Source organism: Globicephala melas, chromosome 15 (assembly GCF_963455315.2).
Source record: "Globicephala melas chromosome 15, mGloMel1.2, whole genome shotgun sequence".
Lineage (NCBI taxonomy): Eukaryota > Metazoa > Chordata > Mammalia > Artiodactyla > Delphinidae > Globicephala > Globicephala melas.
In genome coordinates, this window is record NC_083328.1 from 35,850,299 (window position 1) to 35,972,194 (window position 121,896).

Sequence of the window (121,896 nt, forward strand, 5' to 3'; positions counted from 1 at the left end):
CCTTGAATATCCAAAGGATTCTTGAGAAAGAAGAACAAAGCTTAAGGTATCACACTCCTTGATTTCAAACTATACTACAAAGTTATTAGTAATCAAAACAGTATGGTACTGGCATAAAAACAGACACATAGACCAATGGAACAGAACAGAGAACCCAAAAGTAAACTCACACACATACAGTCAATTAATCTTTGACAAGGGTGCCAAGAATACACAATGGGAAAAAGATAGTTTCTTCAATAAATGATGTTGGGAAAATCAGACCCTTACACCATACACAAAAATTAACTCAAAATGGATTAAAGACTTAAACGTAAAACCTGAAACCATAAAACTCCTAGAAGAAAACATAGGAGAAAACCTCCCTGACATTGGTTTTGGCAATGATTTTTTGGATTTGACACCAAAAGCACAGACCACAAAAGGAAAAATAAACAACTGGGACTATGCAAACTGAAAAGCTTCTGCACAGCAAAGGAAACAATCAACAAAACGAAAAGGCCACCTACTGAAAAGGAGAAAATATTTGCAAAGCATATATATACTGAGGATAATATCCAAAGTGTGTAAGGAACTCACACAACTCAATAGCAAAAAAATAAATAAATAACCCCATTTAAAAATGGGCAAAGGACCCGAGTTGATATTTTTCCAAAGAAGACATACGATATCCAACAGGTATGTGAAAAGATGCTTGACATCATTAATCATTAGGAAAATGCAAATCAAAACCACAATGAAAAGAAAAAAAAAAACCACAATGAGATATCACCTCACACCTGTTAGGATGGCCAACAGGTCATCCTTTTTTTTTTTGGCCTTGCTGCACTGCTTATATGATCTTAGTTCCTTGACCAGGGATCGAACCCGGGTCCACGGCAGTGAAAGCACTGAGTCCCCGAGGATGGCTAATATTAAAAAGACAAGAGCTAACAGGTGTTGGGGAGGATATGGAGAAAATTGAACCCTCGTACATTGTTGGTGGGATGTAAATTGATACAGACATTATGGAAAACAGTATGGAGGTTTTTCAGAAAATTAAAAATAGTACTACCATATGATCCAGGAATTCCACTTCTGGGTAGATATCCAAAGGAAATAAAATCAGTATTTCAAAGATATATGCACTTCCGTGTTAATTGCAGCATTATTCACAATAGTCAAGATATGGAAACAACTCAAGTGTCCATCAATGGATGAATGGATAAAGAAAATGTGGTATAAATATACAATGGAATACAAATATACAATGGAATATTATTAAAAAGAAGGAAATCCTGCTTTGGGACAACATGGATGAACCTGGAGGACATTATGCTAAGTGAAATAAGCCAGACACACTATGAACACAAATACTGTATAATCTCACTTACATGTGGAATATAAAAAAGTCAAACTCAGGGGCTTCCCTGGTGGCGCAGCGGTTGAGAGTCCGCCTGCCGATGCAGGGGACGCGGGTTTGTGCCCCGGTCCGGAAAGACCCCACATGCCGCGGAGCGGCTGGGCCCGTGAGCCATGGCCGCTGAGCCTGCGCGTCCGGAGCCTGTGCTCCGCAGCGGGAGAGGCCACAGCAGTGAGAAGCTCGCATGCTGCAAAAAAAAAAAAAGTCAAACTCAGAAAGGCATAGAGTATGGTGGTGGTTGCCAGGGGCTGGGAGGTGGGGGAAATGAGATGTTGGCCAAAGGGTACAAATTTCTGGTTATAAGATGAATAAGCTCTAGGGATCAAATGTACAGCATGGTAACTATAGCTAATAATATTGTATACTTGAAATTTGCTAAAAGATTAGATATTAAGTGTTCTCAACACACACACGCACAAAATGGTAACTACAGGAGGTGATGGATATGTTAATTAGCTTGATTGTGGTAACCATTTCACAATGTTTACATATATCAAATCATCACATTGTATATGTTAAATATATAGAAATTTTATTTGTTAATTATACTTCCATAAAACTGGATGAGTCAATAAATAAATATTGTCAGGGAGAAACAAACCAGATGGTCTGACAAAGATGAATCTGTTTTGCACATTTTGAGAGGTAAATTAATTAGCAGAGCAGTAAGTCTATTCATTCTGTCCCTGAGTAGGTCTACTTGAGGTATCAGAGAAAACAATTCCAGTTGTTTCTGGATTCTGAGAAAACCTGAGAGTCGTGAGCTAGAGCATAGGTGATGGGACACACCTGTGTGACGTCTGTTGTCCTTCCATCAGCATCTGCTTGGTTCATGCAGGTGTGCACCATTTCCCTCATCAGAATTTCTCCACAACCCCCTCAAAACAAGCTCGAACAGCACCACTTTTGACCATGAGGCTTTTTTTTGCCTGGTGTGATTAGCTGGATCCCAGTTCAGAATAACGGTTTTGCGCCAATATTTAAGACTCTGAATCAAACAGTGGAGAGGGCAGAATGATCTGAAAACAATCACAAGTATTGTGAGAACATACCTTGCATTCAGTTTTTTAGTCAACTGAGGCCTAATTAGGAGAATAAGTGTCAAGGATCAGACTGGTCAACTCTCATTTATCAAGTGGCATTTAAAAATTGATGGACTGTTTTATCTCTTATCTGGGTCAGAGTCAGAGGTAAGTTACAGGTACCCCATTTAAAAATATTTTTTAGCCAGGGTGGGAATTCTTGTACAAACCAGCGAAACCCAGAGTGTTAGGTATCTTCTGAGAAGTCAACACATCATACTCCTAATAAGATATTCCAGCACTTTACAGTTGTTCCATTGTCTTCTGACCTACATTATTTATGATAAGTCAGCAAATTGTACAAGCTTGAACTGAAAGGGACAGTTCTTTAAATCCCCAACTTTCTACAGACAAGAAGCAGGTTGGCAGAGAAAGCTATTCAGTTACAGAAATGAACCATGTTTTATGGGAAAGCATGGATGATTCAGAAGCCAAAGCCAAAAGCCCAAGGGCAGAGCTAAGAGTCATGAAGAACTACTCCCAGGGCCTCTGGACAACACACACTCCCTGCTCCTGGAGCAGAAGGGAGTAGCACGTGTTCTTAGTGAGATTTCAGAAATGCTATAGACCAGTGCTTGCTGTGTGGGGTTATCTATTGTGGTTACCCTGTCCCTTCCTCACCCTTGCATGTTGGGGGAGCAGGGTGAACTCCTTAGTTCACAGTTCTTCAGATCATGAGGAACTATGCCCAAGAAGCCTCGTCTGCACCTAAATCTGATTTAGTTGACCAGATCCTGGACCTCAAGCCTGGCTGATACCATAAGAGGATGAGACTTTGGGTGGGGGGTACTACGTTTGTTCCCTTTCTTAATTTTTTCCCCTGAAGTTAATAATTGCCTTTGTACCTACCCAAACTTTCCAAATCTCCACCAGGTCAATCCCATTAGGGAACATATCAGTTCCTTTTTTTTTTTTTTTTTTTTTCTCTTTTTCATCCCTCCTTGATATACCCATTTTCCTTTCTCTGGGATAGTTGCTCTCTAAGCACCACTGTCATCCTGGGATGTCCCTTTAACTGTCATCCTTGGAATTCCTTTTGCCTCTCTCCTGGTTTGGATTCCCTGTCCTGGGTCTCACATCTTCCTCTTTCTTGATTTACATCTTGTTTTGGTGTAGCAAATCCTCCAGTTGTTTCATCTGATTGAAAAGACAGCTCAGTGGCACAGTGTATCATGATGACAGTGTGACATTGTCAGCATTCCTGTCTCTTTTGTCACAGTGTTCCAGTGAAGGCTGCTCTCTTTGTTTGGGGCACAGCTGCCATTCTGGAATCTCCCTTCACCAGCATACTGCAGATTCCCTTCTCTCTTCTGAGTTTCATCTCTGTTTTCCACAGCCCATATTTCCTACTTTCTTCGTTTATTCCTTCTTTAGTCAGAGAACATCTTCCCCCCAGTGGCTTCCCAAAAATCATGCCTTGGGGGTAAATTTTCTGAGAAATTCCATGTTTGAAAATGTCTTTATTTCACTCTCACGCTGGAGTCAGTGTCATAGCTATTGCTTCTTGATGACGTTTCCTTCCCTCCTCCTTTCTGCTAACAACCTCTGTCCTGTGGTCACATAGTGGCCATGCGACCAGCCTGGGCTACTTGTGGGACAGTTAATGTCCTTCCGTAGGATTGCTCACACTGAGTGGGGCAGAGGAGGAGCTGTAGCCCACTTAGCTGGCATTCCTTGAGGAAGAGACTCCAGTGTGCCTGGCTCCAGGAGTCACCTTGGAGACTGGAGAATGCATCACCACCAGAGAGTGGCAGCACATCCTGGGGCTAAGATGGAAAGCCATCTGCACCACCCTGGGTCCTGAAGCTCTTCCTTCAACTGGAGCATCACAGGAAGGTCCCATGAACTGGGTCCCATGAACCAGGACCAAAGGTCCCATGAATACCTGTTGTGTTCCATGAGTCTCAGTTGGAGATTAATCCTTTGTCAGTTGCTTCATTTTCAAAAATTTTCTCCCATTCTGAGGGTTGTCTTTTCGTCTTGTTTATGGTTTCCTCTGCTGTGCAAAAGCTTTTAAGTTTCATTAGGTCCCATTTGTTTATTTTTGTTTTTATTTCCATTTCTCTAGGAGGTGGGTCAAAAAGGATCTTGCTGTGATTTATGTCATAGAGTGTTCTGCCTATGTTTTCCTCTAAGAGTTTGATAGTGTCTGGCCTTACATTTAGGTCTTTAATCCATTTTGAGTTTATTTTTGTGTATTGTGTTAGGGAGTGTTCTAATTTCATTCTTTTACATGTAGCTGTCCAGTTTTCCCAGCACCACTTATTGAAGAGGCTGTCTTTTCTCTGTTGTATATTCTTGCCTCCTTTATCAAAGATAAGGTGACCATATGTGCATAGGTTTATCTCTGGGCTTTCTATCCTGTTCCACTGATCTATATTTCTGTTTTTGTGACAGTACCATACTGTTTTGATTACTGTAGCTTTGTAGTATAGTCTGAAGTCAGGGAGCCTGATTTCCCCAGCTCCATTTCTTCTTTCTCAAGATTGCTTTGGCTATTCGAGGTCTTTTGTGTTTCCATAAAAACTGTAAAATTTTTTGTTCTAGTTTTGCTGTCACCTACTTTTGAGAGAAATCCACATGACTGCAGAAGCCCTCCTAGATGATCACTCCTGAACATTCTGCAAGTTTTCTTTTGGATGGTCACTCCTGAACATTCTGCAAGCTTTCCTTTTTAAATTTCAAAACAACAGCTTTTCTGCTGTTGTTTTGAAATTTAACTTCTTTCAGTCATTATATTTTCTAAAAATCTTTATACACATTCTTTTAAAATTTCCCCTTATATTATGAGCATTTTCCACATTTACCCACTCTCCATGGAAATGTCATTTTTTATTAATTATATTCAAAGGAAGTTTTATTTACCATCATCCAACAAATTTTTGTTTTTGTTTTGTTTCTGCAATTATAAATGACCTGGCCACTGACATCTTCATGCTTTTTCTGTATTTAGGATTTTCCTCTTAGAATAGATTTCCAATGATGAATTCACTGAGTCAAAGCAAATAACTATTTTTAAAAGACTGACAGACCAATTTATGGAAGGGTTGTGCCAGTTACATGCCCACCAGCTGGGGCAATTCCCCACGTCCTTGACTAACAGCATTCCAAGGTCAAGCTAACTCCACACAGGAGAACAGTATCTCCTTGCTGTGGCTTTGATTTGCATTTCTTTAATCACTGATGCTGAACATTTCTCCAAAAGTCTATAAGCCAAATTGCTTTCCTCTTCCGAGACTAGTCTGCGTCCTTTGTTCTTTTCATCTTTAGGGGCTCAGGGTTTTTCTGATCAATTTCTTAAGCACTCTGGACAATAATGTTGTCATCATTTGGCCACATTTCCTGCAAATATTTTTCCTATTGTTTGCTATTTTATTTTGAAGCCAACTTTGCTTGTATTTTTTTAGTTTATGGGCCACATCTCTTTTCTTTTGTGTTGTGTACTGTGACTTCTAACATTAGAAAACATGCCCCCTTCCAGAGTTGATAGATAACCACTTTTTTTTTTTTTTTTAAGGAGAAACTGATAAAACATATTTATGTCTCTGAATCCCTCTGGATTCCAATCCTCCTCACCTGTTTGGTGGCAGGAGTGAGGAAGGGACCTAGCTTCCTGCTCACCCTGCACCCCTACCCCCAGCTCCCTGCTCAGTTGGGGGTCCACAGGCTCCGGGCCAACGGGTGTCCAGGGTACACGGGTGCTCTTTCTCTAGTCACTGGAGTCATCAGGAGCCCAACCTTCCCCGGTGTCCCCACTTTCTGATCACCTCTCGACTTTTGTTGTTTGCTTGATTTCAAGGCACAGCCTTCTTAGAATTGGCTTTTAAAAGCAAAGGCAGAGAAAACCGAGAAGGCCCTGAGAGTAAGTGGTCGGCCCAAAAGAATCTGAAAGGCCTCTGAGATCCTGGGAATTAATCATCAGGTGCCTGGAGAAATGTGGTTACCCTGACGTTCTGAAGCACTTTCCAAAGTTTATGATTAGACATTTTTGATTTAATTCTGTCTTGCCATCTCCTCCACACCGTTCACCTTGATGTTCCCCATAACTGGACAGTGCTGGGCACCCAACGTGCTCAAAAAACACTTGTGGACTGAATGACCGAATGATTCTAGAATCCCTCTTCCCATACTCTGCTCCTCCCTCCCCGAGGGACCCCACTCGCCCAGACACCCCACCGGGAACTCCGGGACACAGGACACAGGGGTCGCAGAGAAGGGACAGGGGAGGCAGGGGGGGCGAGAAAAGGCGGGTCAGCGCCTGGGTGGCAGTCACGAATTCAGGGTGACGCCTCCTCCCCCTCACAGGGCTGATGGAGAAGCAAAGTGAGAATTGGGGTGAGGGGGTCAGGAGAGGAGGACAACGGACGGTGGGAGTGCTCGCGGTGTGTGTGTGGGGGAGGTGGGAGGAATGGGAAGAAGAGGGACAGTGAGGAGGTGAGAGACCCCCCCCCGCACCCCCCCTCAGCATCCTGCCCGGCCCGCCCGGCGCTGCTGCAGGCGGCCACTAGAGGGCAGAACTGCGCTGACCAGGAGCTCCCGCGAAGGCCAAGGCAAGAGGGCGGGGGTTGCCTGACACCCAACCCAGCCCCGGAGACCGCGACCCCGGCTCCGACTACCCCCCGGGGCGTACCGTAGCACACCCAGGCCACGCTCGCACCCACTGCGCAGGCGGGGAGGCTGAGGCAGGGCTCTGCCTCTTATCCTGCGCTCCCCATCCCAGTTCTGGAGGGGATCTGCCGGTCCTGGTCCCTTCCTCCGGCCAAAATCCGAACCGCCGCCTGGGCGGGCAGTGGCCGCCGAGACCCGACTCCGCCTCTGACGTCAGCCCCATACCCCAAATAACTTCCTCCCGGAGTCGCTTCCGTGGCGGCCGCAAGTCCCGGACACGGCCAGCCGCGCCCAGGGCAGGGTTACCCGGGGACGGTCATCCCGGCCCGGCCTTCCCAGAACCAGCTTCCGCCCCGCCCACCCCGGCCCTCGGGTTCCGGGAAGCCCACCCCCCCGGCCCCGGCCCAGGGGAGGAGGGTGCCGCCCCGGGGACGGGAGGGAGGCAGGGGAAGGGAGGTCATGGCCACCTTGGGGCCGGTTCTGGGACTGCTGGGACCCACTTCCTGGAGGGAGGGCCGGTGAGAGCGCTGGGGTCGACTGGGGACCCCGCTCCGGACTCCTTCCCTGCTCTCCTTTGTTCCATAAGCACAGGTGACCTGGACTTTTCCGTGCCCATCACCCCTCCCCCCAAAAGTGTAAGCCCCAGTCCTGGACTCTGTTTCTTTCACTGATGTCCAGTACATAGTAGATGCTCAATAAATATGAATGAACAAATGAATGAATGAAACAGGAAGGGTCTCATGGGCAGACTGTAGTCAGCTTATGTGGGGCCTGTGGTCAGTTGGGGGATGCGGTCAGCCATGGTGGGGGTTGGAACCCCATGCCACAAGCACCTAAATGGGGCAGATGCACCTTGGCCCCCAAACCCCAAGGTGTCTTAGGGTGAGGGGTCTGGCCCCTTGGGGTTCAGGGCCAGGTCATGGAGGAGTCGGGGTTCTGGGGTGCCTCCTTCCTGCTGAGAGGAACTGGGCGGGCCAGGCTGACAGGTCCAGTGGCATAGCCAAGCTGACACTCATCTCCAGCATATAACCCCACTTCATGGAGCCCCGAATGTTGTGCTAGTGTTCACGGAGCTCCTGCCACTGCTGTCCCCTGCCCGTCGGGCACTCCAGCCAGGCCAAGACCATGAGGCAGGTGCCGGCTGTGGCCCTGCTCCTGCTCCTGCTGCTGCTGCGGTTTGGTGAGTCCCAGAGGCTGCAGGGCCCCTCTCTCCTACCTGGAGCTGTAGCTAAGCCCCCCACTCCCTGGCCAGGCCTGGGGCTGCAGCACGGGCCTCTCCTCCCTGCCCCAGGGGGAAGGTTCCAGACATCCCACCTGGGGGAGTGAAGTGGGGAAGTTGGATTGGGGTGTGGATGCAGGCCCGGGAGGAGCCCAGAGGCAGTAACCATAACCCTGCTTCCCTTGCCTTGGGCAAGCACGGCCAAGCTCTGGGCTTGGCGCTTCTGCTTCCTCTCATCTGGGCCTCTCTCCCTTCTCCAAGGGCTGCATGGGTGCAGGATCTGAACTCAAAACCCCTGCCCTCCAATCCCTGGGCCACTGTTCGCTGGGCCCGGGAGAGGTAGCTGAGCTGCTGCCTGAGCCTGGGATCCTTGGGAGGCTGGTGAGGGCTTAGCAGGGAGCAGGGGGACAGGGGTGCAGGCTCCAGCTCCCACCAGAGAGGGAGGGTATGGGAGGAGCAGGCCCTGAACCCCTGTCCCCTCTCCCAATCATGGGTCAGGGTTAGCAGGTGCCAGCCAGGGGACCCACCTGCAGGCCCCTCCCAGTGGGCGGGCTGCTCTCTGCCAGGGAAACTCTCCCGCATTCCTGGGCCACCTCACTTCCCTGTCCTTAAGTCACCTCCCAGGGCCAGGCCGGGTCACCCCAGGCTGCAACTCAGCCAGGGCTCCAGGCTTTCCACCAGGGGAGGAGGGCACCAGGGCGGCACCTTGGTGGGGAGGCCCCAGCCTCCCTGGGCTCCACAGGGCCTCTCCAGGTCTCGCTGCCCCGCCTACCTCCCCTGGCCTCCTGGTTCAAGAACCACAGCGTTCTTTGAGGGAGCCCATCTCCGCCAGGGTGTGTAACACTGTGATTGCTCCTAGTGGGTTGAGAAACCAAGGTCATTGCGAAAATGGAAACAGCGGCCTGCACTTGGCTCTCAAACAGCTGTGACCAGAGGCCTGAACTCCTTCAACACTGTCTTTGCCCCTCATCCCTGGCTAGAGCCTTGGGTCTCTCCTATCCCCACTAGCAACTAGCTACAGGAGCATGAGGGCCCTGGGCCCAGAGGAGGGGCCTGACACCCCCACCAGCTCACCCAGCCCCTATAGGACACCCACCCTGCAGAGTTCAGGTCTCCACATCACCCCTTCCCGGTCAGCCGTGCTCCCACAGCTGCTCCCATTCTCTCCCTCTTATACATTCCCCGGGCTCAGGCCCCCTGGATGTGGGCTCTGCCTTCACAGAGCTCCTGAGCCCATAGGTGAGATGAGACAACAATTCTACCCCCAGGGCAAGGTAAGCAGAGCTCTGTGAGGCCAGGCAGGAGGACAGAAAGCTCAGAAGAGGGAGCCAGGCTTCCCAGACAGTGCAAGCGAGGAGGGCTGCCTGGAGGAGGAGGCATTTCAGTTAGGCCTGATCTGGATTAGGACCATATAGAATCTGGATTTGTAGACACCAGGAGGAAAGGGGTGCTGTGGGCAAACATTCAGAGGCCAGAAGGCTCAATCCGAATGAGAAGCAGAGTTGCATTAGGCTGGGGTGAGGAAGACTGCAGAGCTCTAACGGGGTAGGGGGTGGGTGTGCTGCCAGGCAGGGTGGGAGTGCCCTTGATCCTGGGAGCAGGCAGTGGAGGATCCATCTGCATGTATGGGAGGGGGGATGGCTGTGGGGAGAATCTGGACAAGGCTCTGGAAAAGTCCCACAGGGAGGGAACAAGCCTGAAAGCACGTTAATGCCGGCGAGGACAAGGTGAATGGGAGCATCTTGCCAGCAGAAGCATCAGCCTTAGAAAGAGCATGGGGTCTGGTGTTATCAATCTAATTAAATCATATTATACTAAGATGAGGGGCTGGAGGGAACTGCCCTCCTGGGGGTATTTGCATTTTAAAAAGGCACCTCATTAACACAAATCAATGTCCAGGCAGAATTCCTGCTCCCCCCCACCCCCCGCTGGCCTGGGCTGACTACTTCCACCCTCACATTTCTGCTTGGCACCTCTACTTTGAAGAGTGGCCAGTCCTGCCTGTGCCTCCTCAGGCCCCTCCTCCTCCTCTTGCTCCAAGCACAGCTCCCCCCCACACCGCTTCTTCATCCAGCACCCCCAGCATTGGGGAGTGCACCCCTTAGACTGCAAGAATGGGGGTCCTGTAAAAATCCCCAGGGTCCTTGGGCACCCCATAGAGAGGCGTGGCTCAGCCTGGTCGTTTCCTGCCCCCAGGGCCCCTCAGCTGCCTGGAACTGGTTACCAAGAGGGGCTGGTGTATAGGGGGAATACTGAGGGCTGAGGTGGGGAGAGGCTGTCCTGAGCCCCCCACCCCAGCTCTGATCAGATCTGCCCCCAGTGAACCAGATATGTGAGTGGGGCTCTCTCTACAGGGCGGGTATTTCTGGAGTGTTGCTGGCACTGGGCTGGGGACTGTCGGCCTGGCTGGGGTTTCCGGGCTGGGGGGGGTGGGTCCTGTCAAAGCCAAGTAGCAGGCCCTGTGCCTATGTCCAGAGACATGGGGGCAATGGATCCTGGGGAGATGGAGGCCATTACCGAACGGTTCCACCCTCACACCTCCCCTGTCCCTCCCATGGGCAGGGATGCCATGGCCCAGTAGGGTGCCCTGGGCTCCAACTGCAAGCATGCTGGAATGTCTGAGAGAGGGGTTGGCTCCTGGGAATCTGGAATCTTGGAAGGACTGACCCACAACCACTGGCTGGCCTTTCTCTACTCCCCCGAGACCCAAGTATCTGGGCTGTCGCCCCAGGACTCCAGCCAGACATGGAGCCCCGCTCCCTTTATCTCGTCCTTCATCCCAGCCCCGGGCTGGTGGAGAGGGATGGGGAGGGAGATCCCATAGCACCAGGGCCGAAGGCTGGATGCTCCGCAGAGCTTCTGACCAGGACGAGTGTGGGGTGTGGAGGGAAGGCCCTGTGGGGACAAGAAGGAGTCCTCCTGCCCCAAACAGGAGAGTCAGCCCTGACAGGGTCCCCTCACTGGCATCTCCTGATTGTTTCCCCCTGTGGCAAGGGGCTTGTCTGCCCTTGCAGGTGAGCTCTGGCCCACATGTCTGGCCTGTACACATCTCGGGGGCCAGACCTGTGGGGAACTGAAGGCTGCTGGCCTCTCCTGCCAGGTCCCCCTGTGGGCTGTCCTGCTGAGTCCTCAGGAGGTTGCGTGTGGAGCAGATGAGGGGCTACGCTGACCAGCAGTGGTGGGTGGGGCGGGGAGGAGCAGACCTCAGCTTCAGCTAAGTTGGCTGATCACCCTCTTTTTTCTCATTTCCAGGGACTCAGGAGGCTGAGGCATTAACTGGTAAGCATCCAAGTCCCCTGGGTCGGGGGATAGGAGTGGGCTTGTCTGAGAGCTGCAAGACTAATCAGAAACCCACACCCTCACACACCCCCGGAATGAGACCCAGAATGAATGGGCCGGGCACAGGGAATCCCACAGTGCAGGAAAGTTGTGGAGCCCAGGCAGGAGTGGAGGGGGAAGGTCTGACACACAGTGCAGGTGGCACAAGAGGGCCATCAAGGCAGGAAGCATGGAGAAGGGGGGCAGGGAAAGCAACAGAAAAAAAGGTAAAGACAGAGTTGGAAGACCACTCACCTACCCTACGTGGGACCCTCCCAACACCCACTGACCTTCCAGGAGCCCATTTGTCAGGCTCTGTGATAAGACCTTTACCCGTGTTATCTCACTCCCCGCCCCAGGTAGGTCTGATGTCACCATTTCACAGGTGAAGGGAGTGGGGCCCATGGTGGTGGGGGACTTTCCCAGAGCTGGGAAGGGTCTGACTGTGTCAGAGGCTGACCTGATGCCCAGGCCTCTGACTTGCCTAAGGTCCCCAAGCAGGTCAGGGGCAGGGAGGCCGGGAAGTGAACAGAATGTGAAAGTGTGGGTTTGGGGGTATGGAATCAGAGCCGATGGAACTGGCCCCCAGTGAGCGCACCCCTGGCTGTGTTCCCCTAGCCTGCGGAAGCCCAAGGATGCTGAACCGGATGGTGGGCGGGCAGGACACCTTGGAGGGCGAGTGGCCGTGGCAGGTCAGCATTCAGCGAAATGGAAGCCACTTCTGCGGGGGCAGCCTCATCACAGAGCGCTGGGTCCTCACTGCAGCGCACTGCTTCTCCAAGTGAGTTGGCTGAGCCCCGACGCTCCCCCTCCCCACCCCCTCGCCAGCACAGCCAGCCTCCCTCCCCACCAGGGGCACAGACAATGCAGACAGGACAACACCTCCCACACCTCCCCAACCCCGCAAAACGCCCAGCTTCAGCACCGCGGACAGAGCCAACCCACTGCAGTGTGGGGCGCTCAGGCTGACCACCTATGGGGGGCGGGTTCGGTCTGCATTATCTGAGCTTTCCCTACCAGAGCTCCCTTTAGGTCCAACCTTGGGGCCAGCTTCCAGCAGCAACCCCTGCTTCCTGGCTCTTGCTCCCCCCAGCCCAGCTGGGAGGGGTACACTCCCCTACTGCTGGTCTCACCAGTGAGGTGTTTTGCCAGACCTGGGGCCTGCCCCTGCCGATGCTGGCAGGCTCCTCCCATGCCCTGGCCCTCTTCCCCGTCCCCCTCCCACACCTCAAATCCAAGACACTCCCTTTCTGGCTGGGACTCTGGGTACAGGTGGACTCGAGCAGAATGGCCTTAAGGTCACCTATGCTGTCCCTAACCAAAGGGCCAAGTCACCCAATCCCTACTACCATACTATGACCCACCTGGTCCTAGACCTTCAGGGTTTCCCAAGCATCTTGGCTCTTGCCTCACCACAGCTCTGCAATTCTTTTAAAACCTCACATTTTAAGTTCAGATATTCGGGCTCAGAGGGAGTAGGCGGCTTGCCTAAGGTTAGGCCCAACCCCCAGATGCACCCTGGTGGGTGATCATCTCCTTCAACCCTCACAGCAAGCCTTTCAGGTGGGGAATGTTAGTGTCCCCATTTTACAGACAAGGAAGCTGAGTCACAGAGAACTTGCTGGGTGACTTGCCCACGGTCGCCAGGCTGGCCAGGGTATAGCTGGGAATTAAAGTCAGGAATTAAAGCTGCTTCAGTTTCTACCCCCTTACCCACCTCATCCTGATGTATGTCCCACTGGAGATTACTTTTTTGAAGACAATGTACAGAGAGATGTTGGCACCATGGGGAGCCCAACTCCTCCCTCTTTCCCGTCTCCATTTAACTTCCACCAACTCCACCTGTGAAGCCCTTGTGGGGCTGCCTCACACCAGCTCTCTGCTCTCCCACCAGCACCTCTGAAACATCCCTGTGCCAGGTCCTGCTGGGGGTGCGGCAACTGGTGAAGCCAGGGCCGCATGCCATGTACACCCGGGTGAAGCAGGTCAAGAGTAACCCCCTGTACCAAGGCATGGCCTCTAGTGCCGATGTGGCTCTGGTGGAGCTGGAGGCACCTGTGACCTTCACCAATTACATCCTCCCTGTGTGTGTGCCTGACCCCTCAGTCATCTTTGAGACGGGCATGAACTGCTGGGTCACCGGCTGGGGCAACCCCAGTGAACAAGGTAATGGGGCAGGGCCAGGAGAGAATGCGGGACATGCCTAGAGAAGGCAGCGTGGGGGCCACTCTGAACCAACAATCTTTTTCTGTTGATATTGGTGCACATGATCTCTACTCAAATGGGTGGAGTAGGTATGGGAAAGGGGCAGTAGACTCAGGAAGAGGAGGCATGGGGAAGTGGAGAGTGGGGAATAGAAAGAGCCCAGGCTGGTGGGTAGGAGGAGGGAAGAAGGAATTCTGTCTCACAAAGCCCCCAGCCAGAAGAGAAGGTCTAAACGCAAGCAAGAATGGGAAGGGACAGAGTTGTGGTTCTCAAGAACCCAGGGCCCCGGAGTCCTTAGTAAGACTGTCCACTGAGTCGCAGGCTGTGTCTCCCCTCCCTAGACCACCTGCCCAACCCCCGGATCCTGCAGAAACTCGCTGTGCCTATCATTGACACGCCCAAGTGCAACCTGCTCTACAGCAAGGATTCTGAGCCCGGCTTCCAGCCGAAAACCATCAAGGACGACATGCTGTGTGCTGGCTTCGCCGAGGGCAAGAAAGACGCCTGCAAGGTAGGGACCAGGGTGGGCCGTGCCAAGGCTGAGCCCTGCTCCCCAGACCCCAGTCAAGGTGGAAGCCAGCCCACCTGGGACAAGGGATAAGGCCCCAGGAGGCGGGCCCATGGGGTCAGGACAGGGCTGTGCATTTGACCAGCTGGGAAAGCAGATTCCTGGACCCCACCCGGGGGAGTCAGGCAGCAGGTCTGCAGTGGGACCCAGGAAACTGCATTTTCAACACACTCTCCTGAGATGAATCAGGGTGGATAGTCTGGGGATGTTAGAGAAATGGGCACCCCAAGTCAGAGAGGAAGGACTGGGTGGCGGGGTGGGGGTGGGGGGGTGGGTCCTGGGCAGGGAAGAACAGATAAAGGGAGGCAGACAGGCATGTGTGCACCCATGTAGCTGCAAAGTCTGGCTCTTGCGCCTCCGTGGACTCTAACGGTACCTCTTCTTCACCTGCAGGGAGACTCGGGGGGCCCCCTGGTGTGCCTTGTGGGTCAGTCATGGCTGCAGGCTGGGGTGACCAGCTGGGGTGAGGGCTGCGCCCGCCGGAACCGCCCAGGTGTCTATATCCGGGTCACCTCCCACCATAACTGGATCCATCGGATCATCCCAGAACTGCAGTTCCAGCGGCCTAGCTTGGGTGGCCAGAAGCGGGACCCCCGGGGCCAGCAGCCCCTCGGTCGGAACTTTGCACCCTGCCTGGCAGCCCATGCCATCCTCCTGGTCCTCATGGCCCTGCTCACCTTCCTCTGAGCTGCGCTCAGGCCAGTGGGCCAGTGGCGCCCCGGAGCCTATGGTGTACATTTGTAAATAGCTCTCCAATTCTCCCTACTCTCTAACGCCCACTTATTTTTATTTATGTTCACTCTCCAATAAAACCCTAACCTCAGTGCCGGCTGCCTGGGTGTAGACCCTCGGGGAAGGATGGGGCCGGTGCTGGGCAGGGGGTGTGGCGGATGAGGCTCCCCAGTGGAAGGAGCTACAGCAGGCACATTGGAGGCTAGACATCCCCGAGTCCTGTGACACCTGTGCCCTGACCCCCTCACAGGGGCTTCCCTGACCCGCCCCCCCGCCTCAGCATCCTTGCCAACGTGGTCGTCACCATGAGTGTTGCCAAGGGGTGCCCTGTTCTGGGCACTGGGGGCAGCAACAGACACTGGCAGGGGGCCCGGCAGAGGGTCCTGAAGGAGGGGGGCTCTGCGGGGCGTGGGGGAGCACAGCCCCCACTGCCTATGTCTGAATCACCCTGAACTTCTCTTGGCTGTCACACAGAGGAGGCAAGGCCCAGGCCATTCGGGGCCGTGGAGGTCAGCAGGACAGGCCCCCCACTGAGACAGGCCAAGGCTTCAGCAGCTCCCTGGGCCAGGACCCCCTCCTTCTTCCTTCTGCAAAGTTTGGGGTTCAGGCCATCCTTGCAGCAGTCTTTAATGGTTTCTGCGAGGATCCCTGGGGAATTCAGGAATGAGCTGCAATCCTGCACAGAGAGCCTGGTGCTTGGCCCTGCCTCCAGGGGCCCCACCCCAGCTCTGCGGCCCCCTCTCGTCCCTTGTCCTGTCAGTAGCTCCACGCCATCCCCCTCCCAGTCCTCCCGTGACGGCCTGTGGCCACCAGGAATCCAGCAGAAATATGTCTCAGAGCCCAGGCCCCAGCTCGTTCTGGCCCTGCCTGTCCTGGCCGCGATGGTGCGGCTGCCCACGGAGGTGGCCCCGGGTTCTCAGCCTGGCCCAGCATGTCCACGGCAGGCCTTCTGCAGTCGGACGGCCAGCTCCCCAGTGTGGGCTGATTCCTGAAAGGCACCCAGCCTCCTGCCGTGCTCAGTGACCATGAACAGACGAAGAGGCCTGAGAGGGCAGGGCCTCGCACACCACACACGCACACCCATGCTCACATGCTAGTACATGCACACACTTGCACACCCACACACAGAGAAACATGCACACGTACGTGAGCACGTGCACAGGCCCAGCTGGCCCGGCAGGTGCTGGGAGAACGCAGGCCTGGCTATTTATGGAACGTATCAATAAGCACTTAGCAGGCACCTGCTGTGGACCGGCCCCGGGAATGGAGTGGGGAACACACACTGAATTCGCCTCTGCTCTGCTTTGCCTGGGCATGTTCCTGCCAGGCAGAGAGCACTGCTTGGTGGCCCTCCAGGGACTGAGCCATCTGAGGGCTTTTTCTCCAGAGCAGAGATGGATTCCGAGTCCCGGCGGGGAAGGTGGGGGTGCGGGGCAGCGGGTGCACTGAGGCCTGATGGGGGGACGACCGGGCTGTGGGTGTCCTGAGAGTGGCCCCAGGGACAAGTTCTGGGCCATCTTGGCTGGGAGCAGGGGCTGGCCTGGGTCCTGCAGCTTGGGAGAGAGGCGACCCTGCTGTGGGGAATAGAAAGAGCTTCAGGTCCTGCAGTGATATGGGGGTCAGAGGAGGTTAGGTGGCCCATCTGCCACGTCTGTGGTGAGAGGCCAGGATGGAGCCCAGGTGAGGGCCAGGCCCCCCTTGGAGGAGGACTTGCCACCCTGCCCCTGCCTCCTCTTCCTGCTGTCTTAGCTTTCTGAGTGCCCTGGGGTCCCCCATCACCCCACCATCCTCCTGCCTCTGCTACAGGGCAGGGGTCTGGTCAGGGTCCTGTGGGCCTAACAGGGAGGAGGGGCGAAGATGTCAGGGCAGCCCAGTGCTCCCTAGTGACGCCCCACCCAGCCGGGCTAGGAGAGCGAGGCTAGGGTCCTGGGTGGGTCCCAGGCGGTGGCCAGTGTGCGACCCTAGGGCACAGATCCCCCACGCCCTGGGCTCCCTAAACCCAGGGTGGACACTCAAAGAGACAGCTGCAGGAGGGGAAGGGACACACTCGTGCAGAGACTAAGGGTTTAAAGGGAAGCAGGTTTTATTCACACTGTTCACAGTGCGCTCAGTGCTGTGAAGGGGAAGGAGAGAAGTGCCCCCAGCTGTCACGGGTCCCCTCTCCCACCTGGGTGGGGCGCCACTCAGACACAACTTTTGCTGCCCCCAAGCAGCGCCTCAGGGCCACTGCCTGGTGGGTGGGGGCCCCACCAGGGCCCCGCCGGCTGCAGGGAGAAGGCTTTGGAGTGATAGCCGGCTGGCACAGACCACTAAGCCGTGGCGGGCAGAGGGAGCGGGGCTCAGCCCAGGGCAGGGCCCACCTTGCAGCAACCAGAGCAGCCAGCAGGTGAAGCCACAGGAGGGGGCCACAACCGAGCCTGGAAATCCATGTGCACACACACCATACTGCACGCTTAGGATCAGCCTGTGGGAGCCCCAAGAAGGAAAACCACTGGGCCAGGACTCCAGGACCCCTGACCCCTTCTGGCCTCAAGGATCAGGGGTCAGCCATGGTCCTGATGCCAACACCTGGAGCAGGCAGGGGTGCAAATCAAAGCCCCCCCCCCCAAACCAGAGACACCGTCCCGACCCAGGGACTGTACACCAGCGTCCTGATTTGCAGTTTGTCTCAGGGAAGCACGGCTCAGTCCAAAGGCGCCAGAGCGGCACTGCCTCTGCTCACAGACGCCAGCCCTGGAAACACGACAGACACTCCAAGAAGGCTGAGAGTTTGGGTTGCAGGAGACTCCGGCATCTCGGGGTCAAAGACATCCTACCCAACCTCTGGGAGCCAGAGCTCTCCAGGGAACACGTGGAATGGGAATTTCCTCAAAGCCTTGGCGTCCCGGGAGTTTCTGAAGAGCCACCACCAGGGGGAGCCAGAGTGGCTGTGGGGGGTGCGGGCCCAAGGAATTTCAGAGAAATTTCTCTGAAGCTGGTGCTTCTGGCCAGGGAAAGAGACAAGACAGGTGCACACGCTTGATGCAACGAGGCATCCGTACTTTTAAAAAAGTCTCTTGAAGATGATCTCCTTGGCCCAAGGGATGGGGGCACGATACCATCAAGAGATGATGGGTGAGGGCCGGGGGCTGGTCCAGCCAAGGCGGGGAGACAGGCCTGTGCTGCTCTAACCTGCCAGCCCCAGGCTGGACAGTGACACAGGCGGCAGGCCCGGGGCTGTCGCGAGCCCAAGGCGGCGCTTCTGCAGTAGTGGCTCTTCCGTGCATTTTAAGACACTAACAGTTGTTCTGCTCATTCATAAATACACAATTTTATTTGCTATTTTCAGGGGAAACTTAGGCATTAAACTGTAAGCTGATAAAATACGGATACCTAAAAAAGTACAAAAGTATAAATATCCCCTTACAATAAATTTTAGTGAATTAAGTCTTAATATCTTTAAATTAAAAAAAAAACCCACAAGCCTATCTATTACGTCAAGGTCACAAATCAAACAACGCTAAATGGCCAGCAGCGCCCCACTGGTACACCCCGAGGCCAAGGAGGGGCTGCCCAGCCCCCGCGCGCTCCACCGGGAGGACAGGTCACCAGGGCCAAGTGTGTCCTACAGAAAGATTGCTATAAACGGATGAAGCCAAACATTTAACAACATACAACAGACCTTACAAAAGGAGGAGGAGGTAAGTCCTAGGTGCTGGAGAACTTGGTTCATCAGGTAATATTGGCAAAGGAGAAGAGGGCACAGGCAAGAAGCCTCTGGAAGCGTCTGGAACCAGCCAGCGGTCGGTAGGCACAGCTCCCCTGGAAGCTGGAGGTCAGGTGGCAGAGCCGCCTGCCCGGCCAGGCCCCCCAGATGGACAGGACCCACGACCAGCTGAGGAAGGTCTGTTCTCAAAGCATGCGGACAGCGGTTTTCAAAGGAATCCCGGTAGCTCCGTCACGTCAGGGGGCAGGGCCCGTGCAGCCTGTGTCCCCACCGCCCCAGAAACGTCAGAGAGAACTGCATAGTTACACGAGAGAGCCGGCGAGAGAGAGAGATGTTTGTGATGTGCTGTAAACATCCAATTTCCAATGTGACCTGGAGTTTCAGCTCCAGAAGCCGGGTGGACAGGCTTCCCGCCCCGACCTCCATCCCAGGCGAGACCAAGGCACTGATGGGCGCCAGCTCCCCCTGAGCCCCAAGGTGGGTCAGACGAGGCAAAACTTGTACCTCCCTTTACATGACTTAACAGATCAGCCCAAAAAGCAGCAGCACTTTTAGGCATTTCTAAGAAGTGAAAGCACTGGGTTGTCTATCCACAATTGGAAAGAAAGGATGCAAAGGTCTCTCGCCTGGAAACTACAAATGGAGAAGCCTTGACTGTGCCAGGCCGGATCAGGCCAGTGGAGCCCAGCTCTGAAGGAGGACCGGGAAGTAGTGAACACGTGGAGGCTGGGAGAAACCACCAACCGGTCATGTCTGGGAGGCACAGCAGACCCCCTGCCCTGAGGAAGAGGGCCTGGTGCATGCCAGGGTGACCAGCAGGCACCCAGAGCCCAGGGCTGTGGTGCTGCGGCCACTTCCTACCAGCGAGGCCCAGGCTCTGTTACAGACTGTTTATGTAGCACCAAGAACGCTGTCCTTTAAATGATCTTCGGTGATTAAAGGGTCAGTCAGGAGCGCCCTGCCTCAGGCCCGAGCGGCACTTGTGAAAACCAAGCGGAGGGCCCTACAGAGACGCCCGCCCAGGCAGCATGCCGCCTCTGAGTGGCGACGCCCGGCCTCGGACAGCTGGTCCTGTCTCTCACCACCCACCTCAGAGGCAAAAAAAGGATTCACACCCAGATCTCTAGAGAAATTGTCAAAAGCAGGTTTCTTCTCACGGCCAAGCTTCCTCGACATGGCAGATCATTGCATCTTGGGAAAAGGTAAAACGTCTCTTCAGTTGTCAACACTGTGTTCCTCACATCCTTGAACCCCGTTCTTGCAAAATCTGAAAATGCCAAATGCAGACAATGAGGACTCAGGCCCTGAATGGAAAGGCAGCCTGCAGCCGGGAGCTTCACGGCCCTGAGGCCAAGTGCCCTGCTTGGGGGTGGAGCCCACCGCAGGCCAGGGTCCGAGAACGGGGACCCCGTTGTGCAGGCCTAGCTTGCCCACCTCCAGGCCGCACACAAGGGGCAGGCCTCCCAGCTCTCCACCTCTCCACCCGAGCCTGACATCACCATGCCTGGGAAGTAGTGAACCTGTGGAGGCTGCGAGAAACCACCGAGCAACCACGCCTGGGAGGCAGCAGCAGACCTGTCCTCAACCCGGCGCCTCCCGGGCCTCCTGAGACATGCGGCAGGGCTCCGGGGGGATGACTCCTCATTGAGGCCCCAAGGACTTCTGGGCAGCATCTCTCTCAATGGCCTCCTGAGGATGGGAGGCTCCCTGCTCCCAAGGGTGCCAAAGCCCACCTGGCGGTTTAACTGCCCACCGACTCCTGATTTTCTCTCCAGCCCAGCTTGATCCCGGGCAGAAGACACATGTGTGCAACCAGGGCCCCTGGGCCGCCAGCCCAACCTGACCCTCTTCTTTCTTCCATGCCCCATCATAAACCACGTCCCTTCCACCCTGCAGCCACACACCCAGAAACCTGGGCCCCTGGGATTGCCGTCACCCCCACATCCATACGTGCCAACTTGCTCCCCACACTGCCTGGCTGGGGTCACATCTTCTGTAAATGGACCACCCTCCTTGAGGGTGCCAGCCGCCTCCTTGCTACAGCCAGACAGGACTCTCTGGGACACACACCTGACCCCACTGGGGGACCCTGCCAGCCCTCGGCCGCCATGCTTGAGCCTCTCCCTCCCACTCCTCCTCAGCACCTCGGAGCCAGAGCAGCGCCCCCACCCGGCCTTCCTCGCCACTGGAACCATCCATGCCTCCCATCTTCCCCCAAATCAAGCTGCGAGCTCCTCAAGGCCACAACCCCATGGGAGCCAGGGGAGACTTTGGAGCTGGCAAAGTGTGCTGTTTCGACACGTCAAGCGTGGCTACTGAGCATCAAGTAACCAGGACAGAAAGGCCACGCGTCCCGGCCAAGCCCAACCATGCCCAGGCCAGCGCTGTAAGATGACCCTCCTTGCGATCCCACTGGCAGCGAGAGTGGCCTCCCGGGGGCATTTTCCACTTGAATTTCAGAGCTAAGAGAGATACGGGCCAGAGGACACTGTGTGTTGCTGAGCCCTGGACCCGGTGCAACGTGGGGACATGCCTGGAAGGGGCCCGTCCTGCTCGTGCCAGGCCCAGCTCACACGGATGACCAGCCAGAGTGAGGCCCTGCGGGCACAGGCAGACTTCTCAGGTTCATGGCCAGTGGCCACCGGCCCTGACTCCTGCTCACTGTCAGGGCGGCTGTCCAGAACCACACGGCCCATCTCTCACGTCCCCCGAGGGCTTGTTCAAATGACTTAAGAGAAGCCCAAGCTCTCCAGGCTGTCCCCTGACGCCCCCCCATCCCTGTGGTTCCCCAGGCCTGTCCCTCTCTCTCTGACAGCTCCGAGGCCGTCCAGGAAGCACACCCTCTTGCCCGCTGCCCATTCCCCAGTAGGTGCACCTTCCACTGTGCTGGGGGAACAGCACCCCAGGCTGAAGGCCCCTCCTCAGGCCAGACAAGGACAAGCCCCTAAGCTCAGCAGCACTCGCCCGCTCACTGGGAAAGCCCAGGAGGCCCCTGTCGGAGGGACATGGTCTGAGGACGTGACTTGGGGTGAGGGTGGGTCCCCACTCAGCCCTAGAGGACCCTCTGGCCCCCTTGGTGCTAGTCCCAGCCCCAAGAAGGTCTGCCACCCTATCATCGTGGCTGTTTGCAGGGAAAGCTGGAGTTTGGGGGGCCATGAAGCCGAGAGCTGCTCACTCAGTGGGAGCCCAGCAGAGCAGACGGCGTCCGAGTTCACAGGCCTCAGTGGTGGAAAGGACAAGGCCCACGTAACTACCACGCGGCCTGGGAGCAAGGTGACAGCACAGGAGGGGCTGCCCTGCCAGAGCCAGAGCCCCAGTGACTATCTCCTAACAAGGACAGAAGACCCCTCCTGGGACCTGTGACGGTCACGGCCCGTCTGCCCTGGAAGGAGCTCTCACTTGGGCTGCCGCCCACAAGAAGGCCTGAGCTGGGCCACAGGGACTGAGCAGGCTGTGCATGGCACATGGCACCCCCGCCCCCCACCCCAACCCAGCGGGCCCAGGGGCCAGGGCCACTCCAGGGCTGCCCTGCCATCAGCTCACCTCGCCCCTCCCACAGCCCAGACCCTGGCAGTCAGGGCCACTGAAGCGGCTCCTGCCAGCAGATGTGAAGTCTGTAACTGGGGGTAGGGGGTGGGCAGTGCTGCTGAAAGAAGCCCCTCCTCCTGGAGGTTGGCTCCTCTGTCCCTGCCCCCCCACCCCACCCCGTGTCCCTGGCTCCTACCACAGTTGACCATCAGGCCACGCCAAAGTCAAGCTGAGCCCCTAAGGTGCAGTCACTCCAAACCGAGACGGGCCACAAATGCAAACTACCGCCTGATTTCAAAGACTTAGAGAAGAGCAAAGTAAAATATGTCAGTGATTTTTTAGGTTGAAATGACAATATTATGCATGTAATGGGCTAACAGTATCAGCATCAATTTCACGCATCTTTTTACTTTCTTAACGTGGCTGCTAGAAAGTTTAAAACAACAGATGGAGCTCGTGTTGCACATGCCCTGGACGGCAGTGGTCCAGACCAGGGCCCAGCAAACCTTTCCTTAAAGGGCTAGGTAGTAAATACTTCAGGATTTCCAAGTCAAGAGGTAAAGCTGAGGATATTATGCACTCATATAATCACCAGAAAAATAACCACTAAAAATGCAAAAGCCATTCTTGGTCTGCGTTCCCAGACCAGACTCATAGTCAGATGTTGGCCTCTCAGCACGTGGCTGGCCACAGGCTCTTCCCAAGCTCCTCACCTGCAGGGCTTGGCGGGGAACCCCTGCATGACACCTGTGCCCTGCCCTCTCTGGGCCTCAATCTCCCCTGTGCAACGCAAGGGAGCAGACGAGGCGCTCCCTGCTGATGGGATCCTGGCTGAGCCACAAATTTTCGACAACAAGAAGGGCCAGGAGGCAGCAGGGACTTGAGGAGCAGCGAGGGGCTGAGGGGGCGTCCACGGAGCCTCCCATGACAGGGCAAACAGAAGGAGGGTCCCCACAGACTCCTCTCCACCAGCACCCCTAGTCTGAGGCATGAGGGAGTAGGGCTGCCACAGGCTTTGGTGTCGGGATCAGGGCCCACTCTCTGTGGCACAAGCTCCGACTCCTTGGCCCTGAGCCTGTGGGTAGACTGGTGACGGTGGGGAGACTGGCGGGCTGGGGGCTGCGTGTCCCTAGGGGGCGCAGGCCCACGTCCCTGCTGCTGGCACCCATGGCAAGGAGGCCCTTCCCAAGCCTGACACACACAGCGCGGAGGTGCCTCAGCCAAGGTCCCAACCCCACCCACACGGGCATCCTCAAGGGGACAGACAGCCCCGCCCCGAGACAGACTGGCTCCAGTGCAGATCTATGCGCTGGCATCTATCATGGAAGGTTCTCTGTCAACTACAGGCATGAGACAGACGCAGCGGAGGAGGGTCTGGGATCAAGGAGACTAAGGTAGGTGGTCAGTTTCAAGGGCGCAGGCTCACCATGACATTTACACTTAATCTGAGTCATTCCCTTCGTGACCCGTGTCCTCGTCGTCACTCTGGCTCGGCACCGGCAGGCGGCAGGGAGGAGAAGAAGAGAGGGACCGTCAGTGTAGGGCGAGGCGGGAGGCAGCAGAGGGAAGCCCACCCAGACAGGCCAGGTCTCCACAGGACAGCAGAGAGCACGGCGCTCAGGGATGGACCTAAAGTTGTGCTGTGCGGTGAACTACAGGCCAGCCTCGTCCAGATCACACTGTGGGGGGAAGCACGACGTCCCTGGGCCCCAGCACTCCCGAAGTTCCAGAGTTTTCCTTCCCTCTGTGTTGTGAAAAACTGAACCTTGCCCAAACAGAGGTCTGGCCTTTGCCCTCAGCTCCTGGGAGGTCACGACCTCCAGGACACACCAGTCTGACCATGTGATGGGGGGGGGTCAGTTGGCTGGGGGACTGGAGACTGCAATCAAGCACATGGGTGATCAACTGTTGATCAATGGATCAATCATGCCTACGTGACTGAGCCCAGTAACATCTCTGCACACGGAGGCTGGCGGGGCACCCCTGGTGGGCGGTGCTCTGTGCACGGTGCCATGCATCCTGACTGCACGAGGAGCACCTCTGCGACATGAGCTCCACATCTGGCATACTTCCTGGCCTCTGCCCCACACACCCTCCCCTGGCAAGTTTGAAATCCCCCCTCTTTGTACTTCCTGTAATAAACTGTAACTTTGAGCAGAACAGCCAGCAGTGAGTTCTGAGTCCTCCCAGCAGATCATGGAGTAGGAGAGTGGTTTGGGAAGCCCCTGAAGCTGGGGCTGCTGGTGGCCGCTCTCAGTGTACTGGTCCCCTCGCTGAGTTGCCCGACCCCCACCCGCTCTCTCCTGCCACTTCCACCTCAAGACGTGTGTGTGTGTGTGTGTGTGTGTGTGTGCGCGCGCGCGTGCGTGTGTGTCTGGCCCGTGCTGTGGGCACCCAATGAGCAGGTCCACAGTAGTGGACCCAGTGTCCTCAGAACATGAAGTACTGCTCCAACCAGGCTGTGCACAGGTGTCCCCAGATCGTGACCCCCAATCCGGCCTCAACACTTTTCCATGGCTTACAGAGGCCCTGGCTGTGCTCCACCTCCTGGGGAGCTCCTGCCACGGCCCCAGTTTAGAAGCCGCTGTTGCTGCCACACTCCAGAGCCAGGTATTTCTGGAGAGAGAAATAGGGCCGCACTTTCAATGGCAAAGGGATTTGGGGTCATGAGTGGAGTTCTGTCAGCACAAACGCATCCCTTCTGCAGCTGAAAAGCCACCTGAGGGACATGAGCTCAGGCAGTTGCCCTGGAGAACTTGGCTATGAGAATTTTTCAAGTTCAGAAATAAAAGTTTCTAAAAATAAGACAACTTGCAAAAGAGCCCTGCAAATGCTCAGAGGTATGGCTCCTCGTGAGGCTGGGGGCTCCGGGAAGTGGGGTTGCCTCCTACCCTGACTCAACAGGAAGCACGTCCCCAGGCATGGCACCAGAACCCCTTTGCTCCCGGCCCATTGCGGGGACCTGCACCAACCCCCACGACAGCCTGTCCTGGGCAGTGGCGGAACAGCCCGGACCCTGCACTTGCAGCTGCAGGCACCCTTGCAGGCCAGGGGTTGGGGGTGGGGTGGGGGGGCAGGATGTGAGGACTCTGGAGGCCCCAGGGCCTGGACAACTGCCCAGTCGTGCTGGGGTGAAAGAGCTGCCTCGAGCACCAGTGGAGGATGGCCACCGCGGGAGGACCAGCGGGCGAGGTGAATCTGCCATCCATTTCCAAGCCCATGCCTCCAAGGAAGACCCTGAAAGGCTCACAGGGGCAGTTCTAGGCAGGTAGCAGCCAGGGTGGCACCAGCCAAGAGTGTGAGGAAGGCCTGGAGCCCCCAGTTTAATGTCATCAGTTAAAACCTCGCTGGCCTTGTCCACACTCACTCAAAACACCCTCTGACAGCATGCCAGAGCCTTCCCCCAGGGCCGCCTGTGGGCCCAGGACACACAGGCTGGCTGCCACAGAGCCCCTGGATCCCCTCAGAGCCGGCTATGGGGCTGTCCAGGCACCACCTGGCTTGAAGGTCCAGAAGTCCTGCCCAGGCTGATGCTGGACTCTGCAAGGACAGACACATCTGGAGTCACCAACCTCAGGAACAAGCCCAGAGGAGATGCCACTAGAACCTGTCACCTGCAGGCAAGGGTAGCAGCTGCTCCCTGCCACAAGGCTGCCCTTGCGCTCCTTGGGAGACAAAAGGGCCAGACGTCCAGCAGGGAGCCGGTACAGTTCAACAGGAACTGGCCTGTGCCAGGCCAAGGCAACACTCCGTGGAGTCTCAAAATCACACAACCTGCCAGATCTGCTCCGTTTACAAACCAGCACGACTCCCAAGCCTGGGATGGGTGTATCCGAGGCAGGTGCCACCAGGAGGCTCTGCCCTCCAGCCTCGACGTCCCCAGTACCCAGGAAAACAGCCCACAGTGGCATCACTCAGAAGCATAGCCCCCACCAGCAGAACTGGAAGACAGCAACACTTCCAGGAGCAGGCTAGCGGGTTAGAAGAGGTGAGGGCGGAAGGCCTGGGCTGTGGGAGCCGCAGCATGTTCAACAACCCCGCGCTCCACCACTCGCGTCCCGTGGACGTCCGTGTCCTCTCTTCCAGGACTCTGCTTCTGATATGCCAGGCGAGAATTATGTGATGATGGACAAGCAGCATGAGGCGAGCAGGCCGCCAGGAAGCCTGCATGGCCAGGAGCGCCGCGACGACAGTAAGAAACAACACAGCAAAGGAGAGAAACCCAGCCCTGCAGAGGGCACTCGGGCCGCAGCCTCACCCACCTTGGCCTTCTCACTGGGCTCACTGGTCGTGCCATACGGGGAGTTGTGCAGCTCCTTGGAGACCACGCAGAGGAACTCGGCCTGGTCTTCACTCCCGTAGTTGTAGGAAGAGCCAATGCTGACCAGCTGGGAGGAGAGAAGGCCAGTGGGATGTGGGCAGAGAGCCTCACACACCTGGCTCAAGACCAGCCCCCCACCAGGAGGGAAACAGCCTGCAAAGACCCCCGGCAAAGACGGCCGATGCTCAGGGAAGCTAAGGGACAGGATTCAACCAAGAGACTTTTAACGAACTTACTGAAAATAAAGTTCCTGAACACCAACACTCAAGCTCAGATGCACCCGTACACACACACCACGTGCAGGACAGGCCTCCTGTGCCAGCACGTCCAAGCTCCTCTCAGGTTCCTGGCTGGGTCCAGGGGACGCTGAGTGACCCGGGGAGGGGAATGCAACGCTGGAGTGGGCATCAAGCGGGCCGGGCCCGAGAGCAGGCAGCAGGGCGGTGGCACTCTGCTCTGCCCATAAGTTGTGCCCTCCGCACGAGCTCTGAACACACGAGTGTGAGCACACGCCCACACACATGTGAGGGCGAGTCCCTCCCCAGGGAAGCCAGGACCAAGCCTTCCTCTCACTGGGGCTACTGACTGCGAAGGGGCATAGGAGGGACGCAGCAGCTCCGACAGGCTCAGGGAGAAATGCCGGGGCTGTGGCTTCCCACGCCTCAGCCGCAATCTCAGTCTGGGTGTGTCCACGCCCATGGCCCTGCATCCCTGGGCCTCCAGGTCACCACACAGGAGCTGAGGTCCGACCTGCCTGCTCCAGCTTAGCCCAGAGCCACCAGGGACTCTGTGTTTAATCAAAAGAAACGCACTAAAATTGTAGTGAGCTATCAGTGGCACAATTATCGAGGCAGTGCCTGGAAGGCCCTCCATCTTTGCCTTCTCTACTGATGGAACTGCCCACGGAGGAGAGGCCAGGGGCAGGAGCGCCACGTGCAGTGACAAGGACACGGTGAGCACCGCCAAGTGAGGGAAGTGTGCAGAGCGGTGCGGGCCGCTCTGGGAAAGAAGAGGAAAGCCCCAGGGCCAGCGTGCCCACCCTGTCTCTCTGGTGGAGAGAAGTGGATGGTTTTTAGAGGTTATGGAGGGAACTGATCAGATCCCCTGAGAAACTCATCCCTCCCACCCTTCCCCCAAGGCTAGGTAGGGTGCCCACCTGACAGTCTCTGCCAGAGATAACACTCTGGATGCTGGGGAATGGGGTCCAGGGAGTTTGTGTTTTGTGTACACATACAGGTATTTGTTTTCCCAAACATGGGACTGATTTTGCAGCAATGCTGTTTTGTAATTTCTTTGTAAACCTTAGGCTTTTCAGTGGGGGTTAGATGGCTAACAAAGCGAGAGTGAAATAAAGAGTTGAGGACGGGGAGGAAAAAATAAATAAAAAGGTCTGTTCTAGGAACAGACTGGAAGGCTGTTCTAGGTTCATAAATGCCTCTCAGAGACAGACCTGCCACCTGCGGACCTCAGGGGTGCCCGGCCCTGGGTGCAGATGGAGCAGCGCATATGCAGCCACTCATAATCAGGTCTGCCCAGGGACCACATCCTCACGAGGCGTGCAAGCCTCTCAGAACCTGGTTCTGGCCTTGTCACTGACCACTGGCCAACTCTGGGTTAAGCCCCACCACCTCGTGGGGTCCCAGGCTCTGGCCCCTCTTCCCCTGCAGTCTGGCTCCTGTTTCTAGGAAGCAGACAAGTGAACAAACGTGACCCTGGTTCTGGGGTTTCTCTGGCATGAACGGGGGGAGCACGTTCCCAAGGGAGGAACTGGGCAAAGCGGGTGAGACTTGGGGAGAGAGGAGCTACTCTTTGCTGGGGGTTTGGGATCCTCCCAGAGGAGCTCAGGACAAAGCCCCTGAGCTGGTCTCAGGGAGGATATGCCCATGCAGGAGGCACGGGAACCCCTCTCCCTTCCGCAGGAGCCACAGCGAGGGTGACCTAGTTCACGGATCCTGAACCAGTGACCGCAGCTCCTGTCTCCCCAGCCCTTTTCCGGGCTGCACACCAAGGGACAAAACGAGGGGTGGTGGGAGACTTCCTTTTCTTTGTGAGCCTGGTGTGACTGTGCTGGGGTCAGGGAGTGAGGAATGCAAATGTAACCACGGGACCCCACCGGGACACCCTCCACAACCCCGCCCCAGGGCAAGGGCAGGGCATCAGAGCAGCCCTGCTGGCTACGTCTCCGGGTGAAGAGTGGGACACAAGTGCCGACTGTGCCTTTCATGACATTTCAAGAGGACGCCAAGCATTCTACAGCCTGATTCATTATTTCAAAAGACCCATAAGAAAGGGTAGCCTTAATTAGGAGGGATGCCAGGGAACCCCATGATTTCCTACCGTGGACAGAAAGCTGGCACCAGAGGAGGCTCTCAGGAGCCAGAGGGGGTGGGCTGGGGTCACAGACCTGGTCTCCGCCCTTCAGGACCAGCGCCCAGGGCTTGGGCCGGGCAGGGTCATAAGCCCAAACCTCAGAGTCTCTGCCTAAGACACACAAACAGCGACAATGAGCTTGTGGGCAAGGTACCGCCCACTCAAGAGGACATCCTTGCCGTGTTCTCAGGCCCACAGGTAATGGGCTACAGTTCCCCAGGACGAGAGGCAGCATGCCCACAGAAACACCAGAGCGCTGTGAACAGAGGGCGGTGGGTGGGTGGAAGAGACTTGGCTCTCACCCCTTCTCACAGGCATCCTAGCAAAAGCAGAGCTGAGGAAAATGAGGGGCATGGCCGAGCCAGAGTCAGCAGCACTTCCCAATCAAGGGCTGGGGGACTGCAGAGCAGCCCCAAGGGGAAGGGCATCTATGCCAGCAGCAGCACAAAGGAGCCGGAGCCCCATCTGCTCGGCCAGCACAGAAGGGCCAGGAGGGGCCAGGGCGGACAAGGGAGGGGATGGGTGCCGGGGTCATGCCAGGAGGCACTCAGGATACATACACACACACACACACACACACGCACACGGAGATGTTAGAAAAAAGCACACAGAACAGTGCTCCCACAAAAGAATGGGCTAGACTAAGAAAAATAACTGCAGAGAGAAGACTTGGGAGGTGGGACCCTAAGAACAACTCTTGCCGCTCCCCCCATCACCCGTGACCAATCTAGTCAGGACTGGTACAGCTGCTGCTTGTGAGAGGTGCTGGAGACATGATGGGGACCCATGCTTCCATGAACTGCAGGCCGCCCAACACCTCATTACTGGTCCCGGGGGCCAGCTGACCTGAGGACCCGAGCAGGGCCTTTATAATTAAAAGATCCACTGTGCTGCAGGCTCAGGGGGTACTCTACCTGCTCAAACTTCCAGCCGTCGGACATGGTGGAGACCATCTGCGTGAGCTCCTCCTCCTGACACTGGAGCACACGGTACACGTGCTTCACTGGCACCTGTGAGAAGGGCCACAGGTGAGGGCAACGCCCGTGCCCCGCCCCCTCGCAGCCCCGCCCCACGTGCCAATTGGGGATGGCGACGGGGGCCCAGGCGACAGAGGCCCAGGGGAGGCCTACGGTTCCCTTCCACCTCTTGGGCCCAGGTCGTGATGCCTAAAGAAACCCCAAAGGCATCCACTGAAGAAGCAAAACAAACATGCTGGAACAGCTGCCGTCTTCTGCTTTCCCATCCACCTCCAAAAATATTTCCATTTCTGAATTCCAAAATAAAATGAGTCATGTTCCTGAAATCCCAAGAGCACCTGTGGCTAGATGTGAATACACGATGACAGCCATTCCTGTGCCTTGGGGGAACCACACAAACTAAGGGGGTGCCTTGAGAGCTAAGCAGGACCAGCCTCAGCCCTGCTCACAGAAAAAAGCTCTCAGACACGCACAGCAGCTCAGACAGGAGCCCGTGGATCTTCCGATCCACTCACCCACCCGACCTTCGCTGAGCTCTGCTCCAAGCTCGGCTTCTGGCAACACCGCGGGGAGCACTGGCCAAAGGCCTGTCCTAATACAGCTGCCGCTCCAGCCGATACACAATGTGTCAGTGATAGGGTCACAGCTCGAAGTACACGGGTCACCACACAGCCCAAGTGCTTTCATTTGTGAAACAGTGGAGGACACTGAGCACTGCTCAGCCTGAGCCTGCTAATCCCCTTGCCAGCCTGTGAGGGGGCCTCTCCCACATCCACCATGCAGGGGGGACACAGGCACAGAGGGCTGGTGCCAGCCCAGGTCACAGGGTTCGTAACCAGAGGGGCTGGGCGGAGGGAAAAGAGGCCTCAAACTGGCCAGAGATGACTGGGGAGCTCGTGGCCACATCTCCTGCCCCCTCCCCAGGCCCCTCCCGCTGTCCCGATGGCCCTGTGGCTCCTGCAACAGGGAGAGGGCGGGAGCTGTGTGGTGGGTGGTCCCAGCCTCCCATGCCGTCACCCCAATGTGCCCTCCCCTGGCCCCTGACCAGCCACTTGGAGCGGCCAGGCTGTCAGCAAGCCTCTTCACAAAGGCCAAGAGCTCCAGCTCTGGGCCTGCCGGGTGCCCAGCGGGAAAGCCTGGGGTGGGTGGGGGGCAGTGAAAGGGTTTTAAGTGGATGGAGACTCTTCATGTAGTCTGGCATGAAGCTCTGAGAGAAAGCGCACTTCACAGCAGCCTCCTGGCAGAGGGAACCCGCCAGGCAGGGCCTGGCGCTCTACTAGCAAGTGCAGAGCTGGCACTGCAACAAAGACTAATGCCTAGACCCTCTGGTACCTCCCTTCGTGGGAGGTGCTAGACACAGCCCATCTCAAACAACACTGGCCTAATGGGCAGCAGAGTGGCCGTGCTGGGCCTGGCACTGCTGACCGTGGCCAAGTGCAAATAGGTCCCACATGGGGCTCTGCACCATTGGGGACACAGTCCAGCACAAAGAGTACCTACTGAGCCCTTCCTTCCTGGTAAAAGCCAAACTCTCATCGTGCCTACACACACCTACAGGACCCCCACCTCATCCGTCTGTGCCCAGCTTGCCGCCAACTCCCCTGTGCTGTCCCTCCAGCCACACTGGCCCTCTGAATGGGTTGAGTACTCAGCTACCACAGGCCCTTTGCACTCGCTGTGCCCTGTCTGCAATGCCCTCCCTGAGACGGCCACACACTCAAGCCCCACAGAGGCCTCCTGCTCTCCCTCTGCCCCCTCCTCACCCTCACTGGACCGTCCTCCTCAGCAGCTGCTCATCGTTCCCCACTGGAGTGGGGCCCCCGAAGCATGTGCCCTGTGTGCCGGCCAGGGCGCCAGCTGACAGCACCACGGGAGGTGTCCAGAGGGCGGGCCACAGGCACCAGGACAACTCCAGAGGAAGCCAGTCAGCAAGGAGGGAGGGAAGCGAGCCGCGCCTTTATGCCAGGCCTCGGAAGGTTCCTGCACCTTAGTCACCGGTCTCACCTGTGATGTTCTGCTGTCTCGTTCTCTAATTTTGTCCTTTACAAGTTTTATTAGTGAGGTGATATTGTAAAATTCTGCTTCCTCCAACACCCCTAGAATAAAGAAAAACAACTATAATTCCCACCAGATCAAAGAATAAACGTTGTGCCTCTGCCCCTCAGTGGACCGGTGGCCCGTTCTCAGCCCAGCCCACTGGAAGCCCCCGGCCCCCGTCCTGCCATCCTACAGACTCTGCAGACACCGCTGGCTCTCAGGGCCCCCAGGGTGCACACGGAGAAAGGACACGTTTGTGGACGCACGTCTGGCCCGCGTCCTTCCAGGTGACCTGCTGGGTGCTGAGTTCACGCCAGGCCCCCGGGACGTTTCTCGGACAGACCCCCTCCAGAGCCTGCGGCCGTCTGTCCTGGGCTAGCGGCCACCTCACATGGGTCCCTGTGTCACTCAGTCAGAAGACAGCTGGTTGAGAGGCTGCTCAGCTGTGGAACTCCTGCCAACTTAGGAACCCTTTCCTGCCGTTTGCAAAGTCCCCAATTTAGGGGCTCTGAACGGCCAGGTAACTCTGAAGAGCGGATCGGAGGGGCCCTGCCTCGGGGGCTCCTCATGGGTATTCCAGAAGGTCAGGTGCATGCCTCCTGCCACCATGCCTGGTCATCCCAACCAGTCTGCACTCTGCACAGCGGGTCCCGGCGCTAGCGGCACCGGGGGCTCGGAGCCGTGGACTCTGTCTGACCCTCAAGCTGCAGCCTAATGAGGTCTCAGGGACTCAGCAGAGCGGGTGGTGGGGCAGCCAACGCCCAGGCAGACGTGTCTCTCTTCAAGGCCCCAAAGGGAGGTGCATCTCAGGATGATGCGGGGCGACGTCCTATCAACCCTTCCCTTTGGATCCAGGGGTGGGGACTGTGGGGCTGTGAATAAGCCCTGGAAGCCTCAGGATAAGCACTTTGGCCTGAAGGGCCAGTCTTCTACCATCCAGACGCTCCAGGTGCCCCTCGTGCTCTGAGGGGCAGATGGGAAACGGCACCCGTGGGGGCCTTTCTCCCGAAAAAAAGCACTGCATCTGAGGCTGACGGAAGACAGGTGAGTGAGGCCAGGCAGCAGGGGCTTGATCTGTGGCAAGTACCACATTTGCTTTCTAAGCAAATCATGCTGGGAACAGTTTGCCTAAAACTGTACAGCTGCACACACAGAACACATGTGTGTGCACGAAAAAGACACTGCAAAAGAAGATGCAGACACGCAGTCGGAGGAGCAAGAGGGCCCGGAGACAAGGAGGGAGCAGGCTCAGCTCAACAAGCAAAGGGGAGAGAGCCCTGGGCTCTCAGCACCGACCAGACCCTGAGCTGGGAGCCATAGCACGGCAGGCATCTGGAAACGCAGGAAGAACTCAGAGGGGGTTCTGCCAGGGCTGCCCCAGAAGGAGAGCAGACCCAGGGTAACCGACACCGGGGACCCTTGGGAGGTGGCGGGCCCCAAGCTGTGTGAATCAAGGCAACCAGAGAGCAGCAGGCCCCAGGGAGGAGCCCCACCCTCAGGGCACCACCAACCGGACACCTGAAGGAGGGAGTGGGTTGCAGTCCCAACCAGCCCCCACCCAGCTCTGGATTGTCTCAGCTTCCTGGAGGAAGAAAAGGGGAAGAAGCAGCACCGAGCAGCCCTGTTCCCTCTGAGATAAGCATCTGTGAGGGATGGAGCTGGAGAGCAAGGGAGGGCCCCCCTGATCCCGGTCCTGCCTGCAACTCACCTTCCTCGGCAAGGTCTTTGTTAATGACCAGCTTTCCGTGTCTCAGGTAGTTCAGCACAGGCCCAAAATAGGTAGGGTCTCTGTCGATTAAATAGGCACCTGTTTCATCCTACAAAGAACAACACACCAAGGTGAATCCCAGACAAGAAAGCACAGTTCCCACAGCTGGCCCGCAGCCCAGCCACAGCTAAAGGGGGTTTTGGAGGCTTGTGGGCTGTACGTGTCTAACACACAACTGGAAGGATCAGCATTTATGGCTCTTTAGGGAACCCCTAAGCAGTGTCGCCTGCTTCCAGCCACCTGCAGCCGTTGACCCTGATCTGTCACCACTGCAGGTGAAGCCAAGTTTAAGCTCTGCTGCGTCAAGGTGACCTCCCTATTTACTCTGAGGCAAGGAGATTGTGTACAAGGCCTCTTTCCTCATAGCTCCAATAATTCCTGAGAGCGAGTTCATCCTTTTCTCATTTCAGCAACCGTCTCACAAGAGTAACCTGACACACTTTCCCCCATGGGATGCTCTCAAAAGCGGGACTGATGCCAACAGGTCAGCATCTGAAAGACACCGTGACCCAGGCCGCCGCTGCTCATTTTGGGGCTCCTCGCTGGGCAGGACTGGGTAGTCAGAGGCTCATGGAACACAGCTTCATTTTCTGTTGCCAAGTGACCCTAGAGCTCCCCTGAGACTGCTGACCACCGAGGAGGCCTCCCCCACAGCAGCGCCCCCCCGGGGTCCATCTACAGAAGGCACTCCCTCCACACCTGGGCAGGCCCTGCTTCGCCCCCAGGGCCAGGGCCTTTCTGAGTGTTAGGGACCCTCACTGCCCACGGCACACGGCATCAGGCATCTTGGCAGGGAGGTGGCGAGGCGGAACCCCCTGAACCTCTTGGACATAGTGAGCCCACGGGCCCCAGAGCTCACTCCCACTGGGAGGAATCTCAACTGTGAAGCGGAGTGCTGTGTTAGGGCCCCCTTCTCACTCATAAGCATCAAATCTGGAATTTTGTGTAATAAACCTGGTGGTTTCAAGGGTTTCCTCCTGAGTCCACAAAGCTGTAAAAATCTGCTCTCCTCAGATCAAATCCGGATGTGGGGCCAGCAGGACCCAGAGCCTCGCTGATGGGTGGGCAGGCCCCGCTCAGCCCAGAGCACCTCTGCCCCTTCCTCTCTCCTACAGGCCCTGGGTGCTCAACCCAACCTCCTGCCTCGATAGGCCACTGCCGGGTCCCCCCATGGGCTTCCTGTCCCCCAGGGCAGCATCCAACCACACACAGACCCCCAACTTTGTCTAAGGAAGCACTGGTCAGATATTGTCCCAAGGGATCCTGCCTCCTGGCCTGGCTCCTCAGCCCTTTCTCCAGACTCCCTAGACCCCTCCTCTTTTCCAAGCAAGGCCAGAAGACCCCTGGGACAGGCTTCAGGAAGAATGATGCTTCAGCAGCCTCCCTACTGGTGAAAAACAGCCGCCATTTCCTACAAAGGGGCCGAGGTCTGGAAAGAAAAGGATGGAGCTGCCACAACATGGAATCCAGGGGCTCTTCCCTGCACCTTGTGGATGAAAAGAGCCCAAGTGTGACAAGTGCAGATTGCCAAGCTCAGGAATTATTCATCGGCTCACTGCTACCTCCACAGACAGCTGGCAGAAGGTCGAGAAGGAAAGATCAGACAAGGACTGGGCTCTTCTCCGCCCTCAGGACACCCCAGGGAGCCTCCCTTGTCACACGGGGCTGAGGCCCCACGACGGGGCTCAAGGCCATGCCACCGACACACTGGGTATCTCGCTCAGCACTGGGAGTGGGCAGGAGAGGAAAAGGAAGTGACCCAGGCCTCCAAAGCCTGGAGGGATGGGGGATGGGACAGAGAAGGAGGGAAAGGAGGTGAGCCCACAAAACTGTGGTGGTGGCACGCCCAGGGCCAGGTGAGAGGGCCACCGCCCAGATGCAAAGGGACCCCAGACCAAGCACTGGAGAGCATTGGAGAGCATTGGAGAGCCAGCGATGGGGCTGGGCCTCCAGACATCAGGCTGACCCGTAGAAGGGCAGGGGTGGGAGGCTGCTGAACAGGGGTGGCTTTTTCACTAAAAGGCCACGTGGCCAATGCTCCGAAGGAACTCCTACCCAGGCCCAGCCCTCAGCTCGGCGCACACCAGGCCAGGCTCGTGGCCCCATCTTAGGGTGCCTGAGGTGAGGCCCTCTAACCCCGGGAGGCTGAGGACTCCCCAGGAGGGACTGGGGATCCAGCACCCAGGCTGGCAAATGCAGAGGTAGCAGCAAGGGGCGGGGGGACAGCACACCCCCAGCAGCCTCCCCAACATGCTCCCACCCATACCCTGTGCTCAAAGGCAAGTGGCCTCCGTGCTCAACTACCCAGCTATCCAAGGGGAGGGGCAGGCTTGTCGCTGCGTGGGGACCCTTGCCTTCATAAAAGGAGCAGCCTCACGGATACGTCCAGAACAAGGCCGAAGAGTCCAAGGTGTTTGCTGCTAACTGGACTGGAGCCCAAGCCCAAGGGTGGAAGAGCAAAGAGGACCCCACCTGCGTCTCAGGGTCTGGAACCCAGGCTTTGTATCCACCAACAGACGTTCCTGGTGGCCCACCCGGAGAACAAGAGAGGCACTGGTCCCTGGAGGTGCTGGGAGCACAGCTGGGAGACAGCTGGCACCACGGCGAGTGGGGGCACAGAGCCACAGCTGGAGGGAGCACGGAGGTCAAACCCCTGGGGTCCAGGCTCACGCTCAGCTACTCAAGGCGCATTGCTCCTCTCTCCAGGCCTCAGCTTCCCCATCTGTCAAATGAGATACTCAGCCAAGAGGCCGGGGGCCCTTCTGGCTCTAACGGTCTGTGTCTAGTCCAACGTCTCTTCAAGGTGACAGAGCTGGGCTCGTGACCTGTCCTGGGGGCTGGGACAAATTCCAAGGCAGAGGAAGCCACATGTTCTGGCCACAGAGATGGGGAAGCACTGAGCCAGGAGACTGAAGCACACACCTGGCCGGGCCCTCGGAGGCCTGTGCCTTCCACGCCTCCTCCCCGGCAGTGCCTCCAGTGACACCCTCCCCACCCCCCACCCCCCGCCGCACAGTCCGTGGCTTATCTTAAAAACCCGTGTGAAAACCTAGAGGAGGCCATCCTGGGCACTCAATCCACACATAGGTTTAGAAAGCTGGGGCCGAGCACCCCAGAAAGAGAGGCCTGGGTGCTGGGCATCCAGACCTGCACCAGAGCACTGGCTGCCCACAGCTGGGCACCGCCCCCCCATCTCATGCCAGCTCTCTGGGTGTCCCAGGACCCGCTGCCTGAGCCAGCCTCCAGGGCACTGGGGAAGCTGGAATGGGCTTCAGTTGGGACCCTTGTCACCCCATGCTTCTCCCACGTGGTGTCACCAGCTGAGGGCAGGAAGCTCAGTCCAACAGCTGCCACGCTGGCCCCAGCAGTGTGGCCTTAGCACTCCCTCCCAGGAGGGAAGACCCACCCACCTAGACCTGGAAATGCAGGCCCATGGGGTGACCCTAAGATACTGAAGGTCAAGTGGCCGTCCCCTAGCAGTGACAAGCCCACCCCTCCAGCCCTGCCACTGCTAAGCAGACTTCAGGAGGCTTCATGGCAGCTTCCTCCATGAACCCCACAGGGCTCTCTGGCCCAGTTTCTTCCCGTGGATTTGTTTTGCTCTGATGGGCTTCATTACGAAACAAGGACGAGGACTTCCCTGGTGGTCCAGTGGTTAAGAATCCACCTGCCAGTGAAGGGGACACAGGTTCAATCCCTGGTCCGGGAAGATCCCACATGCTGCGGGGCAACTAAGCCCGTGCGCCACAACTACTGAGCCTGCGTGCTGCAACCACTGAAGCCTGCATGCCTAGAGCCCATGCTCTGCAACAAGAGAAGCCATTGCAATGAGAAGCCCGCACACCACAATGAAGAGTAGCCCCCGCTCGCTGCAACTAGAGAAAGCCCACACACAGTAACGAAGACCCAGCACAGCCAAAATTAAAAAAAAGAAAGAAAGAAAGAAAAAGAAACAAACAAGGCTGAGACTCTAGGGTTAGGAGAGACTGGGCAGCAGCATGTTGGGGCGGCGCTCTCATCCTACAAGGAGTGCCGGGGGCCCCCAAATTCCACTGGGCTTTATCTTGGACAACAGCCCAGAGGACCGCAGACTGACTCTCGTTTAGAGGCACCCAGGCAGGAGCTCTGGAGGAACACCGTCTTCCAGCACCTAAGCCCGAGCAGCACTGGAGAGTGTACACGTGCCGGCAAGGGCTGCCTGCACACTCGACTGTGACCAGGCTGCGACTGACACGGGCACCAGGGCCCTCGGCATCTCATGTTGCTTGTGTTTGTAAGTGGCCCTGGGGCCTCCATCCTAAGGCAGAAATAAAGAAAACTACAGAACACAGAAAAAGAGAAAATACCAAAACATCCCAAATTCAGAAGTCTCAGACTCACTTATGCAAAAGCTAAGAGAGAATGGTCTCTGTGACACCCACACCAGCAGCGGAAGGGGACGCCCGAGGCTCGGCCACTGGCAGCTGCGATAACAGCACCCCATCCATCACCTGCTCACGGGAGAAGAACCTTGTGATGTGCACTTGGCATGGTCACACTTACAAAAGGCAGCAAGACACGAGGATCTCTCTCCCCCCTCCCTCTGTCCTCTCCTCAATTTATATAACAAGCGTGTGCTACATTTATATAGTGGCAAGGCTTGAGGTTTTTGGGTTTTTTTGTAAAAGAGCCAGAATTAAGATTGCTTGCTTGACAAATCATTTTCCTCTATTGACTATCCCCACTTCTCACTGAATCTGCATTTGACCTACTTGTGCTGGTTTTTAAAATATATATCTACCTTAAAGGCATAAAAGAGAGAAATGCTGGACTTAGCTCTTGAATATTTAATGGAGGTCATGCCCGTCAGGTTACACACAGTTTGCTGGGGGCTCACTGACGCCCAAGTTGGCCGAATCCCACTCCAAGGGGGCCCAGCCTCCGAGGCCGAGCTGTTGGGCTCCAGGGAACTGTGAATCCTGCATCCCTGAGCCTGTGCTGCAGAGGGAACGCCCTGGCCACGGCCAGGAGCACCTTGCCCGCAGTCACTTCTCTGAGAGGAGGCAGCAGGCAAGACAGGCCACGTCACACGCTCTCTGAGGAGACCCCTGACCTGCAGTCCCAACATGGACAGAGGCAGAGAAGACGATCCTAATTAGAAACCCACACAGCCCCAACCCGTCCACTCCCTTCCGAGCAGCCCAGCAGCCTCAGCCCTCGGTGCTGGTTAGGAGGCAATGCTCTGACAGGGCCGCTGAGGTTCTCCTGTTCGCCTGTGCCTGGCCCTCACGTTCAAGACAGATTCGAGTGCACTGCGCGGCGAAACATCATAGGTCCAGGGCGGGTCCCCCACCCCCTTGATAGAACCGTGCACATGGCCTTGAAAACGGCCATAAGGAACAAGGGTCGAGGAAGTCAGGCTCTCAGGCAAGGCTGGAGACGGAAATGCATTCTGTGGCCACGTCTCACTCCAGCTCCGTGCATTCTCTGGAGAGGCCTGCACCTGGCTCCTTTCTATCACATTCCCAACTTCCACAAACACACGAGGAAATGGAACACGAGAAACACACGGCCACTGGAGACTAGAAATGCAAAGGGTTGAGTGTCCCAAGCTAAACGCAAGATGTATTCTGTCAAATTTCCCCATTTGAAATCTGAACGCAAAAGCACAGAATTTTCTGTACACAAACATTTGCAATCAACATAATTAGAATTAATTTTCACTCTGAAATTATCCATTTCAGTGATTCTGTTTCACTTTAAAACCTTCACCTCTGCTCTCTTTTCTCTTTTGTTTTCTACAGTTTGTCAAATCCTTGACCTAGAAGAGGCCTTAGACATCACCAATTACAAATGAGGAAACAGAGGCCCAGAGACCTGTCCAAGCAGCGGATGTGCAGAACTGTGCTGACGTGTGTGGGAGTGCTGGCTGCTTCTGACTTAGCTTTCCCCATATAAGACCCTACGACGCCCTGTGTACACCTGGAGATCGGAAACCCTCCGGCACACACAGGGAATAAAGGAAAAGCAAGAGCTCTGGGCCATTCCCACCCTCAGATCTCAACCAGCACCCAGCTCTCAGGGTCCTGACCCCCGGGTGCCTCCCAGTCTTAGAATGTGGCTTAGAAACAGAATTTAGGGTGACATAGAGGACTCAAACGAGGCTCACTAAGAAACAAATGCAAGAGGACGTGTGAAAGGACCCCAGCACATGAGGCTCCTGGTTATTCTCGTAGAACAAACGTGCTTCAAATTCACCTAAGGTGGGGTTGGGGGGGGGGTCCCACCAAGCTCCACGAACAAGCGGAGATGGCTCACAGGGACCGTTCAGCTCAGCTGGACCAGGGCCCACTTGGAGCAGATGCCACATCAACTGTGCAGGCAGAAACAGGCATCGGGCCACCCCAGGGTGTGGGGCAGTCGTGAGCAGGATGTCATGGGTGGACCTGCCAGCCGGAGAGCCACCCGTCCAGGTCTCAGTGCTATGAACATCTCTGTCACAAGGCAAGGGGGCAGCCATCTGTCCGAACTTCTCAGGTACTTCCCTCCCTACAGACACTCCAGTTACAGAACACCTGCACATAAATCCCCTACAGATGCCACACTACTTAGCTTGGTTGAGAGAGAGAGAGAGAGAGATAGAGCGAGAGAGAGAAACTAGGAAGTCAACTTGACATGGAAACAGGCGGAAACCACGACCGCCTGGGAGAGAAGCACCAGTAGGAAGAGCCCAGGGTCCCTGGCCGCAAACCTCCCCACAGTGGTTCTGCCAGCCTGGAGGCGAGGCCCCCTCCAGGCCCAGAGTCTCCAGTCCCCTGGACGCCAGTCACTCAGCTCAGGCAGGCAGGACATTCTGCAGCCAGGATGCCCCGCCAGGGGTTCACACCACGCCCGCTGCTCCCAGGGGTGCCCAAGCCCTCCCCAGCAGCTGCCCCACAGCCACCGCCCTGCTGGCTCCAAGGCAGCCTCTGTTCTCTTCCTATGCTCGGCCCTGCCGGCAGACCGGTGCAGAGTTCCCCCTTCCTTCTCGCTGGGGCTGAAGAGCAGGCCCACGGCTCCTCTGCACCCTCGCCCACCTCCCCTCCTCACCGAGGAACTGCCTGGCGCCCAGCACTGCCTGCCTCTCCGTTACCTGTTTCGAAAGACCTACCTTGGCCTATGTAGTGGCAGTGATGGGCTGGCCCAGCTCATCACCTCCAGAACCAGCCCCAACAGAGCCTGACTTGTAACACCAGGCCAGGATCCTGGAAGTCCAACTACTGAGGAAACTAAAACCCACAGAACATAATACGGATGATGAGGAAAGATGAACGGTACACACCCCTGCTCAGACGCCTCCCTGATGCCAAGAGCCCATCCCAGACACACATGGAGGATGGTACTGAACTCTGGAGCTGTGTTCTCTAGGCTCGAGGGCATCAGGTTTCTCGTACGATAACTCGATGGCTGCCCAGGAAGCTGTGCCCCTCCCCACTGGCACAGGCTCCAGTGCCCAGAGTTGGGAACCGGCCCTCCAGGGCCTGTCCTAAGAAGTGTCCATCTGGGAAGCAGGGGGCACTGAAGGGCCCAGCTTCCACACCCCACCCTTTGAGGTCGGCCCAGCAACCAGAGCTACCTGCCAGCAGCATGAGGTTTGCCGCAAGTGAGGGAGCGTGTAATAAGTGACAAATAGGAACAAAAACAAATTCTGAGGGGGACAAAAAAGCATTCTTGGTACATTCTTTCTAAAAACAAAGTACAAAAGTAAAATAAAGACTACTAAGAGCCATCTCTAATTCCTGCAACAACTCAGCATGAGGCACTGTGTGGGGGAGGGCTCAGATTCCTCAGCTTCCTTAATTCTCACAACTCCTCCTCTGTGACTCTGCTCAGAGAGGTACATTAACTAACCCCAAATCGCAGGGCAGGTTAAGTTGTGGGTGGAGTCAGAGTCAGGCCTGAGTCCAAAGTCTAACTCGGCCACCATGAAAAATGCCCCGTACCCCCAACACCCACATCCCACCAACTCCAGACCGGAATGTGCTGGGTGCTCGGCAGTCTGGGGAGAGCACCAGTGCTCGAGGTGGCCTGCTGGCACCCTGGCCACACAGACCCCTCCCTGGGTGCCACACAGAGTCAGCTTCTCTAAAGGACTTTAAAGATTCCTGGCCCAATGAAAGCTGTCCTTGAGCACCCCTGGAAAGCAGCCATGTGCACCCACTCCAGGGGAACGCAGCCACAGATAAGCCATAAGGAACTGGCATCTCTGGGTTCCCATAAAACTCTATTTGCAAAACCAGGCAGGTGGACCGCAGCTTTCTGACTGCTGCTCGAAACCAAGACCAGTCACCGTCCTGCTGGCCAAGAGCAAGTGAAGGCTGCCCGTGCGGTCGGGGGAAAGAGGAACTGCTCTTCAGTTGACGACCACTTCCTCCCAGCTACCCTCAGACGGCTGACAGGGGGACAGCTGATGGCTGTGTCCGATGCCCCGAACAGCTCTCCTCACTAAAGGCAAGCCCTTCCTCAGGGCTTCCCTGCTCAGGTCCAAGGGGTCCTGTGGAGAGGTGACCATGGCATCCACGGCGAGTGAACCCCCACTGCACTGGGCCACCACCTGCCCAGGGCCTGAGCCAGGCGTGGGGTCAGGGCTGAGAATATGCTCGGAGCCAATCCTCAAGTAAAGCGTGAGACGAAATGCACAGTGGCTCGGGACCCCCACTCCTGGCCTCAGACTGGAGACCCAGCCCTCTCACTGGAGTTCACGATGCTCTCAGCCTTTTCACCTCTGACTTAGTCACACGGAACATAATCTGCCGTTTCACTCTAAGTAATCCCCACTTCTCCTGCCAAGCGGCTTAAAAGATAGTCCTTCCACCCACACCCCCATCACTTAGCCCTGTCTGTAAAACTCCTTTCACTATCTTTCTAATCCTGAAACTCTAGCCAACACCAAGTACGCTGGGGGTAGGCACAGGCAAAGAACTGCAGAGGACATGGCATGTCATCAGAAACACCTCGACGGCCCCACCCCTCAAAGACCCATCTGATGCCACCACATCTGCAACCCCAAAGCCAGGACAACGGCCCTGTTGAAGGGCAAAAGCTCATGTGAAACACACAGTTTTCTCCAGGCCTGGCTCAGCTGCAGAGACTGAACCCCCACCCCCATCCCAAATCCTACTTAATCTGAGTGGTTTCCAACCACCAAGTAGTATTTCCTGTTTCCCTTTTATTCCTAAAGCATCTCCACACTGAAACAGGGACTGATTCAGCTCTGAACAAACTCTAACCTGTTTTCAACAATGCCACTGGGCCAGGTACCATGGAATACAGAGAGATACAACCCAAATGAATCACATGTCGAGTATTTACAAAGCACTTCTGGGAAGGAGTGTTACACCTGGCCTGCCCCTGATGGAACAGGGGAGAGAAAAATGACCCAGGATAGCAGGTGAACAGATGCTGAAATGAATAACACAGACACAGCCCTACTGGGGAAGCACCAGAAGGAAGTGAGAATTCACACTTGGGCTATCTATAGAGAGAACTTCGTGGCAGCAAGGGCTCCGAGTCAGAACTGGAGACAAGAGGGTAAGGGTTTAGCGGCTTGGGGCACCGTGGGCACTGGGTCCCAGTTACAGCCCAGCTCCCCACCATCCCTAACAACCAGTCTGTCGGCTATTTAACAAAGCACTCCTCCAGAAAAATGTCCTGACACCACCCCTCCCACAGAGCTTCATGACTGAGCCCCCTGCCAGACCTTGAGCGTTTAACAGCAAGCTCCAGGTACTCTCCCAGTGAACTCCAAACCCATCAGGCTCCTGAAAGATTCCAGATCTTCCACTTCTTGGAACTCCTCCCCCTGATCTCCCCACCCAACCCCGACCCAAGCACTACTCTGCAAGCCCAGGTGCTCAATAAACAGGAGACAAATGCCCAGCAGGAAATCTTCCACCAGGTGCGTCCAGCCCTGTGAATATCTGCAAGGTATCCTTTCATCAATCTCAACTATGATATCAGGGCTTGGAGATTTTTACATGTGAATCAACATCCTGTTTCTCTTCCATCACATAATTGCTGGCATCCCACTCTTCCAAACACCCCTTTCCCTCCACCCTCATCCTCAGATTCCTCACTCAAGGTTTAACTACCTAGGAGTGAATCTCTGGGACATTCTTTCACCAGAACCAAAGGGGGAAAAAACTGAGAAGAATGAGTACTTTATACATTTTCTCATTTGAGGTAAAACACTCTACGACCATGACTAACGGGAATTAGCATTACTCTTTCTGGCAAATTCACATCTGTGGCTAAAACTAACCCATATTTACTATCAACTATTTTATGAGACAGAAACTGTATCTGCTGCATTACCTTTATGTTCTAAATTTCAATTTTACAATTGGGACATCAAATGTGGTTAAGTGGATGATGGTGAAAAAAAGCAACTTCAACATAGACATACTCTGATAAATTACCCTCCCCAAAGGACTACTATACAGTAAAGCATAATTTTTTTAAGTAGTCTTGAAACAGTAAAGACTTAACTGGGCAAACTATAGTTAATCAGCTCTGAATAATTGTCTCAGTGCTGAACAGGCAGCCATTGCTTCAAAATAGCCCAATGGACAAGAGCAATGTAAAATCGTACTCAATATACAAAAGAGAAACCCTCAAGTAGAAATGCAAGTGAATGACCACTAAGGCTCACTGTTTAAACAGAAAAACAAAACAGTAAAACATACACCCACGCTATAAAAGGAAAATCATAGCTAACAAAAGCTTATTTCTATCCTGGAGATGACTGTCATTTTCTGGGAGGTCAACTCTCTAAGAGTGGAGAGCTTGGTCAAATGAGCAATGGAAACAGCTGGGGGGGGGGTACCAGAGCACTGGCATCTCAAACCCTGATTTCTACCCATGACTGGTGGTTTTGTGGTAACTCGAGTTCTCGTTTCCCAATCATAAGGTCATGCCACACAGAGGATGGTCTGTGTCAGGCTTCTGGATCTTGAAGAGGGATCTGAATCTTTCGGGAAGCCTATGCCTGGCAAATGCTGGGCTGGCAAGGCACAAAGCCAAGTGCAATTATGTAGGCTCGAGTGAAAGACACAGGAAAGTTAGAATAAGGTTTGTGAATTGCCGAGGATAAATACAGGTAACAACTATTCTTCCAACAGAGGCTTTTCTGAGTTTCAATGCTGTTCAGCTCCAGAGATATTCTTCAGCCACACAAGTCTTGTAAAGGTAACAATCAAAATAGTTTCTAGTACCATCTGCACAACAGTATGAGCATTTAATCTGATGAAAGGCAATCAGCAAACCAAGCTAGAGATTCCTATCCTTTTGAGAGGGCAATAGGAAAACTAGGTTAATTAGAAAGCAGATTGAAAAAGATTTCCTATTTTGCCCTTCCTTAACACCCCTAAGCCTCCCCTTAACATGAGCAACATTCCGTTTGAAAAATCACTCTATGGACGGCAATTTCTGAGAGTGCTGAGTGGGTGCGTGTTGCGGCTGAAAACGATGGAGCACCAACTCTCTAAATGCAAGTCACTGGGAAAGGCAGGCCACCCGTGTCAACCCCCCACACCAACGTTAAGTCAAACGTCTGGAATGTGAGAAGATGAGAAGAACACCAGGGTTCTCGGATTCCAGAGCCACTAAGTACACTGGGACAGAGAAGAGGTGTTCTCACACCAGGGACAAAACAATCTGGGGAAGAAAAGAAAGTAGATCCACAGCAGAGTCTGGGGTCTGCAAAACCTCCTCCACCGAAGAGCAGAGAGGGCGAGACAGAGACACTCCGAGGTGGACTGGCTGGGGATCTTCGAGGGTGGTGGGCGCCAGGGCGCCATCCTCTCCTTCCCCGGCCCAGGACAGGGAGTCGGGGGGCTCGGGTCGAGCTGGTGACGAGGGGAGCGCGGGGCTCGGAGCCGAGGCGGGTCTCCTCAACGTGGGGCAGGGGGCGTGCGGCGGGCCGCCGACCAGGGCGGCCCGAACCCTCCTGGCTGGCCCGCGCGGCCCTCACCTTGTCCGAGTCCAGGTCGGGGTCGGCCTGGCACAAACGGTACAGGAAGGATTTCGGATCCCGGCACAGCGTCTGCCGAGTGGTGAGGAAGTAGGTGCCGCCGACGTTGAGCCGGACCCACTTGGACACGCTGCCGGGGCGCTGGGCTAAGGCGCCGAGCCCCGCGCTACAGCGGCGGCACAGGCTGGCCCCCAGCCCCGCCCCGAGGCCGCCCGGGGACGGCGGCAGCAGCTCGCAATGATTCTCCGCCATCATTCCAGCAAGCCCCGCCACAGCTCCTCTCTACCGGAAGCGTCCGGCCTTTAATACAGTCCTCCGAGCTCCGTCCCGCCCACAGGTCCGCCCTCGTAAAGCGCCCACCCCGACGTCACGCGGGAGGCGGAAGTTCAGGTCCGGAAAAGCGGCCGGCCGTGCCACCTTCCGGCTGAAGCCCCGCGCGGAGTGGTCCCATGACGCCGCTGCGAGCGGGCCGCGCGGGCCGCGCGTCGGACTCTAGAGGGGTTCGCCGGCCTCCGCCGGGCACCTGAATGCCCGGACGCCAGGTTCCCGGCCCCGAATCCAGGTCAACCGACCCGCGCCCCGGCCAAAGGAAGAGCTACGTCAGCGAGCGTCTACACTCTACATGCTTTTTTATTACAAGACTACCGAGCATACGTGGAAAATTCATCATCCGGTAACTACATCTAAAGCACAAATATTTGAAAAAAAGAATAAACAGATTCATTAAATTATGATATGATTAAATCATCGACCAAATAGAAAATTTATATAATAAAGCCAGAAAAAAAAGTTGTAAAATATAGTTTACAATAATTATTCACATTCAAGGCTGTACATCAATACATACAACGTGGCCCCGAACATGAATTCAATCCAAATAATTCATATATTAGATTTTAAATAACACAGACTGAACTAGAGGCCAACAATAGCCAGCAAATAACCTTATATAAGAATAAAAATACAAAAGTGTATATCCTAATATCATTGCATTATTTGTCTTCATAAGTTTTTTTTTTTAATTTTTGCTTTGCCTGTACATCACAGTTACAGCTACAGACCAGGTAGAGAATATTATACATGTTCTAACTGACTGCCACCAACCTGAAAGACAGCTAACATACTACTGATTCATCCTATTTTGTGTTGTTAAAGAACAGCTACAGCAGCTCTAAATATTGCAAAAATTTGATTGCAATGTCCAAACTTATCATGACAGAGGTTTTTCATCAGCAAAACGACCCTTATTCATAGTCACTCAGCCAGATGGGTTAGACTAGGGTGGATTACACAGCTACAAAACATTTTGCCTTTTGTAAAAAGTTCTCTGTACATAAAGTTTGGTATTTCTTCATATTGAAGAAATGAATTCTGGGGGAAATTCAGGTATACATGTAGGCTTGCCCACCACGCTGTCTGAGCTACAGATAAAACTGCCCTTTGCTGGAACAGCTTCCGCCCCAGACCAGTTCTCCACAGGCAGCCTAATTTACAACCCTGCAATCTTGGGCCAGCAGCCTGCACCCCTCAGAGGCTCTGGGAGTGACTCCTGCCCCGATTTAAGGCACTTGCCATGTAGTCTGCCTAAGAGACAAGGGCCACACCCACTTGAGTCACCATCAGTTCATGTTAGGTTTGGATATGAAAAGAAACAATATGGAAAAACGCATATGGCACCATCTCCAAGAATAGTACCTTCACCATGTTCTCATAGTGGCTGCAGCCTCTGCCTCATTCTGTGGACCAACCTGGGGAGAAGGGGATTTGGGGTGTCAGAGGGAAGGTAGGAAACCTACTTCTGCACAATCTGGCCATAATCTCTGGCATAGCCAAGTGGTACTGAGCATGGCACCTAGAAAAATCTTTCATGCATGTTTCACCTCAGAATTGACAGACCCCAAACTAAAGTGGAGAAATTAAGAATGAAACCAAATTTGGGTGGTCTGTACTTCAAGACAACTAGGCAACCTGCAACACTGTGGGCGAGGGGAAGAGAAATCATTAAATCCTTGTCAGCCAGGACAATCACATTCTACAATGAAAAAGCCTGGCCAGGGTGCTCTACTGAACTGCTAAGACCTTCTGACTAAGTCCCGCAATTTGAAGAACACGGGGGCAAACAAACTTCTGTAAAATCTAGTTGTCTACATGGTTTCTTTTTCAAGTAGAGCCTTTGCTCTTTTACTGATTCCAAATGGCCCAATGTACTTTCTGAGTCTACAAACTTAATTACAACTAATCCACTAAGAATGTGGCAAGGTCAGTTCAACACTTTTTATCTCTGCTGACTGTGCAGATGCAAATTCAGTACCATTGTGGACACAAAGTACAAGACTCTGTAAATATCACCAAGCACTTGAAAGCCATAGCAGCAGGGATGGGAAGGTAACATGCAAGCACAACCAGGTTCTTTCAATAAAATAAGGAAATTGGCTTTTGGAAAAATATGTCACAAATGGCCTGCAGTAATGACAACATTTTAGCATTTTAAAAAAAAAAAAGAGCAGTCTTATTCAAACATTCTTGGGAACACACAGCTTACCAGAAATTGATTTGTTCAGGATCTGTAGGACACAACTAAGAAAGTTCTGTACTGGAACTCTGAACATCTAAGCATCAGATCAAGACAGAGGAGAAGAGAGACTATACTAGCTTTAAAATGAACAAACTCTTTGACCCCAAAATACCACTTCTAGGAATCTGGGCAGGGTGGGGGCAAGGGAGATCAGAGTCAAAAATCAAAGAATTATAAGGATATTAATCACAGCATTATTTAAATAGTGAAAAACCAGAAACCATCTAAATGTTTTATAGCAATGAAATGGTCAGATAAATTATAAAAATTATTAACCATTAAACTCTACAATCATTAAAAACAAGGTTTTTGAACGACATTAAGATAAATACCAAGTGAAAAAAGCGGGGTGCAAAATGGTGCATGTTGCAATGTTCCCACTTCAGTTACAAAAGCAAACACATGTGTGCGGATGGGGAGTAGGGGGCAGCAGGCTAGGCACCAAGATGCTCACAGTGGTCCTCCCTGGGCGCTGAGCCTCCAGTTGATTTTTTTCAGAAAACAAACGTTTCTTAACAAAGTACAAAATCACCTGGAACCCCATGCTGGCACCCTGTCCTCGGGGGTCTGTGCCACAGACCCGTCTCCTACAATTCCTTCAGGTCTGCACCACAAATACCACAGAGTAGCCCCCAAGGGGGCTGGGGTAGGTGCAGCTCCCATCAGCTCTGGCATGACCCCAAGAGCCATCTTTCCCAAAGCAAGTCTGTAACCAGCCTCCCGAGAGTCAAGGTTCAGGATGGCAGGCATGCAGGGTGCCACTCACAGGGTGGGGCTTCGTGCTCCACATGGGGCTGCCCATTGCCCACTGGCCTGGTCAGGTTCACAGAGGGAAGGAAACCCCATCCAAACCCAGCCTCCTCACGTTCCCAGAGAGAGGCAAGGCACAGCGGGCTGTCTGGGCCAGCAGAGACTTGGCCCTCCTGGCCGTTCTCCCTCCACTCTGTGCCAAGAGAGGCTGCATGGTGTGAGACCATCGCTGCTTGACAGGTGCTGGCTTTGGTGCTTATCCCTGTCTTGTCCCCTCTCAGTAAGACACTCCTGGATCTATTAAACACCAGGGCATTTTCTTTCTCACCTTGGTTAAGACCACATTTATATATATTTCTAGGTATGTCTGCATGTGTACAGAGACTGACACCCACGTCCACGTCTTAGAACATAAGGCACCTGCATGCCAGAACGATGGCTCAAAGGATGAGGTGGATAAAACTAAAGATGACATGAGTAAGCACAGGGTAAGACTGGAATATATAGGGGCCTTAAAAAAACAAAAAGGAAAGAGGACTCTAAGCAGAGAACGGTGACCTACAAAGGGTTCAGCTGTCACTGGCTCAGGTTGGGCAGTCACTTCAGCTCTGCCAGCTTCGAGCTCAACCCTGAACCCCTTATTCTCTGGTTTCGGAGGTTAAGATGGAGCTTGTCGGTTAAGCCCAGGAGGTAGTGGCGCTATCCAGAGGGAAGAATGCAACAGAAGATTTGTCTCTCCCCGAGCAGCCCAGCCGAGTGCTCTTTTAAAAGCCAAATATCAGCTCTGCTTATTTCCCTGCAACCAGACACCCAGGAAAGACGCTGTGCAGAAGCGGGCTCCTCACCCTCCTAACTGCACACACACAGATGAGGACGCTCTGACGAGGGTAAATATAAACATGGGAGTGCGCCTGAAATCAAAGTCCTGAAAGAAAGGGTCAAGAAAGACTCACTTTCTGGAAAGCACGTGAACACAGGCAAGACTTTTCCAAAACGAGGAGGAAAGGGGGCTCAGTCTACGACCACACGCCCAGGGCACCCTCAGACGCCCCCAGGGCAGGCATCCCCTACACCTTGGTATCCTCGACACACACACACACACCCCAAGCAGAAACCCCTGGCAAACCTGGCTCCCACCTCTGCTCCCATCCAACCCCTCTCCCTGTCCAAGCACCGTGGGATTCTCCACATCCGAACCTTTCTCCTAGTTTAAGAGCCACTACTATTATATCACTAAAAAAACAGTTTAAGACATCTTTCCTCTACATGTGGACCAGTGGTCACACAGGGTGATGGATGGTTCGTTCGAGATAGGAGATGGGGGTAGGGAAGTAGTCAGGGGACCTTTTCTGTGGGAGGTTCTGTTGGTACCTTTGTGAAAGTCTAAAGGAAATGGCAAAGTCATCCCTCCCCTGGGGACAGAGCCATTCATGTCTGTGAGCGGCAGCCTGCGGGCCCCAGTGTCTGCTCCTCTCCCACCTGGGACTGAGGACTGCCCCCCAGGGACCCCTGGGCAGGGAGAGGAATGGCTGAGCCCTGCCTGGCTGACAGGCGTTCTCTGTTCAGGGGGCAGCAGCAAAGACAATCAACGGACCGGTAAGCCCTGGACCATCCTAAGTGCACAGCAGTGCGCAGCCTCTAAAGAGCTAAAGGAAATAAGCCTGAAACTGGAGGAGAGCGGGCTGGGGCTTGGGTTCAAGTGTGGTGTTCCTGCCCCTCATGCAAGGTGAGTGACACTTTTTTCCAGGCAAAGTCCACTTGATGGGGACCAGATGACCGGGCAACATGAGAAGGCTTTTTGATTTTCATTGTGCATATGTAAAAACACTCTGAGTTAGACTATGAGAATGTTCAACTTTAGCAGGAAAAGTGTGCATGTGGCAGCTGGGAGCCTGCCCTCCTCCATGAGGCCTGGGTGTGATGGAGGACCATCCAGTGTGCCAACTCCAGGCACCTCTCAGCCCTGACTTAACCCTCCACCTTTCAAACAAAACTCTCAAGAGGGGCCACCAGCTCTCACTCCTCCACAGGGAGGCCTCCAGGCCCATCTGTTGCACTGCCCTGGCCTCACACGGGGAGGGGAGGCCACTGAGCCCCATCTCCTGGTGCACCTGGTGTTCCTCCCGGGCAGGTACTCAGTTCCCCGCCTCAGAGGGCAACGCTGCTCCGAGGGATGACACATCAGAATGCTTGGCTGGCACCTTCTAACACAGCAGCGACTCCATGTTTCACCGGGAAGACCTGTTCTACTTCTCAGTGCCCGAAGCCTGCCCGGCCAACACAACTCACAGACAGCAAGGACCGCAGAAATCTCACAGCCAGGGCTACTTGAGGAGGCAAGCACGGGCCGTGGAGACCAGGCCATACACTAGGGACGTGAAGAAAGGAGCACACAGACAAAAGCCAAGAACCCGCCTGCCCCACAGAGCTCAGGGGCCACCCCAAGAGAGCTATGCCCAGCTCCCTGGTGAAAAGTTAGTTCCATGATGATCCGGGGGCAGAGAGAGCCCAGAGACATGCCTGGGTGGTCCCCTTGGCCACAGCAGGACCGGCAGGTGACAGGGCACATGGTAGAGAGCTGGTGCCGCGAGTCTGTCTACAAGTCCGGGCAGGAACCAGGCGGATGTGCACGATGCTGGTTCCCATTGCGAGCAGAGTGCGAGAAGCTCCACATGGCACAGAGAGCAAGCAAAGCGACCCTGAATTCCTTTTCGTTATTGGTTTTGTTCTTTGTGTGGTTGGGTATTTTTCTTTTCTTTTAAATAAAAAAGCTGCAAGGTTCCGCCGTCTGCGTCCCCCTTGAGATGGCTGGCAGGTGGTCTGGAAGTGTCCAGGTGGTGGTGAGCCGTGCTGGGCACACATCCTGCAGCGGGTGCAGGGCCGCGGGCGTCACTGCACGGCGGCGTCCGGGTGGCTCTGGTATCTGTGCCTCCACACCTCCTGGATCTTTTTGCACCATTTGTGAGCATTCCCGCTCGGGTCCATCAGGTAATACGTCCTATTCGGCTGCAGAGACAGAAACGTTTAACATTCTCCAGGGAGTCCCACTAAGACCAGCACCTCCACCCATCAGCGAGCAACTGTAAAAAGAAATCGCCGTCCACTGCAGCCACCGCAAGTCCCTTCTGGAAGCACATGAACATGTGAATTTTTTCCTTCCACATATGTGCAGAAATTAAACATACAGGTGATGACCTATAGCTCCCTGAGGTCACCCCCAAACTGAAAACAAGCACAGGTATCTCCCAGCCCAACTGTGAACTGAGCCATGAACATTGGGGTCCCTGGAAGGTGGGAAAGGGGGAGACCACTGCCCCCCCGACTCCAGATGCCTCCTTGGGCCACAGCATTTGGATGCTCTGAATGGAGGCACAAATTCCCAAAGGCCTCTTAAGTGCCCTGCAAGGGAGAACCCGTGGGGACAAACTCACCGTGTGGACAAAGAAGGTTTTAAAATTCTTAGCCTCTGGCCGGAGTTCTTGTGACCATGGAATTTCACCTTTCAAGACTTTGTTGACAGGATCCACATAATATAAGTGTGGCCCTTCTGTGAGCAGTAACTGTCGTCGCCGTGCAAATAAACCCTGATGCAAATTAAGAAGAAAAAGAAAGAAAGAAGACACTGCTAGTTAAGGCTCAGAAGTGGATGCTGACAGCACTTACTGCTGCCTTGGAGGTTGGACTGTCAGAGTAGCTCCAGGCACAGGGACCACTGCCAGCCACCTGCCCACTCGCCTGGGACAGAGGGGCGTGCACACCTCCTCCTCACCTGGACCCAGCCCCTCAGGTCAGAGAGAAGCGGGCAGCACTCACTGCCCGGCCTGTCTCCCTCTGTGAGCTGGATCCCGACGGCCCTGTGCCGGGCGTCATGTGGGGGAGCGGTCACACAGGCAGCGCACCCGAGGCCAGCACACCGGCACACGGCCCTGTTGCTGAGTCGGCCAAGAGGGGCCTGCCCTTGGCAGTCAGGACCCTGCCGCTTCTCCTGCCCTCTGCTCCGTGCCGAGGCACAGTGTCCTGTCTGCTGGCGGTCCCACCACAAGCCACCTTCACAGAGGTTCTCATGGCAGAGATGCCCCAGGGTATGGGAGGCTGAGTGCAGCCAGCATTGCAGGCTGGGAGCCCTAACTGAGAAGGGCCCACAGCAGCAGAGAGAGAACATTTGTGGAGTCTGGTATTTTGGACATGTTAATCCATTTAATTAATCCATAAGACATAATAAATAAGATTTTCAAAAACAATTCTAATGAAGTAATAAATGACTTGCTGGGATTCAAACAGAACCTCTTCAACCAGACAGAAACCTTGACCTCAGTGAACCCAGCCTCAGGCACAAATCGGAACCCTGGCTCCCCAGTCAGAAACGAGAATCTGCATTTCTGTCTGCCACGGCCTCTGCGTGCTTTCAAGTGCCTCCCCCGAATGGCTGAAATCTTCCTCAGCTATGAAATCTAGAGATGATCTCTTAAAGGGAACCAAGACAAAGGTGCTATGGGCAATGAGTTATACAGGAGCCCGAGGAGCAAGGCCTGATCCTGAGTGAGAACTGGGAGGAAGATACAGACGCACAGCAAGGAGCCATAGTAATCTAACTTACCTTGCGCTTGTCTACTGGACCCATTTTTAGTATTAAATTATTTTCTACAAACTGGTGCCTATAAAAAGAAGAAAACATGAATGAGACACCCATATCAGAGTCAGAGACAGAAATTCTCCAAACTCCTCCCTTCAAAACAAACTCCCCGATGGCATTGTGAACTTTGCTTCAGTAACGTGAGAAAACCCAAATGTACCTTAGCATGCAAGCCCTACTGCTTTACAGAATTTGCAATCTGTATGTGGACCAGGGTCCACAGATCCTAGAAATATCACCTACCCTCACCTCTCCTCAGCAGTGTTTGCACAGCAGGGGAAAGGCAGAGGGGAGGTGGTGGGAACACAAGTCTTCATTACTTTAAGCAAGGCTGGGGTGAGACGCAGAACCCCACCAGAGCGGGGAGGCCGCTGCGAGGAAAGCTCAGGATGCAGACTGTTGTTCTCAAGTCACCTCCTCAAGCTGGGACCCCAACTCAGCACTCAGAAACCACTGCACTGTTTAGAATCACAAATCCCTAAAAGAGCCAAGTGGGAAACTTGGTTTAAGAACATCTTATCTGGGGACTTCCCTGGAGGTTCACTGGTTAAGACTTCACCTTCCAATGCAGGGGGTGCGGGTTCGACCCCTGGTGGGGGAGCTAAGATCCCACATACCTCAAGGCCAAAACACCAAAACATAAAACAGAAGCAATACTGTAACAAATTCAATAAAAGACTTTAAAAATGGTCCACATCAAAAATAAAGAGAACATCTTATCTGGTATTTCTACCATAGTAATAAAGCACTTGTATACAAAGACGGCAGGAATTTAGAAGGAAAAGCTTCAAATACAGGTTTTGACTTAATATATGTTGTTACCAAGTATAGTCCACTTTGATTCGTAGGAGTTTAATTTCTGCAGGTTCTCTCTTTTGGTTAAAGCTAACAGTTACTGCTTTACGTTCTGTCTGATTTTACTGAAATTCCTAAGGTTCTACTGTAGAAACAGTAAAAGGCATATGACAATTGTCTCCTCAAACAGTGACAATTTTACCATGTGAGTATCTGAGCACATCCACCTGCTTCCCCTGGCTCCTCTTGGGACGTCCTCCCACCGAGCTTAACTGGCCCCCAGGTCTGCCCAGCCTAACCCACCAGACCAAGGCCCACTCCCCAGAGCCCACTGGGCTTCTCCACCAAGGCCCCATCACGGAGGACCCAGGCCCAGGTAAACTGACACGGCATCATATGGATTTTGAAAACAACTAAGAAAAATGTCAATAACAACAAAAAAAGTGTTATGACCTTTTTGAGGAAAAGTGCGATGCTTCCTCTCAGACGTATTTAAAAACCAAACAAACAAAAACAAGACTTGAAACAAAGAAAAAAATCAAGGAGATTTTATGAGAAGGAGATGTAATGAGGGTCACTGCAGCACAAGAAATACAGGGCCAAAGGGAAAGCCCCTTAACCAGCAGGCCCTACTATGTCAGAATGTTTGCGTAGTAAAGAACCACAAATTGATAATAAGCGGAAGACTTTAATTAAATTATCGGCGGGGCGGGCCAGGCGAGTGCCGTCTAATCCCAGGCCAGTTAAGGACCACACCACCAAGGCCTCCAGTTAGCTGGGCTGCTGGGGCTGGATCGCCAGGGCAGCCTGACAGGCAAGGACAGAAGAAGCCTCAGGGAGCCTTTGCAGCCTCAGCTGGGTTAACATGAAGGACGGTTTAAAACAGTATATTAAACAAGAGAATGAAAAAGAGAAGGGGCCAGTCACCTACGCTGAAAAAACAAGTCACCAAATACAGAGTAACAGACATGACTACACGGGAACAAACGGAATCTCTAACTACAAAAATAACCAAAATTCACATGAGAAAAGGCTGGAGAAGATTTTCAGCAAATGTTACCTATAAAGGGTAAACATTTGTACTCTAGAGAGCATACATAAAGCAACATAAAAGGCTTAAAACCTTGAAAGAAAACTGAGAAAGGACACAAACTGGAAATTCCCAAAAGGGAATTAAGTGACCACAAATTCTCAATGGCTCTAAACAAAGAAAGGAAATTGAGCCCCACTTTTCAGGCGTTCTACTGGGGTGCACTGGGGTGAGGTGAACGCAGGCGGGGGCTGTGGAGTAGCATTCTCACCAGCACCACCACCACCGGCCCTGAAATGAGGAGGACTCGCTGAATACTGCAGTAATCCGGCTCCCAGGAATTTATTCTAAGGAGGAAAAGAAAAACAAAAAGGAGCACAAATGTTCACAGCAGTACTAGTCACATGAGTGAACCTGAAGCCTGGGAAGCAGGCGAGCCCCTTCCCAGCCCTGCAGAGGGAGGGGCCCAGCTATCTCCTGACACAAGGCCGAAGCCTGCACCACACTCTCCCAGCTTCTCCCAAGAGACAGGAGAACCACGGGTGGCCCAGAGCGGGAGAGGCCAAAGCAGGGCTCCGACTGCACCCCGTGGCTGTGGTGAAACGAGCCCAGGAAGCAGGACGCAGAGTGGGTAGTCGGAGCAGCCCAAGGCTCCACTGTTAGCGTAAACACCCCGGTCCATTCATTTAGTTAACTAACCAAGCAGCTTACAACAGGCTACCGGTTATTGATCTACTTTGAAAAGCTTAAGGACTTAAAGGAATCATTTTGATCTTTTACTTCAGAAAGTCAATTCCCACCCTCCTGAAGAAAGCTCCCCCAGGCCCCCGCCCCGCACTGGCACCTTCTTCTCTCTGGCAGGTGGTAGATGCCGTCTGCAGATTAAGCGCCGAAACCAGACCTAAGTCAGAGACACGCCTGATTCTCAGCATGTAGGTAGCATGTAGTTAGTGTGTAGACAGGGCTTTAACACAGCCTCGCTTTCTCACACAGCCTCTGGCTCCCATCATTCAGGCGACAGTTGTCATTGCCTCTGTACAGATGTCAACGTGGGGGCTGAGAGTCTCACAACTTTCCCACCATCATTTCACAAGGGGTAACAGTGTAAAACCCCCCACTTTTTTTGATTCCAAAGCCAGTTCTCTCCTCCTCACCCTCTCCCATCCCGCCCAAACCCTGAGAAGACCAACCTCAAGGATATAAACCTGAGGCCACCAGCAACTTTGGGCCATTTCAGGAGAGCCGAGTGAGTCTGCCAGGGCCCGACGGGCTCTACAACCACCTCGGGCAGGCTATCCACGCTGGGCTTCTAGGCAGGTAAGGGAGGACCACATGAGCACGGCCAGTTTGCTCTAAAATGCCATCTCTCAACCCTTCAGGTCTCAGGACCCCTTTATACTCTAACTTTATGGAAGACCCCAAAGAGCTCTCCTTCATTTGGGTTAGATGCATCGACACTTATGTATAAGAAATTAAAACAGACATGTTCAAATATTTAATTCATTAAAAAGCAAAATAAATCCATTCCACATTAACATAAATGATTTTTTAAAAATAATTTCTTTCGAAAATGAAGGTAATTAATGAGAAACATGACACTGCTGTCTTTGCAAATCTCTTTAACATCTGGCTTCACAGAAGAGAGCTGGATTTTCACATCTGCCTCTGCCTTCACTCTACTGTGATATGCTGTCCAGGCTGAAGTACATGAAGAAATCATAAGAGTATTTTAATAGCCTTTTCAGATATTTGTGGGCATTCTTCTTTGATACTACACCAAAACTCCAGAAGTGTAGTTTCTTAAACGTTAGCTGCCATGTGGAATCTGAATCCCCAAGAATGAATTTTTCATACTTTTGACATTAGAATCCACCAACCTACCTTGCACTTTGAATAGATCTTCTGCCCTTATATGATTTTACAGCACCAAACATTGGTCATCTGGAAATAGTGGTTCGCTGAGTTATGGAGATCTTCCAAATGTTGACAAATTTCATTCTACGATATCAACAAATCAATTCATAAATATTGCTACCTTTCTCCCCAAAAAAGTCTTTAAATATTGGGAAGATGTTAAGCTCACAGTGATGAATAAAGTTTCGCACAATTCTAATTTTCACTTGAAGGTTTTGATTTTATCATTGGTAACAAACACCAGCAGTTGTTTTCCTTGAAGTGACAGGCTCATTCCAGTCATTTTCCAGAAAAATGCTGGTCAAATAGCCAAGTCTGAACAACCAGTTTGTCAGTCAAACCTTCCAGTGAAAATGGTCTTCCACGAAAAGAGCAGCTCCTTCAGCTCCCAGCACAAACCACCACACAGCGCTTTTCTTGAGGTAGCCGTCACCCTGTAGGTGCAGCAGAAGTGCTTTATGCGTACTTCCCTTTTCGTTCTACAGCACATTAATTAAATCAATCATCTTCAATGACCACTCCTAAGGGAGGCTGGCTTGTTGTCTTTTCCTCTGCCCCTGTGATCGTGTGGCTGTGAAGAGCCGGATCTTTTCGCACCTCCTGGTGCCATGGCCGGGATTCATGACCTGGCACTGACAGTTTTACCCACCGTTGCTCCCGCACCATCACTGTACATGTCAACATGTTTGTTCCAGAACAAATTGTGAGATTCAAAAGAGGTGCTCAACACGGACTGTCTCAGCACAACGTGTGCTTTCTGCCAAGCACTTAGGTAAAAGAACCATCTTTCTTTGATGGTAAGTTGGGGTGAACACCGGACAAATACAAGTAAAGCAGTGAGTCTAGTCCCATGTGTAGATTCATCCACTTGGAAGGCAAAAAAACAATTTGGAGGTAGAGATACCAACTCACTCCCTGTGTCCTCCGCAGCCACATCTTTAATCCAGAGAGTCGCTGTATCGTATCGTGGACCACCGTTGTGGCCGGGATTCCTCTCAGTGGCTCTCATCTGCATCAATAGCATTCACTCAGCAGGGTCAATGGCCCGAGGCTCTTCAGCCTCCCAGCGCTTGTGTGACTCCTCCCGCCGCCCCACTTAACTCCTCGGGTAAGGCGCTGCAGAGGCTTTCTGATGTTTGGCTCTGAAAGAGCTCATCACGGGTACACTTACAATATTCAATTCCTGTATTTTAAAATTCTGAATGACTGGTCTCTAAATGATGCTGCAACTTAACTGGCACCAAAATAATATGCAAAGACATTCTGTTCATAGACACAACACAACAAGGTATTCACATCTATAAAGCCAGGGAAAGACAGCCTTTTGTCCTATTTCTGTTTCATATTTACAGTTTTGCCTAGTTTCTCTGGAGTGGATTCCTTCCTTCCATGAGTCAGAGAACCCAGTGTCTTCTTTTTGCATCTTTAGACTGAGGTGATGCTACTGTGGGTGGGAAAGCAAGTCTTCTCCCTTTTTAAGTCAATGATCTATACTCAAATATGAAAAACATATAAATGTTCTTTTGTTTTAGAATATATCATTAAAATCTAAAATAAGTTTCAGATAGAAATTATTAAAGTTTTTGAGAAATTTTAAAATAATATTGCCAAACAACTCAAAGTATACTTACTTCTTCACTGTGTTTCCATGTGGACACAGGAAAAATTTCAGGATTGCAAAGCAGTAAATTACTCGATGATAGGAAGTTACAATAATTATAGGAGGTATAGCTGAAAATAGCTAGTAAGAGCCCAGCAGAAATACTGAGAACTTATTAATGTCTAAAAGTGCACATATTTATACCATAAACCTACTTCTTTAGAAGATTCAAAAGACAGAAAACACAAATTCCATTAGCTGTCAAAGCAATGTCATCCTACAGTGTGTAGCTTCTGAAAAACTCCACTGTACATTTATAGAAAATAAAAGTAGAAAAGCAGACACCATCTTAGTATTATTACAGAATGATTATTATGGTCCATGGGCCAGACATTGAGAATCACCGTTCTAAAGAATGTGCCTGAGGGATCTCCACTGACCAAATGAGAAATGCCTTAAGCTTTCCACAGCCAGCTTCCAAATGGGATTGAATTGGGAGGAAAGGGAAGAGAGCGCAGAAAAAAAGAAAGAGTGGGTGAGAGGTTGCAGGGCCTGACCGGCCACCAGTTGCTCTGCCCTGCCCGGAACTTAGGCTGAAGGGCCCGGGCTGCCCAGGGCCTCTGAAAACACCCCGGGCGAGGCACATGGGCCTTCTGAGTAGCCACCCCCATGCCGGCAACAGTGCTTCTCGGCCGTGCTCTGCACTCGACCAAGCCTGTGGGGAGGACACAGCAGGCCCTTCTCAGGGATCACAACCTGGTGCATGGACCTGCTCAGAGCAGGGCGCCCAGAAGGAGCCCTTCGCTCCTGCTCAGTACACATTAGGGCTCCTCGAAACACCACTGCAGGAAACGTAAGCCCCCAAGAACTGGAGATTGTTTCAGCTGGCCAAGAGATACACTCACTTTTCAAGAGATGATCTTTTTTTTTTTTTTTTTTGATGTGGACCATTTTTAAAGTCTTTATTGAATGTGTTACAGTATTGCTTCTATTTTATGTTTTCGTTTTTTGGCCACGAGGCATGTGGGATCTCAGCTCCCCGACCAGGGATCGAACCCACACGCCCTGCATTGGAAGGCGAAGTCTTAACCACGGGACCATCAGGTAAGTCCCTAGAGACAATCACTTCTAATTGTACAAAATCCTAGCCTCATCCACCTGCCACTTTTCCTCTGCGTCCCCCACTCCCATTCCTCCACACAACAGCGCCCATGTCCAGGTGGTCTCTCTTCCTCTAAGCCTCCTTCCCCACCCCCACCCAGGCTCCTCTCTGCCTGTGCAAAAGGTGAAACCATAAAAATGCTTGAAGAAAATGTCTAGGTGGAGAAGCTCTTCTCAACAGGACCAAGATGGAAAGCAGAAAATAAACACACAAACAGGTTCAACTTTGTAAGAATCTGCAACTCTCCCCACCAAAAAATGCACAAATAGAATGAAGAGATAAACTGAAAAAAAAAAATGTTTGCAAAATAAACGGAGAAATAGTCTTCATATCTATGGCTCTGAAAAGTCAATTTTAGAAAGATGCAAAACATACAAGAAAAAAAGAGTCAAAGGATACAAATGAACCTCAAAAAATAAATACAAATGGCCAATAAACATGGAAGATGTTTGCCTCGATAAGAACACAAACGCCAATCACATGGGTCCATTTCTAGAGCATCTGAACGCTCCAGGGCAGGAAAGGCTGTTGGGCAGCGGTTATTTAAATCATGGTGAATCCAGGTCCCAAAACGGTTGCTGGCATGCCTGGCCCACCAAGTCCCAAAGGCCAGAGCCCGGAGGGTCCCAAACCCACTCACCCCCCAGCCAGCCCTCCAAACACCCACTTCCAGTTGGACACTTTGAGGGTCCTTATCTACAGAAAGGCAGCTGTGTGAGGCGGAAGGGAGCAGAGCCTTTACAGCAGTGGTGACGAAGGCAGGACGCCCAAGCTCTGTCAGTTACCACGGCTGGCGTTCATCCCCGCGCGTTCCACCCTGCGTTTCTAAATGGGGCGCTGCTTACAGCTGTACGTTCTTACCAAGGGTTTCCGCTGGCCTGCTTCTCCAATAACAACCTCTTCTCATCTTCAGAAAACTGTAAGTCCAGTTCAAAAGAATTAGTGTCCAGGTCGTGGATATACTGCTCGATGTTGCTTCCCACCCTCTGGGGCAGCCCTGCGTCCGCGGCGGACAGGGAGTGGGAGGAGGAGGACGACGACACCTGCATGCAGCCGAACTGGCTCAGGAGATTGTCGTACTGCACAGAGAAGAGGGAAAAGTGAGAACAGTGCCTGGACTTCCCTCCAGTCCAAAGATCCAGACACACTCTGACCTATCGTACACCCAGCAGGCCTCACCCCAAAGGCCATGGGAGACGAGTCACCGACACGAAGCCCAGCTTTCTCCTCTACTACACAGCTGACCACCAGCCTCAGGCTGGATCCAGCCTGCCCTGCGTCCCCCTTCTGATGGCAATGTCAGAAGCTATTCGCCCCAGAGAGGAGCTTATCCTCAGTATTAACCTACAGGAAGGGGAGGCCCGGGACCTGTGGCCTGCTGGCCTCTTTGAGCCCCGTGCTGCCCTGGAGGATCAGGATTAAGATGGCGACACTTGAGTACCAAGAAGCCAGAGCTCTCAACATGGCAAACATGATGGAACAGCAGACAGAGGGCCTGCAACAGACACTCAAGAGTACGCACACACACATGAAGCCAGGCTCCCTGGGCACCGAGACCTGAGACAACCGGGGCCCCAGTGGCTCCCTCAGAGCCTGGCCAGCAGAGCATGCTGCTCCCCTGGCACACCCCTGCCAAAGGCCCTGGGGACCCCGCCTGTGCCTGCCGGCCATGACCCCAGAACAATATCAGGGCCCAAGGGCCTGGTCGGCAACTAGGGCCAAGGGAGGGAGCCCTTTGCAGTCTGCACACGCAGAGGCTGTGGACAGCCGTGACCACTGAGGTAGGGAAGCAAGTCAGTGGGGAGCACAGATGGCACTCCACATCTGGCTCAATTCAAGTCTGGGCATAAAGGATATTTTAGGGCAAAAAAGGGAGGGATGTGTTGCTTAAAACAGTAGGTAGGAGACATAGGGGGCTCTTGATCTCCAAGAGGTGATGCCAGTTGTAATTTTAACTTAGCCTTGGATGACTTTTACGTGAACTCTAGAATTCCTCAGTCAACTGAGGCGGAACTCTATATAAGATAACTGGTTGCAATAAGCCACAATGACAGAAATCAAACCAGAAATATGGACTATGACTGATAAACAAAACACCTGACATTACATGTAAATATGGGGGTCCTGGTGGAGGGTGACCTGAAGGTGGTGACAGACACACTGCAGCTCACCATCCTCCTCAGCCCATTTCTGCATGTTTCACACCATCCATAAGGAAAGTTTAAAGGACAAAGTATACTGAAGACCCTATGTCTGAGCTTCCCTCGGACCCCAGGGTGCCTCATCCCTCGAGCCTGTGCCACTGTCCCGCTTGTACCAGGCACTAAGAGCCGATAGTGACCAGTGTCCATCCTCAATACTACATCCCCCCAAAGTTCAAAGCAGCAGCAGCACCCTGGGATTCTCTGGGAAATACCAGAGGCATTCCAGAATGTCTTCAGATACAAAATTATAAGGACATCAGCCAAAACCGGAAAACAGAAGCCCACCAGGAGAATCAGCGCCCAGGCTCTGGTTCGACCCCTTTGGGCAAAAATTAACTAGAGGAAATGAGAAAGGGATGCACGCACCTGGTGATCTGCACTCGGGGCAGACGTAAGCCTCTTCGGCCCCAGTCTCAGTGGGACTCAGACTCGGGCCACAGAGTGTTCACTGCCCCTCCCCCTCCACGGATCTACACTGGCTCCCCCTTTAGCCACTCATCCCACCACCTGGGGTCCCTGGCCCCGCCCAGAGGAGCCACTTCCCAGGCGGGGCCGGCAGGACCCATCTCGGCCCTGGCGCACTGGCTTACATTGCCGTAGCAGTCCTCATCATCTTCTGACATGGCCGGTAAGTAAGCTGTGAGCTTCGGAGGCGTCTGGTGATGCAGGTTCTCCCACGTGATGGACTTAAAGAACGGATGAGCTTTCAGAGGGCCGTACCCTTCCATTTCTTCACAGCCTAATCGCTTTGTGGCATCTAAAACCTTAAATAGAATTCAAGTCAGCATTGGGGTTAAAAAGTAATTCTGACAAAAAAAATTACTTCTGAGTAGTAGTTCTTTTCAATTCTTGGGATCTCCTGGAAATAGGAAGGGCACAGTGTGCTGGGGACAACTGAGTCACCATGGGGGGTAGGGGGGTGGCCACGCGCAGCTTTCACTTCTCCGGAGTCTCTGCTCCTCCCCCCACAGGTGAAAATGAATCACTACATCAAAAGTTAAATGAATAGCAGCAAGTATTCTCTTAAAATCCTAAAACAAGAAAAAGAGGAACTCACTGGCTTTAATAAGAGAATGAAGAGTTTACATGAACAGGAAGCTATCACAGACGGGGAGTAAAGTGCCTTGGGTCCCCCGCCTGCACGTGGTCTCAAACGGCCCCACAGCCAGCTCCTCCAGAATTCGGCTGCCCCCCCCAGACCCACAGAGGATCCAACGCACTCCCCCACTGAGGGGACAGACACACAAGGGACAGGTGGGAAGAGGCTGACTGACCCTGCTCCCCCAAATCAAGTGAATGGAAGGTCTGGAGCCAAAACACACCAGGGGAAGGGACACTATAGTTTCTAGAACATAAACAGACACTCCCTTCCTGGGTAAATCTGTTTACCTTTGCTATATAGCTTGGGTTGATCTTTAGCACCTTCACGTAGCTGACTCTAAAGTTGATACAGATGTCGCTAAGTAGAATTTACAACCACCTGCCACTGCAGCACACCGAGCTGCTGCAGCGTCTGGTAACTTAAAATGGTGTGTGTGTTGATGAGCAAATGCAAAGTGATACAGTAATTTCCTATCTTATTAAGCTCAAGAATCAGGCACCTGGAAACTGAAAAGGCCTGACAGGATGAGACTGAAGATATGCATCTACCTACAATCACTATCAACCCTAAAATGCCCTTTTATTAAACATAGGTGCCTCCAAGGAAAGGCCCTCTGACCACAAGTTCAGAGGGACTCAGGGTGTGGCTACTGGATCATCCTACCAGAAGAAAATTTGAAATATTTACCAGAAGTTTTTCCACAAGATCTCTTGCCTTAGGAAAGAATTTTTCAGGAAAGTCATATTCCAACTTAATGATCTTCTGAAATATAAGATATTCATTTCTGTAAAATAAGAAAAGCCATCATTCTGGGCAGGGTCACACAAACCTCCCCAGTACAGAGCTGTACTTTCCTGGGACAGCCATCTCCCTCTCTCCCCAGAGAGCCACCATGTTCACTAAAGAGCCGTCATAAAACTTCCCCCCACTCTGCCCTAACCCTGGGACTGCCCCCTCCCACTTCTCTGTCAGGCTGCTGAGAAGGGCTAGGAGTGGGGTGTGGGGTGTGGGTCTCTTACCCAGCTCGGAACGGTGGCAGTCCTGCCACAAGCTGGTATATTATGCATCCAAGAGCCCAAAGGTCTGAACTTTAAGGGAGGGGAAAAACAAAGAAGAATGACATTTGTAACATTTCAGTGGCGAGCATGGTTCATTTCCATCCTGTCTGTTCACACCACCCATTTCAGCCTCTAATCTATTTCTCACCTTTAAAACCAGGTCAGTGTGAGGGTGAAAACCTGCTCTGGGATCTCCTTGAGGGGGCCTCTCTGCGGATCCAGGACCAGAGGATCCCCCACACACACAGCAGGCACTACTGGGCCAGGCTGGGCGCCTCGCTCAGGGGCAACCAACGACCTCACAGGCCCGGTCTGGTCCTGGCCAGGGAGCAGCGGTCACTCCTGACTACAGCAAATACTGGCCAAAAAGCCCCTTCTTCCAGTGCCAGGGGCAGGGGCAGGGGCACTGGCAGGTTGGTACAGCTGAGTCTCAGATTCTCTCACAGCTCACTGTTTACCCCCAGGCCACAGACGCGAGCTCATGTATGCCAAGGAGCCAAATCGCAGTCCACAGGATGCGCACAAAGCAAGCTTTCTCTTTCCCTTCTTGGACTCACTGTGCAAAGCCCTGCCCCTCCTTTATGAACATTTTAATTATACATTTTTAAAATTTTTATTTTTATTTATTTTTGGCTGCATTGGGTCTTCGTTGCTGTGCATGGGCTTTCTCTAGTTGCGGTGAGTGGGGGCTACTCTTCATTGTGGTGCGTGGGCTTCTCGTTGCAGTGGCTTCTCTTGTTGCGGAGCACAGGCTCTAGGAGCGCGGGCTTCAGTAGTTGTGGCACGTGGGCTCAGTAGTTGTGGCACACGGGTTCAGTAGTTGTGGCTCGCAGCTCTAGAGCACTGGCTCAGTAGTTGTGGCGCGTGGGCTTAGTTGCTCCGCAGCATGAGGGATCTTCCCAGATCAGAGCTCAAACCCGTGTCCCCTGCATTGATTGGCAGGCGGATTCTTAACCACTGCGCCACCAGGGAAGCACTTAATTATACATTTTAAAGGAAACACACTACGGTTCTGAATTTCCCTAAGTCTTTTCCAGAACCAGCTGGCAGGGACCCTGGAGGGGCTGCTCTGCTCACCACCCTCTTTCCCTCCTGCTCCTGTTTTTTCTCTCCCCTCAGTGCATCTCAGAGTTCATGGCTGAGAACTACTTTGCATATTTTATTTCCTCTGTAAATCTTGCATTCTATTCTCAGCTCAGCCCTATGAAAGCATCAAGACACAACTTGCCCTGCATGGCCAACTACCTCCCCACAAGCCCTAAATGTACGGAGGGTTCATGTATTGCTGGATACAGTCAGTTTCTGCAAGAGGCCACAGCTTGGCATTCTGGAAGATGAAATCGTAGGTCGTGGGTGGAGACAACAGGCCAATTACAGTGCTGGGGGCCTTGGGTGAAGGCTCTGTCCTCAGACCCATATCACAGCACCGTTGGCCCGGGGTAGATGAAGCACTTGATGTGGGTGAAAAATGCCACAGATCAGAAATCTGAGTCACAACACACAGATGGAGTGAAGGGCATGTTAAAAATGAACGTACATTCTACTCAGTAACTAGTTCTTACACTTGTTTTTCTCTGCTGTTTAGTGTAGTTAAAATGGGGAGCTACAAGAGAAAAACGCCAACGGAAAAGTATCGGCCTTTCCATGTGGCAGTGGCCAGAGAGGAGGGGCAGAGCTGTGGGGTGGGGCTGCCTCTGCTGCTTTCACAGGTCATCTCCAGGGAGTGGGACTGCCAGCAGAACGGCTTCTGGGCTAACTTTCCACAGGTATCTTGCCATTTAAAATGTTTTTTAATACAATGAAAACTAAAGGGGGAAGCCAGTGTAACATTTCTGGAAAGCAGTATGCACCGATGATTTTTTAAATGCTGTTAAACCAAGTCACTCTACTTCTTGAAATTCAAAGAGGAACGTGGGGGATCCCTGGGAGACTCTCCAGCTGAACAGGCAGGAGGGCCCTTCTTCCCCAGCGCAGGACATGCCGCACGTAGAGGCACACCAGGCTGTGCCCAATATATGAAAACTACTTCAACGTCTTTAACAGTAAAGGAAAAGCTCAACGAACTACAATGAATTCATATGTTGGAAAATCACACAGCTGTTAAAAGATTTCTGCCAATAATGTTAGTGATATGGGGAAATGTTCACCATATAATCACAGGGAGCAGGATTCAAAACTGGTTATTCAGTATGATTCCAGTTGTATAAAAATTATGTAAACACATTTAAAACACACAGAAAAAAGTAGCTGGAAAGAAAGACATACCAAAACTTATCTGTGACTACAAGTGGGTTGGAGACTATGAGTGTTTTTTTGGCTTTTATTGTTTGTTTGTTTTATTTTGGCCACCCGGACTGTGGGATCTCGGCTCCCCACCAGGAACTGAACCCAGGCCTCAGCAGTGAAAGCGCCGAATCCTAACCGCTAGACCACCAGGAAACTTTTTTTTTTTATTCTCCATATTTTCTAAGAATTCTTTATAATGAGTAAGTATCATTTTTAGAATCAGGAAAAAAATTCTTAACTATTTTTTAAATAAGTATCACATGACTTTAAAAATTAAAAGCATAAAAAGGCACCCAGTGAGGTCTCACTCACAGCCCTAACCCTTACCCCCACCACAGATAACCAGTTATCCATGGCTTGTATATCCTTCTTGAGGTTTAAATGCACAGACAAGTGACTCTGGGTGGCCACTCTGTATCTTCCTTCTCTCACTGAGTAGAGCCTGGAGACCTTCCTCCATTAGTACGAAAGGAATTCCTCTTCTTGAAAGTAAACCCCAACTCGAGGGAAAGCTAGTTCTTAGGCAGCAGTGACACACACTTGGAGAATCTGGCCCAGTGCACCCACCACCTGGAGGAGGGTCTCTCAGCCTGGGCCCTGTGGGCATCTGGGACCCGTCATCCTTGCTGGGGGGCCATTTCTACACTGTAGGATGTTGGGCAGCGCCCTTGGCTCCACCCATTCCCTTCCCACCCCCGCCAAGTTGTGACACCAAAACTGTGTCTAGACATGGCCTGATGTCCCCTGGCGGGCAGAACTGTCCCAGCTGGGAAGCCCTGACCTACAACAGCATCTGGCCCACAGTGAGAGCTCAAAGTCTGTTGGTTCAATAAGAGTAGAAAACAAAAAGCAAAACAAAAACAAAAAAAGCCCAAAGAGCCCAGCAACTGCTAAGATGCCCAAGCTTAATTTTTCTGAATATACTTCCAACCATCATGTTTGTGCCCTGTGGCTCCACCCCCTAAAGAGGTTTTAAAAAGCCATCAGGCTCAGAAACACAGAACTGCTGTGCCAAGAACCATCACTCCTCTGCTGCCCTGGCAGTCGCTTGTCACTTTAGGAAGGCGGCCCCTGGCAACCTGCCACTGCATGACACTGACCGTGTGGGCCTCTGTCAGCTCCAGCGATGGTCCCAGTGGGTTGAGTGTCTGGCTCAGGGCAGGAAGAATTCAAAGAAAAGCTTCAACCACAGAACTTGTCATCTCCAAACTCTGAAAGCCTAGGTTCTACTGCTGCCTCTCCATCTTCTACCTGCCTCATGTCCACCCAAGACAGCACCCCAGACTTCTCCCAGCTCCTGGCCATCGTCACCCCCACCTGCTTTACCTCCACTGCCCAACTGCCCAACTGACCCCCTCCACTCTCTGGACCTCCACTCTTGTGAACACAATATCCCACCCCCTGCACTTCTCATTTTCACAACTGAGGACTCCACCAAGGCTCTCAATCCTGTCGCCACCACTGGGCCTCCCCCCTGTAGTGATAGCTGGGCTCCTGCTGGGAAACTGGCCCAGTCCTGTCCCCTCCCACAGACGCTGCCTTCTGGGCCTGTCCTGCACTCTGCAGAGCACGTTACACTGAACAGTTGACCTGCTGCTGCTGCCACAGCCAGGGTGCCTGAGCTGGAGGTGGCACCGTGGCACCAATGGTCCCGGGGCTCTGGGACACAGCAGGAAGCCTCGTGTCACTAATACAGACCTGTCGGCCACAGTACTCCCCACTGAATAGTTAGTTGTTTAGTTGTTCCTGAAGGAACAAGATCAAATCTCGAAGCATAAAAGCAACAACCACCCCAGGAAGTATAAGTAGTAACAAAGTAGCACACAGGTTATCAAAGGAAAGATGCTGGTTAAAAGACAAATGGCTAACTTCTTCCAAAGTAGGCTTGGCTATGTAAAGGCCATGAAAGGCACTCTCTTAACTATTAATTTCACCTGAAAAAAATACCAACTACTTATAGAGAAAAGAGAATTATGGATCAGATGAAAACAGGTTACCTTTTACAGGCCGATTTCTCTGTGAGCAGCTCTGGAGAAACATACTGGGCTGTTCCTACAAACGAGTTGGCCCTGGCTGATGAGAAGAGGGAAAAGGGTAAAGTTCATGCTGAGACACAGAGCATTTTCCACAGTGGACGCTGCACAGTCAGTGTTCATCTCTCGGGAAGCCACCGTCACCTGAGATCAGACTGTACGCTCCCGAGAACGGGACTTGTCAGAGGCCCTCCCATCACACCCCCTTATTGGACCCGCCCCTTTGAGGGCTGGCTTCAAGGCTGCCTGCTCAGCAACACCAGCCCTGACTGCCAGGGCAGCCCCTCCTGGACCCCTCCCTGCCTTTCGCCAACACACCTGAGTGGCCCTCGCCCAGCATGCTGTCAGCTGGGAGCATCTTGAGGACAGGGGCCTTGTCTGTTCACTGCTGGACCTGTGGTGCCTAAAACAGCCCCGGACACACGCAGAATGTGGAAAGGACTGGATCTCCCGCAAGCTGCACGCAGGGCAGGGATACCCTCTCCTCATAACAAACAGTTCAGGCAGGTTAGGGACTACGAGAGGAATAAGACTCGGGCGTCACGGCCAGAGACCCTCTGCAACAGTCTGCCACCTCTAGTACTGGACTGTGCCAAGTTCAACTGCAGACTTGTGGGGTCTGGCTGCTGGCCCCACCCATCACTGCCACAAGGAGGCATGACACCCACGTCACCCTAGCAGGTCCTCAGGGGCTCATCAGTGGCCAGGCAGCCCTGAAAGAGCAGCACTGTGGGCACAAGCCAGCCTGCCCACACCCCATCCCCCAGCACCACTCCAGAGGTATCCCCCGCAGGGCATCCTCTGGCATCGGGGACAGAACAGCTGCTTTCAGCCTTGCCCACAACCAGAGGACACAGGATTGGGGATTCCTGTGTGAGAGCCGCCCACCATCTGAGGACAAATCACTTCTCTAAGGAGCACATGAAGTGCTGGGTCACCTCCACTGATTGATTCACTGGGGACACCCATGGCACTAGCAGCCAACTGCCTCCCACGACCTTCCACGCCTGCGCTGCATAACCAGACTCGGTAACCCGCTTTGAACGGCTGCCAGCGAGGCTCTGGTCCTGCTCAGACTGCCCTTCCCACTACCAGGTCCCTGCACGGCAACCCGGGGCACATGCAGGACACAACACCACAGCTCAACACCATTGTGCTCCAGACACACAAGACCCTTTCACCTAGCCTGACCTACAGATCAAGCTGTCCCTTTCCTCAACATCTTTAATAATCTGGGCTAGAAATTACTTGTCTCCGTAGACAAATTTTCCTGAACTAACTTAGAAAGTGTACCGGGTAAAACATTACACCAATATACCTACCACTGAGAGGTCTCTGGCCCTTCAGGATCACTTCTGAAATCAGGCAACACTAAAAACTGTAACAGGCCCCCGGTGAAGGGACCTGCCTGTTGGCCCCACTGTCTCAGCTGTGGACAACTGGGCCCCCGGGACATCTGGCAATGCCTGGAGACATCTCTCGCTGCCACAATGGGGGCGGGAAGGGGCTGCTGTCACCTAGTGGGTAGAAGCCAGGGATACAGCTAAGTATCCTGCAGGGCACCAGACAGCCCCACAGCCAAGAATTCTCCAACCCCAAACGCCCCCAGGGGCTTGGCTATGAAGCCCTGGGTGGCCTCCTTGGGACAGCGCTCTGCCCAGACATTAGCACCTGCCCTCCAAAGACCCGGCTCTAAACACAGCAGGAGCAACTCACTCAGTTCTGGGATGTTCTAGAGGAGGAAGAGCTGGGGAAGGGAGGATGGCTGAAATTGCTTCTTTTTAGTCTTTCCTTCTCAAAGTCAACCACCCTGCTACACAAAGTGCTCCAGTTTGGGGAAAGTACCCTTCTCTTCCTGCACTGACTGAAGGCTCTGTACTGGGCACCTCAACTTAGGCCTGACTCAGAAATAACTTGACAGGGTACAGCCACCTGCAGTAAAACACAACAGACCCATGCTTTGTCTATAGCTGTATTCTTTACAGTGTATGGCTATAAACAACACAACACCAGAATTAAAATGCAAAAGAAACCCAGGGCCCATGGCCACACCAATTCAGCATGCAATGGTCTGCTGTGAGGCAGGCCCACTGGCCATGGTGGCCATCGGCTCCCCATCTGCCATCCCTGGGGTGGGCAGCCAGCAGGGCTCCCCATACGGGAGACTTCCTAACTGCGGGTCCAAGAGCCTCCAAAGGCAGATGCCTAAAAAATACAGACAAGGCCGACATGCTGCACCTTCCCCATGTGTTCCCAGATGCGGTCTCTGTCCTTCTCTGTGCCCTGGAGCCAGCAGGAACCCCCAGTGGGAGACAGGAGAGAGATGGAGATTATTCCTCCTGGCCAACCCCCAGGCCACAGCCCTCTCCCACCACAGAGCCCACCCCCCCACCCCCACCCCCACCCCGCCCTCAGGTGCTGGTCCCTCCCACCTGCCCTCCCAGGGCCGAGGGGCTCTCTATCCCGCTGCGGGAGTCCAGCTTCCTTGGGCCCTGCTGTCTGTAACTGGTCCCCTAGGTCAGCTACTCTCCTGTAGAGACTTCTCAGCCACGTTTGCATCCTTCCAGGACCCTGACAGCCGAGAACACTGAAGTGATTCAACAGAGGAAGAAAACAAATCAAGAGCTAAAACCAAGTGAAACCAACCTTACAATGAATCAAAGAAATGTTAATTAATATGGTAGCCTATCAAATCGGCAAAGATAAAAAAGAAGGAAAATGCACAGTATTGGCAAGGATTTGAAGAGGAAAACCTCACAGTGCTACTGGTGGGAATGTGAAATGCTGTGACTTTGGAGGAGCAATTTTCCAAAAAACATCAAAAGCCATACAGGACAGGCTTGCTTTCTGACCCAGCAATTCATTTCTGGCACCTGATCCTCCAGGACGGAGCCAGCACAGATGGCAGGGCCATGACACAATCCTTCGGGGGACAGGCTTCAACTCGATACTTCACCTGTTCAGTGTTTCTGTTCTTCATAATAATTGTGCGTCACTTCCGTGATTTATATTTTTAAATGCTATTATTGAGAAGTTCTAGAAATATATTTTTATATGGAAAGATATGTATTACACATAATTAAATAATTCAGGCTATCACACAGTATGCAGAGGTATTTGTGCTTTTAAATAGCTACATTATGCACAAAACAAAGTGGACAGGAGACACACACACACCACATGGCTGGGCTTTAAAGAGCAAATCGTGACGGCATCAGGACTGTGTGCTGCTGCTGCTGCTTCTGTAAGCTTTCTGGGCCTGCGTCTGCTTGTCCCCCACAACACCTGCTGCTTCCTCTTCCCCAGGAGCCTATGTCCACCTTCTTAAAGGGACTCCCAAGTCCCTGGGGATACAGAGTCACCCCCTTAGAAAGGAGCTCTTTCGCTAGTCTAGAGATGAATGAATCCTCTGGAGTGTGGAAAAGAATAACTGTTCTCAGAATGATGTTCTAAAGACATAAAATAATATCTACAAGACTATACATAATGAAAGTATCAAAATATTAAAGTAATAAATATGCAATATACTAATATGTTTCTTTTTTATTAATGCACCAACAAGATCTGGCAGCAGGTCTATTAATAGAGTAATTCTGAAGTAGCGATGAGCATAAACAATAGATCAAGAATCTGTGACGACTGTGACAGGACATGAAAACATCTGTGATTTCTAATGACACAGATGTTTGTTGCCTACCTTCATAACTGAAGGAGATGCTCGATTTCACTGAAAGGTTAGTGAAAACAAGTAATTTTCTCCTCTCCCACTTCACGAATGGCAGATTTCTATCTGTGACACCAGGGTAAGAGCCCAAGAGAGCATTAGAAAGCCACAGAGATAATCTAGTTACCTACCCCTGTAAGCTCAGAGATTAGCCAGAGGTCAAAATTCTCCAGCTACTGGAAAACCAAGGCCCACAAGCCACTGTTGGCTTATGCTGCCTCCTTTAGGCTACTGACCCACTCAACAGGAGGCCAAAGGGTCAGGGTAAAGAAGGGTTTGGGCTGGGTTGTTACCTCCACCGTCAAAGTGGTTCAAATAAACGGGCCAGCACCCTGGGCTGTGGACCACTCTGGCCACCACAGATCTGCAGGTCAGACTGTGAGGTGCCAGTGGGGACGGAGGGACCTGACATGCTCCTGAGGTCAGAACACTCTCTTCAAAGCCAAAAGTGCAGACCGCTATTGTCTTATCCATGAACCCACATATGAAGCACAGCAAACACACTCCACAAAATGTGCTTATTAGCTCTTGGACAGAACACAAGCAAATTGAATCCAACAACACATAAAAAGGAGTGTGCACCATGACCAACTGGGATTTAATCTCAGGAATGCAAGGGTGGTTCAGCACATAAAAACCAATCAATATATTACATCACATCATTAGAATAAAGGACAAAAACCACATGACCATCTTGATCAAGAGATGCAGAAAAACCATCTAACAAAAATTCAACACTCCTTCATGGTAAAGTATAAAACAAACTAGAAACAGAAGGGAACTTCCTCCGGGCTTCCCTGGTGGCGCAGTGGTTAAGAACCCGCCTGCCAATGCAGCAGACACAGGTTCGAGCCCTGGTCCAGGAAGATCCCACATGCCGCGGAGCAACTAAGCCCGTGTGCCACAACTACTGAGCCCACGTGCCACAACTACTGAAGCCCGTGTGCCTAGAGCAACAAGAGAAGCCATCACAATGAGAAGCCCGCGCACCACAACGAAGAGTAGCCCCCGGGGTTTCCCTGGTGGCACAGTGGTTGAGAGTCCGCCTGCCAATTCAGGGGACACGGGTTCATGCCCCAGTCCGGGAAGATCCCACATGCCGCGGAGCAGCTAGGCCCGTGAGCCATGGCCGCTGAGCCTGTGCGTCCGGAGCCTGTGCTCCGCAACGGGAGAGGCCACAACAGTGAGAGGCCCGCGTACCGCAAAAAAAAAAAGAGTAGCCCCTGCTCGCCATAACTAGAGAAAGCCTGCGCGCAGCCACAAAGACCCAACGCAGCCAAAAATAAATAAAATGAATAAATTAAAAAAAAAAAAGAAGGGAACGTCCTCAACCTGATAAAGGCACCTATGAAAAACCCACAACGAACATCATACTCAATGGTGAAAGACAAAGCTTTTCCCCTAAGGTCAGGAACAAGACAAGGATGCCTGCTCTCGCCATTTCTATTCAATGGGGAGGTTCTAGCCAGGGCAATTAGGCAAGAAAATGAAGCAAAACGCATCCAGGCTGGAAAGGAAGAAGTAAACTATCTCTAATCACAGATGACATGATCTGTACGTAAAAAGTCCCAAGGAAGTCACTAAAAAACTATTAAAACTAATAAACAAGTCCATCAGGTTGCAGGACGTAAGATCAGTGTACCAAAAAAAACAACTATATTTCTATATACTCTCAATGAACAATCTGAAAATTAAGAAAACAATTATATTTACAATAGCCTCAAAAATAAAATGAAATACTTAGGAATAAATTTAACAAAAGAAGTGCAAAGCTGGGACTTCCCTGGTGGCGCAGTGGTTAAGAATCCGCTTGCCAATGCAGGGGACACAGGTTCGATCCGTGGTCCGGGAAGATTCCACATGCCACAGAGCAACTAAGCCTGCGCGCCACAACTACTGAAGCCCACGCACCCTACAGCCCAGGCTCCGCAACAAAAGAAGCCAACCGCAATGAGAAGCCTGCGCACAGCAACGAAGAGTAGCCCCCACTCACTGCAACTAGAGAAAGCCCGTGCACAGCAACGAAGACCCACCACAGCCAAAAATAAAATTAAAAAAAAAAAGTGCAAAGCTTATAACACGGAAAACTACAAAAAATTTTTGAAAGAAATTACAGAAGATATAAATAAACAGAAAGACATTCCACGTTGAAGGATCAGAAGACAATATTGTTAAGAGAGCAATACTCCCCAAACTGATCTATACATTCAACAAAATCCCTATCCTAATCCCAGATGGCTTTCACTTAGCACAATGTTTTCAAGGTTCATCAATGCTGGAGCCTATATCAGAACTTCATTCCTTTTAAGGCTGAATAATATTCCACTATACAGATAGACCACACTCTGTTTATCCATTCATCAGTTGATGGATACTTGAGTTGTTTCCACTCCTTGGCTATTACAAATAAAGCTGCTATGAACACTAGCGTACAACTTTTTATGTAAACATTTGTTTTTCAGTTCTCTTGGATATATACCTAGAAGCTGAATGGCTGATTATAAGGTAACTATGCTTAACCTTCTGAGGAATTGCCAGACTTTTCCAAAGCGGCTGCATCATTTGACAATCCCACCTGCAGAGTACAAGGGCTTTGATTTCTCAACAGCCTTGCTAATACTTCTTATCGGATATCTTTTTGATTAGTCATCCTAGTGGGTGTGGAGTGGTGTCTCAGTGTGGTTTTGATTTGCATTTCCCTAATGATATTGAGCATCTTTTCATGTGTTTATTAGCCATTTGCTTATCTTCTTTAGAAAAATGTCTATTCAGACCCTTTGCCCATTAAAAAAAAATTTTTTTGCTATGAGTTCTTTATATATTCTGGATACAAGCCCCTTATCAGATATATGATTTGAAATTTTTTTTCCTATTCAACCCCATAGGTTGTCTTTTTCACTTTCTTAATGGTATCACAGCACCAAAGTTTTAAAACTTGTTCTGCTGCTTGTACTTCTGGTATTGTATCTAAGAAACCAGACCCTAACCCAAGGTCAAGAACGTTTACTCCCATGATTTCTTCCAAGAGTGTAATAGTTTTAGCTCCTACATTCAGATCTCTGATCTGTCCAAGTTAACTTTTGTGTATGTTGTGAGGTGGGATAATAATGTTTTTGATGAACTGGTCATCATTGGAGGATGACAGTGAACCAATTCATGCTTTCCAAAAGCTGCAAATAAAGGGGAATGAAGCAAGCATTTATCCTGTTTTTCCTCCACAATCAATATCACTAAACAAATAGTGGCTAAGGGGAAGTTTCTCTTTAAAGAAGAATTCCAGGGATTTTTCCCTGGTGGCGCAGTGGTTAAGAATCCACCTGCCAATGCAGGGGACACGGGTTCGAGCCCTGGTCCGGAAGATTCCACATGCCGCAGAGCAACTAAGCCCGTGTGCCACAACTGCTGAGCCTGTGCTCTAGAACCCGCGAGCCACAACTACTGCCTGTGCACCTAGAGCCCGTGCTCCGCAACAAGAGAAGCCACCGCAGTGAGAAGCCCAGCACCGCAACGAACAGTGGCCCCCACTCACCGCAGCTAGAGAAAGGCCACGCGCAGCAACAAAGACCCAACGCAGCCAAAATAAAATAAATAAATAAATTTATTTAAAAAAAAAAAAAAAAAGAATCCGCCTGCCAAGGCAGGGGACACAGGTTCAATCCCTGATCTGGGAAGATTCCGCCTGCCACAGAGCAACTAAGCCCATGCACTACAACTACTGAGCCTGCGCTCTAGAGCCCGCGAGCCACAACTACTGAGCCTGCGCGCCCTACAGCCTGTACTCCGCAACGAGAAGCCCGCGTACCACAACAGAGTAGCCCTCGCTCGCTGCAACTAGAGAAAGCCCGTGTGCAGTAACGAAGACTGAACACAGCCAATAAATAAATAATTTTTAAAAAAATTTTAATTAAAAAAAAAGAAGAATTCCAACTCAAGAATGAAAGAACTGGGCTATGATCACTCTGCATTCTCTAATGAATTGATGGATCTCGGATATCATGGCTATAAAGGGCTGTTGACAGGGAGAGACGAATGGATGCTACATGCTTCCTAATGAAGAACACACCACACACACCAGCCTCTGGTGTGAAAGGACTGAACCTGAATGTGATCAAGCAGCCACATCCAACTCCCAATTTTCAAGACATACAGAGGGGAGAGGAGCATGTTACATGACTCCACAGAGATGCAATCAGCAAACTCTGGGAAACTCTATAAGACAAATGACCTGGTTTCTTCAACAGACTGCAAGGGAAAAAACAGATGGAGAAGAAGCTATAGATAACAGAAATTTAAGAGAAAAATTAGCTAAGCTCAATGTGAGAATTTTATTTGAAACCTGATTCAAGTAAGCAACAACCAAAAAATTATGATGTGGAATTATGGCGACTGGAAACTTAACGCGGACTAAATATTTTAAGATATTAAGCTATTACTGCTAATTTTTTAATGTATAAAAATGGCATGGTATTATGGTTATGTTTTTTAAAAATAAGCTTTGTATTTAGTAATAAATACTAAAATATTTACAGGGAAAACAAATCGATGATGGTGGAAATCAGGTCACAAGGATGTTCTGAATTTTTACAAAAAGCAGGTACCCTTGTGTTTTAAAAACAACAACACTCTATGCATCACAGATATGACTAAACGAATACCAATACTGAAAAGACCAGAGTAATCGCTTCTCGATGGCTGGGAGGTATGCTTGGTGGTGGGAGTATAGGGGGGCAGGTGGCCCTGCATGTGCTAGAGTGGCAGCAGGGCAGAGGCTGTGAGAGGGTCTCCAGCCCACAGCACAGCAGGATGGAGGTCAACGCTGGTCAAAGGGTCTGGACAAAGGCGGTCCACAGAGGGCCACTGCACAGGTACAGGTGCAGTGACAGTGATGCTGGCTCTGAGGCTTCCCTGCTGCATCCCCTCTCCAGCAGTCCCCACACCTGGCGCCCCCCCCTCCCTGCACCCCCATATGTGGTGAGTGGAGCCTCCACGCCCAACTGTACCAGAAAGGCCTGCACAACTCAAAACAGGCTTCCAGACACAAACCTCAAGTCTCAACCTCCAGGGCACCCTGAACTTCCCAAGCTTCTTGCAAAGAGGGCCACGGCCAGGCACACGGCCACAGATGAGGGGCTGACTCCATGTTATTAAGCCGCCCTCAGTGTAAAGCTCTGTGGGATCCCTGTGCAAGGTTAGAAGGTCTAAGTCCTCTGTGCCAGAAAGGCCCATCGACCCATGTGCCCACCCACCCTCACAGCACAGGGGTCACTCCCTGGACCCGACAGGCAGCAGTAAGAGAGGAATGCGGGGCTCCCCCCATCCCAGGAGCCACCCACTGGGACGGAGGTCTGTGAAGACAGACAGCCTGTCTCTCACAAGGCGGAGGGCGAAACATGCTCACTGCACAGCTAAGGAACCTGGGCCTCGCTCCCACCAACACTTCCCTTCTGGAAGCTTTAAGATGTTTTGAGGAAACCATCTCTGTACAAAAGTTTATAAAGCTAATACAAGTGCTCGCTTCGGCAGCACATATACCAAAATTGGAACAATACAGAGAAGATTAGCATGGCCCCTGCGCAATGACACGCAAATTCATGAAGCGTTCCACATATTTTAGCTGATTCACTTTGTTATACAGCAGCAACTAACACAACAATGTAAAGCAATTATACTCCAATAAAGATGTTTAAAAAAAGCTAATGCAGGAATAAACTCTAAGATTCTAAACTATGTCAAACAGAAATGAGAGTATGTCACCAAAATTATTCATTCACGTAATTATACATGTTTTCTACATTTCCTCTAAGGAAAAAAAAAAAAGCCAACTCAACTGTGTATATATAAGTATCGATAGTTCTGCCTGGTTTACAATGTTAAGGACTTTTTAGCCTCCTGCTTCCAGACAGATTTTAAAACTCAGGTTTATTTCACTATTTCACCAATGCATTTAAGTTCTTACATTTTTTTAATGGCTACATGACAGTAGGACTAGCCTGTGCCAAATATCAGATCTGAAGAAAATCTAAGTGAATAAAAAAGGACCAAGCAGACTCTGAGGGGGTGACTCCCATGGCTGACTGGCAGGCGGTGGCTGGTCTCAGCGGCAAGTCACACACGAGATGCCCAGCAGCCCAGCAAGAACATTCAGGTTCTTGTTTGGTTCACCTCTGTCATGGACAATGCTTAGGTTACAGAGTTATACCATGTCTATCAAAACATAATTAGCGGCCAACAAAATGTTACTATACAATAGGAATGAGTCAAATAGATCAAAGTTTGGGGCATGTCACAGGAGGACTTCCTGGGGCTTGGGAAGTGCACCTCCAGGCAGGAGCCCTGGGTGGGAAGTACAATACAAAGGTAGGCAAGCGTCGCCAGGACTAAGCCTCACTGAGAAATAAGAGCATCTGCCTTGACTGCAAGTTCTGTTTCAAACACAAAAGGGTGGTGCTTTAAGATTCTCAGAAAAGTTCCCGAATTCAAGATGCCATCTTGTGACTCAAAGAGTGTCTGTGCACAGATGAAAGCACTGACAGAATCTTGACAAGAACCCTCCGTTTGAAAACACAGGGCTGGGAAAAGGCCTGGAAAGGAAAGATCACACACCCTGCTGAAGGGAACCCATGGAAGCCCAGCCAGGCCCTTCCAGCAGCACAGAGTCAAGACTGCCCACCATGCCCGGGAGGAGCAAAACCCCAGGTGTTAGCCCCGCAGCTGCTGCGAAACAGGCCTCAGTTCAAGCCCGAGGCAGAGCAGGCCAGCGCAGCTGAACTAGAGGGCTCTTCGGAGAGGCCCAGCTCCTCCCCACCACTGCCCTGCGCTCACAGCTCCCCTTTACCACGCAAGAGCAGCTGCAGCGAACTGGATGCTTCTGTCTGAATCTTTCTTCCACCAACAAACACTCTACCCTCCCCTAGCATGTCCATCCCCCCAGGGCTCTCCATCAAGGTCCTTCTTTGAGGGGTACCCACAAGCCCGGCAGAGAAGCACATGCCCTGGGTAGAGGTCCCTGCAGCAGCCTCCCAGGTCAGGGTAGCTCTGACAGTCACACCTGTCCGTACACCCAAGTTTCATTTTCAAGGTCACTTATTAACTCACACAGGGGCTTTGAGTTTCCCCAAACCCTCACCATAAAGGGCTTTATCTTCTCTCTACCCCAATACTTGAACACAGTTTTCAGGAGTTAAACTGCCATTTTTTATACCCTCGGAGTTTATGATTTCCATTCAACAAACACCTGAAGGACAGCAAGATGCCCCCACCCTCACCATGGCCGAGATGCCCCTGGGTAGCTAAGATACCCAGGGCTCTCTTCTGACCCAGGTGGACTGCGAGCAACTGTCACAGTACATAATCCGGCTAGGAAATACCCTAGAGGAACAGTGGTTAGAAGGGTCTGCAATGATTAACATGCACTTGACCAGCAGGAAAAAAACAGCCCCCAACTCATTCTGTGATCTTATAGAACCTCACTATAATCGGCGTGCCTGGGCCACCACCCCTGGCAGGTGCGCACAGGAGACAGGCAGACAGTCAGCACTGGGATACAAGGTCAGTCGCGCGCGTGCGTGCGTGTGTGAGTGCGCGCGTGCGCGCATACCACCCCCCAACCCCAGAGAACCCACAGTGCCAAAAGGAAGACCTGGGAGCTGACCTCACACCCCTGCATGGGAGACCAGGAACAAATGTGGCACCCCAGCATCTTCTAGGAAGATGACTAGGGAGGGTGAGCCACAGTGGGCATCTGAGGGCCTATGACAACATGCAGAAAGCGCCTGGTGACCTACTACCACTTGAGGCCAGGAGGACCAACCACAGGCAGCCTGCGAAGCCCCTCCCTGCACCCACCAGACCAGGCACACACCTGCCCAGACCCTCAGCTAAAGTTGCCCAAAGGCAGAGGCTTCCTCTGTGAAAACTCAAGCATCCATTTTATAATAACAAAGGTACTACAGACAACTGTCATTAATGATGAGCATAAGGCAATTCAACCTGTTTCTAAGAAGTTGGTTTTGATTTAAGCACTGAGCAGGGATCTACTAGAAATAAAACACACACCTTGTTTACTCTCTGGGGATAATACTTTTGCTGTTCCAAAATCTGTGATCTGGATGTGCATATCTTCATTTAACAAAATATTTTCTGGTTTCAGGTCCCTGTGAAAGCAGATTTTTTTACGTTTGAGATGAAATATTTAAAACAGTAACATTATTACAAACTCTAAATTTTGCTAAAACCCCAAATGAACTGATTAATACCTATAATCTTTACAGACTAACAACCAAGAATGCAAGTCTAAAGTTAGCACTGAACAAATATCAACTGCATATAATGAGGACAAATTACATCATTTCATAACTGCATCTACCATTTTAATAAACTTTTAATTGAAGTATAATCTATCATGCCTAACCTATAAAGCGCCTTTAAACCTTCTGTGGTATCATTACGCAATAAATGTACACCTTAAATTTGTATATACATATGTCAACTATTTCTCAATAAAACTGGGAGGGAGAAAATGGTTAAATGGTAAATTTTATCTATTTTAGGCTTTTTTCTTTTTTTTTTTGTCTGCGCCGCGCAGCTTGGCGGGATCTTAGTTCCAACCAGGGATTGAACCCATGCCCCTTGCAGTGGAAGCTCCGAGTCCTAACCACTGGACCACCAGGGAATTACTGGTAAATTTTACGTTATGGGTATTTTACCACCAAAAAAAAAAAAAAAACAGTAAGAAAAAGAAAGCTTAAATGAACACCTTCAACTTGACTTTATCGGAAAATCATGGAAAATGATAAGTACACACAGAATCTACAACTGACAAAATAAAAGCACCAGTCAACATGGCTAAGAGAATCGTTAGTCTGGCAAAAAAGACATCTGACCAATTTCATCTGATATTAAAGGTCCACAGTCTCTCAACATCAGAGTAATGTGAACTTTTCTTAATTCTCACAATGAGGCATCCCACCCTCCATAAAAGAGACCAGAGCTGACCCCCCAGGCCTGGGGAGCAAAGCCTGTAGCCCCCTGGCTTGGTACCTGTGAATGATGCCCTTGCCATGCAAGTACTCTAGGGCAGACACCATCTCAGCTGTGTAAAATCGGGTGCATGTCTCATCGAACGAACCAATTTTCCGAATGTATTTAAGTAGTTCTCCATTTTTGGCATAACTAAGGCCAAAATCTAAACATTGGATAGTTAAGGAAGAGAGCAAAAATCTTTCTTTTAAACTGACCTTAACAGCCCAGTAGCAATTTTTTAAATTAATTAAAACTGAAGGTACCTGTGGCCTGAGACAGCTGCCCCTCTTCCAGCCAGACCCAACCGCAACCGCTGGGTCTGCAGGGAATCCCTGGCTCCAGGACAGGGTCCCAGCGTGAGTTTTTCACCAACAACAAAAGCACATGCCTCTCAGGCCAACTGCCCCTTCTGGACCCCCCATCCCCAGAAGACACCTGTGGGCTCAGTGAAGGGAAGCCGCTAGAGATGGCGGTCAGGGCCTGTGGCCCCAACGCCATCAGCACACAGCCTCCAACCTGCACCAACCGCACATGCCGTGCTCAGTCCATTCACGTAAAGATTCCTCAAATGAATGCTCCTTCCCAAGTATAAAGTGACAAGTTTTGTAAGAGAAATGCCATTAATAGATAAACTCAATCTATTTATTGGGCCCCCACTGGGGAGAGACTCGAGGAAAACAGTCATCTTTCCCTCGGACACCACTGCAGTGTGATTTGTTTTACTTCTGTTCTCCCTTTTTCTAAGAGGAGAAACTATAAATGGATCCCATATAACTGCTTCCTCCTGGAAGCACCGAACATCCACACCTCTTGATGGAAATCTACAGGTACTCTGCCACTCCCTGGCAGAGTGGCACCCAAGTCCTCACCCGCCCTGAGCATCAGCTCCGAGGGGGTAAGGGGTGACCTGTGCTCAAGGTGTCCCATCTGGCTTCTGTTTGCCAAGGCACTTGCCATCTCCCACCAAAGAAGATGCCTGAAGCTGCGGCCCAGGAGGGAAGAGACCACCAACCGAAGCTGCTCAAACCTGCCTGTGATCGAGCCCCACATGTGGCCTCCCAAGCCCTTCCAATTAGAACAACGTTTAACAGGAAGCTGAAGCCCAAAACCAACCTTACTTCTAGGGAATGCAAAGGGTCTCGGCCAGGGCCCCTTCCCTCCTCTCCTTGCTTTGATCCCTCCTCGGGGAAGGCTGGTATCCGTGGCCTCCTCACCAGCAGCCTGCAGACTCTGGCCCACCCAACCCCAAGCAGGGGCCCCGCCTGGATCTGGACCTAGACCAGCCGCAGAGCCTCCCCACTCAGGAGCACAGTCTCCCAGAAACCAGCAGCCCACGTGAGAGGCTCGGCCATGGCCACAGGGCCTCTTCTGGCTTCACAGGTTTTGCCCCTTATCTGACCACTCCCTGAGTTCCTGTTTCCGGTGTAAGGGACACTTCTAGTTCTCTGCTCGGCTGTGGCACTAAGTGACCGACAGGTTTTGAACATGACATGTTGTAGATCATGGCTCCAAGCCCGTGTTCTCTCTGACCACACATGTTCCTCATTGCCCAGAAACACTCTTTCAGACCTCATTGGTCCATTTCACACCCTAGAACATTTCTACCTCCCTCAGCACAGCTAAGGCCCCAGGGCAGTGAGGGGAGGCTGCTCTCTCACAGGGAGCGAGTCAATTCCTGGGATGATGAGCACAGATCAGGCCTGTGGCAGAGCCTGAGAGCCTGCTGAGCCCAATGCCTGCGCTTTGCAGAGGAACCCAGCCCAGAGAGGTTAAGCAACTGACTCAAGGTCACAAAGCCAAGGAGGGACAGGACTGGAGCCCAGCTTCCTGAGGTCTAGTGTGCTGTTCCTGTCCCCAAGCTTCAAGAGACGACACACAAGGACAGGCAGGTGGGAGGTGGAGGAAGAACGCAGGTTAGCAGAGCAACAGTCTCTGAAACCCCTCAGCCTTCATCCCTGCTGGAGGGAAAGGCACCCTGGCTGGCTGGCTGTGGTGCCCAGCCCTGCATTGCACCTAAGGAGGGAGGGAGGGCTTCTCTGAGCTCAGCCCTCTCTGGGGAGCAGGAGTTGAGTCTGGTCAAACTGAACCTCCAGAGGGCAAAGAGGCTGACAGTGCCCAGGAGGTCCCTCACGGATCTATCTGCCTGTTTTCAGGCTGCTGCAGGGGTGTCACCAGCTCTGCCTCACCTGTCCTGAGAGTGTGCTTAGCCCTGTAGTCACTGGAGGAGCTGCTCCCCTCTCTCCCCAATGTGTAAATTACAGCTAAAAGGAGGATAGTGTGCACACTGGGGCTTTTATTCAGGCAGAGTGCTTCCTTTTCTTTATCTTTCAACACACTGTATATTACAAAGGATTTCCAGTGGAGCAGAAGTCCCCAGGTCTCGCTCCTGTCAGAGGTAAGTGAGCCCCTGCAATCTCCACAGGCTTTCAAATTTGTCTTAAAATGTCAAAAGCAACAGACACCACTGGATAGAGACCTAGAGTCCCCTCCACCTGCATTACTCTGGCCAATCCCGTCTGAAATCAGACAGTGAGCTCACTCATCTAGCCTCTGAGTGCCTGATCCTACTGAACATGACCTTGGGAGAAGATGAAGTCAAGTGTGTGCGACCTGCCGGAGCCTCCCAACCAACACGACTTATTCTCCCCAGGCCCCGTAGGAAGCCCAGGCCTGGGAATCCAGGAATTCTGGCAGCCAGAGAGCCCCACAGGCTCAAAGAGAAGCACCATCACGTGGGTGCCATGGAGCACAAGAAGCAAGAGGTCTAGGTGGCCTCAGAGGTGAGATACAGAACAGATCGGTCACTGATGGCTGCTGCATGAGCAGTGACAGCAGACGGGGACATGGGGCGATGCTGAAGCCAGGTGGAGAGGCAAACACTTTAAAAGACCTAAAACAAACCAACAAGGAATCCCCCTCCCTTTCCCACATGCTCTTGGCTACTAGACCACTTTACTGCTCCCCTTTACGGTGAAACCACTGGGAAAAACCTGCTTTGTTTGCCTTTCCTTGCCTCTCTCTCTTGATTGAGCCCTCAGCCCCACCCCCAGACTGCCACTCTCAACAACACTTTGCATGGGAAGCAATCCACAGGTCAGGCCAGGGCCCAGCTACTTGACCACTTGGCACTATCTGGCAGGGCAGCCAGCACCCTCCACCAGAAACCATCTGGTCCATTGCCCCTGGGACTCTGTTCTCTCCACTCATTGGAACTCTTCCCTGCTGGGCACCCTCCGGCCCACCGACACCCCAGCCCACCCCCCACCAATCTGCACACCAACCTGACTTCTCAGGCTCTGCAGGCAGCCACCCAGTAGCCCACTCAGGCCTCAAGTAGCAAGGATCAACGGATGCATCAATTACAGGACCACTGTGCACCCAGCTCTGAGGCCCCACCCCCAGGAGCCAGCTTGACTTACAAGAGCCTTCCCTGCAGCAGCAGCCCGAGTGAGAGCAAATGGCTACCCTGCTCCAGACCCTCCTCCTGGACTCTGTGCCACACTTAGAAGAAAATCCAAAATTCTTGCCGGGACTCCGAGGCCCAAGGAGCTGACCCCTGCCCAGCCTTTTTGTACCCCCCACACATACGCACACCTGCCCCTGCTCTGCCCAGGCCTCGGGCTGACGTCGTCTCCTCAGACCACCAAGTTAAAACAGCTGATCCAACTCTCCACCGACCAACTCCTACCTGGCCCTACTACTCTTGTTCCCTCAGTGTCTATCACACAGCCATTAATCACCTGTGTATATCTAACTCCTGCACAGAAATGCAAGCCCCATGAGGGCAGAGCCTTCACCTCATGTACCAGCATGTTCCCATCACCTGGAACTCAACCAGGACTTCTCAATAAACAAAAGGAAACATTCAGCTGACAGTTGAAGGAGCCAGAAAATGGTGTTAAAGGGGAAACAGGATCGAGCAAAGTTTTAACCCAGAAGAATATGTGTGGAGAGAGGAGAGAGGGGAAGGGAAGGGGGTTAAGATCAGGCCCCCACCCCCAGGTGGGATGGGGAAGCCAAGCTTTGCAGGTGGTGGGGTGAGGGGAAGGGGCTCTGGAGACCTAAGGGCAGGAGGAAAAGAACAGATGCACAGACTGAGGTTTACACTTGAACAAACTCTCAACTCCATTTGGCAGTTCGACCTCCCTCGTCGAGAAGAAGCCAAGAGCAGCTGCTGGGATTGAAGACAGAGTCTCTGGGCAAACGGGGGCTGAGGGAGTCCCGGTTTGGAAGAACAACTGCAGGAGAGGGGCTGGGGAGTGAGGAGACCTGGCGGGCCTGGCTCTATGATGAATGGCCCAGAGACAAGCTGACGACACAGATATGGCCCACCCTGACTGCCACGGTGCCCTGTCTCCTTGAACCCTGAGCAAAGAAGAAAGAAAAAAGTGCTTCAGGGATTACAGGAGAAGTCAGGGAACGTGAGATGCCCTGAAATAAAACAAAGAATCAGCAGGGTGTGACGTCCCTGCAGGAGAAGCCGCTGGAGAAGCAGTGTGCACAGCCCTGGAGAGCCAGGCACTGGATGATCAGAGATATCCATAGGGGTGGGAGAGGGGGAGGCTGGAGGGCCCTGGGGAGGGGCTGTCTCTGGGAGGACAAGTCCTGGATACGGGAAGAAAGGGTTGGGCTCCTGTGGGTCACTCCCTAGACTTTCTACCTGGCAGCTGAGCCTGAGAAAGATGTTCCTTCCAACCAAACCCCACAACCCAGGGCCAAAGAGGGCAGAAAGGTGCCCACCTCCCGGGAGCCCCGGATGCCCAAGATCCTTCTTCCTCTCTCTCACTTCCCTGCTTTGAGCACTGGATTTGACACCTGACAGATACTCCAAGGATGCTGATTAAAAAGGAATGAGGGCATGCTTTTAAATAAACGTCTAGCAAGAACAGCATTAAAATAATGATCCTTTAGATATGAAGCTTACCAACAAAAAACCTCAAAAATGACTGTGATGATCTCCCTTGAAGTAATGTTCTACTTCAGTGAATGTCAGCAATCCCAGGGGGTCCCAAAGCAAAGTGATGTGAATTCGTCTGTATTTAGAATAAGCTACCCTTTTCCCTTCCAGGGAAGGGGCTACTTGTGAAAACAAAAACGGGGTCATGGTTCCAAAACGATAAGGGGTCACTGGCGTGATATCAGAAGGCTTTGACTGTTCAAAGGATACAGAGCTTTTCATCATCCTGAAATGTGAAGTAAAGTTTAACAAAGAAGGGGTGATCCAGCCGCGACATCACGTCTCTCTCTCTGGTTACATACGGGACTTTGTTCTCTTTGATAATGTGACGTTTCTCTAGAATTTTAACTTAAGAGAGAAGCAAGTTACTACAATTGGAAATGGTAAGAAAACACTAAAGACACAACTCATAAAGTAACAGATAAAAATTAAAGTTTTTCACAAAACGCACCCACCAGATTTGTGATCTCTAAGACCAACAGTGTCCTGTCCCCTGAAATCAGCACAGAAACCTCCAGGGGCTGGGCAGCCAGGTGGCCGCGTACCCAGAGGTGCACTGTTCCTGCATCCTAGACACTGGAGCATCCTAGCTCGCTGGAGTTAGTTACTTACTAGCATATTCCCTTGAGGTTGCCAGTTCTCGGGCCAGGACAACCTGGTTTGGGAAGAAAAGGGGGAAAAAGAAGAGAAAAAAACACCCAATGTAACCAGGGCACTGAGTCTCACAAGTCACCCTGCAACCAACCACACAGGCTACCCCGCCCCCACCACGAAATTACATTTTAAATATTTTTGGTCCTGTGCTAACAAACATAGCTGAGTGTCAATGACTAAGTTAATGTGTTCTAATAGTTAAAGGAAACACATGTATCTCTCAAATGTTTCCAGAAAGTTCCTCATCAGATGCCAATAGTCCCCCCTCATGCAGTGAAATATATATTCAGGAACACCTTATGACCAGCATAACCCTCACACAAACAGTAGGAAGAAGCAGCATATAATAATATCTCCACAAGGTGGGTACTGGGAATTTCTTCAAAAACTAACTCTATGGATAGGTCCCCAGTACATGTTCATTGCAAAAGGCCACCCTGAATTTGGGCTTTTACAAATAATAGTTGCATTTCACTTGATGCCACTCTCAGATGCTGTAAATCCCATCCCTGCTACTGAGGGCACAGGAACCGCGGCCGGCAGAGAGCACCTCCCTCCAGCATGCAGTCACACACACACCCGCCCCCCGCCCCCCATGCCCTCTCCACAGCACAGCCCGGTCTTACACTACTTCGGGGACAGAGCACCAGTGGGGCCTCACACACATTGAAAAGAACTTTCTACACGAACACACCCTGGGCACAACCTGAGTAACAACTTCCAAATGCCTGATGAGCCCAGTCTGGCAGTGAGCTGAGGTGGTCCCCACCACCGCCAGCTGGTGCAAATTCCTCTCCTGAGACACCTACAGGGAACAGCCGAGGACCAGAGAGCAGATGAAAACCTGCTGACTCCCGGGAAATACCGGAGCCTCCGGGAAGACCTCCGGAGGCCCCTGGTTGTAAGTTATATTCCGTTAGGGAATTCTTCACCAAGTTCATCAGAAGTGACCCTGGAAAAGCACTGTATGTAGCCCTGCGGTTTTTAAGAACAAGGTCGGATTATATGTGTTCAAATGGAAAGATCTTAAAGATCTCTGTGGAGAAAGGAACCTGTGTGGATTGTTCTCAGGCGCTGGTGAGTCAAGGAGAGTGGGCTAGGGAAGGGCTGGCATTCTCTAGGTTATGTACTGATGTAATGCTAAATTTCTTCACAGCAGCATGTACTAGCTACGTAAGTAGGAAAAAGGAAGAAAAACACTGAGTGCTAATATTTAATGGAATCCTATCTGAAGGAGATATTTATGTCATCTTTCTGTTGTGTGAACTCTGCATGTTCTATGCAGTTTCCTTATGTCCCTCCACATGGCCCGGGCCAACTGCAGGGGCAGTAGACATCAGGATCACCCTCAGGTTGCCGGCGGCAGTGGACCAGGCTTCCCCCTCTCCAGCGCAGGCTCCATCACGTGAAGGTCCTACCTGGGGATCCAGCCTGGGAGCTGCCTCCCCTGGAAACCTCATTTTAGGTTGTCTCTATTTCAGGAATGGTGAGAAGGAACTGAGGGTAGCACATATAATTTGAGACCCAAGGCTGCAGGATTCCAAACAGTACCAGAAAGGAGGCTCCAGGCTCACGGCACTTTCCTGGGCACCACCCTGGCACAGGGATGACAAGAATCTCAGCTGGGGCTTTTCTACATCAGGAATCTGTCACCCAGAACAGATGGCACCTACTTTTTTACCCATGGTGGAAACCCAGGAACACAGGGGAATTTCATAAATACATCCTCATTTTCCAGTCAATATAAATGTCCAGTGAAGTACAGCTGAGAAAAGGAGAGAGAACGCTTCTTCTTTTACTGGACTCATGTAAGTAACTGTAAAGAACACCCAAGATTCTTTTCAAAATAGTTTTTTCTTTCTGCAAGGACCTGTGAGTACCAGACCTACTGGGGATTATGCTCAAAGTTGAAGGTTTTTATCATGAGGGCCCAATTCTTTCATTAACTTAAAAACTGCCAATAAAAAAATCTAAATAAAAAATGTAAAAGGAGCAAAAGTTAACACTTAAAACGATGTTGGGAACATGGGTGAGCCCCAGTATGTCATGTTCTTTGTATTTTGAATTATTTCATAAATGGAAAAAAAGAAAAGGAAAACAAATTTCACACGCGGTTTCTTCCCAAAGGCCAGGCAAGCAAGTCTCATTATTCAGGACCTGCTGGCCTGAGGAGCTGCAGCTCATGCTGGGCCCAGCTCAGAGACCACAGCAGCAAGGATCTGTCTCTTCTGAAGGCACGGCCAGGGGACGGGGGCTCTGGCCTTCCCGAGCCTGCAGCAAGCCTCTGGCCCGGCCACAGCCACATGAGGCCTCCAACTCAGCAAAGGGCAGCTCTGAACCTTCATATCTTTGCTTTAAGAGGAAAAATACCACAAGATAGGTAAAACTCTCTCAGGTAACAAAAAGAATTACCCTGAGTGTGACTTGACAGTGCTGTGATAGTAATTCTGTCCATGAAACTGAGGACACAAAAATCTGGAAGCTAGCAGATCTTGGGCTGCAACTCTAGCAAATGTCAATGGTGTACTGTTTTATATTTTAAAAATAACAGAGAAATAACAAAGGTCATTAAATGTTTCCCCAAAACTACGAAGAGATACACCAACACTAATGTTTAATCTAAGGAACAGGAAAGCTTCCCAGGGTCTTGCTAACAGGACACAATGATATGTAATGTAACTTAGAATACAATCTAACTGCATTTTTTGAGAAAATTAAAAATAAGATCATGAAATGCCTTTTAAAGCTTTCCCCTACAAAATCATGAGCTAGATATTTAAACCACATGATCTGCCTGGTGGTAGCCAGCCCCAAGTCACCTTCACAACAGGAGAGGAATCCCCAAGGGCCTGAGACCCTCCTCTGGGGTAGAACACCACTGTAGTGTCTTAGTCCCCCAGCTCCAAGTCCCAAAAAAGGCCAGTACTCCCAAGGAAAACACCCTCATTCAACAAACAGCAGCAGTCTGTACTCACTGTTGAAAAAGAGCCTTCACCAAGAATTTTCCCAAATTTAAAGTCTTCTGGCCGTTTCTTCCGAGGCTGTGGTGGCGGTTGTGTGGCGTGTTGCAGCGAGTTGGCGCTTGGCCGGGATTCGGCCGTGGTGCTGTCCATGGTGGGGCCCTGCCTGCTACCACAGCTGGGAACGCCAGGGGCCGTGCTGGACTCAGTCTGGGTCCTCACCATTGATGGGGACGGGCAGGAACATAATACCACGCTGGACTGAATAGGAACGGTGTCATACTGGTGGACACAGGAAAAAAGAGGTAAGATTCAAAGTGGATCACCCTTCCTAAATGTATGAACTAAAGTGTTGACATCGTTGAAACACCACCAAGCACAGGGCAGACCATCTGATGTTCTGCCATGCAGTTCGGGCCACTGCCCTCCTCTCCCAAGTCCCTTCCCCGCTCAAATTCCACCCTGCCCTGTCCTGCGTGCCCACAGACCCCAGCACCCAGAACCTACCTGCCCTCACCCTCTCCCTCAGTTCTGTGTACGTCTCCAACACCTCCCCCACCCCCACCCAGCCATGGCCAGCTGGCCTTCCCATCACACTGCCTGGCCTAAACATCATCTGTGGCCCTGTCCACAGAGAAAGCTGGTCCAACCCTGTGACCACGTTGTCTCCCATCCCAGAACCCTTCCCCTGCTCACCCACTCGCATTTGATATAAGGCTAGACACACAGAAGGCACTCAGGGTTTGAACAGACTAGCTTAAGACTGTATCCCGGACTTCCCTGGGGGCGCAGTGGTTAAGAATCTGCCTGCCAATGCAGGGGACACGGGTTCGATCCCTGGTCCGAGAAGATCCCATATGCCACAGAGCAACTAAGCCCGTGCGCCACAACTACTGAGCCTGTGCTCTAGAGCCTGTGAGCAGCAACTACTGAGCAGGCGAGCCACAACTACGGAAGCCCACACGCCTAGAGCCCGTGCTCCACAACAAGAAAAGCCACTGCAATGACAAGCCCGCGTACCGCAACAAAGAGCAGCCCCGGCTCACCGCAACTATAGAAAGCCTACACGTGGCAACGAAGACCCAAAGCAGAAATAAACAAACAAACAAATAAATAAATAACTATACCCCACAACTAAATAGAATTTTAACCTAGCAGTCCTGGAACACAGAAGTATAACTTAATGGAAAGAAGAGCCCAAGAATTGCCAACTACATGTAAAAGTTATAGTTAACAAGAAATAAGCTGTTCAAACTGGGCCTGTGAGCCACAATCACTGAGCCTGCGCGTCTGGAGCCTGTGCTCCACAAGAGAGGCCGCGATAGTGAGAGGCCCGCACACGGCGATGAAGAGTGGCCCCCGCTTGCCACAACTAGAGAAAGCCCTCGCACAGAAACGAAGACCCAACACAGCCATAAATAAATAAATTAATTAATTAAAAAAAAAGAAATAAGCTGCTCAAAAAAAAGACAGTAGTGGAATAACTGCTTAACAATTTGAAAAATAACTGATTTAGAGCCCAACTGCTCACTACACACCAAACTTACCTCTAAACAAATTAAAGAATTATATGTTTTTTAGTTATTTAAACAAATTCAAAAACCTAACAAGTTTTTAAAATTTTTCAATGCAATCGCTATTAAAAGAAGCTGGCTTCCTTGCAGAAATCGACAAGATGATCCTAAACTTCATATGGAAATTCAAGGAACCCAGAATAGCCAAACAATCTCAAAAAAGAACACTGGAGGACTCACGCTACCTAATTTCCAAATTCATTACAAAGCTATAATAAGACAGTGCAGGTCTTCCCTGGTGGCACAGTGGTTAAGAATACGCCTGCCAATGCTGGGTACACGGGTTCAAGCCCTGGTCCGGGAAGATCCCACATGCCACAGAGCAACTAAGCCCGTGCACCACAACTACTGAGCCTGCATGCCACAACTACTGAAGCCCACGTGCCTAGAGCCTGTGCTCCACAACAAGAGAAGCCACCGCAATGAGAAGTCCGCACACAGCAACAAAGGGTAGCCCCTGCTTGCCACAACTAGAGAAAGGCTGTGCAGCAATGAAGACCCAACGCAGCCATAAATAGATAGATAGAAAGAAAGATAGAAAGAAGACAATGAGGTATTGGCATAAGGATGCACACGTGGGTGACTGGAACAGAGTCCAGGAATAAAACCGTATGTCTACGGCCAATCGATTTTTGACAAGAGTGCCAAGACCCTTCAATGGGAAAGAACAGTCTTTTCAACAAATGATGCTGGGACAACTGGATATCTACATGCAGAAGAATGAAGTTGGATGCCTTTCCCACGACAAAATTTAACTCAAATGGATCAAAGATCTACATGTAAGAAATAAAACTAGAAAACTCTCAGAAGAAAATATAGGAGTAAATCTTTATGAACTTGGCAATGGTTTCTTAGATATGAAACCAAAAGCACAGGAACAAAAGAAAAAAAACAGGTCAAAGGAACTTCATCAAAATTTTAAAACTTTTGCGCTTCAAAGGCACCACCAACAAAGTGAAAGGACAACCCAATTATGGGAGAAAATATTTTCAAATCATATATCTGATAAAGGAATTGAAGGAATTGTATTCAGACTATATAAAGAACTCTTACAACTAAATTAAAAAAAAAACCACACAGTTAAAAAATAGGCAACAAATCTGAATAAACATTTCTCCAAAAAAGACATACAAATGGCCAATAAGTACATGAAAAGATGCTCTACATCATTAGTTACTATGGAAATGCAAATCAAAGCCACAATGGGACTCCATTTCACACATACCAGAATGGCTAGAATCAAAAAGATAATAATAACAAGTGCTGATGGAGACAAAGAGAAATTGGAACCATCGTATTCGTGGCAGGAATGTCAAATGGTGCAACCACGTTGAAAAACATTACAACAGTTCCTCAAAAGGAAACAGGTATCACATAACCCTGCAATTCCACTCCTAGAAATGAAAACATAGGTCCACACAAATCTTGCACAAGCATGTTCATAATAGCATTATACATAACAACTAAAAGGTGGAAACAACGCAAATGACCATCAACGGATAAATGGATAAACAAAATGTAATCTAGCTATAAAATTGAATATTCAGCCATAAAAAGGAAATACTGATATATTCTAAAAAACAGATGAACACGCAAAACATTATGCTATGTGAAAAAGGCCAGACACAAAAGTCCCATACTGTATGATTCCATTTACCTGAAATGTCCAGAATAGGCAAATCTATAGAGTAAGAAAAATTAGTGGTTGTCAGAGGCTGGAGGGGAGAATGGGGAATGACTGCTAATGGGTTTGTTTTTGGAATGATGAGGATGTCCTGGAATTGGATGGGGATATACAACCTCATGAATATACTAAAAGCCACTGAAATACACTTTAAATGGGTGAATTGTATGGTATATGAATTATATCTCAATAAACTGTTATAAAAATAGCTATATCATATACGACTACATTAATTTATATATAAGATCTCATTCAAATCTGTAAATCCTAAAGACTTTTTCTAACGACGAAACACGCAAAGGATTAGGCACCAAAAAAACTCAAGTAACTAGATGGAGAGATATACCGTGTTCTTGGATTGGAAGAATCAACATTGTGAAAATGACTATACTACCCAAAGCAATCTACAGATTCAATGCAATCCTTATCAAACTACCAATGGCATTTTTCACAGAACTAGAACAAAAAATTTCACAATCTGTATGGAAACACAAAAGACGCCAAATAGCCAAAGCAATCTTGAGAAAGAAAAACGGAGTTGGAGGAATCAGGCTCCCTGACTTCAGACTATACTGCAAAGCTACAGTAATCAAGACAGTATGGTACTGGCACAAAAACAGAAATATAGATCAATGGAACAGGATAGAAAGCCCAGAGATAAACTCACGCACATGTGGTCACCTTATCTTTGATAAAGGAGGCACGAATATACAACGGAGAAAAGACAGCCTCTTCAATAAGTGGTGCTGGGAAAACTGGACAGCTACATGTAAAAGAATGAAATTAGAACACTCCCTAACACCATACACAAAAATAAACTCAAAATGGATTAAAGACCTAAATGTAAGGCCAGACACTATCAAACTCTTAGAGGAAAACATAGGCAGAACACTCTATGACATAAATCACAGCAAGATCCTTTTTGACCCACCTCCTAGAGAAATGGAAATAAAAATAAACAAATGGGACCTAATGAAACTTAAAAGCTTGTGCACAGGGCTTCCCTGGTGGTGCAATGGTTGAGAGTCCGCCTACCGATGCAGGGGACACGGGTTCGTGCCCCATCTGGGAAGATACCACATGCCGCGGAGCGGCTGGGCCCGTGAGCCATGGCCGCTGAGCCTGTGCGTCTGGAGCCTGTGCTCCGCAACGGGAGAGGCCACAACAGTGAGAGGCCTGCGTACCGCAAAATTAATTAATTAATTAATTAATTAAAATAGCTAAGGGACTGTGGCCATACAAAGCTCTGTTTCTTATACTGTGTATATGTTTGTTCATAAAGGATAAAAATTTTCTCTCTCCATTAAAATAGAGAAGGGAGACTTCAGAGAACTATGAAGAAGCCTGTAGAAAGTGCACCAAGAACAGGCAAGACAGGGGAGCACACAGTAACCAATGGTTTGCAGAGGGTGACAGCTCAACCACAAGAGAAAAGTTGGAGACAGAGAAGCTCATTTTAAGACAACAAGTAAAAAACAAATCTAGACAGAACATCCTGTGACCCAAACATGATGAGCACGGAGGTGGAGAAGTGAGGCAGCAGGTGGCAAGAACAGGCAGGAGTCTGGGCAGTCCCCAAAAGACCATATAAACCTCGGCTCCACAAGGCAGGCCAGCCCCGGGAAGGCCAGCTCAGGCAGGGTCACCCCAGAAGACACACCACATGCCAGCTCCCAACCAAGGAGCCACCACCAACTCTGGAGCTGCACCACAGCTGGGAGAGGGCAAGCTTCTTTTACTTATTTGTCTGTCAAGATCATTATCACTTCAGGTAAGGTATACAAATATGAAGGAATTAACCCAAGACATAGCATCAGTGAAATACTAGGAGAATATGACTAATTGGCTTTGTAAAAAATATCTAAGAGAATCTGACTTTTTTTTTTTTGCGGTACGCGGGCCTCTCACTGTTGTGGCCTCTCCCGTTGTGGAGCACAGGCTCCGGACGCGCAGGCTCAGCGGCCATGGCTCACGGGCCCAGCCGCTCTGCGGCATGTGGGATCTTCCCGGACCGGGGCACGAACTCGTGTTCCCTGCATCGGCAGGTGGACTCTCAACCACTGCACCACCAGGGAAGCCCGAGAATCTGGCTTTTTAAATGTGGCACACAGCACAAACGTGACCAGCAGTACAGGCTCTCTAGCTGGAATGGGAGTCCAAGACACACCATTTAGTTATGGCAAACTGCTGTTTTCTTGAACGCTCTATGGGTCGCAGTAAGTCAAGTGTGCCTTATGCATTTCATAAACACTCTATCTCATGAGAGGTACCAAGGGCTGGACCAAGCTCTGTGGTCAGTCAGTACCTTAATGATTTGTCCCTATAAACAACGCATACAATCTTAACAGAAGTGTAATCAAATTCAATAACTTCCTTGGAGATTAGCTGGAACTTTCTGTCCTCGAAGGCAGTGGTAAGTGGGGAAGAGGTCACAGTCACCAGGCTGAAGCCCATCAAGAACCAAGATAGGCCTGGACTGTCCTCACCAGCCAGGCCAGCTGCACGATGACCGAGAGCTGTGCCCAGGGAGCACCAAGAACCTCACAGGGCTCCCAGACACAGCTCTGGGCCTGTGTCTGTAAGCACTCCCTGGGCCTGCAGGGTCATTCCGAGTGCAGACCCTCAGGCCCGGGACTGAGGAGCAGCAGGACTGTGTGACCCAAAGGGACACACGCCGAGAGAGGGGAAGCAGAAAGAGCCAGCACTTCACACAGCACCGTCCCAGGCACTACAGCACTGCTTCCAACAGGCCTGGTCACAGGCCCACTGGGGGCCATCGCTGCCCAACGAGATAGGGGAGGGGAGAGCACCGCCTGTCTCTGTCGTGCCCCACCCCCACCGCACCTGTCCCACCAAGTGTGGGCCTGTTTACCGACCTCATCTAAGTTCACCTGTGTGCCCAGCCTCCTGCCAAGTGAGGCTCAAGAAGACAACCGGAGATGCACAGAACAGTGGCAAATGTTGCTTTTAATTCAAAACTGACAAGTGAACTACTGAATAAAATCTCAAACATGAAGTTTTTAAATAGCAAAACGTGATGAGTTGACTCATGGACCTGGAAAAATGTAATTTTACATAGACATGCTTCTGGACCCAATGACAATCCTAGCAAAGGCGCCAACGTATGTGTCACATGAAGGTTTCTGGCACAGGCGAGGGACAACCCACTGCTTCTTCACGGAGGGCAGAAGCTCAACTCTGGGAGGGGAGGTGCTGGAAGTGACAGCCAAGAGCAGCAAGGATGAGGAGGCAGGGCCTGCAGGCAGCAGGCATCCACAGCCACGGAAAGCAAGACCTGGCGTGACAAACACCATCAAACTGGCTACTCCAGGGACAGATGACCCTGATGTCAAACACCCTGGGAAGGCCCAGCGCAGTGAAGAATGCTTATCCTGGCTTCAGGAATACTTGCCGAGGAAAGGGTCTTCAGCTCCAACTTCCATGATAACTGAACACCCGTCCAGCCCACGGAGAGTGGTCTCCAAAGACAGTGAAAGGTAAGTCTAATGAAACACTCGTTGACAAGTACATGTTTCTGAGAGCTTTCTTTCCTTTTCATCAAAGTAGTTTCTATGGTTATTTAAAGGAAAAAAAAAAAAAAAAAAGGTCTCCAGAACAGGTCCTCAAAGGAGAGCACTGTCCCTTAGAAAATACAGGTTTGCTCCTGACCTCAGCTGGGCCGACCCCACACACAGGTACCAACCAGGCGGCAGCCCTCAACTCGCAACTCTGCCCATTTCTGGTAGACATGCAGAAATCAACCACGAGGTGCGCTGAAAATCAACATGCTGTCTCAACAGAGCTGGACCTGCCTCCAGACCTATGACACCGAGCAGCATCTGGCTGGGCAATGACAAGGTAGGAGGTAGAAAATCGTGCTGGATAAAACCTGCTCACGTCCTCCCTGACACCCGTCCATGATAAGCGCCACGGAAGATGCCCAGGCTACCTGTATACTTCCCAGAACCTGTCACACGGTAAAGGTTGGAGCACAGGATTTTCCCACCTGTAAACATTAATGCACCTGATGCCAACTCTTACTTTTACAAGATGCCTGGTAAGTTCATCCAGCCCAAAAGCACAACTTCAATGAGAGGTATGAAGGCGGCTGATAAGCCTCTCTTTAAGGGATACATGCCACCTTATAAATTAACATAACCTAGTTATGTTTATGTTAAACATAACAGTATAAATTAACATAAACTAGTAAGCCGTCTTTCTCTGTCATTGGTAGCTGGCTGAAACTGTCAGCATGCTCTGGACAGGTGCAGAATTTTCTGGAGCCTAAGCTAAACCACGCCCACTTCAGTTTGGTGGGCACTGAAGTAAAAGGCTTGACTACAGTCAGAGGAGAGAAACAGAGTGTGTGCTCTGGAGACGCTGGCAGGTGGAAACATGACCCTGGGGCCAGGCTGAGAGGGGGCAGGAAGAGGATGTTGTATGTCTACACACATACACCTGCCGGCCTCACCCCCAGAGCACAACCACCATCCCCCTCCACCTCAAATGCCCAGGACTCCGCCACTGCCCCCAGGAACCTCTCCGCCCCTTCATCCCCCCACACACAGCAGGCATATTTTGCTGTTTGCCACAGCTTATAGTGCATCCCGCAGCGCAGTGCACACAGTCCCAGGAGGGTCAAGGAGAGCGCCAAGACCTTTAACTCACTAGCGCAGACAGCTCTGGAGTGACTAGATGTGGAGTGACTTCTGTTAAGTACACCCTATTCTCCAAAGCCATGCTTTTCTGTTATGTCATAAAAATACATGCACTCATTTTGCTCATCAGTGTTTCTCAAAAAAGGTAAATTAACCACATTTTTAACCCAGTTACTCAACAAACATGGCCGCTGTGCTAGCGAAGGTCCAGGGACTTCGCTGTAAGGCAGGCATGGTCCCTACCCCTAGGAAGCTACATCCCAACACAGTGACAGACCCAATATCATTTACAGAACTAGCAGATTAAAGCTGTGAGGGCAGCCATGGCAGAAGTGGATGAGTGCTGTGAGGCCGGAGCGTAGGTTGGGGAGGGGCTGGCAGAGGGTGCTGGGGGGGTGGGGGGGGAGCGGTCAGAGGGCTGCAGCAGGTCCAGGGGAGGGTGACAGCGGCTTAGATGTGCTGCAGTGGCAGGAAGGGGAATACTCACATACAAAATATGAAATATAATAATAGCTAATCATGCATCACGCATTTCAAAATTTCACTTTCCCCTAATGTTTCAGATTCAAAATTCAGATTCAGCAGCCTTTATGAGTCAGAAGGAAAAACCAGTCATTCTGAAATCAACATCCAAGTGAAGTGTAGAATGAACTCCGGATTTTTGAAATGGCAATAACAGATGATGTAATACAGACAGACATACACACATATCTGCTTTTCCACCACATGCTTTATGAGAAACGGCAGGGCCACCACCAGCACTTCATAGCAGCTTCAGTGATTTAAGGTAAATGCAGTAGTACCCTCAAGACCACGCTGTTTTATCCACTTCATCAACAAATATTCACTGAGCACCTACTATGTGCCATGCACTGTTCTAGGCACTGAAGATACAGCAAAAAACAAAACTGAGCCCATGCCCTCAAGAAGCCCACATTCTAGTAGGAGCAGACAGACTCCCCCCAAAAAACAAAAGCCAGGTAAAATCCACAGTGTGTCAAATGGTGATAAATAACTGTGAGAAAAATACAGCAGGGAAGGAAGATGGGAGTGGTACAAATTTAAATAATCAGAGAAACCCTTACTAGGAAGGTGACATCTGAACAAAGACCCAAGGAGGTGGGGAAAGCCTTCCCAGGAGAGGACTGGGCAATGAGAAGGCCCAAAGGCAGGAGCAGCTCTAGACTCACAACAGTCCAGCTTGGCCCTCTGGACGGGCCACCTCCAGACAAAACCTCTGGATGCCAGGCAGGACCTCAGGGTCCCTGAAACACTCCTCCTGGGGTCACTTCTGGGCACCTCAAACCACAAGGGTGGAAGCCTGAGCAATGGGACTTGCCATAAGAGTCCTGGTGCCTCCTGAACCAGAGTCTGATGCCAGCCTAACCCTGGCTGTACTGTCCCTCATCAGACCTGGGCTGAAGATGCTGAACACCAGACCACTGCCGCTCTGGAAGCGCCACAGCAGCATCTGCTCTGCTCCAGCTTTATGGGCATGATGACACAGGGACTTGTCATGGCAGCCTTTCTCCTTCATGGAATTCCGCAATTTCCTTCCTGCCTCGGCCATAGCACGCCAGCCAAGTACCTCAGTGCAGGACCAGCTCTCATGGCCCCTCACTGATGGAGAGATGTTCATAGTGACAACTCAGTGCTCGTGCTTTCTCTTCCTGCAGTCATAAGTCGCTGGCATGGGTATGTTTTAATGAACAGTTTCACTTCTGCAGTTAAAATGATGGTCGAAATATTACCTTTTAAAGCACTTTAAAAGCATCAATTATAAAATGAAAAACCTACGAAAAAAGACCTCTTCCAGTGTGAAAAGCCCAAATGCTTATTTGTACTACAGCTATTATTCTAAAGGGCTGATTTTTTTTCACATTTGAGGTGGTAATTAAGCTGCATAAACAGCACTCTGAGACGGTCTGCCATGATCTGGAGGACACTCACTATACGGTGGCCCAGGGGTGGAGGCAGGGGTCAGGCTCCCGAGGAGCTCCTTCCAGCCCTCCAGCCCGGGGCCCTGCAGAGGCAGTGCAGCCCCGTGTGCCCAGGCAACCCAGGGCCCTGGGAGAGTCACTCCCTCCCAGCACAGCCCAATCAGCTTACCACCCATTTGGTGACCCAAAATTATGGTAAGTAAATACAATCTGGTTCCTCAACAGCTTCTGAAATTTAAGTCTCTGGAGAAATTTAAAGCAACAGTACCCTGTCCCCCATCCTCGCCCTCCCTAATAAAATGGAGCTGGTCACAAGTTCTCAAGAACACAGCTCTCTACCTGGTCCTGTAGGCACTGTGTCACCACAAGTCATGACTGCTGGCCTTTCCTACACACACAGGTGCACCCCAAATGCAAGCACCTCACACCCAAGAGAAGGCTGGGAGCTGCAGCCTGCCTCACCAATAGCTTCACACCAGTAGCTCCCTGTGGCCAAGGCCTCGCACTGACCAGGCCAGGCCCCAACCCCCACCCTTTCTCCCCCACTTCCCAGTACCAGCATCCTTTAAATCCCCCCACAGGACAGGACTCCTCCTGTGCTCCTCTCTCCTGCTTCCTGTGTGGCTGTCAGAACAAGCTTCCATAACTGCATGAAGTGGGAGCCATGTCTGTGGCTCAGCTCTACTGTGAACAAGGAAGGACGGCTGTTCTCAACTGAACTTGGCCAGGAAAACCAGCGCCACGAACATCCGACACCTGGGATGTCTCTGGAAAAGTGGGTCACACCCCCCTAACTGCACTCAACATGCACCTCGTCCTGCACCTGTCACCGTGTCACGTGACTGAGTAAGCAGGAGGGGGCCTGTGTGCTCACAGCCTCCCCAGAGCAGGACCACGACACCCTTCTGCAAGAGCATCTCTGTCAGGAAGACAAGCCCAAGTCTTAAACAACTGACTTCCAAATGAACTTGTAAAAATACTGTCCATAAACTGGGCGTTTTCTGTAGACTTCAACTGGTTTCACAACAATTTGTATATAAAAACTTAGGATTTTCAACTTCTTTGACTTTTTGAGTGTTAAGTTCAGCAGTCTCCTCTTAGAGGTAGAAACTCTCAAGGGAAAATTAATTTGCGATGGACTTACATTTTCGTATCCACCAAAAACACATCAAGGTTCAATTTAACTATGCAATACATTGCTCAACCACTAGAAAGCTTAGGAAAATATGAACATCAAAATATCCAGTATCCAACATTCAAAACTGCTAAATGTGACAAATATATATATATATTTTTTAATAAATTTATTTATTGATTTATTTCTATTTTTGGCTGCGTTGGGTCTTCGTTGCTGCATGTGGGCTTCTCTCTAGCTGTGGCGAGCAGGGGCTACTCTTCGTTATGCTGCGCAGGCTTCTCATTGCGGTGGCTCCTCTTGTTGCAGAGCACGGGCTCTAGGCATGCAGGCCTCAGTAGTTGTGCCTCGATGGCTCTAGAGTGCAGGCTCAATAGTTGTGGCTCATGGGCTTAGTTGCTCTGCGGCATGTGGGATCTTCCCGGACCAGGGCTCGAACCCGTGTCCCCTGCACTGGCAGGTGGATTATCAACCACTGCGCCACCAGGGAAGCCCTGTGACAAATATTTGACTGACAAATAGATTAAAATGCAAATGAATTTGGGGCAAAGGAAAACAATGACCCACAGATTTCTTTTCTACCTCCGTCAAGTCTCCTATACTAGACACCTCACCTCTTCCAAAGCTGCAGACAACAACTTCACTAACCCTTAGGTTTACTGCCAGGTAAATGGAAGCTTATTTTTAAAATACATAGTCATATATTTGTAAAGCGCACCTCAGACCTTAATTACCTGGTGGCAAGACAGTATTACGAGGGTCAGATGAGGAAGTGGAGAGAGGACACAACTCAGCAGGTTTCAGAAGGCACTGCAAGTGTGTAGGGGAGCAGCCACAGCCAGTGGCCTGGGTGGCTTCCCAAGGCTCCTGCTGTGTCTAAACATGGGATAGGGTTCAGCTGAAGAGATGATTTCTTCTCCAAAATGGTTCAGAGAGGTTGTGTTAGGATGGAAGACTCATGGTTTCTCCTCCTCTGTTATGAAATATAGTCTGAAACACTTTACAATGAAAAGTGATTTATCTATTCATTCTACTAACAGATACCAGGAGCCCAATCTTACTTGAGCCCTAGGGACTAGAAGGAGAAAAGAAAACAGCAAACAGCCCCTGAGTCAGCACCAGGAAGCAGAGGAGTTGACTTCAGGGAAAAAGGGCTGACTGATGTTCCTCAGATCCCTCTGGATCTTTCTTTATGTCTTTATCTCTTTAGGAAGGATAAAGTGCAAATTAAGCAAGGATTTCATATGAAGAACAAGCTTGGGAGTTTGAAGCTAGACTCAGGGTTGGTGTGATGAGAAACAGTCTTTCATCCTGAGGAGGGAGCCTGTCATTCCGCACCAGAGCCAAGGATTCAAACCTGGGGGCCTACACACCCTGTATTTGAGCAATTGCAACTAGATGCTTTAAACATGTCTTGGTTCTTAAGAGTTTAAAATTTCTACCTACAAACCTGCTGAGGAAGAATCTGACGTCACAAGAATAAATAGCTGCAAATGCTTAATCATTAGTTACTAAACTGTCCAAACCTTTTGCATATGAATAGCTGCTGCCTCCCACAAACAAGTTACAGGTACAAGTACAGAAGTTACCACCAAACTGTGAGAACTCGTACTCTGCCAGGTTGGGACCCCAGCTCTGCTCCTGCCGGCCATCTGACCTTGAACACACTATGTCACCTCTCTGTGGCTCAGACTTCACCTAATAGTCAGGGATAAGGAGGACAGGACCTTCCAGGCTTGCTGTGAGGATTTAATGAGTTAATCTATACAAAGCACTCAAGCTGACTCCAAGGGAGCACGCTATAAACAGTTGGTTTGGTTTGTTTGTTTTTTAATAAATTTATTTACTTTATTTATTTATTTTTGGCTATGTTAGGTCTTCGTTGCTCTGCGTGGGCTTTCTCTAGTTGTGGGGAGCGGGGGCTACCCTTCGTTGCGGTGCACGGGCTTCTCATTGTGGTGGCTTCTTCTGTTGCAGAGCACGGGCTCTAGGCGCACTGGCTTCAGTAGTTGTGGCATGAGGGCTCAGTAGTTGTGGCTCACGGGCTCTAGAGCACAGGCTCAGTAGCTGTGGAGCACGGGCTTAGTTGCTTTGCGGCATGTGGGATCTTCCCAGACCAGGGCTTGAACCCATGTCCCCTGCATTGGCAGGTGGATTCTTAACCACTGCGCCACCAGGGAAGCCCCTATAAGCAGTTTTATGATTAAATAACACAGAAGACAAACACACATACACACACACACACACACAGAGGTTTTCCCAACCAAGGGTCATCAGATGATAAAATAAGCTCTTCAAGACCAAAATGAAGCCCATCCCCCTTCCACATACTATATTTATCTGTGAGCAAACTGAATTAACTATATACTGAATTAGGAGGCCCAATTCTAACTGTGAGGCAGACAAAATGATACAGGAAGGCTGGGCTCCCTAACACACTGGGAGAGGAATCAAGATCAAAATCAGGGCCTTCTATGGTCAAGATGCTGTCATGCAGCTTAAGACTCCAGCCAGCAAGAGAAAGGATCTCAAACTCAAAAGGCTAAGCTGCCTTTAAATGCTGCCTGGGCAGAGTGTGCTGTGAAAGGCCCTCGACTGGTACAGCCAACACACCGCACAGAGGAACACCTCCCTCTAGGCCCCTGCATAAAGGGGGGTGGTAGACTGCCATAAAATCCGACCAGCTCATCCCCAAAGGGACACTGCTCTCAAGTCAGTCGTGCTCACTGGCAAAGAACATTCTGGTAAGAAGCTTCTCTCACCTCAAGAAAGTCCACAAAGCTAGGCCCAGCACAGAAAACCTGGCAGAGGCAGGGACAGCAACCACTGCCACCTTCCCCAATCCCCAGACCTCTACCATGAAGAACTAGAGTGAAGGAGCAAAATCGAGGACCCAAGGTGACTTAGCTGAAATCATGGGTAACTACGCGTAAGCCACACTCTCTCTGAGCCGTAATTTACTATTCTGTGAAGTGAGGTGTATAACACTGACCCACCCCTTGAGGGCTGCTGGGTGCCCACAACAGACAGGAGCTCAAAGTCACTTTGTGAAATACATCTGTCTTGTGTTCACAGGGCAGACCAGGCATGGCTACTGCCTAAAGTGGTGGGAGGGGATTGCGGGGCATGGGCTCTTGTAACACAGACCACGCCACATGCTTCACCCACATTAGCCTTCAACCACAGGCAGACCGGGAGGCTGGCCCACATGACACAAATGGTCACCAATGCTCTTGTGCAACTCGACACATAGCAAAATGCAGCTCATCCTAACCAGCATGGAACTACACTTAGGAGCTCCAGGTGGATGGCTGACTGGATTTAAATGAAGACCCGAGTAAGACTTTCTATTGTTCCATGGAGCAGCTTGGAGAAAGTGCACCAGGAGAGGGAGAAGCGTCTAGTGGGTGATCCCCGAGGGTGACCACTTAATCTGTCCTCCCACTCTCTTCTGCAGCCCCTTGGAGCCTCTCACCCAACGAAAGGCAGGTGGAAGAACACAAGGTCACAGCTGCCAGCCGCCTAAAGTCTAGTACACAGGCTTAACAGACCCCAAGACTCAGTAAACAATGTCTGAATTTTGCTAATAAACCTGTACCTTCAACATTAACTTTGTGCATACCACAAACATACTATGAAACACTGAAATACAGGATTTCTTTGCTCTTCTAACTTCCTTGGATACTTTGGAACTGCATAAAGGTATACTTTACATGCCATTAACTTGATTAACATGAACATCAGGATGCAGGTGACTTCTGGGTTGGAAGGGAGGAGATTACAATCAGCAGAACCATTCAGACGGCTTCTAAGAGCCTAGTAAAATCCTACGTTTAAAACAGGGTGGTGGCACATGCAAGTTTGTTTTAAATTCTCAATATACACCCCTTATAGATACAACTGTAAATAATATTGCTTAAAAGGACTTAATGAACTGCCATTTTTCTCTACTTCTAAAAATAACTTTTATTAAGCACTTGTTGTTGTCACGCACACTTCTGAGCATTTCACACATATTATCACAGTCCTCAAAACAACTCTTGGGGGTAAGGACCACTGGCATCCCTTTTTACAGATGGAGGCACTGAGGCACAGATCAGGTCCCTGTCCAAAGTCAAAAGCCCAACAGTGAAGCCAGATTCAAACTCGCTCTCAACCCTCCCCAGCTGGTAGAGGGTATGTCTGATGCTGATACTCCATGTGACCCAGGGAACAAGAAAGTAGGGTCCCAAATTGGCAGGACCTTCCTGGGAAGCATTCAGTAACCACTTCCATATCACATCTTAGGCTCAAGTCCTTCTGACTTGCCAATTTCTGCTACACTGAATCTAGTTCAGTCAAATTCATACTAAGATTTATATTATGAAAACATTCATTAAGGAAGTACTCCGGGCTTCCCTGGTGGCGCAGTGGTTTAGAGTCCGCCTGCCGATGCAGGGGACACGGGTTCGTGCCCCGGTCCGGGAAGATCCCACATGCCGCGGAGCGGCTGGGCCCGTGAGCCATGGCTGCTGAGCCTGCGCGTCCAGAGCCTGTGCTCTGCAGCAGGAGAGGCCACAACAGTGAGAGGCCCGTGTACCGAGAAAAAAAAAAAAAGAAAGAAATTACTCCCAACAGCTGGAAATGGCCAGTGTAAACGTCCACAACAGGACAATGGCTACTCATGGTTGACCCACAGAGAGGAGTACTACACAGCCACTGGAAGTGGCTCATGCAAAACACTCAGTGAAAAACAGCAGGAGACAAAGCTGTCTCAGATATACGGTCAGGGTCCCAATTTGATTTTTTTTTTTTTAATACAGAAAGGAAACGATGACCCCTGGGTGAAGAAAAGATAGATCTTCCAGTTGGTTCCCAGTACCTATTAACCTTGATGGCTGCAAGGGATGAAATTTGACCTAGGAGGGTCAGCAGATGCAGCACAGGGGCTCCAGGCAGTGAAGGCCTCTGAGGGACCTTATCAACAGCGCACCGACCACAGGGGCCACTAAGTCCTCAATAGACACTGGTAACACCACGTGGGGCCCAGAGACCTTCTGCACTTCCTTCCAGGTCCATCAGTTAATTCATCCAGAAAAGACGTGCGATGTATAAAAAGTATTTGCTAATAAGTAGATGAATAAATTAATATCTTTTAGATACAGATCCTATGTGTGAGGAAGAAATCATTAACTACCACTGGGGGCCCAGTGTGGAAATCCTATTTCTGCTTTTAAAGCTTGTCATCCTAGAGCAGTATCAGAAAAACAGAAGCAATTCAAAGACAGTCCAATCCATATACTTAAGATTCTGTTTCACAGCCAAATAACTTGGATGAAATCTAGAAAGAATATGCATTAAAAGCTTTAGTGAAAAAGCTTTTCAGTAAAATCTATTATTAGTCAGAAAACAATAATATCAACAAGCTCTCGCCTTCTGTTTTACTAAAATAATTTAACATATTAAACTTGCCAACTAAGAAAAACTGAATTTCTAAGCTCAAGTCACATTAATTATATACCACTTAAATATGAATCTTTCCTTGGGAATTAAACTCATTCAGCAAACGTTTTTCCCCTGCAATCTAGTTTGTGAATCTGAGTGATACCTAACTTGATCCAAAGCAATTTATCTTGAAAGTTAGGTGATGTGGTGAGGCCAGCAGGTACTGAGCTGTTTCCCCTTCTACTCAGAGGAGCTGAACCCTGGGGCTCCTCTTTCCCACTCTCCAGCTTCCAACCCCGGCTCCTTAAAGGAAACCTCCCTCAGCCTCCAAGACTGAAAGGTCAAGGGCTGAAATAAAATCTAGAGCACATGGGCACTTCCAATGAAATGAGAACCGTTCTCTAGGGTTCCAGCCCTCCCAACCCCTCCCCTCCAGCCCCTCCTTCCCCTCTCCTGCGCTGGGGATCCTCAGCAGCCCCGTTATGTTCCCCTTGCTGACACTGACCCACCAGCCATGCCCTCTCCTCCTCCTGTGTCCTTCAACCTCAGTGGGGACTGCACTGTAATCTGTCCTTGCCGGCCCACAGCTTGTGCCCCTCCCCCAGCAAGGTGCATGATCCTTGAGAGCAGCAAACGGACCTGTTGGAACTTCCTTAAAATGCCCTAGATTTTGTTTACCCTTCATTGGTGTTTCCCACACATAAACATACAACCACAGTGATATGGATAACTGTTCTAATCACCCTAACAGATTATCCTGTTTTTTTTTTAAAAAAAAAAAGCCAGATTAATGTGGTCAGACTTTTGTTTTTTAATCCTCTGAAGCTCCTCTCTCTTTGAAATAGGAGAAAAACAAACCAGCCCCCAGAATGCCACTGGCCATACATATCAACATCATCTGGCAGGAACACCCTTCCAGCAGTGTAAACTTACATGGTTTTGCAACGGAAGGAGAGAGACCCAGCTTATTTCTAACTAAGAATGCCTATCCCGACACCTGAAAAGGCTCCTTTAACAGATGCTTTCCTTTCCTGGGCCTTTATCTGCAAATTCTGGATAACAAGTTTCTTATTGGGAACAATAATGGCCAACTGAGACAGAGAGAGACTTTGTCCCACTGTTAACCGCTAACTCCCACAGAAGAGCTTCACAACATCATCAGTGTGCAAAGAAAGATCTATTTTGTCTAGCATGACATTCATCCACACCTCCACCAATCACCAACTTAAGAGTTCAGTTACCAGAAACAAAGAGAGGAGGAGGAAGGAAAGAAGAGCAGGCCAGGCCAGTCCAGTCTCTATTTCACCTTCTCTTAGCCAACCCCAAACATGTAAACAGCCTCCAGACTCCTAGAGTCCTAGGGAGGGACTTCAATGCCTTCAGGCCTCTCCGTCATTTTCTTCATAGTGCTTTGCCCTTTTATCAGTGCCCTGCTCTTTCTTCCCACAAATTCCTACCTTCATAACTGTCTTGTTTTTGCTGTGGTCATATGGAAACGACGTTGGAGGGGCAAATCCATAGATGGGTGGGAAAACAAACCAAACTCATGACTTTCCTGAATATGCCTATCTTCAGAGTTCTGGGCTAGAAGAAACTCCAAACTCTGTGCTTGTTTCAATCTAAAAGTCTCAAAGTAACAGCCCACAAGTCAGGCCGTGACTCAAGACCTTTAGACAGTAAACAACACCATAGCTTCACTTGAAAGAAAAAAAGCTAGAGAACATACCAAAGCTAACCACCTACTTTCACAAGGACCAGGTGATACAGATCTATCCTCCTACCTGCAAAGAAAGCACAAAGAGACTGAGCACACAGGACCTGAGCAGATCACGGCAAATGCTAATTAGATCACAAATAGCAGCTTCCAAATACTCCGGAGGGTCACGGGCCTTCCCCGATTAGAAAGCGTTTCTATCAGTGGGTTCAGGTTCACTCGGCACCTGGGGACATCTCTGAACCTGCACAGTGTCCTGGGGGCGTCCATGCCTGCATAAAGGGGCCAGAGCAGGCAGGCACCTGGACCCCATGCCAGCTCTGACCTGGTACATAAGTCAGAAGCCCACCAAGTCCCAAGTGTCTTCATCTGGAAACCAGAAGGATCCAACTGAGTAAGCGTGAAGGTCCCTCCCAAAATAAAAATACTGTGGTCATCCTATGACACACAAACAACAAGTATCAGAGAGCAGAGCAGTGCCATAGGCCTAATTCCAGTCAATCAGAACTAATCTTGTTTCATCTTTCCAGTGATAAGTCATGTGGACATCAGGCACTCCTGATACATGCACTAGGGGCACCCAACTTCCTTGGGATTCTTCCTGAGTCCATAACCCCAGTTTCATCAACAAAAGACATCAGACAAACCCAAACTGAGGGACAGTCTATGAAATACCTGACCAGTACTCTTCAAAAGCATCAAGTTCATGACAAACAAGGAAAGACTGAGAAACTGTCATAGAGCAGAGGAGACCAAGGAGACCCGACAACCAAATGCAATGTGGTACCCTGGATGGGACCCTGCAACAGAAGAGGACATTGGGGGGAAACTGAGGAAATCCCAATAGGTTTGCAGTACAGTAAATAGTGTGGCACCAATGTTGAAGTCTTAGTTTTGACAGATGTGGCAGGGTTGTATAGATGTTAACATTGGGGAAGTGGGATGATGGGTATTATGGGAATTCTGTGTTGTGTTTGCAACCTTTCTATGTATCTAAAGTTATTCCAAAAATCAAGTTTATTTTATTTTTTTAATATTTATTTATTTATTTTGGCTGCTCCAGGTCGTAGTTGCGGCACGCGCAATCTTCGTTGCGGCGCGTTTAGTCGCAGCATGCAGACTCTTAGTTGTGACATGCAGGATCTAGTTCCCTGACCAGGGATCGAAACCGGGCCTCCTGCATTGGGAGCGTGGAGTCTTACCCACTGGACCACCAGGGAAGTCCCTCAAGTTTATTTTAAAAATAAGTTTGTTTGGAGGCTATTTTGATAGCTTCAAGCAAACTTAAAGGATCTGAAAACATCCTGTGTCATTAAAAAACCTGACTCAGGGGAATTCTCTGGTGGTCCAGTGGTTAGGACTCTGCGATTCCACTGCAGGGGGCACGGGTTCGGTCCCTGCTCAGGCAAGCAGTGCAGCGCGGCCAAAAACAAAAACAACAACAACAAAAAACAACTTGACTCAGAGTCCATACTGAATACTAATTTGAAAAATACAGGGCTACTAAAGGAAAATAGTACACTTGAAAGGAAGGGAAAAAACCTGACACTGAATAAATTCAGTATAAATTTCCAAATACCACCACCTTCATCATGCACTGTCCAAAAGACATCCGTGTTTGAAAGCACAGCAGGTCTCCCCGAGAAAGCACTAGGCAAGCACAGCTACCTGGTCTTCCCAGCACACAAAACGGCACTCCCTCCTTGAACTTCCTCCACGGTCAGCCACTTCCCTGCTCCCCTGTCCTCCCGGCTGCCCCTGCCAGGAAAGCCCCCCTGCTCGGCGCACCCCGGGGCCAGGTTCTTCTGTGTTCTTCACTGCAGCAGCCCTACAAAGGCCGGCCACCCACTCCTGGCAGGGCACTGCCCTCCCTTCTGGCCGCACTGCTAACCATTTCCCCTCAGCCCCTGAAGCGGGGCCATGGTTAAGGGAGTCACAGAGGGGTGAGAGCGCGCACGTAGGCTGCCCCCCACCCACTAAGCTGCACATCAGGTCCTTTTCACCCAAGGATTCCTTCAGGGCATGAGCATGGAGCCCTGTTCTGTTGATGTCTATTCTCCTAACTCACCACCTGACCATCCTCACCCACCCACCACCCACCCCCCTCCGAAACACAAAGCTCAGTGCCAGTGCTTCTGGGTAAAAGAGTTTTCTAAGATTTTAAAAAAAAAAAAAAAGCACTTAGATTGTATGAGTTTTGTTTTTATAGGAATGAAAATAAATGTATTTGCAAATAAAATCTATATTTAGATGCACAATTTTAAAACTGTCTATCTGATAATAACAACTATGTACATACAATCGGCAGACTATAATTTTGACCAATGAAAAAAACCCATGAAAGAAAAATGCCAAATTGCAGGAAGAAAAAAATGAGTTAACAATGGAAAAAGAGAGTAGTATGGGCTGAGCTTCTGAGACTGTGCACTGAGGAAACAGTTTATTCTCTCAGTCTCCAGTCCAGGCTAAGCCACAGGCCACTCTGACAGAAAAATGCAGAATGGCTAAGGGCTCACCCTCTAGGAAGGAAGCCGGTTAATAATGACAGGACCCCAGAAATGAGCAGTTATCAAGCTTCCTGGCTTGCTAACTTACCTGCTTCCCCGGGGCCTAGCTGCTACGGATCAGACTTTCCTAAGAACATGCCTGAGCAGAGCCAGTATTCGGGCAATTTTCCCAAAGACTGGGCTGTTCCCACCATTTCCCATAGGAGAAGCACTGCTCACGGCCAGTGCTGGCACACACTTAGGTCTGAAGTTCCCATCCACTCCCGCCCTCCTCCTAGGTTGGTGGCTCTCTCACTCACACTCGTTCACCCCATATCCGTGCACAGGTGCATGGCAGGAAAACCCAAGACAAGGTGGGCTTCTCAGACACTGAGTGTTGGGATCCCCCAGGACCACCAGCCGCACAACCATCTCAGGAAGGTGGAGCCCCTCACAGCCAGGGGCACAGCTGTGGCACTGCACACACCCACAGAGCATGTGCTCCTCTTAAGACAGGATGCTCTTAGAAATTAGAGCAAAGCCAAGAGCTGGGAAAAGCTGTCTCTGACCTTACCCAAAGCAGCAAAGAGAGGTGTGCCAAAGGGACCGCAGAGCAGGGTGGCTGCTTCCGTCATGAGGGGAAAGCACCTTGGCTTCTGGTCAGAGAATGTGCTAGGGTCATCCTGATCCTCAGGGCCCACCTGCCGGGTCCACAAAGCCGACGCTGGCTCTTCTACAGGTTAGATACTCAGGGTCTGACCACATGAGGACAGTGGTCCATGGCAGGGCTCATCCCTGCCTGTTGGCACAGCAGGGTAGCAGTGCCAACTTGGAGAGCCTCAGCCCAGAACACTATATGCCTGACACTAACACTTACTAATCCAGATTTAACCTGACATTTGATCACCAAAACTTCCCAGGAAGGACTGTAGTATAAAAAGGAACCAATGGCTTTCAAATACAACCTTTCAAGGGTTGAAAGGTGGTAAAAGGGTAGGTGGTATAATATATAGAGAGAAAAAAGAGCCATCCCCTTTTTGAATTATATTTCCTTAGACAATGAAGAAATGGTACATGGGACCATGTTTTTAACCATCGGACTTCTTTCTAGTTTGGAATGCTTTCATATTAAGCAACAAACAGTTTATGATGAGACCCTCCGTCCCTCAAACACATACAGCTCTGAACACAGGGAGTCAGAATACACATGCAGGATTCAGAGATGTCTTCGTTAATAAATAGCAAAAATGGTAAGACAGGCTTGTCACAAATATGCCGGGTATGAGAACCATGAAGAGAAAGCGTGAAAAAGAGTAACAGAAACCATCTAGACTCCAAGTTTAGAAAGATATATACATAACAAGGTACAGAACCTGTTTTAGAGAAACAGAACATTGAATATATAACAAAAGCTGATGCAGACCAAAGGGCGGTAGCAGGGGACACAAAGAAGCTGATTGGCCAGAAAAGGCTTCACAGCCTGGGGGTGGGGAGGCCAGTGTGTTTCCACTGAGGGGAATTTCTTCAGGCAAAGAGGAAGGGCCTAAAGAGGAGAACCTGGCAGCCGAGAACATCCTGGACACTGTCCTGGGCTTTATAGGCTGGGAAGAGAGGCCACATGGCACGGGCAACTGAGGGACGCTCGCGGAGGAGGAGCTAAGTGACAAGCCAAGAAAAGCAGGGGAAGTCACAGGAGCATTGGAATTTGGGGACCCCCACCAGCAACTCACTTCCTCACCAAGAAAGGGAAAACTAGGAAGAAAGCGTGTCAATGTTTTCAGCCCCACAAGCGACAGTGTGTGATGAGCACGCAGTGCGGCCATCCCCCTCCAGACATAACTACTTCCTTCACTGCAGGAGGGTGTCCACAGCCACGCCACCATCGAGCACAAGAACCGACTGCATTTCAGACCCGGTGCAAGAGCAAGGTCTGCAAGGTAAACCTTCCCCTGGACGGGGCAGAGTTCCCAGGTCCACGGCAGCCCGTGTCTTCCCAAATCTTCCAGAAACAGGGAGGGAAGATAGAAAAGTTAACTCCAAGCCCCTTTTCCCACAGGCTTCCACTGCAGGTCAAAGCACTAAGGAGAACTTCAATGCGACTTCAAGCGACTTCAAGCCTCCCAGCGAATCTTATCAACCATCTTTGACAGGATCCAATATTAGGCTGTCACTTTGAGATACAACTCCTGCTGCAGTAAAATTAATTCCAAAAAAGAAAAACAGGTTGAAGAATGAGACTTTAACAATGAATTCATTGTTAAATAAGCTTTTACCCGGATGAATTCTGCCCGAAATACTGCCGAGAGAGACACACACACGGCCTCTCATCAGCCCTCTCCAGTGTGGGCAGACCTGCCACCAGCTCCATAAACAGGCGGAAGACAGGGACCTCCAGACATACCTTCAAACCACATCTTTAAATATTTCGAAGGCTGCAAGTGGCTGGTACAGAGGGCACACAATCCTATCTGTAGGATAGAGGAGGTCACCAGGCCACCAGGAACTATGTGCCCACCTTCATCAGGCCCCTCAACTACATTACAGATGGAAACCACACTTGTTTGTTCTTCTGTGGGCCATGCACCCAGTCATGAGCTGCTAAGGTCAGATTTGTCCCTCTTTTTCACACACAGAGTTTGCAGTGCTGTTCAGTTCTCGCTTCTGTGAGCCTATGTGTAATCCAACTATTTAAAAAGAAACCTGAATCAGTTGCTCTGATAAGGGATCTGAAGCCCACAAATGTAAACGCTTTATAATGAACTCTCTCTCTTAACACATTCAAAACAACTTGGAATTTCTTGGGATAAAAATTCCATTTTAGGGACTTCCCTGGCGGTCCAATGGTTAAGACTCTGCACTTCCACTACAGGGGGCACGGGTTCAATCCCTGGTCGGGGAACTAAGATCCCGCATGCCATGTGGTGTGGCCAAATAATAAATAATAAAATTCCATTTTAAATTAGGAAAATTTTCTAGACCAAGATGATGGAAGCAGACTTCATGCAACTATATAAATGCAACCAGCGTCGAGCACAGAAAACAGACCCCCCCACCCAAGAACCACCATGAACCCAACAGGCCTTTCTCCTCTAAGACATCATCATCAGAACATGTCCCCCACTGCTCTTGAGAAAATGCCCTCTGCCTGTTGTTTCATCTAGAGACTGGATACACAACTGGTTCTCAATATTCAAGTTATTTTTTTTAAAGGGTTTGGTATCACAGTGAACAACAATGCAATCCAGTTACGGAAGAATGCACTACTGAAAAGGCCTTAACAACACATGTCCAAAACTTACAGTTTCCACACCAGCACTTCCTCCCCGGTGATCTGCCCTTTGAACCTGCCTTCAAAACAACTGCTCCACACCCCTATGGCCAGCTGTCATCACAAGGGCAGGCGCAGAGCAAGCACACGTTGGCCCCAACGCTCACACCTGCTGAGGGAGTCATTTCTGCATCAAGTGTTCCTCAGCAGTGGCTCCTTGCTCCATAGTCACAGAAGTGAAGTATCACGTGGGATTCCATCAAAGTCCATTTCCACAGAAGATACTTCTCAGGAAGGGACAAAGTGTAGGGCCAGTGGAGGATCTCCTCACACCATCAACTCAGAAGGGACCAACTTTGTTCGCCCCCTCATTTCTGCAGCGCTTCCCAGTTCATTACACACTTGCCCTACGTGCACCCAAACCCCGCGTTAGGTGGCTCAGCAGACAAGGGCACAGATTGAAGAGGGGGACCCACCCAGGAGCTGCCTTTTCCTCCTCCGCAAACGTGTGCTAAAGGCAGCCTAGACTGTGTATACTGACTCAAGTCTCAAGTGCCACCGCCAGTCCACCCCACCCCCCACCTCCGTCATTGTAACCCATTATCCTGTAGTATGTTCTCCATTACACTTATCATTATATAAATATACCTTACATATCTTAAAAAAAAAAAAAAGGGCAACCTAGAGGCCAAGTCCTGCTTTGAAGAGCTGCCCAAGGCCTCTTTTCAGGTCCCATATCACCACAAGCTGCTGCTGTGATCCTTCTTATAAAACGCATGTCAGAAGAGTAGAACAAACCTACACTTCCACCTTTTATTAGTATAGGGACCTCACCTTGCTACCTCTGGACTCAGCTCAGTAAGTGCTGTAGGGATGTCACAAATACATCACACTGCACGAGGCCACATGAGAAGCTCCCCAAAAGGGTGTGTGAAAATCAGAACCCACTTCTTTCCATGTTCTCTGCCTTCCCCACTGGTTTCCCACACAGATGCAGTCACCCTTGCAAAAGCCACCCTAGAGTGTGCAAGGAACCACTCTCCCTAATCAACAGTTTTACCTTTAACAAAATCGTTGCACAATTTTTTAAGAAGCAAGGATTCCAAACCTCACTCATTCAGAATATCAGCCCTCAAATAAGGAGGGACCAGAGACTCTTTCCAAACAGCTGCTTTCTGACAGTGTGAGGCTGAAACAGGCTCCAGGGGTCACAGAGTTCAGCCATCTGCCCAAAGAAATAGCTAAGTGTGCTGTCCTTCCACGAGAAGATGTCCCTCCTGCCTCCCACACGGCAGTCCGAGGACACGCACAACCCCCAGGAAGACGTCCTGGGCAGTGGTACTGAGGACTTCCCCAGACAGAGGGCTGCGACCCTCCCTCAGGGCGCCCCTCCCAGGAGGGGCAGGGTGGCACCCAGGCCTCTGCCATCGCTCAGACATGGGTTCAAACTGCACTCTATGTATTAGGCGGGTACTTAACCTCTCTGCACTGTGGAAGCTGAAGTTTCTGCACCTGTAAAATGGGAGCGACACCTATCTCACAACACTTTTGACAGAAGTCAAGCAACACAGTGTGAGCTATCTTGCAAAGTGCCTGCCTTGAAGTAAGTGCTCAATAAATGGTTCTGACAGCCTCTGGCTCACCGTAGTACCAAACTGGGCTGGGCCATTTCCAGACTTCTCAACTCATACTGCTCCCCCGCTGGCTGTACACATGTAAAGAAGAGGGAAAGTAATTGGGACGGGGCCTCTCCTAAAGTGCCACCTTAAAAATCCAGGTGCAAACTCACTTGAACAGTGCAAATCTATCTGTCCCCAGATGAAAAATCCACTACTGGGGGCATCTTTGCCGTTACTGACGGGAAATACAGCATATTCTCACATACATGTGGACAAATGTAGCTGATGAAAACACAAAAGCCTAGTTCCTCTCACTTCCTGATGGGGAGGTCCATCCTGTATTCTGTAATTCATTTTTTCTCACTGGATTCCAGTCTTTTTGTACTAAAAAGCTGCCTTCTGCAAAGAAACTCCAGATGTCAAGTGTCCATCACATGGAACCTCCAAGACTATGACACGATATGCTCTTTTCCTCTTCCCCTGTACGCCATCAGAGCGCACACCTTGTACTGCAACAGCATCACTGTGTGAAAGTTCGTCTTACAAACTTCCACGATCACTGTCAGCCCCAGCCGCCACTGAGGTCCGCCAAGCAGCCTAACTCGTGTTTTTGCGCGTTAGCCCAGGCACCCCGCGGTACAGCCACACATGTCGCAAGAGTCAAAGGCATCCCTTGGCCTTTCACCATTTTTCTCAACTGAACAGGTCCTCCTCCTCTCAGACTTCAGAGTATCACCCATCTCTACAAACCGGAGTTCTCAACCTCAAGTCCATGGACCAGCTCCAGAAGGATCAAGAGCCTCCTGAAGTAACTACAAAATTCAGTAAAGCCGTGCCGTTTTCTCAGGAGGGGACTCAGATCTTGCGTCAGACTCTCAAAAGGGCCCATGACCCCTCAGAAAGATTAACAGCCGCTACCGTGGAAAATAAGGGGTAATGTAAATTTCTTGGGTCTTCCCTCATTTAAGGGATTTGGCTTTTGAACCAGACTTTGCAAGCGGTCTCGATATTCTTCCATTCTTCACATTCGCATACAAGGTATAAATCCTTAAACCATCTTCCCAAGACTCCCGAACTTAACCGAGGGCAAACATAAAAACACTAGGGATACTTTTAGCAACAGAGAGAAAACACAGAAACACTAACGATACTTGCAACAAAACATTTAACCCAACAAGTGCTTTATCTCTTTCCTTCCCCCTAAAATCCCTCCGCCCGGTCAGGCTCACTTGCCCGCGGTGGTGGTTTCAAGCCCGGCCTCGAGGAGGCTTCCCATCACGCCAATGCCGGTGCCGGAGCGGAGCCCCAAGGCATGAAAAGCACCGAAACGCCACCCCACCGGGCCGGGAAAGGAGCATATCGAGTGTATCAGACTCCACCCCAACCGAGAATTCGGAGGGACCCGAGCATCAGGTGCTTCGAGCAAGAACTCGCACGTCCCGCTTTCGCTGCGAGCGGAGGCACTGGGACCCCGTCCCAGGTGAAGGCCCGAGGCGGTTCCTCTGCAGAAAGAACGAAAGGTAACCCCGGAGGCCTGACTCAGGCCGCGCCGCGCCGAAAACAAACTTTCCAAGCACTTCCACCGCGACGGGCCGGTGACACCTCCCCGGCCTCCCCCGCCCTCCGCGCGCCTGTCAGCGACCCCGCCGGGCCGGCGCCCGCCTCACCCGGGCCAGGGCTTCCTGCAGCAGCCAAGCGGCGCCCCCACGGCGCCCAGGGTCCCAGGTCCGGCCGCTCGCCGCAGGTGAGGCGCCGCCCGGCCCCCGGGACGGCGGGCCGCCCCGCCGGGCCCCGGCGACCGCCGCGCTTGGCAGGGTGACGGGCCGGCGCACCCGGGCGGCTGCCGCGCACTCACCAGCTGGCTGGTGGTCCTGGCCATGGGCCCCGCGCCTGCACGGCGACTCCCCCGCAGCGCTGCGTGGCTCGGCGCCTCCTCAGCGTCCTCCTCCCCGCAGCAGAGCTCCAGCAATGGCCGCCCGCATCCTGCGCCCGCCCCGCGGCCTGCCGCCCCCAGAGCCGCCCCGCCCCCGCGCGACGCCAGGCGGGACTTCCGCCACGCCGCCGCCACCGCCGCCGCCCATTGGTCAGACTCGCCGTCGCTCTGCCGCTGCCCTGGCCAGCCCCGCCGGCGCCTCCGAGCTGCATTTCCGGGTTGGGGCCCGGCAGGCGGGAGAGGCTCGGCCCCGCCTCGGGCGCGGGGGGGTTGGGGGGAGCTCCGCGCGAGCCAATCCCAGGGCCGCGGGGCGGGGCCGGGCGCGGAACCGGGCGAGCTGTCATCCCGGCTGCCAGACAGGAAAACTGAGGCTCGGTGGGGTCGGCCCCGAGGCGGGAGTGGGGCTGGACTCCAACCATGCAGCTTCGACTCCGGAGCGGGGCTCTGAGTAAAACATCGAGAGGAGCAACTTCACTAGTTGCAAAACTAAGAAGTGTTCGCGGAAGGAAATCTAGACTTTAAAGCCATAGCTAGAAGACAGGAAACAATCCCATCTCATCACTGCTAATAGTCCCAGGGACACCTTAAGAACTTTCTACTCTGCTTATAAATTTTTTTGGAGCTGTTGTTGTTGACGATGATGATGTTGAATTTTTTGGTAGTTGTTATTGTTGTTGATGACGATGATATTGTTGCTTTTTTAAATTGTGGTAAAATACACATAAAATTTACCACCTTAACCATTTTGGAGTTCAGTGGCATTAAGTACATTCATTCAATTTGTTCTAAGATGATGTTGTTTCAAACAAAATTAGAATCGCCTTGTTACCTGAAGGTTTGCATATTTTAAAATCTTTTTTTCTATTTCCAAAAGAAATACATGTTCATTTTTTAAAATAATGATTTAGACAATACAGAGAAGTAACCGTAAGATAAATTAATCCTTCATCCCGCTGGCCAGAATTAATTGTTGATTAGCACTGATGGCTGCGAACATTCACTTGGTGCTTACTCTTATTAAGGAATTTTCATGTCTAGGGCTTCCCTGGTGGCACAGTGGTTAAGAATCCGCCTGCTGCTCTTTTCTCATCCCCCATCCTATGTGTGGTTGAATTTGCTCCTCGCCATGTCTTCTCACAAGACTTTCAGGATCAAGCGATTCCTGGCCAAGAAACAAAAGCAGAATCGTCCCATTCCCCAATGGATTCGAATGAAAACTGGTAATAAAATCAGGTACAACTCCAAGAAAAGACATTGGAGAAGAACCAAGCTGGGTCTATAAGGAGCTTCACATATGAGGTGGCACACATGTATGCTATCAAGGTCAATTGCATCTTACTGTATCAGAACATCACTAGTGTCTGGAACAGCTGCCTGTGTTTGATGGGAGAAATGGAATGGCCCTCTCCTCTTTTTTTGATCTTTCCTCACCACTGTTCACTGTGTAACTCAGAAATAAATATGAAACCTTTTGTTGGAAAAAAGCAAAAAAGAATCTGCCTGTCAATGCAGGGGACACAGGTTCGATCCCTGGTCCGGGAAGATTCCACACGTCGCGGAACAACTAAGCCTGTGCACCACAACTACTGAGCCTGTGCTCTAGAGCCCGCGAGCCATAGCTACTGAGCCCACGTGCCACAACTACTGAAGCCCACATGCCTAGAGCTCGTGCTCCACAACAAAGAGAAACCAACCATAATGAGAAGCCTGCACACTGCAACAGAGAGTAGCCCCCGCTCACCCCAACTAGAGAAAGCCCGTGCCCAGCAACAGTCCCAATGCAGCCAAAAATTAATTAATTAATAAAAAGGCAAATGTAACCCCTATCCCTCAGAAGGCTCCCGCTGTTTTGTTTTTTTTTAATTTATTCATTTATTTATTTTTGGCTGCGTTGGGTCTTTGTTGCTGCCCATGGGCTTTCTCTAGTTACGGCGAGCAGGGGCTACTCTTCGTAGCAGTGCACGGGCTTCTCATTGAGGTGGCTTCTCCTGTTGCGGAGCATGGGCTCTAGGCACTCAGGCTTCAGTAGTTGTGGAACACAGGCTCAGTAGTTGTGGTACACGGGCTTAGTTGCTCTGTGGCATGTGGGATCTCCCCGGACCAGGGATCAAACCCGTGTCCCCTACCTTGGCAGGCGGATTCTTAACCACTGCACCACCAGGGGAGGCCCAGGCTGCCGCTGTTTTGATACTCACTGTTTTCACTTACCAGTGTATCATCGTGTACCCTGTCTAGCTCCCCTGATATCTGATTGCTGCCTTCCTCAGTTGTAAGGACTACAGAGGACCCCACTGGAGGAAGCCTAGAGTCTATAGATCCATGTATTGATCAAGCTCCCTCCTGACACTGAAGTGGTTCCCAGACTTCTACCTCATGAACAAGGCCCTGCATGTCAATCCAGGCACACGCTTACTTCTTCCCTTAGTAAATTCTTAGTAGACGTAATTGCTGGGTCAAAATGCCGGTATCCCCTTCAGGACTTTTGCTGCAAATTGCTATTTGCCTACCCCACTCTGAGAGTGAGACACTCTCACCCTCAGGGGACACAAAGACAGGTCCAAGGTAGACACTGCTCTGGCTCCCATACCAAGCCACATCCAACATTATACTACATCAATAACCACTACTGCATATTAAGAGCAGTGTATTGGATTTTGCCTCAAACAATAGGTACTATGACCATTTCCATTCTTTACATGAGGAAACCAAGGCTTCAGTGACTTTGTTATTCTTGGTCACAGAGTTACTAGGTTACATAGCACAGGACTCAAAACCAGTCCCGACCAACACCGACGCCCTGCTCTCGGCCACTGGGCTCAACTGCCTCCCAACAACTCTTATTTTCTATTTATTTCAATCCTCACAAAGTAATAATACTTTATCCTCAAAGAATGCTAACCACTTTATCTTCTCGCCACAACCTTGAGATACTCAATGTTTATTACCATCTTACAACTGAAGAAATTTGCCAGACACAACGTTAAATGTGAGTGTAAATATATAAATAGCTATAGAGTCTAAAAATATATATCTTGGGACTTCCCTGGCCGTCCAATGGTTAAGACTCTGCACTTCCAATGCAGGGGACGTGGGTTTGATCCCTGGTCAGGGAACTAAGATCCCACAAGCCCCGCGGCATGACCAAAAAATATGTGTGTGTGTGTGTGTGTGTGTGTGTGTATCACAAGCACCCTTTCTCAGAAAGTTACTGAAGCATGAGCTCCACCAAATGAGGGGGTAAGCACACAGATGGGCAATAAAGGGAAGTCCCAGGAACTGTCCATTCAACAAGCACGTATTGCACCTCCCCTCCATGCCAAGGACTGTGGTAGACATTGGCAATTCACTGGTGAACAAAACACAAAAATCTCTGCCCTCGTGGCACTCTGATACCACCGGTGGGGTGCAGGGGGGGGCAGCAACCATAATAAATAAGCACATCTTATGGGATGTTGGAAGGTAATAAGTCCTGTGGGGAAGAAAGAAAATCAGGTAAGTGGGGCAAGGAGTGCCCAGGGAGAAGGTGCAATTGAAATGGATAATGGGGAGAAATCCCAAGATTCCTCAGACCCAAGGGAAGCGAGCAGGCTTCAGAGGGCTCCCCCAAAATAATGAAAATGATAGATTCTATGATAGGTTTCACCACATTAAAAAATTGAATTAAGAAGCTGACAGACAGGGCTTCCCTGGTGGTTCAGTGGTTGAGAGTCCGTCTGCTGATGCAGGGGACACGGGTTCGTGCCCCGGTCCGGGAAGATCCCACATGCTGCGGAGTGGCTGGGCCCGTGAGCCATGGCCACTGAGCCTGCGCGTCCGGAGCCTGTGCTCCACAACAGGACAGGCCACAACAGTGAGAGGCACGCGTAATGCAAAAAAAAAAAAAAGAAGCAGCTGACAGATGAGAAAAACTTCAGAAAAACAGCCACACCAAAAACGAAGCACACGTAACTTCCCTGGTGGCACAGTGGTTAAGAATCTGCCTGCCAGTGCAGGGGACACGGGTTCAATCCCTGGTCCGGGAAGATTCCACATGCCACAGAGCAACTAAGCCCGTGCACCACAACTGCTGAAGCCCGCGAGCCTAGAGCCAGTGCTCTGCAATAAGAGAGGCCACCGCAGTGAGAAGCCCGTGCACCACAACAAAGAGTAGCCCCTGCTCGCCACAACTAGAGA

At 51.2% G+C, this 121,896-nt stretch overlaps 4 protein-coding genes and 1 non-coding gene across 11 annotated transcripts; 3 read left to right on the forward strand and 2 right to left on the reverse strand.

The window, feature by feature from the left end:
* Positions 1-1,458: 1,458 nt before the first annotated feature.
* KCTD5 (potassium channel tetramerization domain containing 5) lies at positions 1,459-46,120 on the reverse strand. 5 transcript variants are annotated; one of them, XR_009558963.2, is made up of 7 exons: positions 45,831-46,120; positions 33,782-33,890; positions 32,041-32,132; positions 29,974-30,069; positions 26,631-26,756; positions 2,192-2,421; positions 1,459-1,589 (listed from the first exon to the last, which is right to left on the reverse strand). XR_009558963.2 is itself a non-coding variant. In XM_060284389.2 (7 exons), exons 1-6 carry the CDS (start codon positions 46,083-46,085, stop codon positions 23,809-23,811), a joined length of 723 nt encoding a protein of 240 aa, XP_060140372.1. In that variant the 5' UTR covers positions 46,086-46,120; the 3' UTR covers positions 18,428-20,107; positions 23,807-23,808. The 5 variants fall into 5 exon arrangements, 4 of the variants coding, with proteins under 4 accessions (XP_060140373.1, XP_060140372.1, XP_030704258.1 ...); XM_060284389.2 differs by lacking the exons at positions 1,459-1,589; positions 2,192-2,421 and adding exons at positions 18,428-20,107; positions 23,807-23,853; XM_030848398.3 differs by lacking the exons at positions 1,459-1,589; positions 2,192-2,421 and adding exons at positions 18,428-20,107; positions 23,795-23,853.
* On the forward strand, positions 8,218-15,089 carry PRSS27 (serine protease 27). Its single transcript, XM_030848397.2, has 6 exons — positions 8,218-8,272; positions 11,564-11,590; positions 12,248-12,410; positions 13,524-13,795; positions 14,176-14,345; positions 14,796-15,089. Exons 1-6 carry the CDS (start codon positions 8,218-8,220, stop codon positions 15,087-15,089), a joined length of 981 nt encoding a protein of 326 aa, XP_030704257.1.
* Positions 46,121-46,440: 320 nt separating the features above from the next.
* PDPK1 (3-phosphoinositide dependent protein kinase 1) lies at positions 46,441-117,785 on the reverse strand. 3 transcript variants are annotated; one of them, XM_030848392.2, is made up of 14 exons: positions 117,646-117,785; positions 90,304-90,570; positions 87,287-87,329; positions 86,885-87,022; positions 81,736-81,880; positions 80,752-80,849; positions 68,937-69,012; positions 64,615-64,683; positions 64,283-64,379; positions 63,084-63,257; positions 61,151-61,206; positions 53,753-53,810; positions 52,587-52,739; positions 46,441-52,161 (listed from the first exon to the last, which is right to left on the reverse strand). In XM_030848392.2, exons 1-14 carry the CDS (start codon positions 117,667-117,669, stop codon positions 52,045-52,047), a joined length of 1,515 nt encoding a protein of 504 aa, XP_030704252.2. In that variant the 5' UTR covers positions 117,670-117,785; the 3' UTR covers positions 46,441-52,044. The 3 variants fall into 3 exon arrangements, with proteins under 3 accessions (XP_030704252.2, XP_030704251.2, XP_030704256.2); XM_030848391.2 differs by having other exon boundaries at positions 61,151-61,368; XM_030848396.2 differs by lacking the exons at positions 80,752-80,849; positions 81,736-81,880; positions 86,885-87,022 and having other exon boundaries at positions 61,151-61,368.
* On the forward strand, positions 78,204-78,307 carry LOC115848178 (U6 spliceosomal RNA). The gene has a single exon (XR_004037601.1). It is a non-coding gene; the product is annotated as a U6 spliceosomal RNA (small nuclear RNA).
* A 968-nt stretch (positions 117,786-118,753) lies between the features above and the next one.
* LOC115848079 (large ribosomal subunit protein eL39-like) lies at positions 118,754-119,015 on the forward strand. Its single transcript, XM_060285509.1, has one exon. It carries the CDS (start codon positions 118,754-118,756, stop codon positions 119,003-119,005), a length of 252 nt encoding a protein of 83 aa, XP_060141492.1. The 3' UTR covers positions 119,006-119,015.
* The last annotated feature ends 2,881 nt before the right edge of the window (positions 119,016-121,896 follow it).

Coding starts and splice junctions, on each gene's coding strand:
- PRSS27 (XM_030848397.2), top strand. CDS start 8,218: ATGAGGCAGGTGCCGGCTGTGGCCCTGCTCCTGCTCCTGCTGCTGCTG. Junction 11,591..12,247: donor GGAGGCTGAGGCATTAACTG/GTAAGCATCCAA, acceptor GTGTTCCCCTAG/CCTGCGGAAGCCCAAGGATG. Junction 12,411..13,523: donor GCAGCGCACTGCTTCTCCAA/GTGAGTTGGCTG, acceptor CTCTCCCACCAG/CACCTCTGAAACATCCCTGT.
- KCTD5 (XM_060284389.2), bottom strand. CDS start 46,085: ATGATGGCGGAGAATCATTGCGAGCTGCTGCCGCCGTCCCCGGGCGGC. Junction 30,070..32,040: donor GAGACAGCAGAACATCACAG/GTGAGACCGGTG, acceptor CCCTTCTCACAG/GTGCCAGTGAAGCACGTGTA. Junction 26,757..29,973: donor ACGGCTGGAAGTTTGAGCAG/GTAGAGTACCCC, acceptor CTCTCCTCCCAG/CTGGTCAGCATTGGCTCTTC.
- PDPK1 (XM_030848391.2), bottom strand. CDS start 117,669: ATGGCCAGGACCACCAGCCAGCTG. Junction 64,684..68,936: donor GAGAAATCGGCCTGTAAAAG/GTAACCTGTTTT, acceptor CCTCCCTTAAAG/TTCAGACCTTTGGGCTCTTG. Junction 61,369..63,083: donor ATGAGGACTGCTACGGCAAT/GTAAGCCAGTGC, acceptor TTCTCTGTGCAG/TACGACAATCTCCTGAGCCA.
- LOC115848079 (XM_060285509.1), top strand. CDS start 118,754: ATGTCTAGGGCTTCCCTGGTGGCACAGTGGTTAAGAATCCGCCTGCTG.